This window comes from Polypterus senegalus, chromosome 9 (assembly GCF_016835505.1).
Source record: "Polypterus senegalus isolate Bchr_013 chromosome 9, ASM1683550v1, whole genome shotgun sequence".
Classification (NCBI taxonomy): domain Eukaryota; kingdom Metazoa; phylum Chordata; class Cladistia; order Polypteriformes; family Polypteridae; genus Polypterus; species Polypterus senegalus.
Genome location: NC_053162.1, coordinates 88,274,433 through 88,418,611, shown reverse-complemented (window position 1 = coordinate 88,418,611; position 144,179 = coordinate 88,274,433). Strand labels below are relative to the sequence as shown.

General features: G+C 38.7%; 5 protein-coding genes across 9 annotated transcripts in view; 2 read left to right on the top strand and 3 right to left on the bottom strand.

The window, feature by feature from the left end:
• Nucleotides 1-49,938, bottom strand: part of wwp2 (WW domain containing E3 ubiquitin protein ligase 2) — a 198,091-nt gene extending 148,153 nt beyond the window's left edge. Inside the window, exons 1-4 of one of the 3 annotated variants that reach the window (XM_039763421.1) lie at nucleotides 49,843-49,938; nucleotides 38,435-38,517; nucleotides 19,734-19,890; nucleotides 14,861-14,982 (exon numbers count right to left, since the gene is read on the bottom strand). In XM_039763421.1, coding sequence (XP_039619355.1) covers nucleotides 14,861-14,982; nucleotides 19,734-19,890; nucleotides 38,435-38,504 — 349 coding nt within the window. In that variant the 5' untranslated portion in view covers nucleotides 38,505-38,517; nucleotides 49,843-49,938. Of the gene's footprint in view, nucleotides 1-14,860; nucleotides 14,983-19,733; nucleotides 19,891-38,434; nucleotides 38,518-49,368; nucleotides 49,642-49,671; nucleotides 49,773-49,842 lie in introns of those variants that run through there. The other 2 variants (XM_039763422.1, XM_039763423.1) reach the window with 2 other exon arrangements.
• A 30,962-nt stretch (nucleotides 49,939-80,900) lies between these two features.
• nob1 (NIN1 (RPN12) binding protein 1 homolog) lies at nucleotides 80,901-99,214 on the top strand. The gene is made up of 9 exons (XM_039763415.1): nucleotides 80,901-81,029; nucleotides 89,600-89,732; nucleotides 90,118-90,251; nucleotides 90,340-90,411; nucleotides 93,093-93,224; nucleotides 93,465-93,710; nucleotides 94,111-94,208; nucleotides 98,547-98,691; nucleotides 98,853-99,214. The coding sequence occupies exons 1-9, from the start codon at nucleotides 80,961-80,963 to the stop codon at nucleotides 99,120-99,122; spliced, it is 1,299 nt and encodes a 432-aa protein (XP_039619349.1). The 5' UTR covers nucleotides 80,901-80,960; the 3' UTR covers nucleotides 99,123-99,214.
• Nucleotides 99,215-101,944: 2,730 nt separating this feature from the next.
• Nucleotides 101,945-107,927, bottom strand: cog8 (component of oligomeric golgi complex 8). The gene is made up of 5 exons (XM_039763414.1): nucleotides 107,377-107,927; nucleotides 104,678-104,885; nucleotides 103,715-104,533; nucleotides 102,802-102,970; nucleotides 101,945-102,659 (listed from the first exon to the last, which is right to left on the bottom strand). Exons 1-5 carry the CDS (start codon nucleotides 107,703-107,705, stop codon nucleotides 102,373-102,375), a joined length of 1,812 nt encoding a protein of 603 aa, XP_039619348.1. The 5' UTR covers nucleotides 107,706-107,927; the 3' UTR covers nucleotides 101,945-102,372.
• Nucleotides 106,107-120,174, top strand: nip7 (NIP7 nucleolar pre-rRNA processing protein). Of its 2 annotated transcripts, XM_039763420.1 has the most exons (6): nucleotides 106,107-106,212; nucleotides 112,626-112,828; nucleotides 115,379-115,465; nucleotides 116,880-117,018; nucleotides 118,721-118,861; nucleotides 119,117-120,174. In XM_039763420.1, the coding sequence occupies exons 2-6, from the start codon at nucleotides 112,785-112,787 to the stop codon at nucleotides 119,234-119,236; spliced, it is 531 nt and encodes a 176-aa protein (XP_039619354.1). In that variant the 5' UTR covers nucleotides 106,107-106,212; nucleotides 112,626-112,784; the 3' UTR covers nucleotides 119,237-120,174. The 2 variants fall into 2 exon arrangements, with proteins under 2 accessions (XP_039619354.1, XP_039619353.1); XM_039763419.1 differs by lacking the exons at nucleotides 106,107-106,212; nucleotides 112,626-112,828 and adding an exon at nucleotides 114,261-114,417.
• Nucleotides 120,175-121,023: 849 nt separating this feature from the next.
• Nucleotides 121,024-139,260, bottom strand: tmed6 (transmembrane p24 trafficking protein 6). Of its 2 annotated transcripts, XM_039763416.1 has the most exons (5): nucleotides 138,963-139,260; nucleotides 136,819-136,981; nucleotides 130,934-131,060; nucleotides 126,842-127,002; nucleotides 121,024-121,990 (listed from the first exon to the last, which is right to left on the bottom strand). In XM_039763416.1, the coding sequence occupies exons 1-5, from the start codon at nucleotides 139,001-139,003 to the stop codon at nucleotides 121,757-121,759; spliced, it is 726 nt and encodes a 241-aa protein (XP_039619350.1). In that variant the 5' UTR covers nucleotides 139,004-139,260; the 3' UTR covers nucleotides 121,024-121,756. The 2 variants fall into 2 exon arrangements, with proteins under 2 accessions (XP_039619350.1, XP_039619352.1); XM_039763418.1 differs by lacking the exon at nucleotides 138,963-139,260 and having other exon boundaries at nucleotides 136,819-137,022.
• Nucleotides 139,261-144,179: the final 4,919 nt, after the last annotated feature.

Sequence of the window (144,179 nt, the reverse complement as noted above, 5' to 3'; positions counted from 1 at the left end):
CTGCTGTCCTCGCGACACTAGCTAAAGCTGGCCTCCGCATTAACCCCCGTAAGTGTTTTTTGGCTTGAAGGAGGCCAAATATTTAGGCAACCTTGTGGGACGAGGACAGGTGAGAAATCAAAGACATCCTGGAATGGCCCTGTCCGAATACCAAGAGACAGGTGCAAGCTTTCTTGGGGTTGGCGGGGTACTACCACCGGTTCGTACCCCGCTTCTCCGAAAGGGCAGCACCCTTGACCAATTTAACAAAGAAGGGCGCTCCCCTGCACGTGGTATGGAACGACAAGGCGGAACACGCATTCAGTGACCTAAAAAAGGCCCTAACGTCGGCACCTGTATTAAGGACCCCTGATTTTGGGCTCCCTTTTATCCTCCAGACCGATGCTTCGGACACAGGCCTGGGCACCGTGTTGAGCCAAAGCATCGATGGTGTCGAACACCCCATGATGTACTTAAGCCGAAAACTGCTGGACCGGAGAGACCAGGTATGCGGCAGTGGAGAGGGAAGCCTTGGCCATTAAGTGGGCTGTAACCAATCTCCTTTACTACCTGTTGGGTCGCGAGTTCACTCTAGTGACCAATCACGCTGCGCTTCAGTGGATGTCCCTGCACAAAGAGTCGAATCCACGGGTCACCAGGTGGTTTCTGGACTTGCAACCCTATAAGTTCACGGTCACTTATCGTCGCGGCAACCTTCAGGCCAATGCCGATGCCCTCTCTCGCATCCATGACCTCTCGGTTAGGTCCGCCCGAATAGGAGACCTTAACACGCTTCGGAAGACGTGGCGGGGTACTAACCTTTCTCCTTTGCTTTCTTCCAGGAAAAAAGACGGTCCGCCACCATAAGCCTCATTCCAGCAGTATGTTACTTCCGCCCTTCCTCCGCCATTTTTCCTGACGTCATCAGTCCCACTCCCTCACGGATCCTTCCCAGCATTCCTCCACTTCAGGCTCCTCCCTTATAAAATGGCCGCCGACATCTTGTATGGCGTCGCGCATATGAACAATTTTCGTTTATATATTTTGACCTGTTTTGTTTATTGTGGATTTTTCTACAGTATACGGGGCCGGAAATCCCAAACCTTTATGCTGTCTCCTCTTGTCTCTTTTACAATAATATAATTATAATTATATATATATATATATATATATATATATATATATATATATATATATATATATATATATATATATATACACACACACACACACACACACACAGTATTATGAACTAATATATATTAGTCTTTGCTCACAAACTTTTGCGAATTTAGAAGGGGCAGGGTGTTTGATTTGACAGACAAACAACATTATGTTTGCTTGACAAACAACAAAAACATATCGTGGAAGCAGTAACTAAATCTTTGTTCAGTGTCTGTTTAGTTGTAACATGATTAACAAAAATGCTTTATACAAAACAGACACTGATAATGACTCTGAAGCCCCAGACTCTACCTAAATTAATTAAACATCCATTCAATGATTTTGTGAATACAAATACCCCACCCATCATTGTAGGTAATCAAATCTTTGCAACAGTAACATAAAAAAGAGATTATTACGTCTTCTTGAAAAAGGATCACTTTTCTTTGTTAGTTTACAAATTGTTTAATTGCAGAACATCTTGTACAGGTTATTTTATAATATTAAATCTTATCCGTTTTGGTTGCTTTACTATTTGTTTGACATTAAAAAATTGATTACAAAAAAAACTTTAAATGTACAAGAATGGGTAAACTCAACATTGTTGTTTTCCATTGATGAATAATTTTTCAGTAATTTAATGTAGCCTCCTTAGCATTACATTTTTTCTTGTAGTAAAACGTAAAAATGTAAAACGTAATAAAACATTATAAAAATTAAATAAAAAATTTAATGATATTAATGTCTTGTCAAAAACAATATTATAAATTACTTTATCCTCTAACTTACATTCTAAAAATGTTGTTGCATATTGTTTGGGACATTTTTCTCTTTTTCATAAATTTGAAAAATTCTTTGTTCTTGATTTTTATTATATGCAGCTCTAATTTGTTCATATTTTTTTTTCGATGTTCATTATCAGCTCTTCTGTTCTTTTTCTATCGAGAACAGATTTTATCTTGAATAGATAAATTTGTTTTTCTTTTTTTTTTTTTTGAAATTTTATTAATTTTATTGCGATTATTCCATACAAATCAATCAATTTTTACAAAAAGTTGGATTGAGAACAAGTCAAGCCCCACCCCTGAGACAGAGAGCATGGCCAACGGAGTAAAACTTAAGGCCTGTAAACATACCTAAATTGACGAGTTTGATAAACCAATAGAGATGAATGGAGAAGAAAAAGAAATACAGAAATAATTGCTTCCTCTGTGCTTTAAGAGCTTATCTATACTAATAAAAGGCAAAGCCCTCACTGACTGACTGACTGACTGACTGACTCATCACTAATTCTCCAACTTCCCGTATAGGTAGAAGGCTGAAATTTGGCAGGTTCATTCCTTACAGCTTCCTTACAAAAGTTGGGCAGGTTTCATTTCGAAATTCTATGCATAATGGTCATAACTAGAAGCTATTTTTCTCCATTTACTGTAATGGAGTTAAGCTCGAAAGCCGTGGGGGGCGGAGTTTCGTGTGACATCATCACGCCTCTCACATAATCACGCATTACGTAGAAAACCAGGAAGAGCTACAAATAGCACTGAAGAAAACATGCATTATATAATTAAGAAGGCAGCAAAACAATTAGAAGCGAGCGACATATAAAACCATATTCAGCGGCTCACGTGAACTGACGCAGTGCGTAGACAAAAAGCAACAGTTCCAAAGAGTGCTGAACAAAAACCGAATTACACGGCTAAGCTCAAATAGACAAACCGCACGCCCTGGAGCAATAGTAGAGGCTTCGCCTCTAGCGCCGAGGTTCGATTCCCGAGAGGGGATGCACTAAGTATGTACGCGCGCTTCTCGATTCATTTTAGCCTTGCATCCCCTTGGTCGGAGACGTATGAAAAAATATGCAGTTAACGCAGAAAGACAGATCACCAATTGAAGCTTTATGAATAATGGATACTTTATTAGCGATCAATGATCGTTTTGGTAAAGCCATACTCAGTGTATTCATTAGATGAGCGGTAAAAAGTAAGAGCGAGGGAGGGTAACTTATTGAGGCACACAGGCAAAACCACAATAGCACGGCTCGATGTACTGTAGTGCGCGTCAACTCGATCTGAATTGCGCGATCACATTCGAAAAAATATTTCTTTTCAAGTTCTATTTAGTCCATATGTGTCAAACTCAAGGCCCATGGGCCACATCCGCCCGGTGTAATTATATCCGCCCGAGATCATTTTATATACTGTATTATTGTTATTAATGGCCCGGGGATATGAAGCGCTGGTAACACAATAAACTACAGATCCCATAATGCAGCGCTTCAGCTGCCTTGCTAACACTTACGCGTTAATCAAGTCTAGCTTATGATGCTGCAAGTTATTGCGAAGCTAGCCCACACGATGCGAAGAGAAAAGGTGATTCTGAACATAGAGCCTTTAAAAACCGATGGGAGGCTGAGTATATGTTTACTGACATTGCCGGTAAACCCGTGTGTCTCATTTGTGGAGCTAATGTGGCTGTAATTACAGAATTTAATCTAAGACGGCACTATGAGACAAAACATCAAGATAACCTGAAAGACCTGAATGCAATGCACAAGATACAGAAAGCAGAAGAGTTAAAGAAGAATCTGACACTTCAGCAGACGTTTTTACCTGTGCAAAATCACAAAGTGATTTCAAGTGAAGCTACTTTTATGGGAGACACAAATGCACCAGTGCAACTTGCCCAACTTTCCCTGTTGCCAAGTAATGTTGAACCAAGTCGGCACAACGGTGTTCCCAAACACGCACTTTGCTGATAAACTGAGCACTGCGCACTGAGTTCGCACGCGCTTTGGTGACTTTGAAGAACAAAAAAAGAATTTTGAGTTGTTTCGCAACCCATTTGCCGTTGATGTGGAAACTGCACCTGTGCAGATTCAGATGGAGGTGATTGAGCTGCAGTGTAATGGCACACTGAAGGCAAAGTACGATACTGCACGGCCCGCACAGTTTATTCACTCCATTCCCGCAGAAAATGCTCCAACTCCGTCTACATGCGGCTCGAACCTTGTGCATGTTTGGTACCACATATCTGTGAGAGAAGTCTCTCTTCTCAGTCATGAAGACTAACAAAACAGCACACAGGAGTCGCCTCACTGATGAGCACCTGCAGTCCATCCTGAGAATCTCCACAACACAGAACCTCACACCAAACATAAACGAACTTGTTGCCAAAAAAAGATGCCAGGCGTCCATCTGATAAAATGACATAAGAGCAAAGACAACTGAATGATTTGATTTGTTATTGCTGAAAAGAACAAATTTTATTTATATTTCCAGGTTTTGTTATGCAGCATGTTCATATTTGAATTTGTATAATTTTGACAGGATATATATTTAACGGAGAGCAAAATCTTTTGGGATATTTAAAATTTAAGTTAATTTTTTATATAAAATTACATAAGAGTAAAGAAATTTGAATGTTTGTTCTTTTAACGTTTACTTTATTTCTAACTTGTATAATTTAGACAGGATATATTTTTATGAGTTGATTTATTCCGGAATAATATTCTGTCGACTAAATAAAAATTCCTTCTATTTAAAATTTAAATAGAACTTGAACAGAAACGATATTCATAATATCCACGCAGACTTGCACGTAAGAGAGGGAGTCATCCGTTTTAACAAGCAGCGTATTGCACTGATACGAAATAGCCTGCCCATTTAATTATTTTGAAATGGATAAATAAATTAAGATTTTGTACAAATAATGTTTTTCATTTTTCTTCCTTCATGGATTCTGGCACCCCCAGCAACAGTTGCTCGCACCCCAAAAAACTGTATATATGTATATGTATATATATATATATATATATATATATATATATATATATATATATATATATATATATGTGTGTGTGTGTGTGTGTGTGTGTGTATATGTAGATATGTATATATATATATGTTTATATATGTGTGTATGTATATATATATGTATTTGTGTGTATATATGTGTGTGTATGTATATGTATGTGTGTATATGTAGATATGTATATATATGTGTGTGTATATATATATATATATATATATATATATATATATATATATATATACAGTATATATATGACAGCAACACTCATCACTCTCAACAGTGACAAAACAATTACATTGACAATCATGTTACGTTATTTTCAAAATGTTTCCTTTTCTTTTTCATACAACTTCTCCGCTGAGGAGCGTGGGTATTTTGCTAGTCTATACTAATAAAAGGCAAAGCCCTCACTGACCCACTCACTTACTAATTCTCCAACTTCTCGTGTAGGTAGAAGGCTGAAATTTGGCAGGCTTATTCCTTACAGCTTACTTACAAAAGTTAAGTAGGTGTTATTTTGAAATTCTACACGTAACGGTCATAAAGGTCGACAACGTCCGCCATGTTGAACTTTCTTATTTATGGCCCCATCTTCACGAAATTTGGTAGGCGGCTTCCCTGCGCTAATAGAAACCAATGTATGTACTTAATTCGGTGGTATGACGCCACTGTCGGCCGCCATATTGAACTTTCCAACGTCACTAATTCTCCAACATCCCGTGTAGGTAGAAGGCTGACAGGTTTAAGGTGTGGACTGCTGACGGTACAGGAGTTAATTATACTACACAGGAGCACTAGAAGCGTGAAATGCTTAAGCCCTTCACCTATGGTTCTGCATGTGAGTTGATGGCTGCCGCTGAATTGTTCGGTTGCCGCTTTCAAGTGTACCGAAATGGCCAAATATTTTACACCTTTCGACAACTGCCAATGCCTATTAAACATCTTAGATTCACAGGTGACGATTTCAGTAGTGGACACTTTGATGTTTATGAATGTTTAAACTGTCAAAAGCTGGATGCAAAGTCATCGATGAAACTGGTTGTATGCTTACAACGCTTGACAGATGCCGAATGTCACTTCAACACAAGTCCTGCAAATACTGTCATAATTGAAACAAACCATGAAACTCAAACCGATTATGACAGCAGCAATCCAAGCTGTGAGATTTGAAACAAGATTACTTTTCACATGGCCAACTGTATGTTGCATGCTCAAGAGTAAGCTCAGCGCACAGCTTGGTCATATTACAACCGGAGGGCCGAACTGACAATGTGGTATACAAAGAGATCCTTAACAAATAATTATTGGTATATTTTCCCTCAGTTTAAAAAGGTTTAATTTTCTTCTTAATAAAAATTTTAAGGCAGTACTTCGCCGCTGCAAAGCGCGAGTATTTTGCTAGTTCTAAAATATTACTGATTAGATCCTGCCATGTTTTGAAAAAAAATCCCTTCAGATCCTCTGAGTATTTGATTTTTTCCAATTTCAAATAGTATTATACATCGGTTTCCCACTGACTTAAAAGAGGAGAGTTAGGATTCTTCCAGTTTAGCAAAATAAGTGTGTGTGCCAAAAGTGTAGTAAATGCAATCACAGTTTGTTTGTCTTTCTCCACTTTAAACCCATCTGGAAGAACACCAAACACAGCTGTTAATGGGTTAGGAGGGATTATGAGACCAAGGCTGTATGAAAGGTAATTAAAAATTTTGGTCCAGAATGATGTTAATTTGGTGCAGGTCCAAAACATGTGACCCAGTGATGCTGGGACTTGATTGCAGCGTTCGCAGGTTGGATCTTGCCCTGGAAACATTTTGGAGAGTTTTAGGCAAGACAGATGTGCTCGATATATAATTTTGAGTTGAATAATTGTATGCTTTGCGCATATGGAGCTCGAGTGAATTCTCTGCATTGTTATTTTCCACTCCTTTTCTGATATATTATTTGAGAGATCTTTTTCCCAGTGTCCTCTTGGATCTTTGAAAGGGAGGGACTGTAAAATAATTTTATGTATTGCAGAGATGGTGTCTTGAGTCCTTGAAATTGAGCAATATTTTTTCCAGCATGGATGAGGGTGCAAGATGAGGAAAATCGCGCAGGTTCTGTTTAACAAAGTTCCTAATTTGAAGATAGTGAAAGAAATGTGTAGCTGGAATGTTATATTTGGAATGTCATTGTTCATAGGATGCAAAGACATTGTCTATATAAAGATCTCTAAGCATCTTAACAGTGTTAATTCTTCCAGCTAGAGTGAGATGAAGGGTTGACCATCTATGCAAGTCTTGCTTAATTTTTTCCATGCAGACAGCGAAATTTTGTTGATAAAGAGCTTTATGTTTACTTGTGATGTTTACCCCTAGGTATTTAAACTGTTCTGCAATGATAAAAGGTAGGGTGTCTAATCTAATATTATATGCTTGAGAATTCACTGGAAAGAGTACACTTTTATTCAGATTAATTCTGAGACCAGAGATCTTTTGAAATTAAATTTGTTTTTCTGCCCTGCCATTATAACTGACTGCATTGAACAGTGAGTTAGTACTGAGAGTGCCATGGGATGGTATGGAGAGAGGATGCACGGAGTAGGAGTAATGACTGGGCAAGCGGTGTGGAGGGGAGTGGTCAAGGCTGAATAATGTGGACATGACGGAGAACTTTTTTAATATAATAGAGAGACATATTTAATTAATAATGAACAGTTAACATAAGTATTTAGAAGATGTGGAAAAAAATATCATTGCTTTAAAAAAATAAAATTCACTGCATTACATGAATTCAAAATTCACCATAATTTAACTAACATATGTATCACCACATTAGAGTCCACACATATTATGGGGGCTCCATTTTTAACATAATGCAATGGTATCTACTTTATTAAAAAATGAATAAATCATGAATAATCAAATATTGCTTATATGATTAACTTATATGTGTGCTGTGAATCTCCATGTAGATACCCTTCAACTAAACTGTTGTTTTTTACTGCCAAATTTATTACCCCATAGCAGATTTAAAAAAATCTTGAAAAAGTCAAAATTAAGTCTTTCTATATTCTTCAGCTGCTCTCTTGTAGCAGTCATATTGATCAGTCTCAAAAATGTTAAAATTTTAAATTTTAAAACAAGGATCTAGAGTTGATCTTAAGACTTCAAGAATTGAAATTGAATCATTTAAATGAAAAACAATAATCAATGAGAAAACTGATATTTTTACCCTGGTCTAGTAAGGAGTCAATTAAATAACAAGTAATGAAACAGAAAACAGATTTCGGTGACAAATGTTTGAAGTACTGTCCTGAAATGGCAAACTGGAGTTGCAGCCATGTAAACAGAGGCTCCTATAATTAGTTTTTAGGCACTTACACATTGTCATTACTCTAACATCAACTGAGCTGGGGTAAAATTCAAATTTATGTACTCTTCATGTTCTTTGTTATTAACACATGAAAATTTAGACTAAAGTCCTCCAGTCAAACACACATTCAACTTTCTTGTTTGCAGTACTATACATTATTTCAACAACAAAATATTCACCAGAAAATAAATACTGAGGGTAAATATTACAAATATTATACATGTGCTTGCTGAAACAAATAATCTTTTGATCGCTACATGTAAGTAAATACGTTTACTAAGTAATAGTCTGGCTTTAACTGTAGACTTAATGATTTCTTTACAGATATGTTAAATCGATATTTTGTCTTATATGAAGAATATTTAGCCATTGAAAACTTCTTTGACAAACCTTGGGAGTCAAAAACAGGATTTGGCTCTGTTCATTGATATTACTGCGGTCTTAAACTTTTCAAATATCAAGTTTCTACAGTAATTTCTGTCCAATTAAGATACATGTGAATAGGTTTTCAGTTGTTAAAACCTCTGGTACCAATGATTGACATAAAAGTACAGCTTCTGAACTGTTCAGTATAAAATTCCCCTGGTAACCATTAACCTAGTTTTCTGCGAAAGACTCAAAACTGTGCCTTTCATCTGTGTATATAAATTAAAAAAATAACTTCTTTCATAGTAGCTAACACACATCTATTCCTTAAATCATGGTTAGCTTTAGTACATACTCAACTGTAATTTAAAAACTGATAAAAAAAGGAAAAGTTTTGAAATGAACAGTTTATTATCACCTGTTAAATTCGAAGAGCAGTTTATTGAAAATCAAACAAATTGGCCAAAAAATAAATAAAGTACGCATTTCTTTGAAAGCAAGACATTTCTCAAAAAATAATACATATATTACTCACATAATAAGCAACTCTGGCACACAAAGCATTATATCACTCTCTAATAAATGAGTCTCATAAATGTCCACACTTTGTGCAAATAACCAACAACACTAACCTTCCAAAAAGCCCCTAAAAATCTTCTAGATGTCTGTAACTCTCTAAATAAAAGCCATCCATGAGATCTAGCATGGAAAGTTGACATCACCTCTGACTCTCTCTCTCTCCCTCTTTCCTTCCATTACACTCTTGACATTCTTCTCTTTCTTTGCCAGTGAGCCTTCAAGCAATTTAATCTCCCAACTAAAAACTCATTCCAGTTCAGTCACTGCATAGATTTAAACCTTCCTCCCTATGTAACTTACAAGTCAGGCTCCATAATCAATTCTGGAATGAAATGAGTCTTCTCTGGCAACAACTGACACCAGTATAGAACTCTCTTAGCAGACCTGTCCAATGCAACCATTAAAGGGACAAGCCTCTCAGACAATGTAAAGTCGGACAGTTTTTCATAGGGCTAAATGCTACAGCAAAGATTCCTCACAGTCAGGAATCAAGTGGTGCTGTGAAATGAGCTGGAAGAGTACAACTGGCCTCCCTCCAATCTTCTCAGATTTCATGCTTAGACAGACAACATTGTTCCAAACTCTTCAGGTGTGGAAGTGTTCTGACCCCTTGTCAACTGACATCGTCATCACTCTCTCTCATGGATATATTACTTATCAGTCACATAGTTCACCTGAATGGTGTACTGTACCTTGGGTGTTGCCCTCTGTAATATATTCATACATACTCTAATTGCCACAATGGACTTTACTCTCTCAGATTTTCTAATCTGCCTGCCCTATGCCACTTATACCCTTGGAAAGTTCTTGCAAACTTGAAAATCTTTTACACTAATTTTAAGTAGGGCATTAAGATTGGAATAAATGAAAATAATGAATATGTTCCCCCTTCAATAAATGTAAAGTATAACAGCAAAACCATTAATAGATAAACTTTAACAATGATAACTATAAACATAAACTACAAATATACAGACAGATGCATTCACTGAATTGCTTCATTAATGGCAGTCCTGGACTTTTTCTAACAACATCATCTTATTTCCAGCTGTAACCAACCTTAGAGCCATATGCATAGTTAACGTCTTCACCCACTACCATTAACATGTTAAACTACCATCCTGCACTTTTTCCTTTTCATGCATGATTTAAAGTTAGAGGGGAGCACCAAGACTCATTTTGTAAACATTGTTCTGGTGGGCTTTCTAATGGTTTCACCTCTCTATCTGTACAGAATCAGGCTCAGTACTAAAAATCATGTCCTGCATTACATTCTATTGAGTTGTGTGCCACAGGAATACATGTCGATATCATAAGGCACTATGTTGTGTGATAGACGGCTGGGGACATTGCCCCACCAGGAGGCCTGGTGAAGCAGAGGACCGGGAGAGGCCAGCCCTCCAGGATTGAATGGGAACCACGGAGCTGGGAAGCTCAACCTTGTGGGGACCCGTGGCCACCGCCAGGGGGCGCCTGGATGGTTCAGAAGCCATGGTATGCAGCATTTCAGCCACACCCAGAAGTGCTGCCGGACCAGGAAGCAGGTACACCTGGAGAGCTTCTGGGTGCCCATGCAGAACTTCTGCCACACCAGGAAGTGTTGTAGAAAGGTCATCAGGGAGCACCTGAAGCACATCTAAGTGCATTATAAAAAGGGTCGCCTCACTCCACTCAGGGAGCCAGAGTCGGAAGGCAGAGGACAGAGCTTACAAGTGGAGGAGTGAGGGCGGCAGTAAAGAGAACAGAAAAGAAAGGAAAAGAGAAAGGAAGGACTGAGCACTGTGAGTTTGAGCACTGTGTGGTGCTGTAAAACAAAGAAGAAAATGAACGTGTGTGTGTTTTGGAATTCCGGCAGTCTCAGTGTCCGGGCTTCTTTCACAGTTGATTGTATTAAAATTCAAAGTAATAAAATATTAATCGCACAAAGCATACAATTATTCAACTAAAAATTATATATCAAGCACATCTGTCTCGCTTAGAACTGACCAAAATGTTTTCTGGGCAAGATCCAACCTGCAAACGCTACAATCAAGTCCCAGCCTCACTGGGTCAAATGTTTTGGGCCGGTACCAAATTAACATCATTTTGGACAAAAATTTTTAAGTGCCTTTCAGACAGCCTTGGTGTCACAATCCCTCCTAACCCATTAACAGCTGTGTTTGTTTGTTTTCTCCATCTGGAAGAACACCAAATAAACTGTGATTGTTATTTTGCTAAACTGGAAGAATCCTAACTCTCCTCTTTTAAGTCAGTGGGTAACTGATGTTTTATACTATTTGAAATTGGAAAAAATTTAATTCTCAGTTAGGTTCTCAAAACCTGGAAGGATCTAATCAATAATATTTTAGAATAAGCTCTTTATGCACAAGGAAATAATTCTCTTCGCATTTTTTTTATTATTTTTCTTTATCCGCATATTATACTCATCAATTTATGTATTTTTACTAGCTTTAAGTTTTACTCCGTTGGCCATGCTCTCTTTCTCAGGGGTGGGGGTTGGGTCGATTTGTTTTCAATCCTATTTTTTGTAAAAATTGATCTATCTGTATGGAATGATTACAATAAAATCAATAAAATTAGAAAAAAAATTAATCAAAAGTATCAAACACACACAAAAATGTAACAAAGACAGACAATAGCATTAACGGTAACTATCTCACAAAAGGAGATAAAACACAGTTATAAAAAAGCCTATGGAGAAACTCCAATGGTGAAAGTATAACCACTTTAAACTATTAGATCAACTGACACGTTCTGACCATGGGTTTCACAGTTAGTGATCCAAGTCTGTGTAATTACTACCGATCACTGTAAACAGAAAGAGCTATTGAAAATAATAAATTAATGGATACTACTTAAAAGCCAGAGAAGAAAACCAGCCAGTCTGTTTTGAATGTGAAGACATAGATAAAACACACAAACATACCTAGGGAAAAAAGTTTCACAAAGAATCAGAAATAAAGCCAAATTAGTATTTTCCAAATGAAGCACAACAGGGCTTTGGAGAAAACAGCTTTATAGGTCAGTAACAGAGCTTTAAAGATGACTCAATTTTAGACAGTACAGCAGTGTGCCAGCTGAAGGAAACTGTGGTCAGAGTGTTTGACTTAAGTGAAGACGCTGGGAAGCAGCATTTGGAAGCTATTTTAAAATGCAAAAAAAAATATTTTGAAATTAGGAAATTTCACATAAATATGAATTGTATGAATTTAATTCAAAAGCATGGCAAAATTATTTAGTACCACCACATTTGTAAGTGCTATTTACATTACAAAGCAGATCAAAAAACGGATAGAACAATTTACATTTTGATACAAGTCTCTTTACATAATAAAATGTAACAGAAAACAAAAAATGTGTTTGGCATAGTAGTACAGTGAGGAACATTGTTACTTCATAGCTCCAAAAGGTTGGGTTTGAATTCGAGACCAGTAGCAATCTGTATGAGATTTCAGTGTTTTTTCAGTGGCTCAGTGCATCTGTCCCCAAGTGTTCCAGTGTTTCTCCCACATCCTGAAAATGTGCATGTTAGATTTAATGGTGACATTACATTTTCTACATATGAGTGGTTGCTGATGTATGTTTGTGTGAGCCATTCAACTAACTTTTGCCTGGTTAGGGACAGTTTCTGTTTTGCACCTGGATTCTATAGGACTAAATTCAGGCACTCCACAACCATGACTTAAAAATTAAAAAATGCGCAAACTGAAGAAAAATGATCACTATTTTCAAATACCTAATGTACTTATGCTTGATATGCTCAAAGACGAGAAAGAAAAGAAGTGAGGAAAAAAAAAACAGTGCAATCCCCTTTCAACAACCACCTGCTCACAACTCACAAGCTCGATCCCACCTCTACACGCCTTTCTCTTTAACCTCTGGATTCTGTATCTTTTCTTCCTGTTTGATCTCTATCCCTAGTTATCCTGTCTTTGCTGCTCAGGCTCTTTTATGCAAATGTGGGAGTAGGTGCTCTGACTGACATCCCCAGAGCGTTAATAAGGAAACCAGCAGGGTTGACTGCATCTGCACATGAATGTGTGATCAACCAATTTCCTCATCAACACCCTGAAGCCACTCGGACATGCTACCATGTGCCCCTACAACCCGCTAAAACTTGAGTGCACTTTCTACTAAAACAGCGACACATTGTTACAGACCTTAAAAAAGCTTTACCAAGGAAAAGAGAGTTGGGAATATCAGAAAGAAACTCAGTTTTGGCAAACCAGTTATTACTTGACTGCCTGCTTTTAGCCCATAGCGCTCAACTGGAGTACTGTGCTACAAAGTGTGAAGTAGGGTGCCTGTGACAGGTCATGTCATGAACAGTTTAAAAGGTTAAATTACTTATTAGTTTTAATGCACTTTCGGACAGCTTAACCATCATTGAAAAGTATTTGCATGTGAGCATGTGTTAATTATAGTGGATGCGGAGTGGTAGTTAACGCATGTCAGCTGAGGTTAAGCAGTTATTTATTGAAGGGTATGTGCAGAAAAAGCACAAACAAACCTTACCAGAGAGAGTAGGACAGGCAGTATCTGCTCTGTTGATTATTTGTCCGGGAACAACACCTATGACTTTTGGCGAGTTCCATAAAGCTGTAGTATTTGAGTCTGCTGATTTACTGTCAGAGACCAAACAAGAATTGTGGAGACTTGCCGCAGGAAGGAGAAACTCCAGGTGTGGCAAATCCAGAACACTGCAGCAATGGAGCAGTGGTAATTAAAGGAAGGGAAGTTGCCGAGATATTCTGGCTGCACAGAAGTTTTCTCAGACTTTCTGGTGTTCTGGCACTAGGAAAGACAAACCTTGTGGACTAATATTATTAGGGTTTTTAATAATGATTGGACTCCTAAGGGGACAAGAGGATTTGACAGGCACGATTTTAAACATGTATTTATTGAATGGACTGTGGGACTTTAATCTTCATTGATGCTTAAAATAAACACTATTGATGTTTCTACACTGTAAAGTCTTGTCTACTTCCTCACTGCTACTTATGTATCTCGTTCATGAACTGCGACATGTCCCATCAGGTGTAGGTGCCCATGATATCACAGTCCCATACATCCAAATCTGTAATGCACCAGCTGTGTATGTGTTTTGTTATTGTTAAGAACTGCTTCAAAAAAGCAAAAAAGACTGCATTTACAGTGTTTTCATCAATCATAAGCAAATTTTGCCTAGGCTGCTAATGTGTTGTTACAAAGAGACTGTACAGGCCATGCCCCATATTGACTACTGTTTTATTTCCATATGAGAGAAGAGAATCCTATTTTTGTGAAGCTGTGTTTTCAAGTGTCACATTCGTTTGAAGCCAGCACTTTTTAACTACTTTTAAACAACAATGCACAAATCATAACATTTCATGATTTACAGATGCACTACAAGCAAGAAAATAAAACTATCGATAATACAAAGTATAATATATACATATATATATATGTCAGCACATATATATGTATAAGTATATATTACTGTAAGTATATATTTTATATATATATACATATACACATACAGTATACATATACACTACAATTTACTGTAAGACATTCAAAGTTCTTATCTGAGAGTAATTCTTGGATATGCTAGTGCTACAACACTTACTTTTTCCATTATTGTTCTTCAAAGTATCATAAACATCTATTGATGCAGTTCCTAGAAGTTCATTTCGAAGGGTGTGGCAGCTCCAGACTTTTAAGTCAAGGTTAGTCTGAGGAGTAACATTCCTAAGAAAAAAGTATTAAAACTAATTAAAACTTTACTTCTAAAAATTAAATTTTTTACAAGAACTTTACTTTACAAAATTGAAGCTATTTACAGAGGTAAAATTTAATTTAATCATATGACCAGCACAAAAAAAAACTAAATTTACAATAAATGCATCTTAAAAGCAGTAAATGTAATTACAATAAAAAAAACAATAAAAAATAGGATAAAAATTCATACTTATAGTAAAGAATATCAAACCCTTTCATTGGATTTCCCAAAAGTATTTGTTTCCAAAAATTTCCATTTTTTTTATATGGTTTTTCATATGGTTTTATATTTGTTAATGCTCAAGCCATCTGTAGCAAGCGTCAGGAAGTATCTTCTCTATCCAAATCTATTACTGATGATAGAAATCAACTGTATTATCATCATCATCAGTCTTCTTCAGCAGGCACCTTAATCTAGGGGTACTAAATTATGGTCCTGAAGGTCTGCAGTGGCTGCAGGTTTCACTTTCACCAGTTTCCTGATTAGAATCCATTCATTTACTAATTAAGCAATATTTCATAGGGTTACTTTTAGTTAACTTCCTTGTTACAATGTAGAAACCCTCACCATCTAACATTCTTCCATTAAAATTGTGTACATGAATCATGAAGTATCTGTGCTAATAAAATGTTTTGAAATAAAGTAATTTTCATATTGGAAAAAAGAAAACACTAACAAGCTATATACAGTGCCGTCCACAATGTTTGGGACAAAGACAAATTTTTCCTTGATTGACCCTTCTAACCAAACAGCACTAAGTTTTACTAATGTTAGGTCTGTGACAATGATAGCCATTAATTACCTGTTTACGCTAATATGTCCATATACAGCAGGCCATCAAAAGTAAAGTGAAGGAACAGTTGTCATCATGTTTAGTTTATCAAAAGACTAGGATTCAATTAAAACTGTGTGCAAAAAATGTTTTAAAAAAAATGATACAGTCATGGTATATATATATATACACATTTTTTGATTGTTTGCTTTACTCTCGCTTTCTCTCTCTCACTCTGACATTCTCTGCTCTTGACACGCATTCTTATATATATATATATATATATATATATATATATATATATATATATATATACACATATACCATATAACAAAGGCTGTTGAAAAGTTCAATATGGCAGCCAACAGTGGCGTCATACCATCGAAATAAGTACGTACATCAGTTTCGGTTAGCGCAGGGAAGCCGCCTACCAAATTACGTGAAGATGGGGCCATAAATAAGAAAGTTCAACATGGTGGACGTTGTCGACCGTTATCGACCGTTATGACCATTACGTGTAGAATTTCGAAATGAAACCTGCTTAACTTAAGTAAGCTGTAAGGGATAAGCCTGACAAATTTCAGCCTTCTACCTACACGGGAAGTTGGAGAATTAGTGACAATTAGACATTCCCTTCCTTGCTTCGCCACGGGATTCACGTCTCCCTACTGATAACTACAGCCTTTTTGTTTAATCCACGGCTTCTCCGCTGTTTTATTGTTTGTTTATTACAATTATAGTTATTGTATAGGTATTTTACACTTACTTTACATTGTTCAGGTACCAATTTCCTTTATCATTCCAACCCCCATTACCATGTCTATCGAGATGATCACTATCGATCAAAGAACTATCACTTACCGATATTTATACACACACACACACACACGTATACAGCTGGTTTGCTTACTTGACAGGGTGTAGATCAGAGTATTACAAGCATAGGTCTGATCACAGTCTGAAATTTGAGTGGTTACTTGTTTTCTACTATGTGATTTTGGCAGATATTTTGACTTATCAATTAATGAAATATTTTTGGCAGATATTTTGACATATCAATTAATGGAAAATAACACAAATGAATAGTGAGATTTTTTTGTTCTTCGTGAAAAAAAAAATACCCAGTTGTCACCCATCATAATTTTAGACAATTTCATTGGGAAGCCCAACTAATATGCATTTTGATAATAACCTGCATAATTCATCCTAAAAGATTCTTGACTGACAACAGAAACCAAATTGTAAGAAAGATGTTATAACTTAATGAAAATAGCCATCTCATATCTGTCAACATAAGCATTCAAAGTGTATGCAGGTTGACAGGAATTAATACAGGGTGGGCCATTTATATGGAAACACCTTAATAAAATGGGAATGGTTGGTGATATTAACTTCCTGTTTGTGGCACATTAGTATATGTGAGGGGGAAAACTTTTCAAGATGGGTGGTGACCATGGTGGCCATTTTGAAGTTGGCCATTTTGGATCCAACTTTTGTTTTTTCAATAGGAAGAGGGTCATGTGACACATCAAACCTATTGGTAATTTCACAAGAAAAACAATGGTGTGCTTGGTTTTAACGTAACTTTATTCTTTCATTAGTTATTTACAAGTTTCTCTTTGTTTACAGCCATTGACATGTCGCAGAGGTTAACACGTGAGGAGCGGATAGAAATTGTGTTGATGTCTGGTGAACGCAGTAACCGGGTCATTGCAGCAGATTTCAATGCAAGACACCCTACGAGACCACCCATCTCCCATGCTACAGTTAGCAAACTGCTTGCTAAATTTTGTAAAACTGGTTCAGTGTTGGATTTGCCAAAATGTGGACGCATGAAAACTGTCACTAATTAAGAAACATCAGTGGCTGTCCTAGCTTCATTCAGCAAGAGCCCACAGCATAGCACTCGCCGCATGTCACTGGAGAGTGGCATTAGTCGAACATCTCTTCGGCAGATATTAGCTACTCACAAATGGCACCCTTACAAACTCCAGCTACTGCAGCATCTCAACGAGGATGACCCAGATCGGCGCACTGAATTTGCAGAATGGGCAAAACAAAAATTGGAACAGGACCCTCAGTTTACGCAGAAGATTTTGTTCAGTGATGAGGCAAACTTTTTGTGAATGGTGAAGTTAACAAACAAAACCACCGCTATTGGTCTGACACTAACCCACATTGGATAGATCCCTCCAAGACTGTTGGAACAAAAAAATTGATGGTATGGTGTGGTATATGGGGTACAAAGATAGTGGGGCCATTCTTCATCAATGGAAACCTCAAGGCCACTGGATATGCGAAATTGCTACATGATGATGTGTTTCCCTCTTTATGCACTGAAGCTGGCACGTTCCCTGAGTTTTTCCAGCAAGATGGTGCACCACCACATTATGGGTGTCAGGTCCGAGCATTCCTAGATGAACAGTTTCCTGGAAAGTGGATTGGTCGTCGTGGGCCACCCAAGGTCTCCCGATCTGACCCCCTTAGACTTTTATCTTTGGGGTCATCTGAAGGCAATTGTCTATGCTGTGAGATGTGCAGCACCTGAAACTACGGATACTGGAAGCCTGTGCTAGCATTTCTCCTGCGGTGTTGCTATCAGTGTGTGAAGAGTGGGAGAAGAGGGTTGCATTGACAATCCAACACAATGGGCAGCACATTGAACACATTTTATAAGTGGTCAGAAACTTGTAAATAACTCATGAAAGAATAAAGTTACGTTAAAACCAAGCACACCATTGTTTTTCTTGTGAAATTCCCAATAAGTTTGATGTGTCACATGACCCTGTTCCTATTGAAAAAACAAAAGTTGGATCCAAAATGACCAACTTCAAAATGGCCACAATGGTCACCACCCACCTTGAAAAGTTTTCCCCCTCACATATACTAATGTGCCACAAGCAGGTAGTTAATATCACCAACAATTCCCATTTTATTAAGGTGTATCCACATAAATAGCCCACCCTGTACATTAACTGAAGTGAAACTGTCAGTGTTTTTCCAACAAATGATACAAAGAGATATCAGGGGAGAAATACTTTGACTGTAATAGTAATAATATTTTTCCAGGTGTGGGCACTGTTATAAGAACATGGCTCATATTGTCCATGACTACTTGTTCTGTTGAAAGACTTTTTTAGAGTGTTAATGACAGTAAAACTGTCACAAGAATCTAGATGCTCACTTCTTCCTGAATTCATAATGCCAACTGTCATTTAAAAATAACCTGATTAACACACTGGAAAATGGCAAAAGAATTGCTATCTACAGTATTACAGAAAAGCATGGCATCTCCTTCTGTGAGATAGACATTAAACCTCTATAGTATAAGAAGAAACCTTAGTAATATATATTTTAATGTTATGATTTTTAGTATGCTTATGATGATGTAAAAAATGATAATATGAATATGATATGAATAATATGATGATACAATGATATGTGAGCATCTTAGATAAAAATAATTAACAATATTTGATATGTAGGCTCCAGTTTAAGGCAGAATCCTGGCTTAAACTAGCCTAGAAACTACTTTAAAGCTGTTTCACTGATAGGGGCTTATATGGTGTAGAGTTAACTAGGGAGATGGCATAAGCACTCAATCGACAGCACAAAAATAGACCAGCAGTGAAAGAGAAGCAGGTCTGGAGGTGAAAAAAATTCCTTTTTATACTAGAAAGAAGCACAACTGAACAAGTGAAGGAGGTGGTATTGTTTACGTGGGACTTTATTTACTTCTAGTTAATCCAATCCTTGTGTTTTGGTCATTTCTTTAATAAACACTTGCTTTGGCTGCATTTTAGCCTTCTTAGCGCTGCCTTCTTCCTCACAATAGCAATAGCAGAATAATAGCATTTAATATGCATGTTTTAACAGAACAATGACATAACAATTTTAATAGTAACAATGACAATATAATTATTGGTAAAGAAAAAATGCAGTACATACAAAATTAATTCTTCATTCCAATGTACTTCAAAACTCCCACTTTGTTTTCCAGTTTTTTTGGTTTCACTCTGAAGATCGTCTGCAGTAACTTCTACAAAAGAACTGATCTGAGATTGTCTACTTGATGATTTAGGGGACTGGGGTTTTGCAGATAATACTGTTAAAATAGAACATATTACATAGATTAGAAACAGACACTCTTAAAAAAACTAAAATCAGCTTTTCAATGGTTCATATTAAGAAGTGTTACAATATTACTGACAACCAAAGATCTGTTGTACAATAAGATACTCTTGCTATTCTTTCCAAAGGTAACATGATCACTTAATATACATTTTTTAAATTAAAGCACAATGTTATGTTTACTAACATACAATAAAGCACAATACAGTATGTACATAACAAGCCCATCAAAGTCTACTTATTTATCAGCATTAATGATGCAAGACTCAATAGGCAACAGCACTATATAAACCAATTAAAAAGCAAGTTATTTAAAAAGGAAAACAATTGGGTTTACCTAAAGATATAAATTTACATAACACATATAACAAAGAAATTGTAAAATCAGCATTTATATATATATTCTCTAAGGGCACTGGTTGTGAAATACTAAAAAGACCTGTTTTAGGTTACCCTATTCTATTTCATGGAGCAATTTTCAGGCTGAGGGTCTTGCTCACAGGCCCAACAGAGTAGGATTCCTTCTGGCAGATTAATGTCAATCAGCTATTTGGTGGGCATAGTCATTCAGTAATTTATATGAATGGGTTTATTGAGGAAATTTAATTTCCATCTACATTTTGAGTTTTGGAATATTAATACACTGTCAAATGATAGATACTCTGTTACATATATACATATATATATATACATATATATAAACAAATAAACATAAACAAAATGTGAAATGTCAAAAATTCTTAGCAAAGTCAAACATGTGTTCAATTAATTTACTGACCAAAAAAAAAAAATGCAATTGAATTAACATTAAAATTGTTAACATTCAGGAACTAGTCTCTAACTAAACATATACTGGGATTAAAAATCTCATCCTGGTGGAAAGGGTTGCTTCTCAAGACAGATTATATATATATATATATATATATATATATATATATATATATATATATATATATATATATATATATATATATATTATATTATATTATATTCCATTCATCCATTTTCTAACCCGCTGAATCCGAATACAGGGTCACGGGGGTCTGCTGGAGCCAATCCCAGCCAGCACAGGGCACAAGGCAGGAACCAATCCCGGGCAGGGTGCCAACCCACCACAGGACACACACAAACACACCCACACACCAAGCACACACTAGGGCCAATTTAGAATCACCAATCCACCAAACCTGCACGTCTTTGGATTGTGGGAGGAAACCGGAGCGCCGGAGGAAACCCCGAGACACGGGAGAACATGCAAACTCCACGAGGGAGGACCCGAAGCGAACCCGGTCTCCTAACTGCGAGGCAGCAGCGCTACCACTGCCAGCGTGCGCCCATTATATTATATTATATTATATTATATATTATATATTTATATATATATATATATATATATTATATTATATATTATATTATATATTATATATTATATATATATATATATATATACATACATATATATACACACATATATATATACACACATATATATACACACATATATATACACACACACACATTTCAGACAATCAATAATTACATCTTTACTGGTTTCTTTAAATATATAATCATTCTTAGCCTATATTCCATGAAAACCTCAAAAATAATGCAGTACAAGCATTTACTGCCATCTACCAGTATATTTTGGCATTACGTCCAAATAAAAAAGCACAGATGCAAATCAAATTTACTACAGCTCTAGTGATTTTCTGTTATTTCAGAAAAGAAAACTCTGTTTTGAAAGGTTTTGTTGTAACAAGCCAATATTGCTTCAGTATTAATCATGCTAGGATTGGTTGGTGTTCTACTGTTAGTTCTTGGAGTACAACTTCAAGCTGTCCTCACTGATTGCAGTTCTAATGAGAGGTAAAAAGCTAAATAGTGTTATTTATTCTTTACATGTATCAAGCTGGAACTGACTGGAAAGAAAACAGTGACTGCAGTTGTGCCTTAGAATTTAATTGGAGAACCACTGGCTTAAAGCAGTCACTAGATATTTTTAATTGATGCACAATTAGATCTTAGGTCAAATTCAGTGTAAACTATATTGCTAGATGATTATGATGACGGAAACAGGAGAGAGTAGCTTTAACCATACCAGATCGGTCGAGGCCCGGGTTAACGACGACTACCACCAGTACTCTTAGCCAACAGGGTGCAGGCGGAAACTGGGCTACTGTTGGCCGAAGAAGGAGAAGAACGGGGGGAGATGTGTCCGGGGGGAGACGTGTCCAGAGGCAGAAGGACAGAAGGAAAGTAAAGAGAGCGGAACTGAGGGTAGGAACTTTGAATGTTGGAAGTATGACTGGTAAGGGAAGAGAGTTCACTGATATGATGGAGAGAAGGAAGGCAGATATATTGCGTGTACAAAAGACTAACTGGAAGGGGAGTAAAGCCAGGTGGAACGGAGATGGATTCAAATTGTTCTATCCTGGTGTGGATGGGAGGAGAAATGGAGTAGGAGTTATTCTGAAGGAACAGTATGTCAGGAGTATTTTGGAGGTGAAAAGAGTGTCAGACAGAGTAATGATTATGAAGATGGAAACTGAAGGTGTGATGATGAATGTTGTTAGTGCATATGCCCCACAAGTTGGGTGCAAGTTGGATGAGAAAGAAGATTTCTGGAGTGAGCTGGATGAGGTGATGGACAGTGTAACCAAGGGACAGAAAGTGGTGATTGGAACGGATTTCAATGGACATGTTGGTGAAGGGAACAGAGGAGGTGATGGGTAGGTATGGTGTCAAGGAGAGGAATGAAGAAAGTCAGAGAATAGTGGATTTTGCAAAAACGATGGGCATGGCTGTGGTGAATACGTATTTTAAGAAGAGGCAGGAACATAGGATGACATACAAGAGTGGAGGAAGATGTACACAGGTAGATTATATCCTATGCAGAAGAGTCAATCTGAAGGAGATTAAAGACTGCAAAGTGGTGGCAGGGGAAAGTGTAGTTAGGCAGCATAGGATAGTGGTCAGTAGGATGATGTTGGGGATCAAGAAGAGGAAGAGAGTGCAAGCAGAGCCAAGGATCAAATGATGGAGAAAGCTGGGCAACTGCAGAAGTAGTAATAGTGACAACAAGAAGGGTACTTAGCGCGAAATCTGGACAGAGGAAGGAGGAAAAGGAAACCTGGTCGTGGAATGGGGAAGTACAGGAGAGTATACAGAGGAAGAGGATGGTGAAAAAGTGGGATAGTCAGAGAGATGCAGAAAGTAGACAAGAGTACAAGGAGATAAGGCTCAAGGTGAAGAAAGAGGCAGTGAAGGCTAAAGAAAAGGCGTATGATGAGTTATATGAGAGGCTAGACACTAAGGAGGGAGATAGGGACCAAGCTGGGAAAGAAGTGCAACAGGTTAGGGTGATAAAGGATAAAGATGGAAACATACTCACAAGCAAGAAGGGTGTGTTGAGCAGATGGAAAGAGTACTTTGAGAGGCTGAAGAATGAAGAGAATGAGAGAGAGAGAGAAGGATGGATGATGTGGAGATAGTAAATCAGGAAGTGCAGCGGATTAGCAAGGAGGAAGTAAGGAAAGCTATGAAAAAAAAAAAAAAAAAAAAGGAAAAAACGTTGGTCCAGATGATATACCTGTGGAAGCATGGAGGTGTTTTAGGAGAGATGGCAGTGGAGTTTTTAACCAGATTGTTTAATGGAATCTTGGAAAGTGACAGGATGCCTGAGGAGTGGAGAAGAATTGTACTGGTACCAATTTTTAAGAATAAGGGGGATGTGCAGAGCTGTAGTAACTACAGGAGGATAAAATTGATGAGTCACAGCATGAAGTTATGAGAAAGAGTAGTGGAAGCTAGATTAAAAAGGGAGGTGATGATTAGTGAGCAACAGTATGGTTTCATGCCAGGAAAGAGCACCACAGATGCAAAGTTTGCTCTGAGGGTGCTGATGAAGAAGTATACTGTAGAGAAGCCCAGAAGGAGTTGCACTGCATCTTTTTGGACCTGGAGAAAGCATATGACAGGGTGCCTTGAGAGGAGTTGTGGTATTGTATGAGGAAGTCGGGAGTGGCAGAGAAGTATGTAAGAGTGGTACAGGATATTGTACGAGGGAAGTGTGACAGTGGTGAGAACTGCAGTAGGAGTGACGGATGCATTCAAGGTGGAGGTGGGATTATATATTTGTAATGGTGAGGGACAAGTTCACAGATGAGATTAGACAGGAGACCCCCGTTGACTATGATGTTTGCTATTGTGATCTGTAGCGAGAGTAGGGAGTAGGTTGAGGAGACCCTGGAGAGGTGGAGATATGCTCTGGAGAGGAGAGGAATAAAGGTCAGTAAGAACAAGACAGAATACATGTGTGTGAATGACAGGGAGGTCAGAGGAATGGTGAGGATGCAGGGAGTAGAGCTGGTTAAGGTGGATGAATTTAAATACTTGGGATTAACAATTCAGAGTAACAGATTGTGGAAGAGAGATGAAGAAGAGAGTGCAGGCAGGGTGGGATGGGTGGAGAAGAGTGTCAGGACTGATTTGTGACAGGCGGGTATCAGCAGAGTGAAAGGGAAGGTCTACAGGACAGTAGTGAGACCAGCTATGTTATATGGGTTGGAGACGGTGGCGCAGACCAGAAAGCAGGAGACGGAACTGGAGGTGGAAGAATTTAAGATGTTAAGATTTGCATTGGGTGTGACGTGGATGGACAGGATTAGAAATTAGTACATTAGAGGGTCAGCTCAAGTTGGGCAGTTGGGAGACAAAGTCAGAGAGACAAGACTGCATTGGTTTGGACATGTGCAGAGGAGAGATGCTGGGTATATTGGGAAAAGGATGTTAACGACAGAGCTGCCAGGGAAGGGGAAAACAGGGAGGCCTAGGAGGAGGTTTATGGATGTGGTGAGAGAGGACATGAAGGTGATGGGTGTAACAGACCAAGATGCAGAAGACAGGACAATATGGAGGAAGATGATCCGCTGTGGTAACCCCTAATGGGAGCAGCCAAAAGAAGAAGAAGAAGAAGAAGAAGAGAGAGCAAAGTGGTTGGAACAGTTTCAATAACAAAAAATGACAACAAATATTACCTACTGCAAATGTCATTAAAATAAAACCATTCAGATGTGGATAAACTAATCCATGCATAACCACCTACAGTTGACATGGAAACAGTTTGGTTAGTAGCTTGGCCTCAACATTCACCAAATGTTTCTGACAGTAAATGGAGCATTTATAGGAATCCTCTCCTGTTTTGGCAGTAGGGTATTAAAGCTGTATTGATAGATACATACATATTGGAGCAGAAAATAGCTGAATTTAACAAAAAAAGAGAAAGGAGGACTTAGTAACTTCTTCCAAAAAGCAGAAAAGACCTCTGCAGAAATCTCATTATTATCATTTAATTTACCTTTCCCCACAAACTCCAAAACCCCTTTTCACTCAGCCAGTGAAACTGGAGAAATCCAAAAGAAGTGTTTATTAGTAAGGAGCCAGATTTATTTCTGATATTTGAAATTTGAAGCAAATGCTTCGCGCTTCCTTAGCCAAAAAGCTAAACGTCTCTTAAGTTTTGTCCCAGAAACATAATACCAGGCTTTTCCTTTGTAGAAGGAAATCCAAGTCCAACCTAATTTAGGTAATTAGGGGTTCATAATTAAGACCTATAATATGAGAGCACATAATTTTAAAAAGATGTGACTCAAGTTCAATGACTGAATTTTTAATTTTAAAGATGCAAAATTGTTTGCAATTTAAATGGAAAAATTGCAGATAGTACCCTTGATGGCAAGCCAGGTAAATGTAGGATCCACTACTGTGTGGTGTCATGTCATTTTCTAACCCTCTTAGTCCAGATCACGGTCACAGGGAGAGGTACTGGAGACAATCCCTGCTAGCATAGGGAGCAAGGCAGGAACAAACATTGGACAGAGCACATGTCCATCGCAGGGTGAATAGACCCAAACATTAAACACACACTATGGCCAATTTAGCATTGGTAATACACCTAACCTGCATGTCTTTGGACAATTGGAAGAAACTGGTATACCAAGAGGAAACACATGCAGACATGGGTAGACCATGCCGGCTCCACATAGGAAGGATCTAAGACACAAAACAGTGTCTCTTTACTGTGTGGCAGCAGGGCTACCCCTGTGCAACCCCTCCTCTACTGTGCTCCGATTATTAAAAATTAAGTAATTCAGATGAGGAACAAGTGTTTGGCCAAAACAATACTTTGATCGAATTGGCTGGCGAAGCAATGTTTCAGCTGTGGAATGGCCAAATGGGGGAGGCAGTTTGATGGCTGAGGTCCCCAGGACTCTACACAAATCCAAATTATATTATGTGATATTATTTACTGTTAAATTCTGGTCCGTACTTTTATACTGTACCAGCAAAATACCCGCGCTTCGCAGTGGCGAAGTACTGCATTAAAATTTTTATTAAGAAGAAAATTAAACCTTTTTAAACTGAGGGAAAATATGCCAATAATTATTTGTTAAGGATCTCTTTGTATACCACATTGTGAGTTTGTCCCCCAGGTTGTAATATGACCAAGCTGTGCGCTGAGCTTACTCTTGAGCATGCAACTTATAGTTGGCCATGTGAACAGTAATCTTGTTTCAAACCTCACAGCTTGGATTGCTGCTGTCATAATCGGTTTGAGTTTCATGGTTTGTTTCAAGTACGACAGTATTTGCAGGACTTGTGTTGAAGTGACATTCGGCATTTGTCAAGCATTGTAAGCATAAAACCGGTTTCATCGATAACTTCACATCCAGCTTTTGAGAGTTTAAACATTCATAAACATCAAAGTGTCCACTACTGAAATCGTCACCTGTGAATCTAAGATGTTTAACAGGCATTGGCGGTTGTCGAAGGTGTAAAATATTTGGCCATTTCGGTACACTTGAAAGCGACAACCGAACAATTCAGCAGCAGCCATCAACTCACATGCAGAACCATAGGTGAAGGGCTTAAACATTTCACTCTTATAGTGCTCCTGTGTAATATAATTATCTCCTGTACCGTCATCAGTCCACACCTTGAACCTGTCCCAGTCATTCAATACATAAGACACAATGTTCCTCCAGATATCAAGAGTGAGCCTGATATGGCCGTGCAATATGTAACAAAGAGAATGGAAAAGGTAGGTGCCATCTCCAGGCATGGAAACCACTCGGTAAGTGACAGTTCTTTGATCGATGGTGATCACCTCGATAGATATGGTAATGGGGGTACGGTTGGAATGATAAAGGAAATGGGTACCTGAGCAATGTAAAGTAAGTCTAAAATACCTACATAACAACTATAATCGTAATAAACGAACAATAAAACAGCGGAGAAGCTGTGGATTAAATAAAAAGGCTGTAGTTATTAGTAGGGAGACGTGAATCCCGTGGCGAAGCAAGGAAGGGAACGTAGAGACCAGAGCGACGGACGGCCTTATATAGGCAGGCAGCCAACAACGTGGGAGGCGTTGGGATGGGGGACCCAACACCACCTCACACGGTGACCGAGCTGCAAGCTATGGACGTATATATGTACGTAAGTAAGATTCAGTTAGCGTTGGGAACCCGTGTACCAAATTTCTTGAAGATGGGCCCATAATAACAAAGACTGTTGAAAAGTTCAATATGGCGCCGGCAGTGGCATCATACCACCGAAATAAGTACGCATACATTGGTTTCGGTTAGCGCAGGGAAGCCACCTACCAAATTTCGTGAAGATGGGGCCATAAATAAGAAAGTTCAACATGGCGGATGTTGTTGACCGTTATGACCATTACACGTAGAATTTCGAAATGAAACTTGCTTAACTTTTGTAAGTAAGCTGTAAGGAATGAGCCTGCCAAATTTCAGCCTTCTACCTACACGGGAAGTTGGAGAATTAGTGATGAGTGAGTGAGTGAGTCAGTGAGTGAGTGAGTCAGTGAGGGCTTTGCCTTTTATTAGTATAGATTGAGGATTTGTTCTGATCTGTGTATTGTATTGACCCCCTTTTTTTTGATACCCACTGCACGCCCAACCTACCTGGAAAGGGGTCTCTTTTTGAACTGCCTTTCCCAAGGTTTCTTCCATTTTTTCCCTACAAGGGTTATTTTTGGGAGTTTTTCCTTGTCTTCTTAGAGAGTCAAGGCTGGGGGACTGTCAAGAGGAATGGCCTGTTAAAGCCCATTGCGGCACTTCTTGTGTGATTTTGGGCTATACGAAAATAAATTGTATTGTATTGTATGTAGAAAATTGTTGAAACACCAATAAAGGGCATGTGAAGAGAACAATGGAAGGCTGAGCTTACACAGCCGGAGTTTACAGTATGATCCGTAGAAGAGTTTGAAATAATGTTGGCTTCCATAATACAACCAATGAGAAGCTGGGAAATAAAAATATAATTCAGTATGGATTAAGTGTGGTAACAAGGGGAGTAAAAGGTATAGTCTTTAACTGTGAGTCAAATGAACTTTAATTGGAGAAGTGGCCATTGGGAGGCACACCAGCACCCCAAACCCCTGGCACAAACACACAAGGACAGGATTCAACCATTTGTTATTTATATTGGCAAACAGTAGCTCAATATTACACAATTTGATTCTTTCCAATACTTTTCTTTTCTCTTCCACTCTTCCCAGGTGAAAGTTTTCTAGCTCTTCTCCCAACTCCAGTTCCCCAGGTCAAATGGAGGGCTCTCTTTTTAAGCCTAACAAGACAGTACTTCTGGTGCACAATGCATTGCCCTCAGGAACGCTTCCTGGTCAGACAGGATCACAATGGTACTTGTGCCATTAATATTCAATAGCTACAGTGGGTACGGAAAGTATTCAGACCCCCTTCAATTTTTCACTCTTTTGTTATATTGCAGCCATTTGCTAAAATCATTTAAATTATTTTTTTTCCTCATTAATGTACACACAGCACCCCATATTGACAGACAAAAAAAAGAATTTTTGAAATTGTTGCAGATTAAAAAAGAAAAACTGAAATATCACATGGTCCTAAGTATTCAGAACCTTTGCTCAGTATTTAGTAGAAGCACCCTTTTGAGCTAATACAGCCATGAGTCTTCTTGGGAAAGATGCAACAAGTTTTTCACACCTGGATTTGGGGATCCTCTGCCATTCCTCCTTGCAGATCTTCTCCAGTTCTGTCAGGTTGGAGGACAGCCATTTTTAGGTCTCTCCAGAGATGCTCAATTGGGTTTAAGTCAGGGCTCTGGCTGGGCCATTCAAGAACAGTCACAGAGTTATTGTGAAGCCACTCCATTACTTTAGCTGTGTGCTTAGGGCCATTGTCTTGTTGGAAGGTAAACCTTCGGCCCAGTCTGAGGTCCTTAGCACTCTGGAGAAGGTTTTTGTCCAGGATATCCCTGTACTTGGCCGCATTCATCTTTCCCTCGATTGCAACCAGTCGTCCTGTCCCTGCAGCTGAAAAACACCCCCACAGCATGATGCTGCCACCGCCATGCTTCACTGTGGGGACTGTATTGGACAAGTGATGAGCAGTGCCTGGTTGTCTCCACACATACCGCTTAGAATTAAGACCAAAAAGGTCTATCTTGGTCTCATCAGACCAGAGAATCTTATTTCTCACCATCTCAGAGTCCTTCAGGTGTCTTTTAGCATGCAGGCTGTCATGTGTCTTGAACTGAGGAGAGGCTTCCGACAGGCCACTTTTCCATAAAGCCCTGACTGGTGGAGGGCTGCAGTGATGGTTGACTTTCTACAACTTTCTCCCATCTCCTGACTGCATCTCTGGAGCTCAGCCAAAGTGATCTTTGGGTTCTCTCACCAAAGCTCTTCTCCCCCGGTAGCTCAGCTTGGCCGGACAAGGGTTCTGGTCGTCCCAAACATCTTCCATTTAAGGATTATGGAGGCCACTGTGCTCTTGGGAACCTTAAGTGCAGCAGAAATTTTTTTGTAACCTTGGCCAGATCTGTGCCTTGCCACAATTCTGTCTCTCAGCTCTTCAGGCAGTTCCTTTGACCTCATGATTCTCATTTGCTCTGACATGCATTGTGAGCTATAAGGTCTTATATAGGCAGGTGTGTGGCTTTCCTAATCAAGTCCAATCAGTATAATCAAACACAGCTGGACTCAAATGAAGGTGATCTCAAGGATGATCAGAAGAAATGGAAAGCACCCGAGTTAAATATGAGTGTCATAGCAAAGGGTCTGAATACTTAGGACCATGTGATATTTCAGTTTTTCTTTTTTAATAAATCTGCAACAATTTCAAAAATTATTTTTTTTTGTCTGTCAATATGGGGTGCTGTGTGTACATTAATGAGGAAAAAAATTAATTTAAATGATTTTAGTAAATGGCTGCAATATAACAAAGAGTGAAAAATTGAAGGGGGTCTGAATACTTTCCGTACCCACTGTATACCTGACAGCCTCCACAAAACCCAAAAGGGCAGCCTCATAGAACCAGAACTCCCACGGTGCCATGCAGGCATCCATACTGGGGCTCACTAGATAGGATGCTGCCACCCAAAGTATCGGGGGATGGTCAGCCCATAGCAGGCAGTGACCCACTGTCCTGTCCTTCCAGGCTCCCAAGCCTGTCCAGTGTGTCCTTCCATGGCTATGGGGAAGCCAGCCCTGGTGTAGCTGATGCTGCATCCTTCTGTAACCATGTCCTGGTAAGGAAAAGGAGAATCACAGCTCCAGCAATGACCTTCCAGAATCAAGGCATCACTGGCCAGGCAAGTGAACAGGGTGAATCCCTACTTGGATGCCAATATTTCCCTCACAGAAGCAAATTTATAGAGTACAAGTAGACCTGACGATGCGCTGATGTACAGGTAATGTAGTAGGAATTTATGTAACAAGGGGGCTCATACCATATGCAGAAAAGGTCATCCTATGCTTAAGTACCTGAGCCAGCTAAAAAAATCCAGTCAAATCTGTATATTGCTTATGTGACAGGAGCCAGATCAAGATTTCTATCCATCTATACTCAGGTACTTGTATACCTGAGCTACCTTAATTTATGCTCCGTAGATGTTTAATGAAGGAAGAGCCTTTTTCTTCCAGAAATCAACATCTTTACCTTAGTTTTCGTAACACTAAGCTACAGATGCACCAGTCAACAAATTTAATCACCAGGGGCCTCATGTCATAACGCCATGCAAAGAACTCACACTATAACATGGCGTAAGCACAAAAGCCAAAATGTGCTTACGCACAGAAAAATCCAGACGCAGGAATCTGTGCGTTCGCCAACTTCCGCGTTCTTCCACTACATAAATCCCAGTCAGCGTGAAAAGTAATGCTCGTGCACGCGTGTGCTGTCCCTCCCCAACTCCTCCGAGAATTATGCCTCTTTGAATATGCAAATCAATATAAATAGCCCTTAAGCTCAGCGTTCTGTGAAAAGAAAAATGGAAGAATTTCAGTGAATACCAAGTGGAGGCAAGAAAAAATGTGCTATTTGTTGGTTTAAACAGTGGTATAAACAACAAAATGAAGTTGATCGACTGACATAGCGTGTTGGAGAAACTCGAAAGCTCAAGTTCACAAAGTCGCACAGTGCCGTAAATAAAAAAGAAGTTGTCAGATATCAAAGTCGCTGTGAAAAGGCGAGTCGTAACCCACCATCTGAGTGTCATATGAAAGCATATTAAGGCACAGAGAAAAAAAAGGCACACAGTGGGGGGGAAAAAGCACGAAATGTCAACCTCAATCTCGAATGGTCCACTTTAATCACATAGTTTATTTTGTCATTAAAGTAGAACATCATACTTCATCTTAAAATCGTTTAATTAACTAGTTTCTCAAATGACATCATAAGTAAAGTAGCATGTTAAATGCTTTTTGTATGTCTTCTATTATACGCTCTATGTATGTGAATCACTACGTGCTTCTGTTCTTTCTCTTTCTCCAACAGGACACAGAATCCATTACATTCGTGATATTACAGCTTTCTGAATAAGTAAAATACTGAGATATATATTTGATATAATTTCATGATGATTGGAATGAAAGCATGTTATTAAACATGGGGCAGTGATTGTTCATGTCTCACACAAGATGCTCCTGCGCCATGCGCGACCTTCGATGAAATAATTTATTGCAGCAGTACTGCTCTTTCAAACGTACTAACCCTCCAATTCCTGGCCTTTTTTTTCTTTTCCCAAATACCCAATCGCCAAACAATCAGCTCTGTAATAGACGTTAAGCCATCTGTAAGCTTACAATGACGATTCTTCAAAACGTTTAAGGAACAATGAAATATCTTCATAGTACGTGTTTAATTATTCTATCCGTCTATCCTTTCAGTGTTGCGCCAGCCTCAGTAAATATACAGCGTGAGGCAGGAACAATACGTGAACTTGCTAGTGCTGTGGCACCGTGTCCTCACATGTTTAACTATTAACAATACAGATTATTTAAATGAAGCTAAAGTTTTATCTGTATAATATAATCAACATATTTTGCTGCATTTCATTTTAAAAATTATATCGTCATCATATGTAAACACGCTTTACAAAGTGGCGCAGGTTGTGCAATATTATAACTGTAGTGCAAGTTTACAGTGAGATAATTGTACTTATAAGTACAAACAGTTCTACAAGGAGCAATTGATTGAGTGTGTTTATAGTTCTTGGGATGAAACCGTTTCTGAACCGCGAGGGCCTTACAGGAAAGGCTTTGAAACGTTTTGCCGTGGCTGAGGCAGCATGTGCTTGATGCTGTATACCGATAATTCTCTTTCCGATTAGCTGCTGCTGTGATTCCCCACTCAGATACAGTAATATAAATACTCCGAGTGGTGCAGTGAGACTAATATGGAAAAAGATGATCCGTTGTGGCAACTCCTAACGGGAGCAGCTGAAAGAAGAAGAAGAAGAAGGTGAAGTGAGAGTAACAACGCTAAAGCAGTTATGGTATTTGGAATGCCATGGCTATTCCCTGGACCATTATATTGTTACAATCAGATGCATTACACTAATAAACAATTTGTGATTAATTACAATGTATTCATAAAGCTGCATCAGGAAAAAGAAATGATAACCACACAGGAACAGTAGGACTGCTTTGACACTGGGTGCCACCAGTCTGCAAAACCGAGCGGAGAACTTGCGTACGACAGGGTATGAGGTACCGTGGAAAGGTCCGTGGCTTTACGCCAAGTGTAGGTTTTATATATCACGATTTGAACGTGGAAACGTTCTTACGCAACATTTCTGTGCGTATGCACCGTTTATACATGAGGCCCCAGGTCTCTGTTTTCCTCCTCCTTCTGACCATTTATACACTCCATCATTGCAGACATGTCTGATAACTTCTGCAGGTGGCATGTCTCAGAAATTTATCTGAAGTCCAAAGCATATAGGATGAACAAGAATGAAGAAAAGACAGTTGTCTGGGAGGCCCCTATATTGCTGACCACACAAGTCTGACTTAAACTTCTGTGGACTGTTAAACTGGTGTCTACCTGACAAGTAGTCATTAATTTAAGAAACCAAGATAAGGCCTATACTCCTCCTAACCATGAGTCTTGAAACAATTATGGGATGGTGAATTCAACATACAGTAACTGGCTGGATCATAAAAATGTACCCACTGTGAAAGTAAAATTTAGTTTTGCAAAATTGTTTACATGAGTATACCCTCAATACACTGAAGACTAGGATTTTCTTTTTTTAACATCCATATAAATGGTAGTTTGGAGAGGGGATCAAAAATTCGCTATCAAGTCAAGTTCAGATTATGATTCTATGTTGTTGAAAACATTGAGAAAATTTGATTTTAGCATGGTATCTCTCTAGGTGTTTGTGAAAGTCTACAGTATGTAAAATGACAAACATGTTGTAACGTGTTTGTCTCGTTACAGGTTCCAAGTGTATTGTTTCATTAAATAACTGCAGTAGAAATTATTTAATGTAACCAAGATTTTTGCAGTCTGCTCCATTTAGTCATAGGACCAGGCCTATTATTTGCAAATTTTTTACAGGAGTAGTTTTTGAGATTTGACTCAGATTGAGTTTATTTAAATATACATGTGCTCACACATGGAGGCACATGCAAGTTCACATGTGAACAAACAATTGCACACTCAAAGAAATTTCTATGTGTTGGTTGACAGAAAAACACACACACACACACACCCAGATCTGCAACGATCAATATGCCCAGAGGCATTAAGCCACCTCAGTACCAATCTGTCTGTCTATGCACCTTATTTACTTCATTTGATCCAATATGTTTAGTTTCAAATTAAATATTATTGAAGTTGTTCACTTCATTCAATTTCTTGATCATTTTACTCTACATTTCATTTGTGTACATAGTGAATTTAAGTTAATGTACTTGACTTTATATCATTGTATGGTGTTACATTGTAAAATTTTCTGTTACTTGATTTCTTGCATCTATACTAATAAAAGGCAAAGCCTTCACTGACTGATTCATCACTAATTCTCCAACTTCCCATGTAGGTAGAAGGCTGCAATTTGATAATAAAAGGCAAAGCACTGTCTGGACTGGACTAGTGAGTGAGTGAGTGAGTCACTCACTCACTCCTAATTCTCCAACTTCCCGTGTAGGTAGAAGGCTCAAATTTGGCAAGCTCATTCCTTACAGCTTACTTACAAAAGTTAAGCAGGTTTCATTTCAAAATTCTACGTGTAACGGTCATAACTGAATCCTACTTACGTACATATATACGGCCATAGCCTGCAGCTTGGTCACCATGTGAGGCGGGTTTGCGTCCCCCATCACCACGCCTCCCACGTAGTTGGCTGCCTGCCTATATTGCGTCCTACATACCCACACCTCCCACGTAATTGAGTGCCTGCCCATATAAGGCCGCCAGTCAGCAGCAATCCAATAGACACGCTGCCGCTAAATATTCGCAGGCAAATCAAAAAGTTAATACCGGGAATGCCTGTTAAACATCTTAGATTCACGAGTAGCGATTTGGGTGGTGAGATGTCTATCGAGGTGATCACTGTAATATTTATATGTCATTGAAATGTATTATTATCAGGCATGGTTTATGCACCTGTGTCATCAGGAAGGCACCAGAAAAAGGGACCTCAAGGTTACTATTATGGAAGTTAGTTTAGAGCACGGATGCTGTGAAAGTAAGAGCTGTAATAAATAAAGTTCCCCTGCATATTTTAAAAGAAAGTTTCACCATCATTTCATTTTTCACAATTTGTGAAAACAAGACATGGTTTCAGAATAGAGGACAGTCATGGATTTTGTTGGAGTAACCTCGCCACGAATTGACTGGGATTCTCTTAACCTGCCGGGAGAATGGAAAAAGTTCCGACAGCATGTGGAGCTGATTTTTTCTGGCCCGCTAAAAGGCAACGACGAGAGTGAGAAATGCAACTACCTGCTCCTGTGGACTGGGGAAAAAGGAAGAGACATTTTTAACACATGGACTCTCACCCAGGAGGAAGCCAAGGTACTGAAAACTTATTATGACCGTTTTGAGGCGTTTGTCATGCCTAAGACAAATACGATATTCGCTAGATACAAGTTTAATGAGAAGACGCAGGGTATAAACGAGACTTGATCACTTTGTAACGGAGTTAAAATTGCTGGTGAAGGACTGTGCTTATGCAAACGAAGATGAGATGGTCAGGGATAGACTAGTGTTTGGCACAAACTCAGCGAAAGTGCAAGAGAAACTTTTAAGTGCCGGGTCTGAACTAACATTAAATAAAGCCGTGGACATCGCAAGATCGCACGAGATAGCACAAGCACAGCTGAGAACCTTCGATGCATGTACTCCAAGCGGCTCACGTGAACTGACTGTGAACACAGTACGCAGACAACAAGCAACAGCTCCAGAAAGCGCTGAACAAAAAACGCATTACACAATTCAGAAAGCAGCAAAAGAATATGAAGCGAGTGACGCATACAAGCATATTCATAAGTGCAGCTAATGCGAAAACAAAACACACAGTGGAAAAAGTCAATGTCCAGCTAAAGGAAAACAGTGTAAAAAATGTGGTAAATTGAACCACTTCGCTAAAGTTTGCAGGACTGAGAAAGGTGAACCTGTGCATGCAGTGTGTGATGTCTCAGACAAAGAGGAAGACGAGCTGTTTATTGATGCACTAAGAAAGGAACAACGCTCTGAAGCTGAACAAGCCTTTGTAGAAATATCAATAGGAAAGCAAGGTGTAAAGCTTAAGTTTAAATTAAGTTCATTGACACGCTGCCGCTAAATATTCGCAGGCAAATCCACAACTTAATACCAGCAATGCCTGTTAAACATCTTAGATTCACGAGAACCGATTTGGGTGATAAACACTTCGATGAATGAAACCTGTTATCTTTACAACGGTTGACAAACATGGAATGTAACTTGAACACAACACATCCTCCAAATACGAACCTGATTGAAAGAAATAATGATAATCAAATCCTTGATGACAGCAACACTCATAACAGTCACAAAACAATTACATTGACAATTATGTTACATTATTTTTAAAATGTTTCCTTTTCTTTTTCATAAATTCTTTAACACACTACTTCTCCGCTGAGAAGCGTGGGTATTTTGCTAGTTATCAATAAAGTGAAATTTATATGCAAATATTGCACAAAGATGTGAGTCTATGCACCATTGACTACATTTTTAATGCACTATCTGTTGGAACAAAAAAAATGCATTTTATTAGATAATGTATTACATAAAAACTACAAAGGTGTACCATAAATGTTAACACTGTTGCAGAGATTCTTCTTTGCATATTTAGTCTAGCTTTGGTTTTCTCAGTGTTACAGTGGTTGGGGAAATGCTACAACAGAACATTCTCAGACAAAAATAACACTACCAGCACCTAAAAACAAAACAGAGGACTGGTTAAGGAAGATCAGCAAGTATTATTGCCATGAAAAGTTTAAAACTTCGCTTTATCAACACTGCCTGCTGCCAAGATTGCTGTAGCTGTTGATGGTAAAACATGCCACTAACATCTGTGGAGGGAATGGAAAGAAAGATAAATAAGCACCTCTGTAACTGTCTGGAAATGCCTCCATGCTTCACATCAATTGGCCTATACAAAAGGTCTGGCCAGCTACAGCACCCCTTGTCTTCTCTGGTGGAGGAGATCAAAGTAGCTAAGCGCAGACTTATTATAGCTGAATGGGACTTCTTGGATGATCATATTAAAAAGGCCAGCAGCACAACAAGGGCTGGGCAGAAGTTCACACCCAATACTAAAATGCAACAGGCAATGTACATTCACAAAAAGAGAGATTTAACTGGGATACTTTGCACTGGGAGACAAGGCCTTGGGACACCCCACTTAAGGTAGCCTAAAGAAAGCAAAGAACTATGGTCTAAGCAGAAGTCAGGAACCAGAAGGATCAAGGCAGGATGAGGATGAGGTGCGACTTCCCTAAGAAAAATATTACTTCAACCTGACTGTGGAAGTTGAAGTCATTCTACATATCTTTCAAATTACCAGCAGTATTCGACATCCTTCCAACACCAATGAACTTGCACAGTAAGCTTTCTAATGGCAAAGGAACCATGACACACATCCCGTTGGGCTGTAAGACGGCACTGTTTCAAGTGAGGTACAAATGGCACCATGATTAGGTACTATCAACACAGATATTTTGGTACAGGAAAAGTGAAAAAAAAACATCAAACCAAACCAAACTCATGCCACAGTATTACCTTTGTTAAGGAAGGTGGAATCTCTACAGCCTTAAACTTGATTAAACCCACTCTGCTGCAGTTACCCAAAGAATGGGAAATAAGAGCTGACCTGGGAGGGAAGGAGGTCGTATTGTTCAGTACCCTGAGGGCAAGATGTGGGTATCTGGTCAACGTAAGGGAATAAAAGCATTAGAGTAGAACCGACCATACCATGGAATGACGGCTGTGAGGAACCAGCAGAACGGAAGCCCAGCAAATACCAACAGCTGGAAAACAACTGCAAGGGCAAAGAATGACAAACATGGCTGTTTCCAGTGGAGGGGAACTGCTGGGGACTTTCCCCACAGTTGGTGTGGAGCCTGCTGACCAGGACAGAACAACAGTCCAGTGTTTGGGAGAAGCAGTGGATAGAGGAGAGGAGCAGTGACCAGGCAACAACTGCCAATCCACAAACTGAAAAGTGTTGTGGTTGCAGTTGAAACACCTGATGAAAGTAGAGCACCACCTGATGACCACTTTAACAGGCCTAGACTATTTTGGAGGGCATCCCAGAGATGTTTGAAAATCAGGAAAAAATCTAAATACAAAGCATACTATTTTTAAGCACTGACAATTTCCAGTAAGTTCCTTTTCAATACTGACAAACAAGGCTCAATAACAGCCTTTTAAGGTTGCAAGCATTAACTTAACTTGACAAGGTCTTATTAAGAACTGGAACTGCAAAAAACATGTATATCTTTTTCCCAATTCAACACAAACAAATAGTTTTTTAAATGCAGATGGCCTTTTCAAAAACATTTTACTCTTTAAAGGGTTCAATAATATAACACATTTGTAAATTAAATGGATTTTCTAGTAGTTTTCACTGCGGTTAGTCAACTGAAAGAGAAGCATCTTAAAATAAAAAATGAAAATTAGCATAAGCACTTATTTGCTTACCTTTCAAATTCAACTGTGATTTTGGTGGGACAGGACTGATGCCTGTTCTACTTGACGTGCCAGTGGCCATGTCATCACAAACTCTAAAAAGTGCAGACAAAAATTAATTAAGAATATGTAAAGTTAATGTGACAATTCATAAAGAATTAAATAGTTTTGTTGTTAAAAATCTGAATGCCATAATATATTGGAACTATTACTGAAATAATACCCAACTCTTTTTACTATGTATACCTGTCTTTCTCACGTAACTGTCTGCTCAGTAAGTGGCAGCATCATTTTTGCAGACAATGATAACAGGTATCAAAAATACCAACAGTCTGTGTGTACAAGTTTCAGAATGAGAACAGATTTCTACAAACGTAAGTGACTTTGAACATGGCATGCTTGATAGTTCTGGATTGATTAATGTGTACTGTATATCAAGAACAACAATCTTACTGGAGTTTACATGTAGCCTTCTGGCCCAAAATAAAGGTGGTAAAAAGTTAGTCAAACAACAAATGAGGAGCAGTTTTATCAAAAATGTACAGTAACTTATAATGGTTAACAGAAAACCAATCTAATCAACTTCCAAAAAACAAGACTACTTAGTTGCAATGGGCTAAGGAATAAAACACTAAACAGTGGAGGACTGAAAACTCATTGCCTGTCTCGTAAATACTGGTTATTTTTGATTTACACAAACTGAAGAACCAGAATTAGGCAAAAAAACTTCAAGTCCATGGATCATGGTAGTGTAATGATGTGAAGCATGTTTGATGGTATAGCTTGACTTCTTGAATATGAGTAGGGCAAAGTTTAAATACTGCTGGATAGCTGAACACTGTTCTATGTAACCATCTGAGAAAGAGAGGGGAAAAAAAAAAAATCACAGAACATTCCTGGAATGATTCCAGGAACATGAACTAAGATAATTGTAGTCAATTTCCAGTTCTCAGTCAAATCAATCATGTTTAAGAACAGAACAGGAGTCAAGGGTCACTGGAGGGATAGCTAGGTACAGTTTTCTGTGCTAAGTTTCGTTATATTTTTCACGCGTTAAAAAAATCCAGGCTGTATTGAAGGAAAAGAAAAAACTTGTTTTCTATTAGGTATGTATACACAAAGTATACATAAACTTAAGATACCACTATTCTTATGCTATCATTGAATAAAAGAAACACTTTTTTGTCCTTTTTCGCAGGTCAGATAAATGTTACAGCATCAATAAAAAGAGTAAAGAAATCAGACAAATACATCCCCACATTATTACCGCATATAAACAACAACAAAAAAAAAATCACACTTTAGTATGATTCATACTATATAATATTTTGTGTCTCCTGTTCTAAAAAGGCAACTAGAAGTCACACTGTTAACTTTAGATCACAGTATTATTGACAAGATAACCAAAGCAAATTTGGGCAGAAATCTATTGTGCTGCAAACAACTACAACAACAGAATAGATAAAATTGATGCAATGTTAGTGAATAGGATAACACTCAGAAGATCAAATTTGATAAAAAAAAATATAGGTGCAATAAAACTTCAGTATTCACTTTCTTTTGCCATGCAGCATTTATAAGAATTGAAGATACTGTAGGAGTTATTGTTAACTAAGAGATACTGCTAACTAGGTCTTAAGTTTCTGCTTTCACTAGAGTGACATCAAATTTTCAATCCATTTGACTTTCTTTAAGTGTTTCTTTTCAGTTGGGTTATAATCCAATTAATGTTTCTTACATGTACTGATTCAACACAAATGCAAATATAACAAGTGACTTGTTGAGAAAACTGATTTGTTGTTACAAAGCCAAATGTTTTGTTAGAAAATCAGCTTTAAAGACGTTTGTAAAAGAAATGCTGTAAATTAGAGTATACTGAAAATCCTGTTAGTAACCAACTCAATTTTTATGCTATATAGATGTTTGGATTTAGATTTTTGTACTGTTTGTAAATCGTATGTATTTGTTAGATAATGAACAGAAAATGCTGGTCCATAAATCTGGTATGTGCACATGGTAACATAAATAAGGCAGTCTATGACAGTTAAACTGCGGTGGCCTGGCACCCTGCCCAGGGTTTGTTTCCTGCCTTGCACCCTGTGGTGGCTGGGATTGGCTCCAGCAGACCCCCGTGACCTTGTAGTTAGAATATAGCAGGTTGGATAATGGATGGATGACAGTTAAAATAATTCTCTACAAAACCTATCTTGAAATCCCATTAACCTAAAAAGTTTCTCATATAATTGTACATATAATTTAACCACATTTTACCTTGCAAATAAAAACTAAATTGTGATATCGACATGGGAGATTAAGGAGAGGCAATAAGCAAGAAATACAAGACAGGGAGTATATAAACAATTGCAACTTGGAATATAGCGAACATGACGGGAAAATTGGGAGGAGCAGTGAAAGTATAGAGCGCATGAGAGTACATGTGAGGTTCATACATGACAGGATGGAACAATGCTTGCCCTTGTACTCAGGGAGAGCAATGAAAAGATACACAAGTTTTAAAGTTTGAGGAGCAGTGTTGCTGGGTTTGGCATATTTGTGTCAGAAAAATCGGCAGACGAAGTTGCCAGGACGATTGTTGGCAAACAACTTATGACCAGGGTCTCAGCATATGCCCAACAGGTTGAATCAACGAAGAGAAAAATGAAGTTTGGGGCAGGTGGATGGGGCTGACGTCCGAGATGCCTCTGGGGAAGGAGATCATCAGGATGTCAACCTGAATGGGCATGTTGTATTCAGTGGTGACGTTTATTAGGAAATCCATGGAGATTATAACCTCAGCACAAGGAATGTTGAAGATGAGAGGATTCTAGAGTTTAGTGATGTGAATGGTTATGTACAATATCATTACAGCCAGCCTTAAAAATTATTTCATAAATGATTAATCTATTGACTTGTTTACAATTAATCAATTAATAATATGTTTAATATTTTTATATATGGAATTTTAAGCCAAAGACATGAATTGACCTTTTTTTTTTAACCAAAGAGAGCAAAAATACATGTGAGAAAGGTATATTTAGAATTTTCTATGATGCCTCAAACATAAATTGAATATAATTAATTTAAATAAATGACTTAATAAACATGTAAGGAAATTTTTTATAAGTCCAAGATAACTGACTCAACTATGTATGTCTGGCACTGAGCAGCTTAATAATTTTTTTAAAGCATAAACAATACCAACTAAAAGCTTATTGCTGGGGATAGCAGCTCATATGTCCTGAAGAGTTGGTAAAATCAACATACTATGGTTTTGCAGCCACAGAATATTAAATAATTCTGTAAGTTAAGTTATAATTCTATAAGCTAGATTTTTGTACCAAGTAATTTTAGCAGTGTCTGTGCAAAGTGACCATTATTTTAAATTCCTATTATTTGTTATTTTTAGACCTCAAGTGGCATTATTTAATGTGCTGAACAAGCTAAGTGAGAAGTATCAAATCGGACCTGGTCCTACACACCTAGTCTGCTATCCAACAGCTTTTATTTATTTATTTTTACATCATTGAGCAATCTTGAGTTATATTGGTCTGCATATTTTGTTTGTGAATTGTGTTTTGTTATTGATATGAGTCACTTTTCTGTACCCGAGAACAATCTAATTTCCATAAAAGCAGTGTTTTCAAGTGTCACATTTGTTTCAAGGTTGTAGTTTTCACTTGCTTACTTTAAACAATTGAGGCTTAATTAAGTGTGGCATGCATTGCAGACACACCATGGGTAAAAAATTAAGAATATGAATAATACAAAAAATAAAAGCATACAAAATTTAAATGTATATGTTGCATCCACAATATTTAAGATGCATTTGAATATTATATTACTTACTTATTTTTAAACCAAATATTCCTACTTGAATTTTTGACTAATTTAAAGGATCTACAGAGCAATGATGAGAGACATGAAACACAGAGGCATAAAAAGTAACAGGATGCATGTAACAAGGCTAATGGTCTGGAAGCAATAGATGTGTCCAAATTAAATCTGTTGAGGTATTGTTAGCAGAGTGAGTAAGCTTTAGAGGCATCAGGAGTGATGGCAAGTGGGAAGAAATTAAAAAGGTATGGTTAAAAACAAATCTCAGTGATGGAATGCAGATATACAAAAGATAACTGGGGAAAAAAGAAGATACAGAAAGCAGTGGGAGAAACAGAATGCAGAAGACAACATGGCAATCAATACAGAAGCAAAGTGAATTGCTAGAAAAGCAGTTGCAAAGTGCAAGAAGCCAAGAGCTGCTAAATGAGAAAGTAAAGAAGAATGTGTTCAAGATCACAAAGTAGATGGCAAAAGACAGGTAAAATGTTGTATGTCAGAATTGCTTAAAACTGCTGAAGACGCCATCTTGATAGACAATAATAGGGGTTAATGATACCTAGAAGTAGTAAACTAGGATGCTGTTGAATGATGAGAAAAAAGGGAAAAATTGTTTTTTTGTGAGAAAACTGAAGCAACTACCTCTGAGTTTTCTAAAGTGGAAGACATAAGTGATACAAGGAAGACAGTTAAAGCAATGGAACCAAATGGGCAGTAGAACATCTTGGGCAGATCTTTGCAACACAATAGAGTGTGTCAGAGGAGGATTTCTGAAAACTGAAAGAAAAAAATTGCTCATTTCCATCTAAAAAAAGAAAGGATGATCAATCAAGATTTTGATACAAGTAATGAAAGTGATTGAGAGAGTGCTGGAGAAGAGCATCTAATTCCAGTTCAAAGTTAGAGCACAGTCTTAATTCTTTTTTGTCAGGTAAATATAAAAGATGCTACACTATGCATTTACACTTCTGCAAAAGGATTTTAACAGGCTGATGTGAGGAATAGTGGGGTGAGCAATAAGAAAGTCAGTGGTCAAGGATGTGTTTGTAGTAATATTAAGATATAAGGAAACACGAATAGTTTTCACAACAGAAGATGTAGGATACTGAAAATTTTGAGGTAATTGTGGAGCGGCTCCCACTTCTATGATAGTGATTGAGTAGGTAAGAAATTCAACAAGGATTGCAATGTGGACTCATGTATGCCAATGATCTCATATTGATGGTGAAAATGAAAGTGGAATTATTCCTTTTCACAGTTCTGCATTTTCCCCCCAGGAGTTTTTGTTTGAGGGGTAAACTCTGTTCTCTCCATAAACAATGGCAGAATCATGTAAAAATAGTGCAGTGTCTCTCTTTTTTTAAATTCTAAAACAAAGACATCTTTACCCGAGTATCCACAACTTTCCCACTAACAAAACACAGAGAAGAAAATGGATTCAAATAATCAACATAAGGGACAACATTTTTTATACGTAATGACAACACCTAATATTTGTAGCCTGCACTTCAAATCCAATGATTACATACATTTCACGCACTGCCTGAAGACTGATGCTATGCCTCTTTAATTGGAGTAACTTTTGTGTTGTACTAACATGGAAACTGGTCTTGGGAAAGGCAAATGATCATCTAGGAGTTAACGTGTTCAAGAGTCTACGCTGACAGGACAAGATCCCTTCTCAATGGAACAATAATATGCAACAGCACTTGGTCCTGAAAGGTATACACAATTTTAATTCCAATGTGATTAAATTATTTTTTCTTGACTAACAATATGCAGAATTTAATTTATGTTATATGTCTGCACATTTTACAGCATGAACTTAATAACTCACATATAAAAAATACAACAAAAATATTTGAAAGCTATGCAAAAAAAATGGTCCTTAGGTAAATATAGCTAAATTACAGTTATAACATTACAGCTATTTAATTTTGTTTATTCTGTATTACAAAATGCTGACATCTTTTGAAATGGGGGGAGCTAAATTTAATATGAAGAAACAGGTTAGCTCAACCCGTTAACATACTAGCATAAAAAAGTTACATTGGTAATTATTAACTGATTCATCTGTGAACCCGTTATAGTCTGTTACAGTTCTGATGTTTTTGTTGTGTACTGCTTTTCAACAACACTTCTTACTTTGCTAAAATTTGAGTATTGGAAGAAAAAACAAGAGAAGTGAAATGAAATCCATCCATTGCTGGATGTTGTATGTAGCTTTACCTGTTGATGCATAATTTCAAAATTTTGTAAAAAGAGCCATAGCTAGCTTTGAGGTAAAAGGCCTCAATGTAAATGCAGGAAAGACTAATGTGATGAGTAGAGGCAAAAGCATAGGAGGTATAAAGTCTTGGTGCATAGCCGCGTGGTGTGTGCTGTAGAGCTGCTGGGAGAAATTCAATACAACATGCAGGTCATCAGAAGCGAATGCTTAAAAGATATAGGGATGTGAAAGGTAAAATAGTAAAATAGAAAGAGTAAAATACAGGAAAATTATTTTTTCCATTTTGGGCTAACCAGCAAATGCTAAACAAATCAGATGATGACTATACAGTAGTAGCTTCAATCTTTAAATAAAAATAACATCATGTCATGAAAATAAAATAGTTTCCACAAGTATTTAATGCCAACATTTTGTTTAGCATTCATTTCTACTATTTATTGACCTAATCAGAATTTATTTTCTGTTGTGGGTTCACTTTGTATATTAGTTCAACTAAATGAAAACCCTAATTACAACATCTAAAAACTAATTTTGCTAAATGAATTAAAAACAGAATTTAAAGCCAACCGAAAAATTAAAACTAAAGATATTAAAAAATTGCATACTCAAAGCACAACTGAAATAAAGTTAAAATGGTGGGAAACAAAAATTAGCACTTTTATTTTTTAAACAAACCAACTGCCAGTAGTCTACTGTATAGGGTGGTCCAGATCTAATTATGCAATGTTCATTACGCTATTACTTATTACATTTATTACATACAAAATCACCCGAACAATCCCAGACCATGGAGAAGTGTGCGAACTGACGACATGAAAAATCATCTTTGCACCGAACTGGAATCATCCCCGCATAAATCAAAGTCGTCCAGACAATCTGGATCTGCATAATTAGATCTGGACCACCCAGTAGATCAACGTTCTCTCTGAGCAGTGTGCTAGTACTCACTACGTAAGTTTAAACAAGACAGGAAGTCCTCTAGCGAAACATTTACAAAGGAAGGACAGCACAACAGTCCTCTACCTGGTAATCATTTGCCAAGAACTGACATGAGAACTCCATAGGAGGATCCTACATACATGTAAAAAATTTATTCACATGTTCACTGCAGTAACTGAAAAAAATTACTGCTACAAAATACAAACATTATTATGTAATTGCCACATGAATCATTGATTACAAAAATATTTTCATTTACATAAACTGTTTTGCCATAATATAGTTTTCAAACCAGATTTTGTTAGAAAACCTCTTCGTCAGGTTTGCAACATTTGCTGTTGTGACGATTATTCTATGTCATAACTCTTCTTCTTTCTTTAATGTAATAAATGCTTGTTACTAGAACTAAAGAGGAACTTGATATTAAGGTGTTGCAGCTGCCTCTACCTTTTCTAAAATGATATGCATGATTTAGTCTGACTTCAGTACTTTTCTAAGGTACCCAGCAAGGTAAATAGCAAGGTCAATAATTTCACTGAGATACAGTGGGCTGTGGCCAATACAGTATCCCCCTGAAGAATTTATGTACGGCACAAATTTCAGCAGTAATAAATGGAAACCATAAGTGGTTTGGAAAATCAGGAGAGCATGCTGTAACACTGAACTAAATAGAGAAAGGCTAAATGAATCCTACATGAAATACTAAAGGCTAAGTTTAACAAATATAATGCAACATCCAAATTGAGACATGGTTCTGCTTCTCCAAAATAATAAACGGTGGTTCAGAAAATTTACATCTGACTCATCATGTGGAATGGATGTTCAAACCGCCATCGGCTAAATGTGAGACATTTGCAACATTTTTTCCACATATTTTGGTTTAATTGATCAAGAAAGGGGACAGAAGCATAAATGATAACTACCCAGGGATATGTTTGTTAAGTACGGTCGATAAAGTGTTCACACATGTGATATTAAACACACTGGTTTCAACAGTTGACAAAAAACTGTTCTAAACAAAAGCAGGTTTCCGCAAGACCAGAGGATGTGCTGAACAAATCATTAACATGAAACATCTAATGCAACAGGCAAAGAAAAAAAGGCGCCAATACACATGTGCTTTGTAGATTTAAAAGCAGCATATTACACAGTAAGTAGGATTAAGCTCTTGAAAATCCTCATAAGCTATGGTGTTTCAACAAAACTGTGCAACCTCATCTAGTCTTTTTATGAAAACACATCAGCTGCTGTTCAAGTAAGAGGTGCATTAACAAAATGGTTTAAAGTTCATAACAGGGTTACGACAAAGATGTCTGTTATCTTCTGCCTTGTTCGACATTTACATTGTTTGTGTTTTTCAAACAGCGCTACAAGATGTGAATCGTGGAATCAAAATTGCTTACTCAAAGCCTGATGGAAGAGTTCATATGTGTAGAAGGTATAGAATGACTACTTGTACTTTTGTATGCTAACGATTTGGTACTGATCTGGGAAAGTGAAGAAACATTGAACCAATGCATGATGAAATTAGAAGAATCCACACAAGAGTGGAGCTTAACCATAAAGAATAAAAAAAACACTTTATCAGAATGTAAGCGTGGTCTCAAGAAATGGTGAAGAACAAAAAATAAGATGTGAAAGGGTCGAGAGAATCTCAGAGTTTGTGTATTTGGAAAGTCTACTTACAAAAGGTGTAAAGTGTATAAAAGAAATCAATCGTCATATTGGATTAGGGGCTGTTAGGTTCCAACAATGACAGAAACCTGTCTGGGATCAACAAAGCATAAGCTTAAAAACCAAAGTAAAAATATTTGAGTTGACAGTGCTTGCAAAAGTGTTGCATGGAGCTGAAACATGGACAGGCACTCAAAATGTGTATTCAAACTCTAATGCTTTCAACACAAGATGACTAAGAAGTCTTGTTGGGTGAAAGTGGACAGATATTCACAATGATGAACTGTACAGGTTCACTGGCATGCCACCAATGGATAGGATAATTAGGAAGTACCATCTGTGGTGAGCAGGGCATGTCAGAATAATGGATAAATTATAGGCTACCAAAAAAATTGTGTTTGGTAAGGTTGTTAATGGAAAACAAAGACCAAGAAAGCCTCCAACTGATCGGATGGAATATCTGAAAGAAGATTGTTCTCTTACTGATCTTCAGATACCATGTGGACAGTGAGAAATGTACTTAAAAGTACAGAGCCAAATGGTGTTCAACTCTCTTGTCCCTAACTTCAAGAAAATCAAGAGATAGGACTTTTATTACTATCATCATCATCATCACCTTCCAGATAAAATATATAAATTGCAATTATGGTATATATTAATCTACACCACAAAATTGTGTTTTAAAGTGAAGACTTTTTTTATAAATAATATAAAAAATCCTACATTTGTTTGTATGAGGAAGAAGCATAGCTTTTCTTGAAGAGACTTAAATGTAACATGAGAACTTTCAATATTAAAACAGCCTGGTATGCTATAAACGCTATGTAAGTTGTTTATATTTATTTTTATATTCCAGTAAGAAATGTCTATATATTTTGAAAAATAGTTTAAGCATCTGTGGTGGGCTGGCATCCTGCCTGTTGTTTGTTTCCTGCATTGTGCCCTATGTTGGATGGGATTGGCTCCAGCAGACCCCGTGACCCTGTAGCTAGGATATAGCGAGTTGGATAATGGATGGGTGGATAGTTTAAGCGTCAAATTAAAAAAGTGTTAAAAACTGCAGTATTTTAAATCCAGGAATGCTGCTGTGTTACTTGCTTTTGTTCTGATAAGACAGGATTCTTTTCAGACTTCAATGGGCTGCTGTCCCTTCCCACAGTACTTGCCTCACTGAACCAAACTGTATCACGTTGGATTGAACACAACAGTGAATTTCCTTTATAAATGCACTGTTCCACAAATGTTTATAATGTACATTGTTATTTATGTTATTTTTATGGGATGTGTTATGTTAAAAGCAGCTTTAAAGCTTCCAAATTAAATTCCTGTACATGAAGTACTGGTGAATAAAAGTGATTCTGATTTATAATTACAATCACAGATGAGCACAGATATAGTCATTGCGTTAAAATGCAAACATGTCCTTTATGTCACTTTTTTCTAATTTATCACATTGGTGTTAAAATGGTCCACTAAAGGAAGCAACATTAATTATATCACTTGAATCAACATCAAAAGTCAAACTTGTGGAAGGATAAAGCAAAAAATAAAAAATGTTTAGTATTTCAGTATAGTTGGATTAACCATTACACAAAATAAGCATGTGCTTAGAGCTTCAAGGGAAGAAGACCACTACATTCCATTGCTTCCTATTGTTAGATTTACCATATGGTGCAAAACTGCAAATGGTGCTGCTGAACCAGGTTCCACAAAAAGGGGCTACCACGTTATATGAAAAAATACATACATGTATATACAATAATAAAAATAGTAATAATAATAATTATTATCTTTTAAGTGCTTAGGGCCTCTAAAGGTCTTAATCCAGCCCTGCATTTCAGTAAACAACCGAGTATTGCCATACATATATTAAAGCCTTCACGTTTTTTAAACGATTTGACTTGCAAATAAACCTGATATTAAAAAAATGACAAAAACACTTTTAAATGTAACAAAAACTGCACGAATAAACGTGTTTTTTCTACATTCCATTTTCCGCGACCATGCATATGAACATGTAAAGGTAAATTCAGACCCACAATCCTTGTCAGTTTTATATGCCAATGAAAAATAAAGTTCTCGTCGGTTACACCAAACAGATCTATTAAATTATCCACCACAAATTACACTAAAGGAAAAAAAAATATTGTGTTTAAACTATCCCATTACTATTAACTTTTGAAAGCAAAACCATTGAGGCATAATTCAATATAAACTGTAAAGTGACAGTGGAGTTTTTAATTAAATGCAGTCATGTAATGTAATTCACCGTCATTAAATGTTTTATCCGTCTCTTGCTATATTCCAATAGCCTCATGCAACGCGTTTGCCGACACACACTGCTCGTAAACTTTCCACAGTTCATCTGGAAAGAACACATTACCAAATGAAGCTCTGACTGGTTTATATGACAATGAAACACCTGTTCAGATTATGCAAATTGCTTATCACAAAAATAAACCGAAGCGCTGGCCAACTTCTCCAACAGGCATCTTGACGACTGGTCGCTAGTCCAGTGAGCATCTTGCCGAACTACTTAGATAACATCTGTACAATTCTTCTGAAAACACACCAGTGAAAGTCGCTGATAGCTCTCAGCTATAATTTGAGCTGTGAGACGTTTGGAAAACTATCCTTGGTTGACAAGCCAGTTGGTCCTGGTGTAATCTTTCAATGGAACTGTAAAATTAGTATAACAAAACTAAACTAACATGAATATCAAACACTGTCAAAAAAATCTTACTTATGTCAGCAAAAATGTACATCTGTCGCAATCTCTCTTCCTCTGGCGCCCTGTTTACTTTCACTTCCGTGGTCTGTGTTTAGTCACGTGACGAATATGGTCATGTGACCGGAAAAATCGGGCCGCGGTGGTTTCTACCATAGACATATATGGATAGACGCCGCATTCACTGTGTTACCCAGTCGACACGATACGTCAACGCATCCGCCACATTGCCAGTGGCAAAAGTGCCATTTAAACTAATGCAGGTAGACGTGGAAACCGGCTTTTCTGATGAGAAAACAATAACGTTTAAAACAGTATAGTTTATATACAACAGATTTTGGCGAATCGTTTAAATGCAATTATTTATATCCATTTATACACTTATAAATGCAATTACTAAATAATAATAATTATTATTAAATAATTCCTCCCATATAAGTAACATTTCTCGGACTTCTTCTGCAATCTCTGAAACATTTCTAGACTTTGTCCTGTTCTTACGCAACACAGTACTGAAGTATTAGTTAATGCCCTAGTCACCTCACGTATAGATTACTGTAATGCTATTCTATCTGGCATCCCGCAAAAACGTATCCATCGCTTACAACTTCTTCAAAATTCTGCTGCCAGGATAATAACCTGTTCTAAATCCAGAGACATAGAATTACTAGATGCCGCATGACCAGCAGCATCGTACGTCAACGTCATCGCCATATTGTGAGTGGCACTGCTGTGGAGTGAAGTAATGGATAAAGATGCCTCACACATGTTCACCTTGGGATTGTACAAATGGCTGCACACTCCAAACCAGATTACATTTCATAGGTAAGGCTGAACAATTGTTTTGGTTATATATGGCCATTAGAAAATCCCGTTTTATAATATTAACTTTAGCTACAAAAGGCTAAGCTAGCAAAGCTATGCATTCATGTGCTCAAGTGAGCCTCCAAACAACATTTTGGCTAAACGTATTTAGTCACTGACTATGTAGATTGTTGTTAGCTGTTAACATTTCTCAAACCTTAAAGGTTTCCCAAAGAAATCCACCTCAGGAAGCAGTGGGAGGTAGCCGTTAGACAGGATTTTGAGAAAGCTGTCCTGTGATGTGTGCCGTGCTAGTTTGGTAACAGATGCTGTACCGGCATCATATGATCAAAGCTACCACTTGCTCACATTAAAAAACAAAGGAGGTTTGATGATTCCTTCTGAGGGTACAGTTAAGGTGGTCAAAGTAGCTAACTGTGTTATGCGACAGTCGACATTAGGGCAAGCTGTCAGTGTATCTTTGATCAATCAGTTTGTTCGGGCTGAGATTTATTCAGATGATGTGTTTTTTCTCAAGGAGCACATTGAGGAAACACAGTTTGAAATTGACAACCATCATTTCATGCACATGTCTTTAGTTGTGTCTGTCTTCCTCAAACTAAGGCTGTACCATATTGCCAGACTGAATACTTTCAAATTACAGGATCTGAGTGAGCGACAGGCAGTGTAAGTCTAAAGGAGATCAGTGAGGGGAGGACCAAGACTATGGAGAGCTTTAAATGCTAAGAGGGGTATTTTGTATTGTATTCAGTAATTAACAGGGAGCCAGTGAAGTTGAGAGAGAATAGGTGTAATATGTTCAGTGGATTTAAAACAGCAGGTTATTATCCTGGCAACAGAATTTTGAAGAAGTTGTAAGCAATGGATACGTTTTTGTGGGATGCCAGATAGAATAGCATTACAATATTCTATACATGAGGTGACTAGGGCATTAACCAATACTTCAGTACTGTGTTGCGTAAGAACAGGACAAAATCTAAAAATGTTTCGGAGATGGAAGAAGGCAGTACGAGAAATGTTACTTATATGGGAGGAATTATTTAATAATAATAATAATTATTATTATTATTATTATTTAATAATTGCCATTATTAGTGTATAAATGGATAGAAATAATTGCATTTAGATGGTTCACCAAAATCTGTTGTATATAAATGATACTGTTTTAAATGTTATTGTCTTTTCATCAGAAAACCCAGTTTCCACATCCACCTGTATTAGTTTAAATGGCACTTTTGCCACTCGCAATATGGCGAATGCGCTGACATATCGTGTCGACTGGGCAACACAGTGAATGCGGCGTCTATCTATATATGTCTATGCTTTCTACTGGGTCGTTCGCTTTCAGACGGGAACTATTTCCTGTCAGGTTAGTTAGCCAAAAAATGGTGTAATATTGCTTGATTTTTCACTACATTCATAATGGCTAACATGGTACAACACCCTAGTACTACTGACAGGTAACAAAAGCATAGAGTATATTGTGATTTCTTGGCCAATTCAGAAATCTTAGAAGTATTCAATAAAAAAACAAAACTGTTTTACTCGCAGAAAAATACATTTAAAATTTTAGTGTGCTATAAGCCTTTCCGTTTTGCTAATTTCAGATTCATGTCAATTATAGATTGAGAGGTGTAAGTTTTGGTAATCAGTTTCATACAACAAAAAAGTTTTTCTTGACAATTTCCAGACAAGTAGTCGTATGTTGTTTGACATGTTTATCAGCAGCCTGATAAAACTGAAGAAATGTTATGGTTATGCATCATTATGCAGCTGTAATTGTGGACAGAAATAAAAAAAAAAAGTAGGGCAAATTGTGACAGTAACTGGAAAGGAATACAGAGTAGGAGATTTCTGATTTGAACATCCAAAGATGGATGCAATAATTGTCAATTCCTTTGTGGTTCGGATAAACTTTATTTACACAGATGTCAACTAAGTGAATGACTATACACAAAAAGACAAGCAACAGACTCCAGCTATTTAGAGTGCTGGTCATGCAGCATTGAAGACTACAGAAAAGTCCTTTGAGAAGTACATAAAAGGGTTCAAGTAAAGAGATAATAATAATATCTTTAATTTATATAGCACCTTCCGCATGCTCAGAGTTCTTCACAGAAGTTTAGAATGAACATATAACATTGAATACAAATAATATCCACATGAAACCCTGAAGAAAATTAAATACAGAAAACAAACAGAGATAAAAAAAATACTACAGGAAAACACTGAACAAATAGCATAATTTCTGATACAAACGCAAATCATCCTGAGCACTTGGAGAGGGAGAATAAACTGAAAAAGGGTCAGTATGTCAAGGCAAGTTAAATGCCTTCCTGAACAAATGTGTTTTAGGTTGTTTTTTAAAAGAATAAATCGAGTTAGCTGATCTCATTAATTTAGAGAGGTCATTCCAAAGTCTGAGCGCTATAGAGCTGAAGGTTGATTTGCATTTGGGTTACATAATACTATTGGCAGAATCAGTGGACCTTAGTGGGCAAACAGGAGTATTGTAATGGAGGAGGTTACTGATGCATGGGAAAGGCATCTAAGTATCATTTGCTTAAAAACAATAATTCAGTCCAAAGCTACTAATAATATGACAATGGGGAGACATGAAGATACAGAACACCAGATGGCAGAGCTTTGAGGGACTTCTTGTGTAGCTAGCGCTGTGCTAGACCTACTGCTGTTAAGACTAACAAACTCTTGCCTCTCAGTCAGGTAAGATTCCAACCACTGGAGGGCACTGCCATAGATATCCAAAATGTTCTCCATTCTGGACAGTAGAATGTCATGTTTGATGGTGTCAGATGCTGCACCAAGATCTTAAAGAATTAATAAGCTAATTTTCCCAAATTCTACTTCCATAAGCAAATCACTAGTTACATAAAACAAAGAACATTCTCAGTTGTCTTGTGCTCTGAGACCAGGCTAAAAGGATGATTAAAACTTGGGAGTGTTACATGCCATTTTGACAAACTAAAAAAAAAGCTAACAATGGCTTATTATAAGACTTACAAGGCCTGGTATCAATACTCCAGACCATTATGAATCAGGGGCTTAGATTTTTGTGCATTTACACTAAAAACAAAATATCTAACTGATTTAAAAATAAATCATACTTATTATTTTTTAAATGTTAATGGTTTTAAGAAAACACATTTCCCATTGAAATTTACCATATTTTAGCATCAGCTTTATAATTTTCAGAAAACAAACCTAATTTGAAAACTATGGAGTGATATTTAGTTACTTGTCTCCATTTCAAATTATTAACATCTGAGAACATGACTTAAAACTATTCAAATAATCAATGAGGACAAAGTATGCCCACACTCAGTATACTAAGATTTTTGTAACCTCAAGAAGGAGTGTGATGTCTTTAAAAGTTATGCAAGATGGGTCTTGACATCTAAATAGTGTCAGTGGAGAGTGGGGACTCAGGAGTTATTTAAACTTACTAAAATGTGTGCAGTATCTTTTTTGCTAGTAACAGCTGTAAAAACAGGTTGCCATGTTGACACAGGCTCAAGCAGCTGGTATAATAAAACCATACTGTATGTCATAAAATGTGAACTTCCTCATTAACTACAAACATTTTGTCTTAGAAATCCCAAACAGGAGCTTTGCCTGATGTTGAAAATGGAGGCACAAGTGACTGCTCTGGACAACAGCATAATAAGGCAGAATACAAGCTATTAAAAAGGAAGTCTAATGGCTTATGAGTGCTGTGGCTGTAGAAATCTTGATTTGAAATGAGAAGTATATTTTGTATTTACTAGTAGTTAAAATATTCATTTCCAAATCATGTTTGTATATTGTCTTAGATGGAATCAAAGGTACCAGTCATGTTTGGAAATCCTGTATGAGTTTTGATTCCCTTTTGATGTGTTCCTGGGCATCATCAGTATAAAGAACCAATGACATCCACTGCATGGCAAGTATGAAGTAATTTAAAAGTGTTAAGACCTGTAGGCGAATTCCTACTAGAACTTCCATTTTGCCAGAAATCAATCCAGTGATGGAACATGTACCCGTGCAGGCAATGTGGAAATGAAAATGTTTACAACTGATAATAAAGATTTGTGAGGACAACTCTGGATAATTTACATTGGCCCATTAAATGTTTACTGTCAAGTTTAAGGAGGAGTGCCTTATACAAGTATTACATATAAAAAGCATGGCCATGGCCCATTTTCAGTAGACCATAGACTTCTTTAATGGGTTTACCTTTTAAAGATATAGTATCACTTTTGAGGATTACACACACCTATTTATTTGATTTCCCTTTATTAAATTATAGTGCCATTTATCTGTCTGTCTGTAGCCTCAACTGTATGACATTTGGTATAAGAATCTCTGCAGCAGTGCACATACACATGGTGCACCATCTGTTACAATACATTTTATATGTTTGTAGTGATAAAATGCATCGCATTTTCCATTCCAACAGATGGTGAATCGCAAAGTTTAGCACTTTGAGCTACTTTTTGTATGAAAATGTGCTATATAAATAAATGTTATTGTTGTTGAAGTTTAGCATTGTGACAAAATTCCAGAAACATCCTGATTCTTTTTTGTGTATTTATAATTATTACATTTGTCTTTTTTAATTTATGGTATTGGTGTTTTTTAAATGTGTTATTATAAAATTACATTGATGAATTTTCTGTCTGTAGCTTCAATTCTGAGGTTCCTCTAGTTTTGCTTGTATATGTATTGCAATTATCACATTTGCCTTCATTCATTTATTGTATTTTTGCTATAAATGGGATCTTTTTTTCTGTCTGTTGTAGCTTTAATTCTGATGTTCTAAAGAGGAATCGATCAACAGCACCTTTAAAATATGGCCTATCTTCCTGATTATGCAGAAGATAAACTTGGATGAAAGATTGCCAAGGAATACTGTTTTTTCACTTTTTGGCCAGTGAGAGGCGCCATTTCCCTTGTTATCTTTCTCTTGTTGATTTCACAAACAAATCAGAAGGGAAGAATTAAAAAATAAAAAGAAAAACAATTACAGTTAATATATTTTAATTCGTAAAGTAATATCTGCTTAATATAACTTTAATTAAAACAGTTTTTCAATATAGACTCACCCATAGTGCATTAAAAATATTAAAATTTTAAAGACTTTGAGTAAAGTTACAAATATACGCAGCAATATTTTAGACCATTAAACAGAATTTTATGCACTTATAGAAAATTTACCAGATAAAAGGTAAAATGCCTCATACCTGTAATCTTAATTAGCAGTTATTTGATTATTTTTCTACTGCTTCTTAATTTATGTATCTTAAATCCAAAGCCTCATGTTGTCATTAAGATCAGAGATTGTAATGTTTGGTTTTACAATATTTAAAAGCATGTTTGATTTACTTTCATCAAAACGTTCTGTTAATATGATACATTTAATTTCATATGGCATTTTGTGCCATACTTTTTAGTGTCTGCTTTTGAACATGAGTATCAGTCACAACTGTTGAACTTAACAGATATACAAAATACTCTATTTATTTTTATTATAACAACTGGATTCCAACAACTTGTTCCATAAAGTAAATTAGTCTTTATGCATTAGGACACACTCATCCTCCCATTTATCTGAACCTGATCTTTTTATTAGGAGGTTGTATAGAGCAAAAGACTATTTAAGCAGTATTAGGCACAAGGGAGCAAAACCCAGCCACAGGGGATGCACAAACCAGTGTGTATCTTTGTGCCATTCCCAAGCCCTGATAAATGGGGAGGGTTATGTCAGGAAGGGCATCCAGTGTAAAATTTTGCCAAATCAATATGTGGACAACAATACAAATTTCCATACTGTATCGGTCGAGCCCTGGGTTAACAACGACCGCCACCAGTACTGTTAGCCAACAGGGTGCTGGCGGAAATTAGGTGACTGTTGGCCGAAGAAGAAAAAGGAGAAGAATAGGGGGGAGACATGTCTGGAGGCAGGAGGAAAGTAAAGAGAGTGGAACTGAGGGTAGGAACTTTGAATGTTGGCAGTATGACTGGTAAAGGGAGAGAGTTAGCAGATATGATGAAGAGAAAGAAGATTGATATATTGTGCGTGCAAGAGACTAAATGGAAGGGAGTAAGGCCAGGTGGATCGGAGGTGGATTCAAATTGTTCTATCATGGTGTGGATGAGAGAAGAAATGGGGTAGGGATTATTCTGAAGGAACAGTATGTCAAGGGTGTTTTGGAGGTGAAAAGAGTGTCAGGCAGAGTAATGATTATGAAGCTGAAAATTGGAGGTGTGATGATGAATGTTGTTAGTGCATATGCTCCGCAAGTTGGGTGTGCAATGGGTGAGAAAGAAGATTTTGGAGTGAGTTGGATGAAGTGATGAACAGTGTACCCAAGGGACAGAAAGTGGTGATTGGAGTGGATTTCAATGGGCATGTTGGTGAAGAGAACAGTGGAGACGAGGAGGTGATGGGTAGGTATGGTGTCAAGGAGAGGAATGAAGAAGGTCAGAGGATAGTGGATTTTGCCAAAAGGATGGACATGGCTGTGGTGAATATTTATTTTAAGAAGAGAGAGGAATATAGGGTTATGTACAAGAGTGGAGGAAGATGCACACAGGTAGATTACATCCTATGCAGAAGAGTTGATCTGAAGGAGATTGAAGACTGCAAAGTGGTGGCAGAGGAAAGTGTAGTTAAGCAGCATAGGATGGTGGTCTGTAGGATGACATTGGAGATCAAGAAGAGGAAGAGAGTGAGGGCAGAGCCAAGGATCAAATGGTGGAAGTTGAAAAAGGAAGACTGCAAGGTTGAGTTTAGGGAGGAGATGAGACAGGCACTGGGTGGCAGTGAAGAGTTACCAGACAGCTGGGAAACTACAGCAGATGTAGTAAGGGTGACAGCAAGAAGGGTGCTTGGCGTGACATCTGGAAGGAGGAAAAGGAAACCTGGTGGTGGAATGAGGAAATACAGGAGAGTATACAGAGGAAGAGGATGGCAAAGAAGAAGTGGGATAGTCAGAGAGATGCAGAAAGTAGACAAGAGTACAAGGAGATAAGGCGCAAGGTGAAGAGAGAGGTGGTGAAGGCTAAAGAAAAGACATTTGATGAGTTGTATGAGAGGTTAGACACTAAGGAGGGAGAAAAGGACCTGTACCGATTGGCTAGACAGAGGGACCGAGCTGGGAAAGATGTGCAGCAGGTTAGGGTGATAAAGGATAAAGATGGAAACGTACTCACAAGCGAGGAGAGTGTGTTGAGCAGATGGAAAGAGTACTTTGAGAGGCTGATGAATGAAGAGAACGAGAGAGAGAAGAGGTTGGATGATGTGGAGATAGTGAATCAGGAAGTGCAACGGATTAGCAAGGAGGAAGTAAGGACAGCTATGAAGAGGATGAAAATGGAAAGGCATTGGTCCAGATGACATACCTATGGAAGCATGGAGGTGTTTAGGAGAGATGGCAGTGGAGTTTTAACCAGATTGTTTAATGGAATCTTGGAAAGTGAGAGGATGCCTGAGGAGTGGAGAAGAAGTGTACTGGTGCGATATTTAAGAATAAGGGGGATGTGCAGGACTGCAGTAACTACAGGGGAATAAAATTGATGAGCCACAGCATGAAGTTATGGGAAAGAGTAGTGGAAGCTAGGTTAAGAAGTGAGGTGATGATTAGTGAGCAGCAGTATGGTTTCATGCCAAGAAAGAGCACCACAGATGCAATGTTTGCTCTGAGGATGTTGATGGAGAAGTTTAGAGAGGCCAGAAGGAGTTGCATTGCGTCTTTGTGAACCTGGAGAAAGCATATGACAGGGTGCCTCAGAGGAGCTGTGGTATTGTATGAGGAAGTCGGGAGTGGCAGAGAAGTACGTAAGAGTTGTACAGGATATGTACGAGGGAAGTGTGACAGTGGTGAGGTCTGTGGTAGGAGTGACGGATGCATTCAAGTTGGAGGTGGGATTACATCAGGGATCGGCTCTGAGCCCTTTCTTATTTGCAATGGTGATGGACAGGTTGACAGATGAGATTAGACAGGAGTCCCCGTGGACTATGATGTTTGCTTATGACATTGTGATCTATAGCGATAGTAGGGAGCAGGTTGAGGAGACCCTGAAGAGGTGGAGATATGCCCTAGAGAGGAGAGGAATGAAGGTCAGTAGGAACAGGACATATTGCATGTGTGTGAATGAGAGGGAGGTCAGTGGAATGGTGAGGATGCAGGGAGTAGAGTTGGTGAAGGTGGATGAGTTTAAATACTTGGGATCAACAGTACAGAGTAATGAGGATTGTGGAAGAGAGATGAAAAAGAGAGTGCAGGCATAGTGGAACAGGGTGTCAGGAGTGATTTGTGACAGACAGGTATCAGCAAGAGTGAAAGGGAAGGTCTACAAGATAGTAGTGAGACCAGCTATGTTATATGTGTTGGAGATGGAGGCACTGACCAGAAAGCAGGAGACAGAGCTGGAGGTGGCAGAGTTAAAGATTCTAAGATTTGTACTGGGTGTGAAGAGGATGGATAGGATTAGAAATGAGTACATTAGAGGGTCAGCTCAAGTTGGACAGTTGGGAAACAAAGTCAGAGAGGCAAGATTGCATTGGTTTGGTCATGTGCAGAGGAGAAATGTTGAGTATATTGGAAGAAGGATTGTAAGGATAGAGCTGCCAGGGAAGAGGAAAATAGGAAGACCTAAGCGAAGGTTTATGGATGTGGCGAGAGAAGACATGCAGGTGATGAGTGTAACAGAATAAGATGCAGAGGACAGAAAGATATGGAAGAAGATAATCTGCTGTGGCGACCCCTAACGGGAGCAGCCGAAAGAAGAAGGCAACACAAGGGAGCAACAGAACACTGTTGCACACACCCACAGTCAGTTGTATGGGGAATTTACAGACACGATACAACCTAACATGAACAACTTTTGCTGTATGGGGGGAAAACTCACCAAGAAGTCTGAAGGTGCACGAGAAAGAAAGGACTACCAGGGAAGTATGTAAGGATTGCCTAGGATATTTATAAGAAAGTTGGGATAACAGACAAGATCCCAGTTACAGTAGGTTTGCATCATAGGATTTTCTTTGAGTCCTTATCTCTTTGATCTGGTTATGGATGTCTTGAGCCATGGGATGAAAGACCACTCCACAGATGCATCCATTTTGCTGATGACATTATGTTGTCTGGCACCAGAAAAGAGGAAGTGGAGAGGAAGTTGGAAGAATGGAGAAGGGCTTTGGAAGATAGAGTGGTGATGATAAATAGGAAGAAGACAGCATATATGAAGTTTAATGATCAGGATTCAGAAATTAGCCTGTAGGGAGAACTGTTGAAAAGAGAGGATCAGTTTAAATATCTAGGATCAGTGATAGCCTGAGATGAAAAACTAGATGCAGAGATAACCTAAAGAGTGAAATGTGGATGGAACAATTGACAGAATGTATCATGAGTGATTAAACAGTTTAGGCAAAGGTTAAAGGTAAGGTTTTTAAGACCAGCAATGTTGTATGGAGCTAATACATGGGCAGTGAAGGGAGCACAGGAGAGGAAGTTGGATGTGGCAGAAATGAAAATGTTGAGATGGATCTGCAGAGTTACAAAAAACACAGAATAAGAAGTGAGACCATCCGAGGTACAACAAATGTGGGAGAGATATTTAAGAAAGTAGATTGACGTGGTATGGACATGTGATGAGGAGAGACAATGAATATGTTGGCAAAAGAGTGGAATTGAGATGGATATACAGGGAAGGAAAAAATGAGGGAGGCCAAAGCAGAGGTGGATGAATAAAGTAAAAGAAGATCTGAAGGAAAAGAGCTTGGCTGGTGAGGAGGTGCAGGAGAAGGCTGTTTGGAGAATGTTGGTCAAGCTGATTGATCCCACAATGAAGTTGGAAAAGTTAAAGAAGACTCAAGAAAGAATACAGAAACTATATGCAGACAATAAAAAGGCAGTATTTGAACCCAGACGTCTAGCACTATGACACTTTAGCAGCACTAGGTACTGTCCCATCATACCATACCACTCATAAATATTATTAAAAAAAGGTAAAAAGAGGTAAAAAGCTTAGGGGTAATTGTTGACTGTAATCTGAATTTTAAATCGCATATTAATCAGATCACTAGGACAGCATTTTTTCACTTAAGAAACATAAGTAAAGTTAGACCTCTTATATCACTGAAAGATGCTGAGAAATTAGTTCACGCATTTGTTTTCAGTCGACTAGATTACTTTAACGCACTCCTCTCAGGACTACCCAAAAAAGACATAAATCGTTTGCAACTAGTGCAGAATGCAGCTGCTAGAATCCTAACTAGGAAAAGAAAATCTGAACACATTACTCCAGTTTTGATGTCACTACACTGGTTACCTGTGTCATTCAGGATTGACTTTAAAATTCTGCTTATGGTTTATAAAGCCTTAAATAATCTCGCTCCATCTTATATATCGGAATGTCTGACACCTTATATTCCAAATCGTAACCTCAGATCCTCAAATGAAGGTCTCCTTAGAATTCCAAGAACAAAGCTTAAAAGAAGTGGTGAGGCGGCCTTCTGCTGCTATGCACCTAAAATCTGGAATAGCCTGCCAATAGGAATTCGCCAGGCTAATACAGTAGAGCAGTTTAAAACACTGCTGAAAACATATTACTTTAACATGGCCTTTCTATAACTTCAATTTAATTTAATTTAACTTAATCCTGATACTCTGTATGTTCAATTTCCTCATAATAACATTCATGGTGGCTCTAAAATCCGTACTGACCCCTACTCTCTTTTCTGTTTCTTTCTCCGGTTTCTTTGTGGTAGTGGCCTGCGCCACCTCCACCTACTCAAAGCTTCATGATGCTCCAACAACGATGGATGGATTTAAAGGCAGAAATCTACGTAACCATCATCATCATCAAGCCCGTCCGTGAGAACCCTAAATCCAAAGAGGACTGTTTCATTTATGTTAGGTAGAATGCCCAGAGGGGACTGGGCGGTCTCATGGTCTGGAATCCCTACAGATTTTATTTTTCTCCAGCCGTCTGGAGTTTTTTTTGTTTTTTCTGTCCCCCCTGGCCATTGAACCTTACTCTTATTCAATGTTAATTAATGTTGATTTATTTTGTTTTCTTATTGTGTCTTTTATTTTTCTATTCTTTATTATGTAAAGCACTTTGAGCTACTGTTTGTATGAAAATGTGCTATATAAATAAATATTGTTGTTGTTGTTAAAATATAACTGGTGTATAGGAGAGGGGGTCATCATATCAGCTGAATTAAGTTTAATTATTTGAGCTGCACAGTTTACCAAGAATGGCTGCATAATATGTGGTAAACTAGATTCAAATAAAGGTAGTATTCTCATATTATTCCCAGCTTTCTTAAAAATCTCTTGAGGAAATTACAGTCGTAACAAATACCACGATCATCTTTGTGTATGTTGCATTATATTTTTCTGTGTTTCAAAATTATATTTCTATGTTTATGATTATACATGCCTATACCTACACTGTACTTGGAATAATTATAAATCACGGGTAGCCCTTAAGCAAAACAGCTCTTAGTAAGAAATTGTATATAAATTTTCACTACATGCCAAAGCCACATTTCCTGCCACTTCACAGTCTTAAGGAGAATTGGTTAAATTATAAGGTCCCACCATATTATTGAGCTTCTCACAGTTGTATGGAGAATGAGCCCAGCATCTCAACGCAGGTACATCACTCCAACCATTTGCATGTAAAGTTTAATTTTTTTTCAGGCACTAGCCAGACTTGTATCCAACATATAATGAGGATGAGGATGCATACTTGTCATAGATTGATACAATGATTGTAAAACTGTGATGGATGCACTGCATTGTTGCTCAAACTACTCTGCTGTCACAGAAAATCCTCTCTAAATTTCAGAGAGGATGTCAGCTTTGAGAAGATTGGACAGACACAGGAAGAGATTTGGAGGCACCCGCCTGTATACTTGAATTAGGCTGAAAATTGAAAGGTTGGTTCAGTAGAACAGACCAGCCTAACAGAAGAACAATCATAACAGGCAAAAATGGCGTTTTCAAAGCCGGGTATGGAAAGTGATGTCATCAGGTTTGTAACCGGAAGTGGCGTCCTCAATTCCTGGCGAAATTTCCATTGGTTGGTCTGCCAATGAAAATGAGGTAGAATTAGTGCACCCTGCCATCCGATGGGTCTGGGCTAGGCTGTGCTGTGTCACACACATATGCATGGGAGGCAGCTGAAGGGCTCACAATGGGATAATTCCATGCCAGACCAGGGGGTGGCAGAGTGCATTAATCCTCTCCAATAATTTCCTTACCTGCTGGTCCAGGGCCATCCCACCTTTTGTAAAAGTCTATGCCTTTGTAGGGTTCGAATGGGCAGTCTCTTCTTCCAAGAGACCGTAATAAACCTCATGTACTTTCCCCTTCCAGTGTGGCTCTATTCTGTTAGCACCCATCACAATCTCCCTGCTGACTATATTACATATTACCCCTGGGATGCAGCTTGCACCTGGTCCTCCTGACCGACAACCCACACCCCATACTCGGCCACTCTGGACCCAGAAAGGCCTGGAGTTCATTCTTTAGGTCCTGCTCCTGTTTCATCCTGGAGGCAACCATCCTGCTGACTACGCTACTGTGAAAAGTTTGGACAGACAGAAGAAGAGGTTTGGGGGCAGCCACCCGTATACTTGAATTAGGCTGCCAAAACTGAAATGTTGGTTCCACAAAACAGGTCTCAATAGACTTCAATCCAACAATAGAACAACCATAACAGGCAAAGATGGCAGTTTTAAAGCCGGGCAGGGGAAGTGATGTCATCGGGGCATGAACCGGAAATGATGTCCTCAAGTCCAGGCAAAATTTCCCATGGTTGGTCTGTCGATGAAAAAGACAGAGAATTACTGCACCCTGCCACCCCCTGGTCTGGCATGGAATTATCCCTTTGTGAGGCCTACAGCTGCCTCCCATGTGTATGTGTGTGACACAATCTTTTCCAGAAAACAACTGTCACCTCAGCCTTCATAGTGCTTATTCTTATCCAAACAGTGTTACACCTTGTTATGAAGTCAACATGGAACAACTGAACAATTTCACCACCTGTCAAGACAAATAGTGAAGGATGGGGGTGATGCCAAACAAGTGGCAGACATCCAAAATACATGCTTGCAAAATAAACTGGTATCTCTAAAAGTAACCCTTTAGAATTACTTGTGACCAATTCTGCGTGTGGTGGACTTGAACTCTATTCAGGGTTGTTGGTTACTACCTTATGTCTGCTTTGACCCAAGTAAGCTTGGGCTTCTCATGGCCCACTAAATGGAATAGCTGGGTCTATAAAAGGAATAAATAAATGGAAACTTTGTAGGTTTTTTATCATCTTACAGTATAAGACTCGAGAACATTTTTTGCTGTAACCTCAGAGGGACCCGAGAGTTCTCCTTCCAAGTCTAATATGCCAATTTGAATATTTTTAATGCCCTATTTAATGGATTAAAAATAAATAAATAAACAAAGAAATTGCTCAAATACTTTAGACTAAATTTCCAGTATTGACTTTAGTGTATTTAGAAAAACAGATGCGTTACTTAGCAAAAGTGTTAAATGCATTTTATAACTTTTTGGCTATAAAGTCAGTTGGGTATGTTTTTTCCTAATAAGCACTAAACAATTAAATGGCACAGTTGTCAGTGTGTGTCTTACACCTCTCAGTGTTGGGTTCAAATCCCAGCCCATATCTGCTTTTACCTACCAACTTCAAATTGGCACAGCTACTTTTGAGTACACCCTGAAATAAGATGACATCCCTACCAAATTGGTTGTGGCTTTGACCCCAATGTTGTTCAGGATTTGTCAATGAGTTTCTGCAAACTTCAGTGGGTTAGCAGTGTTACAAAATGCATTGAAGCCTTTCTGGGGAGTCTTCTGAATATTCTATTGAAGTGCTGAGGGTACTGAGTGAAAGAAGTCTAGCAGTGGTTCCCAACTTGTGGTCCACAGTGCATCATCAGATGGTCCATGACTACATTATCAATTTGGTATTAAGTGCTTTGTTTTGCTCTGATCCTCTCTACAGTTAGTGATCACATATTATATGCATTAAACACCCTTATGACTTATGGCTGTGCTTCTTGAACTATGGGTGGGTCATGGACATGTTCGTGATGGGTGGATCGCATGATTGTATTGTAACACTTTACATTCCCACAAACCCATATTTAGCATGTCCTACTGCCAACATGCTGTCCAACAGCCACACACCATCACCACCTGCAGTTCATTGGAGATGCATAAAAGGGGGGATTATGGTGTGCATGCGACTATTGGTGGACAAATTACTACAGGGTTATCAATAAAATAGTTAAAGAGGACAGGATCTGCCAGTCTAGCAACAGGAATATTTCTTTGAAAACAAAAAAAAAATATTTCATATATCTTGCCCACATTACCCTGTGCAGAAGCTTAATCTTGGCAGCAGGGTTGTATGCTCAATGTAGTTTCAATGACCATGGAAGATTGGTCAGTGCCTCATCATACATTCACTGTTACAACTAAAATCTCAAACAGAGGTACAAAGAAGTTTTGCATCAAGTTTATCATGCTTCTCGTAGCACTACTTTAAAGTGTTTCTGGAATTCTCAGTCTACTGGTTATGTTTGTTGTACCATTCAGAACTGTAAGAGAACCAGAAAAATATCAAACAGCGAGACTGGCTGAAGACTGACGCTGTCAAAAATTCAGCATAACATTGGTCAGTAGGATAAAGGATTTCAAACTTGATTGTTTGCCAAATTACAGTATTTTTTAAGATTTATCCTGTCAGCCATATAAAACAAAATAGCAGCAGCACCATTTGCTGATCTAGATACTTTGCTCTTTACGTGGCTTTTTTTAGGTTGCTCACTGTCCTTAAAAGGACTGCTTGCCATTGCCACACTTGATGAAATTCTGCTTGTAACATTGCAGAGATGCTTTTTCCATAGGCATCTCCTTCACTAACTCTGAAGCTGCTCATTTTCATGATGGAATCATCGTACTATGGGTAACTCGTCCCAGGCTGATGCAACCGTCATCGCTGTTACAATATAAATAATGAACACAAGTCTGTTAGCAATAATTTAACTGTTATGACTCAACTTTTTATACAGCGTATTGAATTGTTAAATTAAATGTTGAACTATTTGTGAACTCATTTAGAAAATTGTCTTAACAGTGGACCTCCTTTGAAAAAAGTTATTTAAAAAAGTGTTATTTAAGACAAAGTAAATAAATTAATTATTTTTACCACTTTATTCCTTAATATGGTGCCATGAGTCAAGTAACTTAAGTGAAGGGGCCATTCCTACTGTCCTTTTCAAACAGCATCATATCCCTGAGCTGCACTCGTTTTAAAGAATTTATTTTTCTCAGCTTTACTAAAACATAACACTAAACATTTACACTGCCAGTCATTATATCACAGGAATCTATTTCCTGTTTCCAATAAATTAGTTTTATTAGCAATATATGTGCTTCAAACGTAGGACTGGGAGGATGTGGCAATATCACTAGGCCATTGTCCAGGCTCAAGCATGGCTGTGGCACAATTAACCGGTAGCAGTACTCACTTCTGGAATAGCCATGTTTGGTAGTATTCCAGAACTATGCAATGATAAAGCCCAAACCATGGAGAGACATCAGCTAAACTAGGAAGTGGAAGTGGAGGACGAGCGCTTAGGTAGAAATGGTGGGGATTCATCAGTGGCATGTGGACCAATTGGGAACAAGCGATGAGCCACAAAATTTCTTGGTCAGAGCTCTGGAGGACTGAGCCACACCAAATCAAGTTCTTCATTCAATCAGTATATAGGGTGGTCCAGATCTAATTATGCAATTTTCATTACGCTATAACTTAAGTTTATTACATAGAAAATCACCCGAAAAATCCCGGACCATCGAGAAGTGTGCGAACTGACAACATGAAGAATCATCTTCACGCCAAACTGGAATTGTCCCCGCATAAATCAAAGTCATCCAGACGATCTGCATCTGCACCACCTTGTACAACATCCATCCTAGCTCATCAAACCTCTGCTGCTGGGATCTGATAGCTACACCAGCACACACAGACTGTTCCAGAAGAGGAGATACCTGGAGCTCATTTTAAGCTGCTGTCCAAAGGCCCTGGGAAAAGGGTGGTATCACTGGTGCCACAAGCAGGTGTGAGCCCACTGGCCTGTAGAGGTTATGCAGGCCAGTCTCTCCACCAAGCTCCTTGGGATTTCAGGACTGCACAAAAGGAAACAAAAATTCCTTGTTATCTCAAATCTTATTAACAACTTGTATTACTGAAATATATTAGTCAGGGGACACCCTTTAAAATGTTTTGATGTAAAAATCAATATTGTCCAAGATACAGCCAGTTAAATGGTGGGGGTCAATTTTATCTGGCCACATTTCTTCATCAAATTTCACACAGCCACAGTTAAGAACTAAACCACTGAACAGGCTCAGACTTTGCACACTGGTACAGTAATAGGTATAATATGTGACGGAATTAAGCAATTGGTCCAGATAAGTTTTTGACTTAGCTATGTTAGGCTTCAGAAATACATATTTGTAACAAACACAGACCTTATGTTTTTTTTCCTTATTCAGATAACTAATACAGGCTATCTTAAAAAGCAATAAACAGAAAACTGTATCAGGGTTTAAACAGCAGACCTTTCAAATCAAAAAAATCATTTTAGATTACATTTTCAGAGCACCCTAACGGCATGTGCGAATGTGAAGATAATTTTTAAAATATTTCTCATTCTACACTGTCTCTTCTTTCTCAAAACACAAACCTTAGTTTTCTTATGCAAATCCTTTATGTTTATTTTTCTCCTTAACATAGGTTGAACGTGCCATGTGTCAGTAATGGTAATCATTGAGATTTCAATCAGTAAGTTCAATCAGTAAGTTATCAAAAATGTCAAACTTTTTTTCATATCAAATGACAATGTCTTATCGATCGTGTTGCTGAAGACAGAATGTGATTCTCCATGGTCAAAAGAGTACCTGACACTCAAGAATACCACTGTTACACACCTACAGAGGATGGCAAACACAAAGCCAACTGGGTGACTGGTGAAGACAAGTGACTGTTCGAATATTCACCACTCAAGCAGCAGCTGAGATCTTGCCCTCTCATGATCATACTCCAGATGGATCAGATGTGTCCCTCACATTAGACCAGTGTCCTATTGGATGCTACGTTGGGTGCATGTATGATTAAAAATGTTGGATTGGTGTGATTCATGACAATGGTGAAGTAGAGTCAGACATCCTAATATGTTTCATACATCCAAACTGTCTGGCACAGTCTTTCCATTGGCCACCTAGAGGTGGCGATATTCGTTGGGTGCCATTGCACGCTGTATCAGAAGTGTGCTTTCTGAAAGCCTAAACATGGCAAAGCCAAAGACACAAAATCCCCCCCAACCATTTTTGAAGGTCTGTTCTTACCAGGACCAAACATTTTGATTTTGCTACATAATATGCTAGTAAAGGTATCAGTATGCAAAATTTGAGGCTGCTAAGTGGTTTACTTCTTGAGATATGGTCTTGTGAAATTGATGAAAAAAAATAAAGCTATGCCAAATTTGACACCCTCACAAAACTGGCTGTATCTTGAAAAGTATTGATCTTACATCAACATAATTTTACAGAGTGTCTCCTACATAACATGGTTACACCTGGTATTTTTTTCAGAAATTTCTGAGACCGTAATGCATGGATATCTGTAAAACTGGTTGATCTTACATGGAATAACCCATAAAGTATAATAAAGAACTATGTGTATATTTTGTGGAACTGAGAAAGCATTTCACTGAGTAAACTGGATAAAACTGCTAGGAATACTAAGAGACCTATGAGTAGATTGGCAGGACAGAAAGCTTATTAGGAAGCTACACTCACCAGCCGCTTTATCAGGTACACCTTGCTAGTACCGGGTTGACCCGATTTTGCCTTCGGAACTGCCACATTTAACCATGGTGTAGATTCAACAAGGTGCTGGAAACATTACTCTGGGATTTTGGTCCACATTGACATGATAGCATCACGCAGTTACTGCAGATTTCTCAGCTGCACATCCAGGATGCGTATCTCCCACTATATCCCAAAGGTGCTCTAATGGATTGAGATCTGGTGACTGTGAAGGACATTTGAGTATGGTGAGCTCATTGTCATGTTCAAGAAACCAATTTGAGATGATTTGAGCTTTGTGACATGGCACGTTATCCTGTTGGGAGTAGCCATCAGATGAAGGGTACACTGTGTTCATGAAGGGGTGGTCCTGGTCAGCAACAATACTCAGGTAGGCTGTGGCATTTAAGTTATGTTCAATTGGTAGGTACTACGGGGCCCAAAGTGTGCCAAGAACATATCCCCCATACCATTATACCACCACCACCAGCAGCAGCCTGAACTGTTAATACAAGGCAGAATGGATCCATGCTTTCTTGTTGTTAACGTCAAATTCTGACCTTACCATCTGAATGTCACAGCAGAAATCGAGACTCATCACACCAGGCAACACTTTTTCAATTTTATATTGTCCAATTTTGGTGAGCCTGTGTGAATTGTAACCTCAGTTGCCTGTTCTTAGTTGGCAGGAGTGGCATCTGGTGTGGACTCCTGCTGCTGTAGCCAATCTGCTTCAAGGTTTGACATGTTATACATTCGGAGATCCTCCTCTGCATTCCTCAGTTGTAACGAGTGGGTATTTGAGTTAGTGTAGCCTTTCTATCAGCTCAAACCTGTCTGGCCATTCGTCTCCGACCTCTAGCATCAACAAGGCATTTTCGCCCAGACAGCTTCTGCTCTCTGGATATTTTCCCATCTTCGGACCATTCTCTGTAAAGAGGTGGATGTGTGTGAAAATCCCAATAGGTCAGCAGTTTCTGAAATACTCAGACCACCAACAACCATGCCACGTTCAAAGTCACTTAAATCAACCTTCTACCCTATTGTGATGTTCACTTTGAACTTCAGCAGGTCCTCCTGACAATGTCTATGTGCCAAAATGCTTTGAGTTGCTGCCATGATTGGCTGATTAAATATTTGTGTTAGCAAGCAGTTGAACAGATACATTACAGTACAGTACATAATAAAGTGGCTGGAGAGTGTATATCAGCAAAAGTAAGAACAATATATGGGTTAACAGAAAGAAGGAGGTAATAGGCAGGAATGCTCACTTTTACCAGTTCTATTTAACACATACATATATATATACACATACATACATACATACATACATATACTGTATATATATGTGTGTATGTGTATATATATTGTGATAAGGCGCTTTATAGTGCCCAATCCGGCACAGACTGACGCAGTGGCACGTGTAAAATTAACACAGACTTTTATTATATTCTTCAGCCGTGGGACACGCCTTCCCCGTGCCCCACAGGCCCAACACAGTCCCAAAGCACTTAGCCAACTCACAAAACACTTTTTCTCTCTTCATCTTGGCACAACCAATCCTCCCAGGTAACCTCATCCTCTTCCTCCCAATTCTGGCTCTCTTTGAAGGGAGGCAGGCCCTTTTTATAGTCCTCCCGGAAGTGCTCCAGGTGCTGAATCAGCTGGTGCTAATTGCACCTCTGGGCAGGGCTGTAGAGATGTCCAAGTTGGCTCTGGGATCTCTGAAGCCCCCCCTGGTGGCCACCCCAGATCCCCACAGGGTTGGGAAGCACTCCAACTCCCATGAAACCCTGTGGGAAACTGAGGCACCATCATGAGCCAGGGAGGCTGCAGCCAAGCGTTCTGGGGGAGGTACTGAGGAGCCCCTGGCTGCTCCCCCGGACCATAAGTAGAAGGGGCGTACCGGCCGGTCATGGAACCTGGCTGCCCACCACAATATGTATGTATATGTGTATATATATATATCTATACTAATAAAAGGCAAAGCCCTCACTGACTCACTGACTGACTCACTCACTCACTGACTCACTTATCACTAATTCTCCAACTTCCCATGTAGGTAGAAGGCTGAAATTTGGCAGGCTCATTCCTTACAGCTTACTTACAAAAGTTAAGCAGGTTTCATTTCGAAATTCTACACGTAACGGTCATAACGGTCGATAACGGTCAACAACGTCCGCCATGTTGAACTTTCTTAATTATGGCCCCATCTTCACGAAATTTGGTAGGCAGCTTCCTTGCGCTAACCAAAACCGATGTGCGTACTTATTTCGGTGGTATGACGCCAGTTTCGGCCGCCATATTGAATTTTCCAACGTCACCAATTTTCAAACTTCCCGTGTAGGTAGAAGGCTGACCCCATCTTCACGAAATTTGGTAGGTGGCTTCCTGGCGCTAGCCAAAACCGATGTACGTACTTATTTCGGTGGTATGACGCCATTGTCGGCCGCCATATTGAATTTTCCACACGTCAGTAATTCTCCAACTTCCGGTGTAGGTAGAAGGCTGAAATTTGGCAGGCCCATTCCTTACAGCTTACTTACAAAAGTTAAGCAGGTTTCATTTCGAAATTCTACACGTAACGGTCATAATGGTCAACAACGTCCGCCATATTGAACCTTCTTATTCATGGCCCCATCTTCACGAAATTTGGTAGGTGGCTTCCCTATGCTAACCAAAACCGATGTACGTACTTATTTCGGTGGTATGACGCCATTGTTGGCCGCCATATTGAATTTTCCAAACATCACTAATTCTCCAACTTCCCGTGTAGGTAGAAAGCTGAAATTTGGCAGGCCCATTCCTTACAGCTTACTTAAAAAAGTTAAGCAGGTTTCATTTCGAAATTCTACGTGTAACAGTCATAACGGTCAACAACGTCCGCCATATTGAACTTTCTTATTCATGGCCCTATCTCAGGGGTCTCAAACTCGCGGCCCACGGGCCATTTGCCCTTGGTACAATATTTTGTGGCCCGCACCAACGCCGGCCTTCGCAAAAGCAATGAATGGATCGCGATTTTTATTGCGATTCAAGGGATAATGCAAGGGACGGCGGGCGGGAGCTGCTGATTGCGGAAATGACGTTATGCCATCATAACAGTTATTATGGGAAGACGTTCTGTGTGCACAATTAGCTGCTAAGCCAATTAGAATTAGAACAGACACAAGGGAGAGAAGTTTAGTACAGAATTAGATTTTGTCATACCTTCATCATGACTTCATCAAAGCCTGCAGTGAAGAGAAAGATTGATGACGAGCACAGACAATTTCAGGAAAAGTGGGAGACGCAGTATTTCTTTGTTGAGCACAGGGCATCCCACATGTCTTATTTGCACAGAGAAAGTTGCAGTGCACAAGGAATACAACTTGAAATGCCATTATTCCGCTAAACATGCTGAGGAATGTGCAAAATATTAAGGGGATGAGAGAGCCAAGCGGGTTGCCAGTCTTAAAGCATGTCTAATGAGGCAACAAGATTTCTTCAAGAAAGCAACCAAAGAGAATGTTGCATCAGTCCAAGCTAGTTACATGGTTAGTGAGATGATTGCTAAGGCAGGGAAACCATTCACAGAAGGAGAGTTTGTTAAAAAATGCATGTTACAGGCTGCAAGTATTATCTGTCCGGAAAAGAAAGGTCAGTTTAGCAAAATCAGCCTTTCTGCCAACACTGTGGCAGAGCGCATTTCTGACATGTCAAGTGACATTTATCATCAACTGTGTGAGAAAGCCAAATGTTTTGATGCATACTCAGTTGCTCTTGACGAGAGCACAGACATAACAGACACTGCTCAGCTCACAATTTATGTCCATGGTGTTGACTGCAATTTTGAATTGACGGAGGAGCTGCTCACAATAATTCCAATGCATGGCCAGACCACCGCTAATGGGATATTTCATCATCTGTGTGATGCCATTGAGAATGCAGGTTTGCCATGGAAGAGGTTTGTTGGAATAATAACCGACGGAGCGCCATCGATGACAGGGAGGAAAAATGGACTGGTGGCACTTGTTCAAAAAAAACTTGAAGAGGAGGGTGTAGAGGAGGCCATTGCTCTTCACTGCATTATCCATCAGCAGGCCTTTTGCAGCAAATGCCTGCCGTGTGACAATGTGATGTCTGTTGTTGTGAAATGCGTCAACCAAATCAGATCTAGGGGCTTAACGCACAGGAGGTTCCGTGCTTTTTTAGAGGAAATTGGGTCGGAATATGGAGATGTGCTCTATTTCACCGAAGTACATTGGCTCAACAGGGGAAATGACCTGAAAAGATTTTTTGAGTTGAGAGAAAAAGTGAAAGCCTTCATGGAGAAGGATGGGAAGGCTGTTTCTGAGTTGAGTGATCACAAATGCCTCATGGACTTAGCTTTTCTTGTTGACATCACACAAAAGCTGAATGTACTAAACAAGATGTTACAAGGCCAGGGGCAGCTCGTCAGCGCTGCCTATGACAACGTGAGAGCATTCTCCACAAAACTTGTGTTATGGAAATCCCAGCTCTCTCAGACAAACCTTTGCCATTTCCCAGCATGCAAGGAACTTGTGGATGCAGGCATACCATTCAGTGGTGAGAAATATGTTGATGCTATTTTTAAGCTAGAGAAGGAATTTGATCACAGATTTGCAGACTTCAAAACGCACAGAGCCACTTTCCAAATTTTTGTGGACTCCTTTTCCTTTGATGTGCAAGATGCCCCTCCTGTGCTTCAAATGGAGCTCATTGACCTGCAATGCAACTCTGATATCAAAGCCAAGTTCTGGGAGATAAGTGGAAAAGCAGACATGCATGTGCAATTTTTGAGAGAATTGCCCCCCAGCTTCCCTGAGCTTTCCAGAATGTTCAAGCACACCACGTGCCTTTTTGGGAGCACGTATTTGTGTGAAAAGTTATTCTCCACCTTGAACTTCAATAAGTCAAAGTACAGGTCTAGACTTAATGATGATCATCTTCAAGCCATACTGAGGGTCTCAACTGCTTCCTCTCTAAAGCCAAATGTGGTTCAGATTTGTGAGAAGAAGCGCTGTCAAGTCTCTGGCAGCAAGGAGTAGGCAAAAGATGCCATGTTCAGAAGAACTGTTCATGATCTTCACTCAATGTTCTATTCATGTTCAGGACACTTCATGTTCAGAAGAAATAATTAAAACTGTTAATAATGACATTTGAGGACTTTTTTTTGTGAAATCCCTTATGCGGCCCAGCCTCATCCTGACTTTGCCTCCTGCGGCCCCCAGGTAAATTGAGTTTGAGCCCCCTGCCCTATCTTCACGAAATTTGGTAGGCGGCTTCCTTACAGCTTACTTACAAAGGTTAAGCAGGTTTCATTTTAAAATTCTACGCGTAACGGTCATAACGGTCAACAACGTCCGCCATGCTGAACTTTCTTATTCATTGCCCCATCTTCACGAAATTTGGTAGGCGGCTTCCCTGCGCTAACCGAAACCAATGTACGTACTTATTTCGGTGGTATTACGCCACTATCAGCCGCCATATTGAACTTTCCAGCGTCACTAATTCTCCAACTTCTCATGTAGGTAGAAGGCTGAAATTTAGCAGGCTCATTCCTTACAGGTTGCTTACAAAAGTTAAGCAGGTTTAATTTCAAAATTCTACGCGCAACGGTCATAACGGTTGACAACGTTCGCCATGTTGAACTGTCTTATTTATGGCCCCATCTACACAAAATTTGGTAGGTGGTTTCCCTGCGCTAACCAAAACCGATGTATGTACTTATTTCAGTGGTATGATGCCACTGTCGGCCGCCATATTAAAGTTTCCAATGTCACTAATTCTCCAACTTCCCATGTAGGTAGAAGGCTGAAATTTGCAAGGCTCATTCCTTACAGCTTGCTTACAAAAGTTAAGCAGGTTTCATTTCGATATTCTATGCATAACGGTCAACAACGTCCGCCATGTTGAACTTTCTTATTCATGGCCCCATCTTCACCAAATTTGGTAGGCGGCTTCCCTGCGCTAACCGAAACCAATGTACGTACTTATTTTGGTGGTATGATGCCACTGTCAGCCGCCATATTGAACTTTCCAACGTCACTAATTCGCCAACTTCCCGTGTAGGTGGAAGGCTGAAATTTGGTACTTATTTTGGTGGTATGATGCCACTGTCGGCCGCCATATTGAACTTTTCAATGGTCTTTGTTACTTATGGGCCCATCTTCAAGAAATTTGGTACGCGGGTTCCCAACGCTAACTGAATCCTACTTACATACATATATATCGTCCATAGCCTGCAGCTCGGTCACCGTGTGAGGCGGCGTTGGGTCCCCCATCCCAACGCCTCCCACGTTGTTGGCTGCCTGCCTATATATGGCTGTCTGTCGCTCCGGTCTCTACAATCCCTTCCTTGCTTCGCCACGGGATTCACATCTCCCTGCTGATAACTACAGCCTTTTTATTTAATCCACGGCTTCTCCGCTGTTTTATTGTTCATTTATTACGATTATAGTTATTATATAGGTATTTTAGACTTACTTTACATTGTTCAGGTACCCATTTCCTTTATCATTCCAACCGTACCCCCATTAACATGTCTATCGAGGTGATCACCATCGATCAAAGAACTGTCACTTACCGAGTGGTTTCCATGCCCGGAGATGGCACCTACCTTTTCCATTCTCTTTATTACATATTGCACGGCCATATCAGGCTCACTCTTGATATCCGGAGGAACATTGTGTCTTATGTATTGAATGACTGGGATAGGTTCAAGGTGTGGACTGATGACGGTACAGGAGATAATTATACTACACAGGAGCACTAGAAGAGTGAAATGCTTAAGCCCTTCACCTATGGTTCTGCATGTGAGTTGATGGCTGCCGCTGAATGTTCAGTTGTCGCTTTCAAGTGTACTGAAATGGCCAAATATTTTACACCTTTCAACAACCGCCAATGCCTCTTAAACATCTTAGACTGACAGGTGACGATTTCAGTAGTGGACACTTTGATGTTTATGAATGTTTAAACTCTCAAAAGCTGGATTTGAAGTTATCGATGAAACCGGTTGTATGCTTACAACGGTTGACAGATGCCGAATGTCACTTCAACACAAGTCCTGCAACTACTGTTGTATTTGAAACAAACCATGAAACTCAAACCGATTATGACAGCAGCAATCCAAGCTGTGAGATTTCAGACAAGATTACTTTTCACATGGCCATCTGTACGTTGCATGCTCAAGAGTAAGCTCAGCACACAGCTTGGTCATATTACAACCGGAGGGCCGAACTGACAATGTAGCATACAAAGAGATCCTTAACAAATAATTATTGGTATATTTTCTCTCAGTGTAAAAAGGTTTAATTTTCTTCTTAATAAAAATTTTACGGCAGTACGTATATATATATACTAGCAAAATACCCGCGCTTCGCAGCGGAGAAGTAGTGTGTTAAAGAAGCAATGAAAAAGAAAAGGAAACATTTTGAAAATAACGTAACATGATTGTCAATGTAATTGTTTTGTCACTGTTGTGAGTGATGAGTGTTGTTGTCATATATATATATATATATATTTACACACACACACATAAACATATATATATACATATCTATACATATACACATATATATACACATATATACATACATATATATATACATACATACACACACACATATATAAACATATATATACATATACATACATATCTACATATATACACACACAGCTATTTCGTATCAGTGCAATACGCTGCTTGTTAAAACAGATAACTCCCGCTCTTACGTGCAAGTCTGTGTGGATATTATGAACTATCGTATTTGTTCAAGTTCTATTTAAATTTTAAATAGAAGGAATTTTTATTTAGTCGACAGAAAAATCTTTGGTAGGAATGGTAAAAACAGACAGGAATATTATTCCTGAATAAATCAACTCAAACCTTAAACAACTTATAATATTTTGCTCTCCATAAAAATATACCCTGTCTAAATTATACAAGTTAGAAATAAAGTAAACGTTAAAAGAACAAACATTCAAATTTCTTTACTCTTATGTAATTTTATATAAAAATAAACTTAGATTTTAAATATCCCAAAAGATTTTGCTCTCCATAAAAATATATCCTGTCAAAATTATACAAATTCAAATATGAACATGCTGCATAACAAAACCTAGAAATATAAATAAAATGTGTTCCTTTCAGCAATAACAAATCAAATCATTCAGTTGTCTTTGCTCATATGTCATTTTAGAGCTGGACGCCTGGCATCTTTTTTTGGCCACAGGTTCGTTTCTGTTTGGTGTGAGGTTCTGTGTTGTGGAGATTCTCAGGATGGATTGCAGGTGCTCATCAGTGAGGCGACTCCTGTGTGCTGTTTTGTTAGTCTTTATCACTGAGAAGAGCTTCTCACACAGATATGTGCTACCAAACATGCACAAGGTTCGAGCCGCATGTAGACGGACTTTTTTTGTTCTTCAAAGTCACCAAAGCGCCGTGCAAACTCAGTGCGCAATAACTCTAGCTTCGCAATAACTTGCAGCATTATAAGGTAGACTTGATTAACGCGGTAACTGTTCGGCAAGGCAGCTGAAGCGCTGCATTATGGGATCTGTAGTTTATTGTGTTACCAGCGCTTCATATACCCGGGCTTTAATAACAATAATACAGTATATAAAATGATCTCGGGCGGATATAATTACACGCCGGGCGGATGTGGCCCATGCCCTTGAGTTTGACACATATGGACTAAATAGAACTTGAAAAGATATATTTTTCAAATGTGATCGCGCAATTCAGATAGAGTTGACGCAAGACTACAGCCTGCATGCCTCAATGAGTCATCCTCCCTCGCTCTTACTTTTTACCGCTCATCTAATGAATACACTGAGTATGGCTTTACCAAAACAATCATTGATGGCGAATAAAGTATCCATTATTCGAGTATGTAGATCGGGTTATATATATACATATATATATACACGCGTATCGCAGAAGTAGTGTGTTAAAAAGCTAGAAAAGAAAAGGGAACATTTTAAAAATAACGTAACATGACTGTCAATATACAGTATTTGTTTTGTGAGTGTTACTGAGTGTTGCTGTCATCAAGGATTTGATTATCATTATTTCTTTCAATCAGGTTCGTATTTGTAGGATGTGTTGTGTTCAAGTTACATTCCGTGTTTGTCAATCGTTGTAAAGATGACAGGTTTCATTCATCGATTCGTTTCTTACTGCATCAATAAACAGCTCGTCTTCTTCTTTATCTGAGACCTGACACACTGCATGCACGGGTTTTTTACACTGTCTTCCTTTAGCGGGACATTGACTTTTCCACCATGTGCTTTGTTTCCGCAGTAGCTGGATTTATGAATATGCTTATCAGACGCTTCATATTTTTGCTGCCTTTTCAATTGTGTAATTCGGTTTTGTTCAGCTCTTTGGAACTGTTGCTTTTATCTGTGCACTGCGCCAGTTCACGTGAGCCCTCGGTGTACATGCATCGAAGGTTCCCAGCTGTGCTGGTGCCATCTCGTGCTATGTCCATGGCTGTATTTAATGTTACCTTAGTCCTGGCACTTAAAACTTTCTCTCGCAGTTTCGCTGAGTTTGTGTCAAACACCACCCTGACCATCTCATCTTCCTCTCCATAAACACAGTCCTTCACCCGTGAATATTTAGTGGAGTTTGCTATTGGATTGCCGCTGACGGACGGCCTTATATGGGCAGGCACTAAATTACAAACGCCAGCGCAGCCTGTCTATGAACTTAATTTAAAGTGTAGGTTTACATCGTGCTTTGTTTCAAGTAGCAGAACTCATGAATATGGTTGTATATGTCACTCGCTCGCTTCTTATTGTTTCGCTGCCTTCTCAATTATATAATGCATGTTTTCTTCAGCGCTTTTTTGAGGTCTTCCTGGTTTTCTATGTACTGCGTGATTACGTGGGAGGCGTGATGATGTCACACGAAACTCCGCCCCACGGCGTTGAAGCTCATCTCCATTACAGTAAATGGAGAAAAACTGCTTCCAGTTATGACCATTACGCGTAGAATTTCGATATAAAACCTGCCCAACTTTTGTAAGGAAGCTGTAAGGAATGAACCTGCCAAATTTCAGCCTTCCACCCACACGGGAAGTTGGAGAATTAGTGATGAGTCAGTGAGTGAGTGAGTGAGTGAGTGAGTGAGTGAGTGAGTGAGTGAGGGCTTTGCCTTTTATTAGTATAGATATATGACAGCAACACTCATGACAATTACATTGTCAATCATGTTACGTTATTATTAAAATGTTTCCTTTTCTTTTTCATTACTTCTTTAACACACTACTTCTCTACTACGGGTATTTTGCTAGTATATATATATATATATATATATATATATATATATATATATATATATATATATATATACACATATACATATATACACATACACACGCATATACATATATACATATATATACTGTATGTATATACAGTATATATATATATACATATATATGGAATCGAAGGTCTGTGATACGGTTTGCATATTAGCAGCTCCCACATACACAGAAAAAATGAATCACATGTATCATAAATGAATCAATGTATCATAAAGTTGTTTTTATTCCTGAGCTTTCAGCCCCTACCAGGAGCCTTCATCGGGGTATAATGCTTAGACATACAAGAATCAAAGACAATATACTGTATAGCAAAATTAGTTGGGGGCAAGGGGGGTTGATGGGGGGAGCTGGGTCGGTGGGGGGAGTTATTGGTCGTAACGTTTTATTTATTATGAACTTTGGTTTATGTCCAAATGTCTGTTGATGGCGTTCTCATTGGATAGCCAAGATTAAGCCAGTTTTCTGGCAGTTTTACTACTGGCCTTAAATCTTACTTGTACATTGTCCCAGTTAAATGTATGTCCTGTTGATTTTGTATGCGAATAGATCAGTGATCGTGAGTCCTCCCTTCTAACGGCGTTGCGATGTTCACGTATACGTGTTGCAATTCTTTTTGATGTTTGTCGTATGTGCTCGTATACCGCCGGGCAAGAAATGCATGAAATACTGTAAACTGCGTTTCGTGTTTTTGCTGTCGATTTCTTGTTTTTAGCATTGAAAAGGAAAGTGTGCAGATTGTTTGCAGGCTTGTGTGCTATTCTGATGCTTGATTTGGCCAAGATGCGTGCAGCACCTTCAGACACCTTGTGGTGATAAGGGAGTGTGTGCCAGGTGGGATGGAGGTCTGGTTCGAGTCAATTGTTTGCTGAGTTTTTTGGTGTCTTCTGTGTAGGCATTGTTTAATGAATGTCTTTGAGTATTCGTTTGAAGTGAAAAGATGAAAAGATAGCGCCTTTCGTTCGTTTTTGTTCCTTCGTATTACAATGGGTGTGAACTCTTCTGAATAAAGGTTTAACACAGCTCCGTTTATGAGATAATAGGCGGCTGCTGGTGAAGCGTAGTATCTTGTCTGCATAGCATTCCTTACGGTAAACACTAGTGGTCAGGGTGGCGTCATTATTTCTTTCAATGGAGATGTCCAGGAAGCTGATGTGTTGGTTCATTTCTTTTTCCATGGTGAATTGGATTGCAAGGAATGTTGTGTTGATATGGTTGTAGAACTCAGCTGGCCATTTTTTATTGTGACGAATGTGTCGTCTACATAGCGTATCCAAATTTTGGGTGTGAACTGGGATTGAGCCGCATTTTCAAATCGCGGCATAGGTCCGCTAGGAGTCCTGATAACGGCGATCCCATTGGCATGCCTTCTTTTTGAATGTAGTATTTTCATTGAAAATACAGTACTTTCATTGAAATGAAAGTGAGTTGTTTGGCAAAGTGATTTTATGTGCATTATGTCTTCAGTGGTCAGCTTAGTTCTTGTCTCTATGGTGGGGTCACTATTCAGTCTCATTAATAGTGTTTCATTGGCCTGATTAATCGGAATCATGGTATATAGTGACACGACATCAAACGACACACACACAGACAGACAGACAGACAGACAGGCAGAGAGAGAGAGAGAGACTGAGAAGCACTAACAAACATCATGTCGGGATAAAGCTGGATGATGATGATGGATTACATCGATAAAATAACATCCAGCAATAAAGGACTATAAAACTAAACAAAACTGATTACATATGTAAGACGTATGCATTGAAGATCAATATAAAAAAAACAAAAGTGGCCTGTATAAGAAAAGAAAGAATAACGAAACAGGTAATAATAATAAATCTAGCATCACCGCCTCTTATATCAGTTCCTCCCACCATTTGCATAACAGCAAAGTACTCGAAAACTCGCTCTGTGCACCACTCGGACTTGGCGAGGAACGTGGCAGCTACACGTTGAACTCAACTCCTCCTTCTTCCGCTTATAGCAAAAGTTTTATCCAATCATACCATCCATCTTCAGTCACCTTTTATATGTTCTCTTTTTTTATTGGTCAAAATTATTTTCCAAGATGTCTGCTACCATGGTGGATCATGTTGTCGCCGATTCGGGAGCGTTTTTAAAGAATGCGCAGTTACAGGTGACGTATAAACTATTACAGTATGTAATATTGTCTTAAATGTTAGAAAAATGCGCATCCCAGCTTTATTTGTTGTTTCAGTGGAAACTCGCATGTCAGTAGGTATTCGTATATCCCACTGACGTTCTCATCTCGTTTGTTTGCTCTTGAGTTTGTTCTTTAAGCTTTTTTTTGTGCAGTCTATGTACGGATCAATCTTATAGATAAATAAATGTTACATTTTAAAATTAGGAGGGGATTTGAAGATTTTGGACCCAATAATCAGAACCCGATGTATCATGTTCCAAAGATGGATAATTTTGTTCACTGGGGTAAACTTCTTTGTACAACTTAATTTTACAAAAAATAAATAAACGCTTACCGCTTTTAAAAGCAACAGCATTGACTAGCGAGACAATCAGCAATAAGTTTGTTTTTTTTTTTGCTTTAGTTGTAAGTTTCTTGTTGAAGTCGAACGAAAACCTGGCTTTGTTAGTAAACAGGACCAGTCTGTAAGAATTGCACTACTGCCAATTATTCCTCAGAACTGAATTCCAGTTTTTTTGAGTCTTTTTAAAGTTAGAATTATATTGAGACTGTTAAATTGTGTAGTACTTGCTTGATTCGAACATTCACGGCACAAATGTGCTACAAAATCATAAGGATTGGTCTGAAATTTGACCAAATGTGTATTTTCAGGTTCAGTTCACCCAGCAGCACTTAGATCTTTTGCTATCACTTTAGTGGTTAAAATTAAAATCGGGAGTGGTCTCCTCTAGACTTTCTGGTATACTCAGATATGGGGATGGATAAATGAGGATTAAACCGCAATACAATGATTATATTTTTATATCATGTACATTAAAGGTTCATCAAACAACAAATTAATACTATAAAAGTTGAATTAGCAGCTGCATGAATAAAATAGCCCAAAGGTTGCTAAACATATACGTTTTATATCCAATACTTGTATGCTAAATTTGGTTGACCTAAGTGAAAGTGTACTCAAGTTATCGTGTTTACATACATGCACACAGACACAATTCCAAAAATGTTATTTTCGGAGTCTGAGAGGCCTAAAATGTCGAAATCCATCAAAATCTCGACATTGAATCTTTGGACGATACTTACCCTATACTTCGTATATGAGAAAGTAATAAAGTATTAAGTGCAAGTATCAAACAGGCAGTAAGTAAGTTTTTCAAGTGATAATGTATTGATATTAGTTTTTTTTCCAACATGTTTCAACAGACAAACAATAGATCTTCATGCAAACAGATTAAAGTAATATACCTTGAATACCAACATAAGGAAAATTTTGTCTTTTCGATGTAAGTGCGGTCTTTAGTTTTCAACAAGCAAGGCTACGGTCACTGTGGACAAACCGCTTTGTCTGTAATTCATCTATTCAGAGTGCATTGTTCCAGAAAGCCTAGATGTTCAACTTAAAACTGTAGTCTTGCTTTTTATTCTGGCTGACTTCACATGCATGTCAAACTTGTGCAGTCTCTTTCGGATTGTAGATGCATGTACTTTGACACCAACCTTTGCAAGAATTACCTGCCGATCTTGCGATGAACTTTTGGGGTTTTAGTATCAAAAGTTCAGCTATGGGCTGAATTTGCTGGGCTGGCCAGTCCTGGACAAATCAAAAGTTGCATGAAATTTGTGCCACTTACAGATGATTTTTCTTTACCTTGAAATGATTGCTTTCATAGGTGTCCACAACTTGGTATGACGACACCCCTCATGTCGGCAGCAAAGAGAAAGCAGACCCTCTATATCTGTGGTTTCAATAAGTGGTACCACCTGCATACTCCCTAAAGTGGGCCTAATCATTGGCACCCAATCTGGAACACCTGAATCTAATTTTATGGGGATGTAATTACTTGGGGGCAGATCTGCATTTTGTTAATTTATCAAATCAAAATGTTTATTGTCATTGTAGCAATGAGACATTGTACAATGAAATTTAGGTGCAATGTTCCAATGCAAAAATAAAATAAAAAAACAAAACAGTTACTCAAGTTAAAACAAAAATTTTCCATTCGTACATACGTCATATTGCACTTGTCCCATAGCCAATGTTGACTTAAAGCTGTATTGTAAACATTTAGATTATCAGAATGAATGCACCGTCATTTGTTCAGGTATATCACCTTTACCTGTAGGGTAATATAGTTATAATTCTTCAGGGGAAAAACTTGTTAACTGAATTTAATTTTTAATTTGCTTAGAACTATGCAACCTTGTACAGGTAGTCCCCGGGTTACGTACGAGATAGGGACTGTAGGTTTGTACTTAAGTTGAATTTGTATGTAAGTCGGAACAGGTACATTATTTTAATAAATGCAATTTGGACAGATGTTTGTCTCAACATATTATTTGTGTTTACCTTTCTGTGCATGCACAGTAAATGCTTAAACATTTTCAAATACAGTGAACCCTTGTTTATCACGGTTAATCCGTTCCAAACTCTACCATGATAAATTAATTTTCGCGAAGTAGGATTCATTATTTATAAATCGAATATTTTCGCAGAGTATAGAAAACCTGTTTACGACCTTCTAAATACATTTTTTAACATTATTAGGGCCCTCTAGACATGAAATAACACCCTTTAGTCACCATTACACTCGTATTACTCAATATATTAGACAAAATAAGAGAAAATAAGACATATTAGACATTACAAATATCATATTACTAGGCTTACTCGCCTTTTAAGGCGACCGACTTTTATCCTCAATTTTTGTACGCTCCATGTGTACATCAGGCATGTAAGTGTAGGGAATGAGAACATCAAAGTGCTCATTCGCAACATCTCCAGAAAACCTAAGTTTTTTTTAATCCCCTCAAGAGCCTGTCCAAAGTCGTACAATGTCAGCCCGAATCTGTACCACTAAAGACGGAGTTTCATGCACTAAATAAGCTATCGATGAGAATAAGCAAGCACCATCTCCCCTGATATTTACAACGCGGTGAGGCATTTGTACTCCATCGACATTAATTATTTCCAGAGACATAATTTTGTCTATTTTTCCAGCTCGTCGCGCACAAAAGCAAGGGAATGATGGGAGTACCAGAACTCTGCTCACATCGCGTCGCTTCGTACCTCAAGCCGCAAGTAGTAAGTCTGTGATAAGCGGAATACCGCTACGCTTTGCACTCACGGGATGGAAGGACAATCCCGAACGCTTTTATATAGTAGATTATTGTACTGTACATTTAATTGCACACAAACACACACAGTTCTTACACACAACCACTAACCTATGAAGGCACGACCTCAGTAGGAGAGTCTTCAGAGGTGGTGCAGTATCTTCAGCAGGTGCGTTGTTGTCTTCTTCCGCTGAAGGAGTACTAGGAGTAGGCAGTGGGTGTCTGGGTGCGCGGCTGAAGAACATCTTGATAGGCAGTTGCTGGCGCTGTATTTTCATATGCGTGAGGAGGCTTTTGTAGTGTATTGCCATCTTTAATCATATCCAAGAGTTTCACCTTCTCCTGGATAGTAAGCATTTTCCTCCGGCGCTTAGTTTTATTATCAGAAGGCTTAGAAAAAGCAGCACGTTTAGGAGCCATCATAGGACTTAGATAAAAGTTCTCAGAAAGCGCATGCGTAGTGACGTAAGCGTGTATGAGAAAAAAATCGCGATAGAGTGAAGCCGCGAAAGTGAAGCGTGATATAGCGAGGGATCACTGTACAGTACAGTACAGCCTTAAACATTGTTGGTAGAACTTGATAAAGTGGATGGGACTGGTCTGTTAAAGTAGGCATCAAGGGAGGTTTGCACAGGGCTTTTCTTTTTCTCATCATAAATAGCCTTGTAACATCTCAGGCCTTCGGTAACTGTTTGGTAAACTTTGGTGAACCTCTCTGTATCAGGATCTTGCGCCCCTAACTTTTCCATTGCTGCTTCGATGAGACAAAATACATCAGCTAACTCTTTTGTAGAAAACTTTTTTGTTGGAGTCCCTAGGTCCTAGTTTTCTTCGCTGAATGCTAGCATCTGCTGTTCTAGTTCCATAAGGTCTTCATTGGTGAGTTCTTTGCCATGGGAGTCGAGTAATTCTATGATATCATTTTCACTGATGTCCAGCTGCAGCTGATTTCCAATAGCAACCACAGCTTGCCTGGTTTCAGTGATTTCATCTTCTGTAAACCCCAGAAATTCTGGTGTGAATTGGGGGCACATTTTTTTCCAAACGCCTCTCATATTTGTCTCTTTCACTTCAACCCAAGTGTCAGCAAACTTTTTAATGGTATCATAAATGTTATAACTCTTCCAGAACTCCCTTAAGGTTATCTCATCATTTTGAGTAGCCCTGACAGCTTGTGAGAATGTCCTCTTAAATAATAGACCTTAAAGGAGACTATGACTCCCTGATCCATTGGCTGGAGTAGTCATGTAGAAACTCCACCTTTACATTGGGGTGCATGTCATTAGTGTTTGGATGTCCAGGGGGATTGTCAAGGAGAAGGAGAATTTTGAAAGGAATGTTTTTGCCCAAACAATAATGCTCAACAGCAGGGATAAAATGGTTTAAAAAACATTCTTGAAAGACAGGAACTGTGACCCAAGCCTTTTTATTTGCCATCCAAATAACAGGAAAAGATGCCTTAGTGACATTACATAGTGCCCTCGGATTTAGGTAGTGATGCACCAGCAAATGCTTGAGCTTGAAATCCCCAGATGCATTACCCTAACTAATAAAGTCAGCCTATCCTTTGATGCCTTGCAGTGCATCCGGAAAGTATTCACAGCGCATCACTTTTTCCACATTTTGTTATGTCACAGCCTTATTCCAAAATTGATTAAATTCATTTTTTTCCTCAGAATTCTACACACAACACCCCCATAATGACAACGTGAAAAAGTTTACTTAAGGTTTTTGCAAATTTATTAAAAATAAAAAAACTGAGAAATCACATGTACATAAGTATTCACAGCCTTTGCTCAATACTTTGTTGACAAACCTTTGGCAGCAATTACAGCCTCAAGTCTTTTTGAATATGATGCCACAAGCTTGGCACACCTATCCTTGGGCAGTTTCGCCAATTCCTCTTTGCAGCACCTCTCAAGTTCCATCATGTTGGATGGGAAGCGTCGGTGCACCGCCATTTTAAGATCTCTCCAGGGCTGTTCAATCGGATTCAAGTCTGGGCTCTGGCTGGGCCACTCAAGGACATTCACAGAGTTGTCCTGAAGCCACTCCTTTGATATCTTGGCTGTGTGCTTAGGGTCGTTGTCCTGCTGAAAGCTGCTGCAGTTATCTTTCCCTTTATCCTGACTAGTCTCCCAGTTCCTGTCGCTAAAAAACATCCCCACAGCATGCTGCTGCCACCACCATGCTTCACTGTAGGGATGGTATTGGCCTGGTGATGAGCGATGCCTGGTTTCCTCCAAACATGACGCCTGGCATTCACACCAAAGAGTTCAATCTTCGTCTCATCAGACCAGAGAACTTTGTTTCTCTTGGTTTGAGAGTCCTTCGGATGCTTTTTGGCAAATTCCAGGCGGGCTGCCATGTGCCTTTTACTAAGGAGTGGCTTCCGTCTGGCCACTCTACCATACAGGCCTGATTGGTGGATTGCTAAAGAGATAGTTGTCCTTCTGGAAGGTTCTCCTCTCTCCACAGAGGACCTCTGGAGCTCGGATGATGGAGGCCACTGTGCTCATTGGGACCTTCAAAGCAGCAGAAATTTTTCTGTAATCTTTCCCAGATTTGTGCCTCGAGACAATCCTGTCTCGGAGGTCTACAGACAATTCCTTTGACTTCATGCTTGGTTTGTGCTCTGACATGAACTGTCAACTTGTGGGACCTTATATAGACAGGTGTGTGCCTTTCCAAATCATGTCCAATCAACTAAGTTTACCACAGGTGGACTCCAATTAAGCTGCAGAAACATCTCAAGGATGACCAGGGGAAACAGGATGCACCTGAGCTTAATTTTGAGCTTTATGGCAAAGGCTGTGAATACTTATGTACATGTCATTTCTCAATTTTATTTTTAATAAATTTGCAAAAACCTCAAGTAAACTTTTTTCACGTTGTCATTATGGGGTGTTCTGTGTAGAATTCTGAGGAAAAAATTGAATTTAATCCATTTGGAATAAGGCTGTAACATAACAAAATGTGGAAAAAGTGATGCGCTGTAAATACTTTCCAGATGCACTGTATGTCCTGGTGCACTTTTTTCCTCTTTGGAAGTGTAGGTCCTCTTGGGCATTTTTTCCAGAACATGCCAGTTTCGTCTACATTAATTATTTGGTCTGGCAAATAACCTCCCTCATCAATAATATCTTCCAGTATCTTGGGAAAATCACTTGCAGCGCATACATTGGCACTCGCTGCTTCACCTTGAATTTTAATATTATGCAAATTTGCTCTTTCTTTAAAGCAGTTTAATCAACCCCTACTTGCCACAGATTGTCCATTGTAATCGCCTTCACTTGCTGTGCGAGCAGCTTTTAAATCATTAATTAAAAAGACTATGAGCCTTTTCTTGCACTAAAGAAAGACTGATAGGCCTATTACGCTGATTTTGGTCTTCAATCCAAATTATCAACAGCCTTTCTATGTCAATAATTAAACCACTGCATTGCTTGGTAATTATTGTAGCATTCATTGGGGTATGGCGTTTCACATGCTCCATTATTCTACCTTTATCTTTTAAAATTTTTCCAATTGTTGACCGACTGTAACCAAGTTCTCTGCCAATGAATGATGGAGTTTCACCTCTCTGACCTTTTTATTATCTCTACTTTATTTTCCATGGTGATGGTTTTTCTCTTCTTTACTTTATCACCAGCACTTTCATCAGATTTGCGTTTCAGAGATGTTGTTGAGGGGTGAAGAAAAGGTTACGATTAGCTCTTCTGCACAGCACTGTACACACTATCACGGCGAGAAGGCACCTGGTGTGCTGACGAGGGACAACTTCCTGCTGCATATGTAGCAGTGCAAGCGGGCTTGCTATTGAGAATGAGTGGAGGTGACGAGGGGCAGTTCACTCCCCACCCACCACACAGTCACCTCCACTTGCATACAGCATGCTGCCTGCAGCGTCCGCCCACCGATAATGAACGGGGCAGCTGTGTGTGGTTAGCAGGCAGTGAAACACCCCCCTCCGCTCCATCCAGCCTGCGTCCAGTCAGGAGCAGTAGCTGCGGCGGCGTAGTGGGCGGGTGCCAAACCACACCATCAAGCCTCCGCCCTGCACACGAGCAATAGCTGTGGCCCCAGTGACTATGGACCTCAGGTCACCGCATGCCACTGGGAGTGCCCGAGGGACACTACACTGCATGAGCAGCGAAATCACCCCCTCCAGCCACCGCTTGCAGCGTCCCCAGGCCGAAGATGACGGAGCGGCAGTTACTGAGGCGTGTGCGTCGCAGCAGTGGCCCCGTTCGTAAGTCATAGGTCGGATGTCTGTAACCCGGGGACTACCTGCAGGGCTGTGGAATCGGAGTCGAGGAGTCGGAGACAATTTTGGGTACCTGGAGTCGGAGTCGGCAAAAAGTTAACCGACTCCTACTAAATTTAAATGGGAATTAAAAAAGTAAGTTGAAATGTCCCAATTCACAAACAGTCATAATGAACTACTTCTCTGCTGTAAGAATAAAGCCCAATGCATGCAGTGCATAATGTTACCACAAAACGAACATGTCAAGTAACCATGAAGCATGCTTTTCATTGACTGTATGCGTCACTATATGGGATGTAATGCACAGGTAAGGTGCGGCACCTCTTTCCATTGTGTCGTGTTCCACTGTTACAGGGAACTGTGAACCTAGCCTAAAGCCCCCCATACATTTACAGATGCACTGCCGATTTTTCGACCGTTCAACGAGTCATCACGCGTCAAACGCCTGAAAAATCATCTGGTGTGTTCTCAGCTCCGTCGGCTCCCCTTCGCTACGCGCTAGTGAAGGGGCAAGGAGCCGAGAACACAGATCTCCCTACCTGTCTCCAGCAGAGGCTCGTTCTGCTGATCAGCTGGCCGGTGAGTGACAATGCACTAAACTTCCGGCTGGCTGACAGAGGAGACAGCCACTGCAGCAGACAGAGGCATCACATTACTTTGGATGGGGCGGTGGTCGAGATTTTCGCAAGCTGGATCTGCCGTCCATGTGGACACCCGCAATCTCGCGCCGCCAATCAATTGTGTTTGTCTTTAATCTGGCATTATAGTAGAGTGTTGGCTTCCTAGCCAGTAGTTCTGTGGTGAAATGACATGTATGTTGCCTTCCTTTCCTTCAATGGATGTAGAAAATACATTAGCATAGTATATACATACAGAGGAGTCAGAAGATTTAGAAACTGAGGAGTCGGAGTCGGAGCATTTATCTACCGACTCCACAGCCCTGACTACCTGTATATTTAGATTTGGAGCACAGTTGCTTAGGTCACTTTTTTACAGAGTAAGTTACCTGGCTGAATTAAATCCACTCTATTGCATGCCCTGTCACTAGCATATCTGATAAACGCTAACTAACATGTATTTGCTTTAGAATGGTCATCTTTTTTTAGACATTTTACAACCGTCTCATCAGCATGTTTTAATGGTCCTATTATTTTTTCAACAGGAATTTGGAAAAAACCTCTATACACTGAAAGAAGTGGTCAGTGAAATCAGGGACAAAGAAACCAAAAAAAGGCTGGCATTTCTGCCGTATAAGCTGGAGTTAAAGGAACCTTTGCCTGAGTATGTGAAACTGGGTGAGTACCATTAACCCATCAGTCAGTTTTGATTGATTGAATTTGATCGCTCTTCATATTTGTTTATCGATCAATCACTTGCTCTTAACATTTCTTCTACTGAAAATCATGAACATACTTTAAGTGATCTCCTTTTACCGTCACAATGTGCTGTTTTAAATTGTATATACATTATACCATGAACAGATTTTCATTACCATATCGTAAAAATAATATTCTGTTAAAATAACAAAAATCAAAATGTGTTTTTTCCTGCCTTATTAATTTAGTTATTGACAGTTACACTTTTGATGAAAATTCTTGTTTAACTGTAAAAATCTTCAGTCAGTTAAAAAAAAAATGCAAATTGTGAATTTTTGAAATTGCTTTGATCTCTTTCCTTCAGTGACTGAATTTTCAAAAAAGACTGGTGACTACCCAAGTTTATCAGCTACAGATATTAAAGTGTTAGCTCTCACATACCAGCTGGAAGCTGAGCATGTCGGGGTCAGCCATTTAAAAAAGGAACCAGAAGTAAAAGTGAGTTTTGAAAATAATTTGTGTTTGTTTTTAACACTCCATCTGGAAAATGACAGCATTTTGATATGACCTATTGATTTGATTTTAGGTTTTGGTAAACAGCACACACAGACACCCAGAAACCCCTTTTGATATTGCTGGATTTCACTTTCCGTCTAAGGTAAGGCTTAAGTACAGGCAATCTTACTGTATCTGAGGTGAGAAAATGAAAGTATTGAAACATCATTAACAGATACCCTTATTTCAATCCCCCCTTTCCAGTTGTGATGATTATGTTAGTTAGGAAGAAAAGTGTGCTTCTTTTGTTTCCTATTATGTAAAAACAAGGCACATATAGATTTAAAGTATACTTTTATTAAGTTGATGTAGTGCTTTGCATTCGGTGCATTTTTGTTTTGTAATGTGGTTTAGGTCTGCGTCATTGGGAGAGATTATTGTTGCCTCACACAAGCTTTTCTTTTAGTTAAAAAGCACCTGTTAATCTTAAATATATTTGAATTTGCAGAATTGTCGTTCATTTTTCATTAATTTTTAGGTTGTAGTTAACAAAAGTATAATGCATATATTGCATACCTTAACTGTATACAGAGAATATCCATTAATTTTCTATCCCTCATATCCAGTATAGAGTAACACAGAATAATGTATTTGAAAAACATGTAATGGCACTTGAACAGCATTGGTGCCTTAAAGAGAAAACAGAATCTTTTTAAGAATATGCACTTATTGCCAAATTTGCTAAATCAAATTTAAAGCTTGCAAAACCAATCCTAGTGTTACTGGATACAAGGTAGGAAGTCTCTCTAGACAGTGCAGCAGTCCAGCGCTGGCACAGACACCCACACTCACTAGTTTATAGTTGCCACTTATGGTAATTGCTTGTTTTTTTTTTTTTTTTGGAAATGGGGGAAGAAAGCTCAAGGCTAGAATGTGCAAACTTCACACAGATGACAGCCATACCTTTTTAAAATGACTTCCCATTATACAAATCAGTAGTAATTTTAGAAGTTACAGTATAAAAGCATTCTTGAAATCTAATACACACGAATGGTAATTAAGTGTGTTCATTTTTCTCATGGGATGGATAACTTCTGATAATACAAGTAATTCTAGTGATAATTATTTTTTAATATGAATAATAAGATTTTTACATCGCGTAATAAGTCTTTTTTTATTGGGAACTTAAACTGAGGAAGACATAAAAATTTGTAAGAGCGCAGGAACTGTGCCTGACAAAAGCATTTACACGAATGAGAGGAGAGAGGACCGTGGGCGTGGGCCGCTAACCGTTAATGGTTGAGAGGAGGGCAGGATTTGAAAATTTTTTGGCAATAGTCTTGTCTCGTGGGACTTGCAAAAATCTCTTGGCAGTAGTCTCGTCCAAGACTTTCTTTTTTAATAGAGAGAAATATTTGATTAGTAATCAACAGTTACCAACATTATTTGAGAGAAAACACTCAGCACTCTACTCATTCAGAATTTACCATAATTTAACTAACATATGTATTTGCCACATCATAATTCACACATACTAGGAGGGAGTTCTTGTTTTAATACAGTGCAATGGCATCTACTTTATAAAATATCTGTATCATCATTAAGGACTACATTATTATAAATATTGCTTCTTAAATAATAAGTATGTTATTCAATAACCTATTTGTGTGTTATAAATCTGCATGTAGACACCCTTCAACTAAACTGTTAGCTAAATTTATTTCCCCATTGGACATTTAAAATCTTGAATTAGTCAAAATTAAAGGTATAGTAGGAAGACTTGTGCCTTTCTAGAATTGTACAAGTTACACATCTTCAGTTGCTTAATCAGTTTTTGAAAATGTGTCTTTAAATGTTTCCTTTCTATCTGAGGAGGTTGTGTAAACATTTAAAAATTGGGATCTAGAGCTAATGCTTGTTGACAGCAGCATTAGATGAATGGAACATAAAAGAAAAAGAACCAGCTATTGTGACTGACAATGCCACTAATATGATCTGTACGGCACAGCTTACAGTATGAAGATAATTCACGTCGGCTGCTTTGAGTATAAACTCACTTTGGTATTCCAGGCTGCTCTGAATATTCCAACATTAGCTTGCTTGGCTAGGTGAGGTGTGTTGAGAAGCAACGTCTATTGGAATTGCCAACACACAAACTTGTGATTGATTGTGGTAATGCGGTGGACCCTTTATTGAAAATGCTAGAAAGGTTTTTGGAACAGCAGCCAGTCATCTGAGCAGCTCTGCATACTGTATAAGCAGTGAGGTTGCTCCCGCTGTGACTGCCATGCAGCACACTTGCCTGTAACACAGTCGTTTTTAATGTCGTGACGGGTGATTGTCACGTAGGAATCTTCTGCCCTGGATGTTCAGCTGTTGCAAGTTAGGGCTGTTCTGTCCACTGACCTGAGAGACATGGTGATGTTTTGCTGAAAATCTTCCTAAAGCCTCAGTACAATAACTTCATTCATTCATTTCTTTTCTGGTTGGTATAGCATACTGCAGTGTCTGTGGAAAGCCTTAGTTTTCAGCAACAATGTAGGGTCTCTTATCTTCACAGATTAGAAACTGCAGTAGATTTTATTTTTTGAGCATATGTTAACATGTGTAAGAATACATTTTTCTTTATATATGTAAATTTTGTGGAGGCAGAAAACTTAAAATACAGTAGATCTGAATCTTTTTTTTTTTTTTCCCATACTGGTAAAATCACAGCATTGTGTTATTGTGTTGGGGATGTTACTGTATATTTGTATGTCTAAATGAATTTTCCTGTGCACTTCTTGTGGGATGGTAAAGTATAACAAAGAGTAAACTAATGAAATATTGTTGTTTGCTTTACAGAATACAACAGAGAAGCCTTCTAACATTTGTTCAAACTTAGAAACACTTGCACCAGTGGACACTGAATTCAACAGTTTTCAGTTTTGGAGGAATCCGTTACCTAATATAGAAGCTGAACTTCTAGAATTACTGGTAAGTTGGAGCACATTTTTGTTGAGCTGAATTATAAATTTGGATAGAGTGAAACATGACAGTACCACCTATACTTTATGTATGATACAAGTAATCAATTTAAGAAAGCTTCTTATTAACTCAGAAATGTTCTCAACTTTTGTTTGTTACATATCAGAAAGCCATGTTATGCTTGGTGCAGAAGTATTGAAAAATATTTGACCACGCAAAAGTTTACCTTTATTTCATTTTTACTTTCAGGAATTTAATGAGCCTCAGAAAACAAAGCATACTGAAGAGAAATATTCTGAGGAAGATGAGGGAATCGATGGTGAAGATGATGATCAAGGGAGAGAAGACTTTGGTCATAATAGTGATGATGAGGACGATGATGGTGGCGGTTGGATAACTCCAAGTAATATCAAACAAATCCAGCAGGAAATGGGATACTCTGAGATTCCTGCACAAGTAACTGTGGGCTGTTTGACTACAGATTTTGCTATGCAGGTAATTTATCTCCATCACAACGATGAACGTATTAGTTAGCTGTGCCTTGCAATGCCAATGTATAACTTCTGGGACAGTTGCCTACTGTGTAAAATTGGGATGTGTTTGGCATACATCTAATCTCGGGTAAAAGTAATGTATTAGTTTACATGTGAAAGTTTAGTGATTGTTATCACTTAGTTTCGCTCAGTAAAATGAGATAACATATATTAAACTTAAAGTAAAAGAGTTTTAAATGACACCTTAGACAAGTGTTATCTTCAAGCTGAAAGCAGTTCATCATTAGTTAATATTACAAAGTGTAGATTGTTGTAGTGGGTGTTCTCTTTATGGTGTATCTTAGTCTTATTTATAAATTAAACTCTGATCAGCTGTTCATCAGTCTTGTAAATCCTTTCAGAATGTACTGATTCACATTGGCCTGAATGTCCTCTCTGTCAACGGAATGCTCATCAAACAAGCAAGAAACTTTGTTTTACGTTGTCATGCCTGCTTCAGGTGAGTCTTACAGTTTATTATAGTATGAAAAGGAGCTTTTTATTTTTTCTTTGGGTCCAATAAGTGATATTTTCAGAAAGTCTGTTATTTCTATCGGAAGTATAATGTCACAAGCCAATGTTAATACTCTGAAAAAGAAAAAAAAAAGATGTATTTTATGGCTAGTTATGCCCATGGTGAAGAGACCTCTTCAGGTGTCTGGTCTAGCATACAAAGTGGGCCCAAGTTTTGGGTGATCAAAATTTAGAGCAATATACAAGTATTAACATTACATTTTGTGTGAAAATCGGCAAATGCAAACATTACAACTGTTGCAAGTGGCATATGGCGAAGATGATCTGAAAAAGTTGAGTGCATTTGAGTGGCACAAGAAGTTCAAAGATAGGTGAGAATTGGATGGCCAAAAAAAACAGTGACGGGTGTTGATATTGAAAATGAGTTCAGGACCTGTTTGCAGAAATGGGAAAGCCATTTAAGTCGGCGATAGATGCACAAGGGCAGTACTTTGAAGGCGACAGTAGCCACTAGTGTACAGTTCCACATGTATATTTTTAAAGGTGTTTTCTGGGAATTAAATTGTCACTGCGGTGTTATTTTCCCATTTTTTAATCCTTCTGAAGTATCCTATATCTACTTAACCCAATGGGCTTCAATTACAGTATATATAAGCATGAGTGGCAGAAAAAATGCTCAGAAAGAAACGGAAAACACAGCTAATGCTTCATCCAAGCCTAAACAAGTTCAAGCTCAAGATACAGCCTGCCAGAGACTGACCTGGAAAAGATGGGGGAAATCACAGATCTCCTGGGACTTGACGCTGCTGCATCGTCTCTAGCTGAGATCGAATGAGCAAGTGAGTCAGCCAGGACTACTCGCCGATTCCAGAAGGTTCATTGAAACTGAAAATGGCCTTGCCTTTCGCGATGTCAACTACCCCCGCGAGCCAGCAACACCGACTCCAATTGGGCTTGCTACTCCACCCAGGTAGCTCGGAGAAGACCAAAACAAACTGTCCGAGCTGAAGGTAATGATTATCACAATGATCTCTGCTGTTTGGTAAAGGAGCTCAAGAATAATATAAAGGAGGTTACAAATGATATAACGAAAGATCTACAGAACATACACAAGACCAATGAGAAGCTGCTTCACGATATTAAAGACCAGGAGAAACGTTTCAGTAATTGCTTTGAGGCAACCTTTAAAGGTATGCTAGAAGAAAATGAGAAAAAAATACAGAAAATTGTGTCTTAAGTTTGAGAGTAAATTTAGAGCACTTGATGCTCAGTTTGAAGACGTTAAACAAACATTCACGACTCGTATCGAAATAGTTGAACAACTGGCATTTATCGCTGACGGAAAAGCAACGGCTGCAAATTCCGTATGCAGAGTACTTGAAGACAGACTAGCTGCACTGGAAGATGAATACAGAAGGAATAATATCAGAATTAAAGGGGTCTCTGAAAACCGAGAAAGCCCAAACCCAGTGAAATTCACAGCTGAACTATTCTCTAAAATAATTGGAAAGGACTTCAAATCAGACAATGAGATAGCAGCAGCTTAACGCATGCGTGGATCGAATGCCTCCAAACCTAGAAGCCTCATTGTGCATTTACAATCTAAACGTAAATATAATGTTACTTCTCAGACAGAAACAAGAGACTATATTTGAAAATAACCACATTCGTAATTTCCCCGATTTCTCACCTTCAACGGCTGCTAAACATACTGCATTTAGTTTGATCCACTTGCAGTGAGACTTGCGCTGTAATTACACATCCTATTTCCTTCTTGAAAGTAATTTTTTTTTAATTACAATTATTTTGTGTATGTATACCGTTTTTACTTGTGTAACACACGCCCTCGTGTAAGACGTACACCCTAATTTTTACAAAGAAAATCACGAAAATCGTTTTGCCCCGTGTACAACGCGTGTTGTGATTGTATAGGAAGCGTAAAGAGAGAGAGAGCGCGAACAAGCACGCGAGCCCAAGCAGGAAAAGTAAACATTACAGAATTACATTTCCTCGTGTATGACGCTCACCTGATTTTCTAATGCTAATTTTCGGGGAAAAATGTGCGTGGTACACACAAATACAGTATATAAATTCCCCAAACATTAGGACTGTTTAACATCATACCCTTGGTTTATTGTAGTAGGACTTACTATCGCGTTATCATCTTATCCATGGCGGCTGTTTAACATCATTCCATGGGTTTCCTCTTTCAGGACTGTTTTAAAATTATATTTTATGTTTATAGTATTGGGACTGTATTGTCCATAGATTATACCCCGCTGCTGAGGGGCTTGTTTTGTTTTGGATGTGCACTGTCTCTAGGTATGTCAGAGGAGTGGGACTTAATGACGTGTTGTCTAACTTCACAAGTATTAGTAAGGTGGGGTTTGATATGTGTTGGTCATAAAGTCTTTTTTTTTTTATTTAGACATTCTTCTTTTTAAGTCTGTATATGCTAGGTTCAAGTCCAAGTGTCTGTTAATGGTGTTCTCATTCGAGAGCCATGATACAGCCAGCACTCTGGCACTCTTACTGTTGGCTCGGAGTTTTACTTTCAGTGTCCCAGTTTAACGTGTGTCTGGTCGAACTTAAATGTGTGTGAATCGGTGATTGTGTGTCTTTCCTTCTGACTGCATTGCGATGTTCTGTATGTGTGTGTGTGTGTATATAAATTTAAAACAAAAAGTTCTATATACAGTACTCATACTAAAAATTGCAATGTATAGAATGTGATGTTTAATGTTTCATTTGATGTATTTTTCCACAATTATTTTAATGAGGAATACACAGCAAAGCAATCCGAGTTATTTTTAATCTGCTCCAGTGTATTGATTTTGGTGAAAACTTAAACCATCATGGGAAGCGTCGGTGCACAGCCATTTTAAGATCTCTCCAGAGATGTTCAATTGGATGCAAGTCTGGGCTCTGGCAAGGCCACTCAAGGACATTCACAGAGTTGTCCTGAAGCCACTCCTTTGATATATTGGCTGTGTGCTTAGGGTTGTTGTCCTGCTGAAAGATGAACCGTCGCCCCAGTCTGAGGTCAAGAGCGCTCTGGAGCAGGTTTTCATCCTGGATGTCTCTGTATATTGCTGCGGTCATCTTTCCCTTTATCCAGGTTAGACTCCCAGTTCCTGCCGCTGAAAAACATCCCCACAGCATGATGCTGCCACCACCATACTTCACTGTACGGATGGTATTGGCCTGGTGATGAGTGGTGCCTGGTTTCCTCCAAACGTGACACCTGGCATTCACACCAAAGAATTCAATCTTTGTCTCATCAGACCAGAGAATTTTGTTTCTCATGGTCTGAGAGTCCATTAGGTGCCTTTTGGCTAACTCCAGGCGGGCTGCCATGTGCCTTTTACTAAAGAGTGTCTTCCGTCTGGCCACTCTACCATACAGGCCTGATTGGTGGATTGCTGCAGAGATGGTTGTTCTTCTGGAAGGTTCTCCTCTCTCCACAGAGGACCTCTGGAGCTCTGACAGAGTGACCATCAAGTTCTTGGTCACCTCCCTGACTAAGGCCCTTCTCCCCCGATTGCTCAGTTTAGATGGCCGGCCAGCTCTAGGAAGAGTCCTGGTGGTTTCGAACTTCTTCCACTTACGGATGATGGAGGCCACTGTGCTCATTGGGACCTTCAAAGCAGCAGAATTTTTTCTGTAACCTTCCCCAGATTTGTGCCTCGAGACAATCCTGTCTCGGAGGTCTACAGACAATTCGTTTGACTTCATGCTTGGTTTGTGCTCTGACATGAACTGTCAACTGTGGGACCTTATATAGACAGGTGTGTGCCTTTCCAAATCATGTCCAATCAACTGAATTTACCACAGGTGGACTCCAATTAAGCTGCAGAAACATCTCAAGGATGATCAGGGGAAACAGGATGCACCTGAGCTTAATTTTGAGCTTCATGACAAAGGCTGTGAATACTTATGTACATGTGACTTCTCGTTTTTTTTTATTTTTTTATTTTTAATAAATTTGTAAAAACGTCAAGTAAACTTTTTTTCACGTTGTCATTATGGGGTGTTGTATGTAGAATACTGAGGAAATAAATGAATTTAATCCATTTTGGAATAAAGCTGTAACATAACAAAATGTGGAAAAAGTGATGTGCTGTGAATACTTTCCGGATGCACTATATATATATATATATATATATATATATATATATATATATATATATAAAAAATCATTTTGACCTGGTCATTTTAAAAGTAGCTTGCAAGCCCAAAATGTGTGGGCACCCCTGTTTTACACCCTATGCGGTGTCCTATTGGACAGTTTTGAATTAATTTGTGTTCCACAATTTCTCTCCAGGACAACTTCCAACATGACAAAGGTATTTTGTCCAAACTGTGGAAATAAAACTCTAAAGAAGGTTTCTGTGACAATTCAGGGAGATGGCACTTTTCAGATGCATTTTTCACGTAACCCCAAAGTGCTCAATCCCAGAGGCCTGCGGGTGAGTGTGAACTGGCACATTGTTTGGCCTCTTTTTGCTAATTATTCTACAAATATGGTGGATACACGTGTGTATTCAGCTAGAATTTAGTCTGTAACCTTTATTAAATATCAATTGATGCCGGGTTTACATCATATAGATTTTTTTTTTTTCCCCCCCAGCATTCTCTCCCAAAGCCCCAGGGTGGTAAGCATGCTCACAACCCTCACCTCGTGGAAGACCAGAGGTTCCCCCAACAGCGGCTGTCCAGGAAAGCCCGGAAGAAGACAAACGTGTTAGACCCCGATTACATTGCTGGGGTGTCTCCTTTTTGTGAAAATGACGTTTATAGTCGAGCTGCCAACCTTAACATCCGTGATGAGCGGTCTGGTGCTGGTCGCCGCAGGATCAACCCAAATATGGCTGGCAAGAAAAATGTGAAAAGAAAATGAGAGCATTGCATATAGAATTTATTTTTGGTTATTCTGTATGGACTAAATGATGGCACTCTTGATACTAAATTATGGATTGCTTAATATTTTGATAATGTCCGTAATTTATTTATTTTTTCCATTTTCTTTCCCTTTACTATTATAGCATCACTTTCCACAATCCTGAAGTTCGCATTGTATATAATGCTGGTGTTTCTATTTATGAATATCTCTTTTGTAGAGTCAGATTTAGCTTTTATGTGTGAAATCCAAGTACATTTTAAACTTAGTGGTCATATGTTGTAAAATCTGAGCTTCTAAGAGATTGTAAACGCCGAATGTCACCAATGTCTAAATGTGGCAGTGCTGCTGTTTCAGACGCAACCACAGTTGCATCTCACTTGGCTTATAAGCACCTTGATAACTGAGGTGTCATCTTTTGGAGATCAACCATTTAAGACGGCTATCCTGCGCTGATCCTGGAGGGCCGTAGTGGCTACAGGTTTTCTTCCTAGCCACTTTTATTTAGTAACTGAATTTGCTTGATTGTTTTCTCCTTCAGTGGTGGCTGAACAATAAAGAGGTGCAAAGCAACCCAACCGTTGACCGGCTAACTCGGGCGGTGGTCCTCAAAAACCACCTTCACTCTAACCACGATATGATTGAGCTGTTAACATGGCCAGGTATTCACTTCTGTGTAGTTTCAGTGTCTTCATTCCACCACAGCAGTCATTACTAAACTGATATTCTTTTTCTTTATTTGCAGACCACAGCAAATCCTAAGTATTTCTCAGACCTTCACTTTTTTCTTTTCAAATATAGTAATGACAGGTGCAAATGAGATTCAAGGTTGCTGTTGGCTCAGGGTTGCATCTCTTTTTTTTTTTGGGCTCTGGTTAAAGCAAAACTGAAACAATTAAAATAGAAGTCAGTTGAAATCAAGTAGACATCGCTTACTCCATCAGATTAGATTACATCTTGCCTGAGACGGGCCCCCGAGTTGCCTCGGTTAGCCAATAAAAGGTGTCATTTTGTTTGGCTTTTCTCTCCATTAGCAGTAGTAATCGGTGACTAATGGAGAAAGTGGCTGAGGTGAACACCTGAGATTTCAGCCATGGCTTTGGCCAATTCAGTGTTGCTTTGAAGTGTCTATACCTTTCACTAAAAAAAAAATATATTTTTGAAATTTTTTAAACCGTGTCTGATGCAATGATTATATTTTTGAATATTTTTAATTCACATTTGAAGTCAACATTTAATAGGAAGAATCTTTACATATAAATCTCAAATTAAGCTCCGCCTCCTGGTTGTCCGTTTTCTTCTCCTTCACTGAACATTCCAGTTCTACTCCTCAACAGACATTGTTCTTTCAGAATTTGTACACCTGGAGAACAAGTTTGGATGTGTACACGGAGCAGCAGTGCACGTTTCAAAATTCCATAATGGTTTACTAAACAATACATTTTGAGTGGTATTCAGATTTCTATTCTGGACACCACAAAAGTGTCAGTGAATGTAAGAAAAATGGTTTTGAAGCAGTCCAAAAAAAAAAAAAGACCCCTCAAGTAGCCGTAGCCGCGTACACATCCATTATTGAAGACCCAGGGCCTACAGACCATTTTGAAGCACAAACTGTATTCTTTCAGAACATATCAAAGTACAGAGTTTAAATCTGGCACTGCTCCCGTTTCAGACGAGACCACAGTTGAATCTCACAGTGGATGGTTGCTGGCGCGCTGTTGGGCTGAATGGCCGCTTCTCATCCAGATTGTTCTAATCTGGCACTGGTAAACAAGAAGTCGCACTGTAAATCCAAATGACAACACCAAAAGTTCCAAGACTCAAATGCCTTTACCAAAAAAAAAAATATATATATACTATAGAGAGAGAGAGAGAGAGAGAGAGAGAGAGAGAGAGATGGAGAAAGTAGAATGTGTGTCATTTGAAAAAATCAAAGCACCCTTCCCATTTATTAGACAGCAGTCTGCCAAATTGCACATGGGGGCAGCTGTTGCAGTTCAGCCATTGTTGTGGGAAGAAAGAACAACATTGCAACATTCTGTTGGGGTAAGCAGTATGCATTTTTAAACAGCAAACCGCTCTGATTATAGCAATGAGGAGATTAAACGACTACATTCAGTTTTCTAAAAATACTGCAACATTTAGTCGCGCCAGTAGGTCCAAAACACTGGAGCCGAGATTAAATTGATAATCTAATCGCATCTTCACGAAGTTAAATTTTAGTCGGCTTCAGAGACTCTGGTCGTTTCTGTAAAAATGTTTTCATTTTGAGTTTCCAGGTGTTTTTTGGTCAAGTGTCCTGCTGGCCGGAGCTCAGGACACCCTGCTATGAATACAAACCCCAGTACAGATCTTTCACCATATTCTTCAGCTGAAAAGGAGGTTCTGTCTTACATGATCATCCTTTCACCACCAGCACCCATCTGATCACAGTACCTGAATGAAGTCCAAGAACTCTGAAATTGCCATCCAACATCACCTTCTTACAGTGAGGGTAACTCAGATTAGGCAGCCATTTTCTAAATATACTTTTGTTAGAATGTGTTTTTGCCCCATCGTTTCACCATTCTCTTAGTCCAATCCCACCACTATGTGTTAAATACCACATTTGAATAATTATGTTTATACACTTGTGAACATTGGAATCTGGGATGCATTACTTGCTTATCTGAAAGAACAATTTGCCCCCCTTCATACAGCAAGAAGGTTTTCCTTGTGACAGACCACCATAAATTAAACCTCCCTGTATCCATACTACAAATTACCAGCCCTGTAAACTTAACAGGTTTAGGGATTGGGTAAGTGAAAAATTACATTACAGCCAAGATCTTCGGCTTCTGTAATAAAAAGAGAGAACAGAGCCAGACACCCAGCACGTGTAATGCTTGATTAAAAACGTAGTCACAAAGTGAACGGCCATCGAGCAGATCCTATCACCCTTGCATAATATTTCCAATTTTTTTCTTTTTGTAAACCGTAGACACTTGCAAGATTAAAGTCTTTTTCTAGCATTTTGGTATTTACTTTTAACAGCAACAATCTTTGACAATTTTTTTTTATCCTCCTTCTCAAATTCTTTGGATCCACTATAATTTCACAGGCGAGGTCAGAACTCATCCTAACAGCATCAGGTTCAAAGCAGGAATCAACTCAGAGGGAATTTTGAGAATTGTGCAACTTTTCTTATTGGAGGTAGCGAAGCCAAGACCCCCCCCAAATCCTCGTGGTGATATAAATTCACTTTTCAGACTCATGGTGCGTGCTGAGGGTCTTGCTTTGGGCCGACGGTGCTGGCTGGCCCATCCGATTCTTGGTGGACGTCAGTCCTGTGATGTTCCAAAGGCTCGGACGTGGAGTGTTCTGCAGTTACAAATTCTTTCTGAGGTTCGGCGGATGTAACATCTACATCAGTACTAAGAGTAACAGCAGTAGAAATGGATTCTTTTTTAGGCAAAATAAACTCCAAAGGTTCCAAAACTGAATTCACATTGATGCACCCCAGAGATCCGTATTTGTGGACTTGTGTTGGTGGAATACCTGCAATAAATGCAAAGAACTGTTAAAAACTTGACATTTGGTATTATGTTAGTTATAAGCAAAAAAAATTACTTCATCAAATGCACAATTTGTAGGGTTTTTTTAATATATACAAGTAATAACCACAAGACAACATATCTACCCAGTATTTGTGCGATCTGTGCAGGTGGAAAGAGAACTTGGAGACAGCGGTTAAGAAACGGGACCAAGTCCTCCGCAAATGCAGAGCAAAACTGGATGAACAATTCTTTTTCCCGACTGCTGAATGCGGTTTCCTCAGCACGATGAAAAGCCAGAATTAATTTTGTCACCTAAAAAGGAAAAAAAAGGTCATTTTTACCATTCCATATGGACAGAAAACAGGATAATGGCCCAAAAGTATCCAAAAACCAGCTAAGAACAAAACATTGGATTATTCTGAAATGGCCTTCTAGGAGCCCGGATTTGAATTCTGTCAGACGTCTGTGGAAAGAACTGAAAACGTGCAATCTGGAGAAGACCCCCTTCAGACCCGACGACATAGCTGGAGCGGTTTGCTCAGGACGAGTGGGTGAAACTACCTGGTGGCAGGTGCAGAAGCCTTCATGGGGAGCTACAGCCTTTAAAGGGTGTGCAACAAAATATTACATTAGGAGCCTTTCAGTTTTTTGGCCATGCAATTGTCATTTGAAATATTCTGTTGACTCAAAACTCTAAAGCAAACGTCTATGGTTTTGTTAAATACAAAGTAAACAATGTTGGGTGCCAATTACTTTTATCGGATTTAAGTTATTTCAGAAACAATTGTGGGATCACCTTTTGACCTTGGAGGGGTACCAACAAATTTGCCCAAATCTATTCTATTAGAAAGTTTGTAACATCTGTTCTCCGAGAAAATGACACAGATAGATAGATAATGAAGGCCCTATACGAGATAGATTTTTGGGCAAAGTATTACATGATCAATTAACAGACCTAAAAATCCTCATAAAAGTAAGTTTCGCAATGCACACCCGTCTTAATGTGGCACTTGCCTATTCTATTACAGAAATGGCTATTGGGAAGAATATGCATACATTACGAAGTGCAGCTTCCAAGCACGTTGTCACATCATAAGTGAGGGCAACCGGACAACAAAGTCTTAAGTCGTTGAATGCTGTTAAAATATTATTGAGTAAACAAGCCAGTGGTGCAAAGTCCAGAAGCACCATTGGAGGCTGCAGGTTCCCAGGCTGGGTAGAGGGGACCACGGGTGGAATGGTTGCACCCAGCACAGAAGGCACAGAGATCAGAGTGTAAAGATTCATGTCATCTTGGAACTTATTCAGTGCATCCTCGACTGCCTTTTGGAAGGTCTGAAATGCAACTCTTTGGAACATTGGTGCCAGCTGGCCACGGAAATCTGCTCCAACCCGACTGAAAGACAATCCAAAGTACATGCACTGTCCCAGTAAGGAATCTAGTCGAGCCCCCACTCCTTTCTCCAAGTCAGTTTCAAGAGTCTGAAGGAAATCGGAGACCTTCTGCACGACCCAACCATGAAAAATTGCACTCTCATTCACTAGTTGTTCACTGGTAGAAAGCAGTGGATCTTCATCAGAGAAGATTGCTCGGTACTGGGTGATAATGTCAAACAAATGAACCCGGTAGGCTTCAATGGTTTTGGTTATATGGAAGTAAGGGTCATCATTGGATATGGCACACAGGATTGAACGCAGCCAAGTGCCACGAGCCTGGAGGAACTTGATTCGCAGCTCGGCTTCGGTAAAGACATCCATACGACGCAGGTAGCTGATAACTCGCAGGCAGGCAGGCAGCTGTATGTTGCTGCAGAGCTGTTGAATCAGCTGATTTAGCATGAGTTGTGCCGACTGCCGTACTTCACTCACAATGCCCTGGGGAGAAAGAGACAGACATTAAACTATGCTGTCAACTTAAAATGTAAAATGATTAGCACGGGTATTGACAAAATTTATAGAAAATACCCCAGCAGTGAGACCTAATAAAATAATAAATAAATAGTACAAAGGACAGATTACCTGGAGCACAGGAATAGAGGAATGTTTTTTCTCCAGCCTCTTCACATAAGCAGCCAGCTCCAGGGCTTCTTCATAATACCCATTCCTGACACACGTATCCATAAGCTGAGGAATCTCCAGAATCTCCAGAATTTCTGTGTGTCGATTTAGCGTGAGGCTGTTCATTCTCCGATTGGCACCAATTTCCTCAGCATCTTTTACAAAGTTTCTAAAAATGGGAACACATAGTAGAAAAGGTCATTAAAGAAAGCAGCACATCCATGTCCCATTCCATTCTGTGTTATACTTTAGGTTGATCTCAATCTTGATAGAGAACACTAAGTGGTAATTTCACAAAACTTAGTGTAATATTTATGTAATACAGTAATTGCATGCTTGTATTTATTTCAAGGAGAACCCATTCTAAATACACAGGCAGATAACAGAATTTTCACATTGTGCTGCTTCACAATTTTATTGTACATTTTACACTCACCTCATGGTTACCGAGTCAGACACACATTGATATTTTAATCTTTAACTAGTGAACCTACGGTCCTAAAATAATTATTTTTTTTTTTTTTAAATATACAAAACAAGTTGAACTTTTTCCATTTTTGCAACACACTTGTTTTCCACATGAAAATAAAAAACCAGCTTGCCATTGATCACAGTACTAATGTATCTTTCCCAAGTAGTGCACGTTCTCTCATACTCATTCTCGTATTCTGTATCCTGGATTTTGTTTTGTGTGCCTATGAGCCTTCGTGTCTGCCTGCTGCTTGACTGCTCTATGTTAAGCACTTTCCGAGATGCGCCCATCACTCAGCAGATGTCACTGGTCCCCCTTTCGTCCTATAACAGAGTTCTTTATCACATTCAATGATCGACACACACAATACTTCCACTTGATCACGAATTTTGAACTTATATAACATTTCCTGAGGGGTTATCAATAGAATTAGCTTGTAGGAATATTTTCGCCCATTCGTAAAGTGGCCACCAGAGTGCAGCGACCAATTGCCTTATTTGGCCATTTATTTTCTTTCTTACACATTATCAGAATGCAGAGAATCATCATGGCCAACCTATGGAGATTTTAAGTTTTATTGCGTTTGGCCGCCTCTTGCCTATAACGTCACTATTTCGTTTAGCCTAAAAAATAAACTTTTTCTCCCCAAAATTAAACAGATATTTTTGTGCCTGGATTTGTGGCGGTCTGGAGCAAGTTGCCGAGGCGTCCGCTACGCCAGCGGCTCACACGGATTGACAGCTACGAATAACAAAGGATACCAAACCGGTAAACTGCGGAGAAGGGGTGTAACTGAAGCCAACGTTGTGGGCGGTCTGTGACTGACGTCATAGGTATTACAGGCATTGACAGAATAACTAGACGCCTCATGACCAGCAGAATTGTACGTCGACGTCGCCGCCATATTGCGAGTGGCACTGCAGGGGAGTGAAGTAATGGATAAGATGCCTCACACATGTTCAGCTTGGGTTTGTACACACCGCTGTATGCTCCAAACCAGATCCCGGGTTATTACATTTAATAGGTAAGGCTGGACAATTGTTTTGGTTATATTTGGCCATTAGAAAATGCCGTTTTATAATCTTTACTTTAGCTACGCCAGGCTAAGCTAGCAAAGCTATGCATTCATGTGCTCAAGTGAGCCTCCAAACAACGTTTTGGCTAAACGTATTTAGTCACTAACTATGTAGATTGTTGTTAGCTGTTAACATGTCTCAAACTTGATGATTTTTTTCCCTCAAGGAGAACAGTTTGAAATTGACAACCATCAATTTATGCTCATGTCTTTAGTTGCATCTGTCTTCTACAAACTAAGGCTTCACCATATTGCCAGACTGAATAATCTCAAAATTACAGGATCTGAGTGAGCGACAGGCAGTGTAAGTCTGGAGGAGATCAGTGAGGTAGGAGGAAGCTTTAAATGTTAAGAGCAGTATTTAGTATTGTATTTTGTAATTAACAGGGAGCCAGTGAAGCGGAGAGAGAGTAGGTGTAAAATGTTAAGTGGATTTAGAACAGCAGGTTATTATCCTGGCAGCAGAATTTTGAATAAGTTGTAAGCGATGGATACGTTTTTATAGGATGCCAGATAGAATAGCATTACAGTGATCTATACGCGAGGTGACTCGGGTATTAACCAATACTTCAGTACTGTGTTGCGTAAGAACGGGACGAAGTCTAGAAAAGTTTCGGAGATAAAAGAAGGCAGTCCGAGAAAAGTTACTCATATGGGAGGAATTATTTAATAAAAAAAATATATAATAGCCATTATTAGTGTATAAATAGATAATAAATAATTGAATTGAAACGATTCGCCAAAATTTGTCGTATGTAAACGATACCGTTTTAAAAGTTATTGTTTTTTGATCAGAAAACACGTTTTCCACGTCTACATGTATTAGTTTAAATTGCACTTTTGCCATTCGCAACAAGGCTGACGCGCCGACTTATCGTGTTGACTTGGAAACAAAGCGAATGCGGCGTCTATCTATATACAGGATGTCTATGATTACAGGCTGCAGTTGTATCAGACAAGCGTTCTTCACTGACCAATCAGCTTCTAGTTCCGAATATAAGGCGGGCCAATAAACAAGGAAATAATAAAGGAAATTCCGGTTTAGTTCCTAGCGACAGCACGGCACCTACCCGTCATGTACCCCACTACCCCTAAGTAAAAGCAAGCATTCACCTGCATTTTTCTCCAAACCCCGGCAGCTTGTCCAGAAGACGGGACACACAGTCCTCTACCTGGCCGAAATCCCGGTAGATTTCCTGAGTGCATTCCGCAGTGCGGATGAAGGTCTTGTAGTTGGAAAAGGCCAACTCCCTGGTCTGTTGCAGGATCTGTGCCCTCTCTTCGGCCAGCCGCTCCGGCTCCCTGCATAGCTTCTCCAAACCATACGAACTTAATTCCGACAAATAGGCAGCAAAATCAGGATTCTCCCGCCAGTTCTCAGCGAAACTGTCCTTAAAAATAGAAGCCAAGATACTCTCATCTTCCACATCGACCGCCGCCATCTTTGTAAGGGCAAAGTGCTTAGTTCTCAACGAGCTTTATTTAAACCAATATGATGACGTGTAGATATTACAGTGGAAGTAAGGCTACGTTCGCAATAACACGTTTTCATGTCAAAATAGAATTTTCAAACGAAAACAGCTTCCGTCTCAACCACACCATTTTCGCATCGTTTACAAAAGTATCCCTGCCAATACTAAAACGCCCGAAAACGCATCTGACGGTGAGCTTCACCTACACTGAGCATGCGCACACCGTTTGCAAACTCCTTGAAGGGATTGATTCTCATGATAACTTAAAGAGCCTTGTGGAAATCAGATAGATGCCCGTGTGGTTTATGTATGGACATATGTATGCGCATTCCTAACTATCCGCGCACACAGGAGTTTTATAGTGCTTAGCTCTACGTTCAGTCCGCAGCAATTACATCTTGTACCAAAAGTTATCTGTAAAACTAACTAAAATAAATAAGGTGGGTGCACCTATTGTCCCTTTACAGCACTTGTCACTCTCTTTCTCTCTGTAATATTCTGATTTCTACTGTATTCTACATCCATCCACTTCATTAAGCGCCTTGTTATTAATTTTGCTGCGGAATGCGTCTGGGGGATTCAAGTAAAGATGCACATCAAGCCCCATTGAAAGCAAATCATTTATGCCCTCTGTGTTGGAAAAGGATACACAATACAGTCATATGAAAAAGTTTGGGAACCCCTCTTAATTCTTTGGATTTTTGTTTATCATTGGCTGAGCTTTCAAAGTAGCAACTTCCTTTTAATATATGACATGCCTTATGGAAACAGTAAAATGTCAGCAGTGACATTAAATTTATTGAATTAACAGAAAATATGCAATATGCATCATAACAAAATTAGACAGGTGCATAAGTTTGGGCACCCCAACAGAGATATTACATCAATACTTAGTTGAGCCTCCTTTTGCAAATATAACAGCCTCTAGACGCCTCCTATAGCCTTCGAGGAGTGTCTGGATTCAGGATCGAGGTATTTTTGACCATTCTTCCATACAAAATCTCTCCAGTTCAGTTAAATTTGATGACTGCCAAGCATGGACAGCCTGCTTCAAATCATCCCATAGATTTTCGATAATATTCAAGTCAGGGGACTGTGACGGCCAGTCAAGAACATTTTACTTCTCCCTCTGCATGAATGCCTTTGTAGATTTCGAACTGTGTTTTGGGTCATTGTCTTGTTGGAATATCCAACCCCTGCGTAACTTCAACTTTGTGACTGATGCTTGAACATTATCCTGAAGAATTTGTTGACATTGGGTTGAATTCATTCAACCCTTGACTTTAACAAGGGCCCCAGTCTCTGAACTAGCCACACAGCTCCACAGCATGATGGAACCTCCACCAGATTTGACAGTAGGTAGCAAGTGTTTTCCTTGGAATGCGGTGTTCTTCTTCCGCCATGCAAAGCGCTTTTTGTTATGACCAAATAACTCAATTTTTGTCTCTTCAGTCCAAAGCACTTTGTTAAAAAATCAATCTGGCTTGTCTAAATGAGCATTTGCATACAAAAAGTGACTCTTTTTCTGGTGTGAGTGCAGAAAGGGCTTCTTTCTCATCACCCTGCCATACAGATGTTCTTTGTGCAAATTGCTCTGAATTGTAGAACGATGTACAGATACACCATCTGCAGCAAGGTGTTCTTGCAGGTCTTTGGTGGTGATCTGTGGGTTGTCTGTAATCCTCACAATCTTGCGCATATGCCGCTCCTGTATTTTTCTTGGCCTGCCAGACCTGGGTTTAACAGCAACTGTGCCTGTGGCCTTCCATTTCCGGATTACATTCCTTACAGTTGAAACTGACAGTTTAAACCTCTGAGATAGCTTTTTGCAGCCTTCCCCTAAATCATGATACTGAACAATCTTTATTTTCAGATCTTTTGAGAGTTGCTTTGAGGATCCCATGCTGTCACTCTTCAGAGGAGAGTCAAAGGGAAGCACAATTTGCAATTGACCACCTTAAATACCTTTTCTCATGATTGGACACACCTGTCTATGAAGTTGAAGGCTTAACGAGCTAATCCAACCAATTTTGTGTTGTAGGTAATCAGTATTGAGCAGTTACATGCATTCAAATCAGCAAAATTACAAGGGGACCAAATATTTGCACAGCCAGTTTTTCACACAATTTTATACAACTAAATACTATTTCATTAAAATCTTAGTTCGAAAACACCCCAGTACTCGGATGTTCCTAGGAAATGAAAGACATACCACTGTTATCTTTTTTGTTGAAAGCAGAGTAAATTATTATGCAGGCTGAGAAGGGGTTCCCAAACTTTTTTATATGACTGTAAATGGTCAGAATATCTGTGGTGATAATAAATTCATTTTTAACAATATACAGGTTGACTCAAAGGACACAGAGAATAATGAGTTGAGTTGATGGGTGTTCATCCCCTGGTTTCATGTTAAATTTTAAAAACATTTGTGGAGTTTTGCTATACACAAAGGAAATCTTATCTTGAATTTAAAAAAGAATCTGATATGGTGCCACATGAGAGGTTGGGCATCAAACTAAAAGACGTCAGAGGTCAGAGTGTTGTGTTTACAATAGATAAGTGCCAAATTGGCTAAAATACACAAAGTAGAGGGGTTATGGTGTGAGGAAACTTATCAGAATTGGATGACATTAAGAGTGGTGTCCCACAGAGGCCTGTGTTGTTTTTAATAGGAATATAAGTAACAAGGAGGTCAAGTTTGCAGATGATACTATGGTGGATTGGCAGATAATCTAGAATCTGTGGAATCATTACAGAGGGATCAGAGGGACTTGAACAGCATACAAGCAGATGAATGTAAATAAATGTAAAGTATTACATGCAGAAGTAAAAATTGTAGGTTTGAATACACAATGGGAGGACTGAAAATTGAAAGTACAGTACACCTTATGAGAAGGATTTAGGAGTCATAGTGGATTCAACACTATCAACTACCTGTGTTCAGAAGCCATTAAGAGGGATAACAGAATGTTAGGTTATACAGCATGATGTGTGGAGTACAAGTCCAAGGAGGTTCTGCTCAACCTTTGTAATGCACTGGTGTGGCCTCATCTTGAGTACTGTGTGCAGTTTTGGACTCCAGGCTACAAAAATAGATAAAAAGTAGATTCATACCTGGTGGCATGAATCGTGGATCATATTACAGAGAGACCTCAGTATGTGGATCTCGGGAACTGGAGGTCTGACATTGTGGTCAGCAACACTGGAGCGCCCCAGGGGACTGTACTTTCTCTGGTCCTGTTCAGCCTATATACATCAGACTTCCAATACAACTCGGAGTCCTGCCACATGCAAAAGTTCGCTGATGACACTGCTATCGTGGGCTGCATCAGGAGTGGGCAGGAGGAGGAGTATAGGAACCTAATCAAGGACTTTGTTAAATGGTGCGACTCAAACCACCTACAACTGAACACCGGCAAAACCAAGGAGCTGGTGGTGGATTTTAGGAGGCCCAGGCCCCTCATGGACCGTGATCATCAAAGATGACTGTGTGCAGAGGGTACAGACCTAGAAATACCTGCGAGTGCAGCTGGATGATAAATTAGACTGGACTGCCAATACTGATGCTCTGTGTAAGAAAGGTCAGAGCCGACTATACTTTCTTAGAAGGCTGGAGTCCTTCAACATCTGCAATAAGATGCTGCAGGTGTTCTATCAGACGGTTGTGGCGAGAGCCCTCTTCTGCGCGGTGGTGTGCTGGGGAGGCAGCATAAAGAAGAGGGGCGCTTCACACCTGGACAAACTTGTGAGGAAGGCAGGCTCTGTTGTAGGCACGGAGCTGGACAGTTTGACATCTGTGGCAGAGCAACGGGCGCTGAGCAGGCTCCTGTCAATAATGGACAATCCACTGCATCCTCTGAACAGGATCATCTCCAGACAGAGGAGCAGCTTCAGCGACAGACTGAGGAGATTGTTCCTCCCCCACACTATGTGACTCTTCAATTCCACCCGGGGGGTAAACATTAACATTATTCAAAGTTATTGTCTGTTATACCTGCATTTTTATTATTCTTTAATTTAATATTGTTTTTGTATCAGTATACTGCTTCTGGAGTATGTGAATTTCTCCTTGGGATTAATAAAGTATCTATCTATCTATCTATCTATCTATCTATCTATCTATCTATCTATCTATCTATCTATCTATCTATCTATCTATCTATCTATCTATCTATCTATCTATCTATCTATCTATCTATCTATCTATCTATCTATAATGACATAGCAGCACTAGAAAAAGTCCAGAGAAGACCTAGTAGGATGATTCCAAGACTGTAGAGGATGAGTTATGTGGACAGATTTAAAGAACTGAGTCTTTTCAGTTTAAGTAAAAGGAGATTAGGAGGAGAAATTGTTTAAGTGTTTAAAATTACAAAGGGAATTAGTACAGTGGATCAAGACTGTTTAATTAAAATCAGTCTATGAAAACAAAAGGACAGAGAAACTTGTTAAGGGTAAATTTTGCACAGACATTTCTTCACACAGAAAACCATAGACACATGGCTTTTGTCACCAGGCTGTATGGTAGACAACAAAACTTTAGGGGCCTCAAAAACTAGACTTGATGTTATTTTGGATGAACTAAGTGCATAGGTCTGACAAGTTTTGTTAGGCTGTATGTTCTATTCCCATCTGAATTTTTTCAAATGTTCTAAAATCAGTCAATGAGATAAAATTTGCTAAAGAAAAAAAAAAAAACAGACAGAGTAGTGATCTGTTCAGACATCAGACTTAATGTTCAAGAATCTGAAGTCACATCTTTTATGGAAGTAAGTCATTTTTGATGGACATTTACTTTATTTTGTTTGGTTATGTGTGTTTTGGCTGAAGTAGTACAGTTTTGCTGGATATTACAGATATTATATGATTTATTCACCTATGACTGTACAGCAAAGCAAATGGGCAACACAGCATCAAGTTTTCAGACAACACAACCATGATCATCAACAACAACACTGAGGTTGACAAGAAGAAGAAGGTAAAATACCTGACTATATGATGCCGTGACAACAATCTCTCTCTCTGAATGTCAAGAAGAGAAAAGCGAGTATGATGCATCAATGCTCCTCTGTCCAGACAGTTTCCAGCTTCAGGTGGGTGTCCAGATCACTCATTGCCTTTTGTGGCTTTATCTAATTTTTGTTCTTATTGGCTTGTAACTACTTTTTCCAGATCTCATATACTAACTTTGAGCTACATTCTGTGTATGAAAATGTTCTTTAGAAATAAATGTTATGGTTGTTGGTGTCTGTTAACACCATCTACATCCTCAAAAAGGCTCAGAAAAAGATCTTCTTTTCAGAGGGGGCTAAAAAGCTTTTGGGTGGAAATCAAATACTAGTGAACTCCTTCCACTATATTATTGAAAGCATCCTGAAGGTGGACAGGAGCAGATGGTCCGTGAATAACAGAAGAGATAAACCAAATTCATGTTCTCTCCTCTCCTGTTAAAGGTGCAGAGAAAGGTGGCCGTAATATTTATTTTTTGTTATGCCTTACTGTTTTACATATTGTATCAAGTCAGCAGCCACACAAGACAGAGAGTGTGTTCAGAACTGTTTGTTGGCTGAATCTGAGATGACTGAAATGAATAAAACCGAAGGAGCTCCTTAAAATGGAGATTTTAAAGCCGTTATATTAACAAAAGGATAGTTATGGAATCTATTGTCTTTAATGACAAAGAAATCCAGATTTTTCTTGATTTGATTAAATGTCTAGCAAGAAGCAACAGTTGATCAGAGATCTCAGAAGCCTTGACGCTTTACTAATGACCAGAATTTTTTTATCCACACTTTATATTACTATCTCTTTTTCAGAGGAGATAAATGCTTTTCATTGTAGGTGCAGAATCGGGACTATTGGGTTTTTTTTTTTTATATCATTTTCCTATTGTTGTCTTTCTTGAGAACTAACTTTTCTTTGTTTGGATTTCATCTCTGCATTGTGCCTCGTGCTGTATTGGTAGGCTCTGGAGGCTTAGGGTGATTTCGATTGTGAATGGATGGATACATTTAAAATGTTATTTGTTACAAAAATGAATACATTTCTGGCTGTACTTTCCCACGCAATATTTTCATGAAATATGTAATGAATTAATTGTATGTACGTGAATATTTTAAATTAACATTTCACTTAATAAAAACATTTTCAAGTCCATTGTGCAATGCATAAGAATTACTGCATATGGATACCTTGTTACATTATATAATATTAAGTAGCACTGACAGGGTAGTAGAATGTTTGCTCACATCAATCTGAGGGAACCCTGATGGTCAGACCGGTTTTATAGCAGACAGCTTTATATTAGTCAGCGTTCCAACTATATTCGTGGCTGTGATTTACTTACTTAAATGTTCGAGTCCTTTTTTGTGTGGGGTTTCCGCTATTTTGTCCACCCTTTAACTGACTTCAGTAACGGCTAGCGCACTTTGCTGTAGATGGCAGTGTTCACACGGCGCACACTTTCAAAACTTTGTCTTTCCTCATAAATTGTCTCGGCTTGTTGTCTCGATGGTGGCCACGATGAAGTTCCGTTTCCGGCTACTGAGGTCCACATGCTTGTTTGTGTGCGCGCAGCGTGTGTTATATCGGGAGCAGCGAACACAGCGGCTTAAACTGACCTAGCGATGCGACCGTTAACGGACGAAGAGACCAAAGCGCTGTTTGAAAAAGTGTCTAAGTAGTAAGTACGCGAAAGTTACTGCCGATTTATTTATTTATTCTGGTTCTAATACAGTTGAGAGGAGTTTACATGTTCAAAATGAGCTTGAGCTACTTCCGATCCTTGGCAAATTAGGTTGTCGTTCTTTCCGTTGCTTTATTTCAATGGATCTGTCACATTTTAACAGTTCTGCCTTTCTACTGTTATTGTTTACTGGTTGTACTGAATTGTCATCTCTTCCTGTTAAGTCTGTTTACTTTCTAAATTATAGTTGTCTTTTGTTTCATCCTACGATCCTGGCATGTCGTCAAGTTCATTTTGTATGGTGATGGTTTGCTTTGAGAAGAATGCTGTGGTGAAATTGATCAGTGCAGCTTTTACCTTTCTGATTCCAATTACTCTTGTATAAAAATATATATATAGGAACAAGTTTAGTGATATTTATATTCTGATGCAGCCCAAACATATACAGTGGAGGAGGATGCTAATTTTTGGCAGCGATTGTCGTTCCTGTTTAGGGTGCAGATATTGTGGTCTTAAATCATCTCTCTTGGTAGCAAGCCTGATAGTGAACTGATAAAGTGCAGAAACGTGCTGCTTTGGTGTTATGAGCCCTTAAGACTGAAGCAGGTATTGCACATCCTTCTTAAGGCCAGTTGAGGTTTCTGAATCTGACATCAGTCTACTACTGTGATTACCATTGTGCTTTTTTCAGTCAGATATAATGGCACATAATTATTTTACAACCTGCTACTTCCTTCATGTTTTAGTGAGTTAGTGAATCTTGTGGTTCACTTGCTTTTTGATCTTTTTGTCTATTGCATAATTTTCTCTAAACGTTCCTTACCTTTCAAACAGGTATGAACTATGTTTGATCAAGCAAAACCCTTTGTCACTATCTCCCTCTTGAAGAACATATTCACCAATGTGTGTGCACGTGTATCATTAGTAATGCAGTTTTCTTCACTTTTTCCTTACTCAGCATCGGAGAAAACATCAAACTTTTAGTGGATCGCCCAGATGGAGTCTACTGCTTTCGTTTGCACAAGGATCGTGTTTACTACTTGAGGTAAGCTCCTTCTCTAAACTGTCACTTAGCCATTTTACAAGTGCTGCCTTCATTAGCCACACTTTACTTCCTTATGACATACAATTCCACCAGCTTGAACATCTTCATCTCTTTAGTGCAGGAAGGACGGTCCATTAGAAGATACAACGAGAAGCAGATTTGACAGCTTGCTCCTTGCCTGTATCTGCTTTGCCACCAACATCAAGTCTTCACCTTAATCACTGTGGGAAGTGGTGAATTTCACACAGAATATATTCCCAACATTCAGCTGCCATTTGATCTGGACATATGCAACACTCACTGCTTTGGAAAGGAAAACACTATAATTAAAGATCTCAGCCATTCTGTATAGTCATTTTCATCGCCTCCTTTTTGCAAAACAATACAGGACCATTGTCACTTGACCAGTAAATTGAAAGACAGTTTCTATCTGCAGGTCATAGAATTACTGAACAGCCAATTATAATAACAAATATTGTAACATAAAAATGATGAAGGCGACTGATATTACTAATACTACTATGTATACTGTTGTGGACCACCAGGCTGGCACTGCCGCCTCAACCCAACCCAACACAGACAAGAGTGGGATACAAGTTCAAGGCACACACTGGTTTTATTTTTCTCTTTTTACCTCATGGAAAACGCCTTTCTCCATTTCATACAAGTATAACATAGTCCCAGTACAAACACAGTACTCTTCTGTCTCTTTCTCTTCTCCTGCTCTCCTCTGGTCAAGCTTCGTCTTCCTCTTCCCAACTCTGGCTCTTCGAGTAGTGGCTGCTGGCTCCTTTTATGCTGCACCTGGAAGTGCTTCAGGTGCTTGATGACATCGTTTCCAGCAGCACTTCCCAGTGTGACGGAAGAATTGCCCAAAAGGGCTAAGCAGATCCTGTTGCAGCACCCGCGGATCCCAACAGAGCTGCACCAAACTCACAAACTCCCATGAAGCCCTGCGGGAGTCTGAGGCACCGTTGCAACCCAGGGGGGCTGCCAGCTAGTGTCCCCAGGGAGGTAACGCAGTGGCCATGCTTGCTCTCCTGGTCCATCCAGTGTGGAGGCGTCTCAGGTGTCCCGGCCACACACTACACTGTATATATGCATTTTTATAGATAATTTAAATAAACTGTACATTAACATTTTTATAAAAATGCCATGTATGTCTTTATTGATCCTGCATGTCTTCTCAAAACAGTAAGAATTTCATTGTACTATGTGCTATGTACTGAGTACACATGATAGTTAACTTGAACTTGTTTCTCTAAAGCAGCTCATTTGTTAATATTTAAATTTAAATCAGGTAAATTTGTTTAGAAATTGTACTCGTATTATAATAATTTATTTGGTATTTTATATTTGTTTATACATCTTGTTAATGTTTACTAATTTTTTTTTTTCCTTATTTTAATTTCAGTGAGAAACTATTAAAACTGTCTACAAATATCTCCCGGGATAAACTTATCTCTGTTGGAACTTGCTTTGGGAAGTTCACAAAAACAATGAAATTCCGCCTTCATGTCACTGCTTTGGACTATCTGGCACCTTATGCAAAAGTAAGAGCCTGGACAAAATATAATCTGCATTGAAAACATAATATTCTCTTTCTCTTGCCTTCCACCAAATGTTTGAGGAATACTTGTGTGTTTACGAAATTCCTAATGATTACCTTCTAAAGAGGTACTCTAGTTCTGTTCCAAAGTCCAGAGAGACAGACAGTTTCATTTAGGTTGACTGGACTGTGTGAGGGTTGGATGTGTCTGTGTGTGCCCTGTGTTAGGATGGCATCCTGTTCAAGGCTCTCTTGTAAATATTGATTGTTGGGTTTGGCCTCAGCCTGTTGTGACCCACTCGAGGATAAAGCAAGTATTGAAAATATATGGCTAAATGAATTAGGGCTGCCAGATTTGCCAAAAATGTAATCAGGAATACTCATATTAAAAATAAGTATATATATTCAAATATATGTTAAAAATTCTGGGAGCTTTTATACATTTGTGTTGTATGTACAATATTACTACTAAAACAGTTTCACTTTTTTGCTTGTAGTGCATCTACAAAGCATGAAGTGCTTATAACTTGTCTACAATTAATCTTAAAAGAAACGGGTGAAAAGTGCAGGCCTTAAATGAATGTGACACTAAAAACATAGGCCTTTACAAAAATAGGATTCAGAGTAACACAATCGAAGAGGAAGCAGAATGGGGTACAGTTTGCACACGATAAAAGCAGACACAATCACTTGTGATTGCCTGAACATGTTAAAAGCAGTTATTAATCATCTTTGTTCCTGACAGTCTTTTTTTATTTAAATGCAGCCAGTACACAATTGATAAGTTGTGTAGAATCCAACTTGATATATAATAGTGCAGCATGCCAGATGAGTACCATTGCCAGGAGCTGACGGTTAAGGTATAATATATGTGATAAAAGTAAATGTTTCACTTTTTCCCCTTTACCATACAGCAAAAATGTTACAAAAGTAACCCAATATTTTTATTTTTTTTTCATTACGTCTCTGACAATGTGTGTCAAGTCAGCAGCCAGCTAAATTTCAGACTACATGCAAAACTGAGGAGGCTAATATAAACTCTGCTAACATCGCTGAAAAGGCCAATTTAGTTGTGTTTTTTAAATCAATTTTAATGACAGTCCATTGTGTTTAGTGAGGAAGCAAATCAACTTTTGCTTGCTGCGATGAATGCTCAACACTGCTTAACACTTACTTCTAGCATAAGAGAGCTGGGATCTAAGGTTCAGGAGTCAATCCGAATTGAACTGGCAACAGAACAATACTTTTAGAGTGGCAGAGAAGTGTTTAAAATCTGTTCTTAATACAACTAGATCAATGTGTAGTGGATGAAGTAGAAAACACTCCTCCAAAATAGGTTTTAAAGAGGTAAACGTAAGAAGCAGAAGCTTGTCAGTTTTCCTAATGACAATAAAAGGTAACCATTCAATAAAATAGAATAGGCACATGCACGCTAGATCAAGTGATGCTCAAAAAGAGATCTAAATCCAATGAGCACTGCTGTATTACAGAGCAGAAAGTTGTTCTTTAACATTTGAATATCATTTTTTTAAGATTTAAACATGTTTGAATTATACAGATCTGGTAGCCTTAATATGAACGTAGGCATTTTGAGGATAAGAATCCCATACTCTTTTAGTGACTATTTAATGAACAGTCTGTTTATAATTATAGCTGTGGAAGTGCTTTCAGACAAATATCATTAACTTTGCCTGCTTTTATTGTAGTATAAAGTGTGGGTAAAGCCTGGTGCAGAGCAGTCATTTTTGTATGGAAATCATGTCCTCAAGTCTGGGCTGGGACGAATAACGGAGAATACATCCCAGTATCAAGGAGTTGTTGTCTATTCTATGGCTGATGTCCCTTTGGTGAGTCTTTGTACTCTTCTGTGCAATCTAATTGGATAGTGTGGATTTTTTTTTTAAATAATTCAGTTAAATCAAATTGAAATACATTTTTTGCATCCTCCTTTATAATTTTATCTAAATTATTAAGTATTTATCTATAGTGACTTCCTCATTAGATGTGCGTGTGGTTTAACTGTAATTTAATATCTTTTTAAGCAGCATAGTTTTATTCCTAGTTCAAGATTTTTTCTAAATAATTTAAATATTTCTTTGCAGGGGTTTGGTGTTGCAGCAAAGTCCACACAGGATTGCCGAAAGTTAGATCCAATGGCAATTGTGGTGTTTCATCAGGCAGATATTGGAGAGTATTTAAGAAGTGAAGATACTCTTACATAGTCTACTATTTAATAACATATTCAGAACTCAAAAGACAAGACTGAAAAAATAACACCATGTCTGGTGCTGAAGGGTCATTTCTGCAAGAGGCCGAGATGCAGTGTGTGCCATACAAGGCTAAACTTCATACTGGACAGATTGATCATTGTTGCTGTTTGTCAAGTTTTCTGACAGAAAATGTACAGTTTTTTGATGCATTGCATTTATTACAACTGATATATTAAAATATATATTGATAACAATGTAACATATTGTTAACAAAAAAAAAATTCCAGTTAATATGTGTTTTAAAATGATCACATTGCATTATATTTAGAGTTTGTGTTATGTGAAGTGTTCTTTCTTCTAGTTATTGGGCACTCCCACTAGTCCATTGTGCAGAATTGCACAGCAGGGTTACTTATCTTTGAGGCAGCATGTATAGTGGCATTCTTTAACACAAAATGATATGAGTCTACTTTTAATAAAAGCAAAAATTGTAGTTTCTTATTCATTGTTTTAGTTTAAATTACAAATAAATGCAAACCTTAGGATCAATCACCATTTAGTTCCCATCAGGCCATGTTATATGTGACTACTTTAGCATTTTTTTTATTTTTTTTAAATTGTAGCCTTCATGTATATAATCTTTGTGAGTTGGAGGCAGTCGACTGGATGCTTCAATGAAGCTGTGTAATGCGACATACCTGGCAACTCGATCCATCCAGTCTGCGACTCACTCCAACAAAATCAAACAGATTTGATTTTTGTCTTTAGTTGCAGGAATATAGACCCTGTGTACATGAAAGTAGACAACTGATGAATGTGTATGTGGGAGTACAATGCATAAAATATAGTGACAAGGAATGACAGCGTTTTGGAGCTCACAAACAGAAACTGTTGTCTGTCTGATGTATTTCATTTTATGTACCGTGACAGAATAGAAGCAAAAAAAAAAAGGGTGAAGCAAAAATTGCGGCTGAACTCTGTGTGCCTGAGAACCTTTAGGTACAACATGGGCTCGGTTAGGCAGCACTTTACTGGCTTTCATAAAAGAGGGTAAGTATGACTGCTGGAAAGTCATGAAACAGTCACTAAATTTGACATGCCCAGTGATTCTTTTCAGTCATGTAAATGGATGTGGTATAGCAACAAGATCAGCAACTGTGTTTGGCAAGTCTGCCATACCCTACAACTAAAAGTGATGTAATTCTCTTGTGTGCACTCTCTTTATCATTTCAGTATATAACTAAAATAATGAAAATCTACCTTTATAATGAATATTATATTATTTAAAATGAGGGTTAATATCAAAGTATTCCACAGTAAATGTTGTGAAATGCTTGAATGTCAAAAGTTCTTTATCTTTCATTATGCACTGGAAATATTTACTGACTTAGTGAAGGCACTTGCTCTTAGCTGCAGCAGTCCAGGCTAAAACATGATTTATATGTCAGCCTCAGTTACATTTTCTTTCCAATTTTTAAAGAAAAGTAGGATGTACTTTAATTTTTGAGGTAACAAACAAATCTGGAACAAAGATTGATTAAACAATAAGTTTCAATAACAACTGTGGGTGACATCCAACAAAGAAAAAATTAAACCCCCATGGCCCTCCAGTGCAAATCATTGTGGCTCCTGTGAGGTAAGGAACACAACCAGCAGATAAATACATGAAAAATGGCAGCCATTTAACTCAGTTTATTTTTTCATTACAACAAGCTACATATAAAAATTGACAAACATAATTTGGTCAGAAACTGGTAAATTATGAAGGACTTTCTGAAATATTCCTGTAAAGACAGGTTTTGAAAATGCTTGTCATTTGTCTGCTTTACCAATTTCACCAGTATTAGTTTCCGAAACCCTCGGCTTTTCAGAGAAAGTTGACATGTTTTTGTCACTTTCTAACATTAAGCTCAATTCAGATGTTTTTTAAAAAATATGCTCAAAAGATTTTTTTCTAAATTAAGATACATTACTGGTTACTCCAATGACAAAATTTGGAATACTTAAGTGCCTCTCTGAAGTAAATTTGGTTGATTCTGTTAATTTACAAGTATGCAGTGTGTTTAGAAAAAGAAATAGATGTTCATTGAGAGGCAAGCTATTAAACTGGAAGCAGAAAAATAAATTCCAAAATGAGCTTATCACTACACTTATTTTTTTAAATTGGACTTTCAATTAATTATGAATCGCCAAGTACATACATCAGAAGTCACTTGACCTGCCAGTTTTAGAAATCAATTACATATTTTTGCTCTTTAAACTTGAACCTACTAAAATTTTTATCTAATTAAATAAAACTTGCAGCAAGACTGGGTAAGCTGGAGTGTGTGTGTGTGTGTATATATTATATAGATAGATATAGAGATATATAATATGGGAGAGATCCCTTAAAATGAATGTATTTAGTTTTATGAATTTATGAAGGAAAAATAAATGAAAGGGGCCACATCAAGCTAAAGTGTGCTCTAATTTACTTAAATATCACGGATTATCTAGTCTGACTGCTGAGCAATTTCTGAAGACAAAGTCCTGTCAACACCTGGGCTTGTTGCTGTCAGTCACAGTTTTTGTATGGAAAAGGCGCTTCAGGAAGTAAAGCTGCAGCACACCAGCTAAGACAATGACCAGGCTCTGACACAGAGACCACCAGTTCACATAGTTGTAGTTGGAGAGCACAAGGTAATAATCGGCACCTTTCCGCATTCGTGCAAAATTGTAGTACCGCCACATATGGAAAACGTAATTATGCAACTTGAATGTACTTTCCTAGGAAAGAAAGAACAAGTACATTTGTAAATCAGTATAACAATAAACAAATTTGAAATATAGAAACATCAATTCAGGCAAATACAATATGATACCATCTTTGCAGGAGACCATTTTATTAGTTAAACTCTTTTATAGATGTTGCTTAACAGCTTATAAATAAAAAATGGCTTGTACAAGAAACTGGTAAATAATATTACTGGGCTAAAAAAATAATACATTTGTAAAATTTTATTTTTCTAGAAAAATCTGCTTAGATTGAATTTTTAGGATATGGGTGTGAGAACAGGTTTCTTCTTTTTCTATGTTTTCAAGTTTAAGTATGTGAAAATGGCTGTAGTCATTAAGTGGAAGGCTTGTGTTTTGTGCGTAGATATGAAATAGTTCCATTATCTAATTCTGTACTGTTTACATTACTTTCTCTGCATATGGATGGATTTGGTCACATTATGCATCCCTGAGCAGCTTTTGAGAATTTCTGAAGTGACATGTCCGTGTGTGTGTGTCAGGATGTGAGACTAAGGTGACAATAACCACACAATCTGAAAGACACCTAGCACACTTATTAGCAGGGTTAAGTACTCTAGGCCTATTCATTTTCAATGAAATTGCTCCAGAAAATTTGCTCTACTGAGATAATGATTTTGTGTTTTTCTTTCTGTAGAATATAAACTGCTCAAAAAAATTAAAGGAACACTTTGAAAACACATCAGATCTCAATGGGAAAAAGAAATCCTCCTGGATATCTATACTGATATAGACTGGGTAATGTGTTAGGAATGAAAGGATGCCACATCGTTTGATGGAAATGAAAATGATCAACCTACAGAGCCCTGAATTCAAAGACGCCCCAAAAATCAGAGTGAAAAAATTATGTGGCAGGCTAGTCCATTTTGCCAAAATTTAATTGCAGCAACTCAAAATTGTACGCAGCACTTTGTATGGCCCCTGTGTTCTTGTATACATGCCTGACAACATCGGTGCATGCTTCTAATGAGATGACAGATGGTGTTGTGGGGGATCTCCTCCCAGATCTGGACCAGGGCATCACTGAGCCTCCTGGACAGTCTGAGGTGCAACCTGGTGGCATTGGATGGACCAAAACATAATGTCCCAGAGGTGTTCTATTGGATTTAGGTCAGGAAAGTGTGGTGGCCAGTCAATGGTATCAATTCCTTCATCCTCCAGGAACTGCCTGCATACTCTCACCACATGAGGCCAGGAATTGTCGTGCACCAGGAGCCACTGTACCAGCATAGGGTCTGACAATGGGTCCAAGGATTTCATCCTGATACCTAATGGCAGCCAAGGTGCCTTTGTCAAGCCTGTAGCGGTCTGTGTGACCCTCCATGGATATGCCTCCCCAGACAATCATTAACCCACCACCAAACTGCTCATGCTGAATGATGTTACAGGCAGCATAATGTTCTCCATGGCTTCTCCAGACCCTTTCACTTCTGTCACGTGCTCAGGGTGAACCTGCTCTCATCTGTAAAAAGCACAGGGCACCAGTGGTGCATCTGCCAATTCTGGTATTCTATGGCGAATGCCAATCGAGCTGCATGCTGCTGGGCAGTGAGCTCAGGGCCCATTAGAGGACATGGGGCCCTTGGGTCACCCTCATGAAGTCTTTCTGGTTGTTTGGTCAGAGACATTCACACCAGTGGCCTGCTGGAGGTCATTTTGTAGGGCTCTGGCAGTGCTCATCCTGTTCCTCCTTGCCCAAAGGAGCAGATACTGGTCCTGCTGATGGGTTATGGACCTTCTATGGCCCTCTCCAGCTCTCCTAGAGTAACTGCTTGTCTCCTAGAATCTCCTCCATGCCCTTGAGACTGTGCAGGGAGACACAGCAAACCTTCTGGCAATGACACGTATTGATGTGCCATCCTGGAGAAGTTGGACTACCTGTGCAAGGTCCAGGTATCGCCTCATGCTACCAGTAGTGACACTGACTGTAGCCAAATGCAAAACAGAAGAAACAGTCAGAAAAGATGAGGAGGGAAAAATGTCAGTGGCCTCCACCTGTTAAACCATTCCTGTTTTGAGGGTCATCTCATTTTTGCCCCTCTAGTGCATCTGTTGTTAATTTCATTAACACCACAGCAGCTGAAACTGATTAACAACCCCCTCTGATATTTAACTGACCAGATTAATATCCCATAAGTTTCATTGACTTTATGCTATACTCTGATTAAAGTGTTCCTTTAATTCTTTTGAGCAGTATATAATGAAAATGTTGAGAAGTATTTTGATGGTGTTACATTTTTCAATGAATGTACAGGTTTTGGAATGAATCTAATACGTATTTGTCAAGATTTGAATCTATCTCTGTTGAAGAATTCACTCGGGCCAGCATCCCCTTCTCTCTGGTAGCAGTGGGACTCAAACTTGGGGACTTTGGATCCAGAACAACTCTTTCATCCAGTGGAACTAAAGGCAAGTTCCCTCTTCCCAGAGACCTATCAAGCTTTTAACAGCAAGGGGGCCTCTAATGCGGCAAAAGGGCTCTCTTGCCGTCTCTGCCTCACTGCACTTGCTCCTGCCCTGAGTAAATCCTTGTAATGGCACCATTTTTCTCCTGCTGAGGAATTCTGTCAGGGCAACACTTCTCTGAGAGAGCAGGAGTGAGACTCAACTCAAGAACACCCTTTTCAGCCATTGTAAGTAAAGGAAATCTATCTTTGGTTACAGTGGCGAACAGGAGCTCGTAACTGCAATGATGCGTCTTACACAGCAGCAGTATCTCTCTGTCAGTCTTGCTACACGTGGTCTTTGTGTTACAGAATCTGTGGACATCACAACTCAAAAGTGAATAAACTTTAATGAAATTTGCCACATCATAGTAAATGCATTTCAGTAAGAATATTTTATTATGCACCAACTAAACAGATTTGGGGAAGGTCATACATCTTCTCAACAAGATTATGATATGTCAGCATTTTTCCATTTTAAAAAATACTAACATGCAATATTTTACTGCTAAATGTAATGCTTTATGGAAGGAAAGTCATTTTCTGGACAAATTTATCTGTTCCCAGTTCAATTAAGGCAGTGGTTCATGACCATTCGTGCATCACAGAATTATTTGAGAGTTTTGACTTGCTGAATTTGGCAGTGTAAGAGATGATACAAAGTCATGATATTCCACGGAAGACTTTATGGAGTAAAGTAGAAGTCAAATGTAACACCATGCAAAAACTAAAGATGTGTTTAAAGAGTGCCTTCTCCACTCTTGGAAAATGTTTGCTCAATCCAGTCTACATCTGCTCAAAAATATTTGTACTCCGACATTATTATTTATCATTTATAGTCCGTTATATGATAGGTGTATGGTATGCAAGTCCTAGGAGACAACTGATGTACAGCACTGAAGTCAAGTGGTATCAGCTCCACTTCTGCAGCCTGATGGTTTTTGTTTATTCCATCAGGACAGCCACCATAAAGAATTTTCAGCTGCTATTTGCAATTTTCTTGTAACATTTTCAGTGTGTAGGTGATGATGGCAAGTGTGTTCTTGATCCGTTGTACCAATGGTTTTATTTAGCAATTCTGTCATATTCAACCTGTTTACATGCCCTATTTGCGATTTATTTTCATTGCTGCTAATCTTTCCTGTCACAATGGCATAATTGAAAAAAGCGAGTAATTCTGCAATAGTAGACAATGGAAGAGAAATATAATTCTGTTGCACAGTAAAACACCTCGAGTACTGCAATTCATTACTTGTAGGGGTGCCGTCATGTAATGTCAAGCCAACGCGGATGCTATAAAATACAGTGTCATGTCTCATTTTCAACCAGCTGAGACAGATGTAAGGAAAATGAAGCTAATATAAACATGAGCAGCACATGCGGACTCGACTAGTACCTGAGGACATATCCTCCCCAGACGCCCTAGCTGTGCTTTCCTCCCTCCCAATCTAGAGGAGGACACAAAACTCATTTCCTGTTTACCAGCACAGATGTCCCTTTGCTCAATAAGCTGCTTGGACTTGTCACCATGAGTGCCTGGGGGTCGCTTCACTTGAGCACTTTTCTATACATTGTGCAAATCCAGTTTATTTATTCACATTCTGTAGTGTAAACCACAGTAAAGGGCTGACAAGCTCTTATGTGGGTATACATTCTTCTTTCTTTTTGCATTTGTGCCAATCTTTTCTGTACACATTGATCAGCTGCTTGCCCACACATTGCAAGTACCTCATCCCATGATGTTGCTACCCTCACCCCAATATTCTCTTCCATTTAGTTTGCTACACCTAAAAAAATAATTTTTCCACACAGTCTATTGAAGCTGTATTAATTAGTGTTACAGACACCGTAAAAGCTTGTGGACAAAATTAAGGAAAATATCCATCAATGTACTTACTATGTGAAAATGAAAGATCATTTCAAAGTTCTCATATTGTTACCGCTGTGGTACCCACAATGTGAAATTCTCTATTCATTTTGTCAGTTAATTAATTTGCTTGTTTTACAAGAAACATCAAATCACTTTGCCTTGTGAGACAGTCAATAGGCTTAAATAAATGTACATATATGCCAAACCAGAGGGTTTCTTCTACAGACCCTCAGAAGGAAAACCCGCCTGAGCTCACTAACAGTTATAGCCCTCAAAACACACTCCTTCCTGTGAACCCACTATTAAGTTGCCATATCATCCCACTTCATTCAGTCCTATTGTGGACTCAGTCTGCTAAGATTACTCTGAAACGTTTGTTTTGCCTTTTTTCATGTATACAGGGTAGATCCCCAAAATGTTATCTTGGTTTTGTTGTTTCTTCATACGACACTTATTAGACTGTAAGCCATTGTATCTTTTGTTTAATCTCTTTACAGCTTGTTCACTTACCTTGATTGCATCCAGCGTGTCATTGACTATTTTCTTTTCCTGCTCTTGCTGCTGTTTTACATCTTCAAAGCCAAAACCATCATAAACGACTCCAAAGTCAAGGAAAATCTGCATTGACCCAAAGTGATTGTGAAAGTTGCTTATACAGATCTGATAGAATCCTAAAAATGGTAAACATGAATAAATTAGGTGATATAAAAACAATCAGTGTTTAATAAGTTCTGTCCATTATGAGTATAACATGTGGATATGTTAACTGGGCAATAAGTCCATGGCACCCATTATTTCATTAATGAGTTTTACTGTCTTCTTCGACTAAAAAGACCAAGAAAATATGAAAGATGCCCACTATTAAAAAATAAACCAGCCCTTGTGACACTAAATGTCTTCATGTTTCATTTTATTCATCATGTAGTTAATTATTGAACCACGCGTCCTTGAGCAGAAAACAAAGACAAACATAACGTGTAATTTTTTTTCTGCTAATCTGAATTAGTATACACCTACCTACATTTTCAAGGCTTCTAGTGCTGTATTGTGTCACAGAAGACAAAAGGTTATTGGCTACGGCCTGCCATAAAAATAGGGTGGAGAGGGGGTGTCAAAACATAAATAAAGCAAAACATACAGTAAGTCATAAAAATTCAATTTGGCCGCATTCAGCAGCCTGCCATTTACCACACTTACTGTTGAGTTATTGATTGGACATTGAGACGGAAAGATTCAGCAGCAGAGGACTTCAGTAAAGTACATATTAAAACAAAGCATTAAAAACTCTGACGTGTTTGACGTGCTTGATATGCAATGTAGCAGAGGTTTCAAATACTTGTTGAAAGAGCAGGCTTGTCTGACTATACACTAAAGACCTGATGGCTGTATTGTTCCTGTTTTTCATTTCTCACTTTAAGGATGGATTTTTAAATGCATGGATTTCACTTATTTATTTCTTTAACTTTTGAGCAGTGCACCTGTGGACTACATTCTCATTTGTTTGGTTCGAATTGGTTATGTTACTGATGGTTATGGGATCAAGAGGCTCCCACAAGCAGCAGGGACCACAGTCACAATTTGTACTATTTGAAATAACAACAGGATTGGTGTAAATTCTTCACTTGAAGTTTCCATTTGTATTGGTCCACTTTTTTCAAAACCCAAAGCAATATCCACAATGATGACACTAACAATAATTATATAATAATTATCCTCCAACTGGAGTAGCAAGGCAAAATAAAACTGAATTATTCAACACCGGAGCATGACTATATCAGTAGCTTTGCTAAAGGATGATTTCATTCATACTCAAAACACATTATGTTAAGATTTGCATTAAAATATATTCCATTGTTCATTACAGTCTATGAAATCATTGATTGTTCATGGTAGTCTGCTGCTTCTTTGAAAAAATCTGATATTCTGTGATTATATTGAGCTAAATAACCTCACTTTATTTACTCAACTTATATTAAATGCATGTGTTTATAGTTAATGGGGCTGCTTTGGTAAGACTAGAATTTTGCTGTCAACATCATTGTTGACTACCAGTTAGGCTGACAGGTCAGCTACAGTGGCTGTATTTATTGTGTTTTAGAGCAGATGGTCCTAACTTCGGTTCAAAAGTTTTCAGAGTGATGCAAATGAGGTCCTACTCATAGGAGTATGAATAAAAGCATTTTATCAATTTTCCTAATTTAGGAAACAACTCCTAACTTTACCAAGATTTAGGAGAGCTTGTGAGCTGTCCAATATTGCTACGATCTGTCGGAAGATGGTGTTCAGGAAGAGATCGATACTCACATCCAGGGAAAGATTGATGTTTTGGAGACACTAGACAACAATGAACTCATAAAAAGATATTGATTTGACAGAGACTGAAAAATATTCATGACAAATCTTGCTCCATCTCCATCTCACTCCATCTATGCAGAGAAGCCATGTGCTGTCAGACGAAGTTAAAGTGTTGGTAATGTTGCATTTTTTCAGCCACAGAGAAAATGCAGCTTTGTAATAGTGATGATTTGAGTATGTCAGAACCATCCATTTCCCGCCTTCTGCACCAAACTTTGAACATCTTTACAAAGTTTGGTACTTGATGTAATACACAAATGTATACATTTTCCTACCACTCTACATGAGGTGACGTTTAAACATGCTGCATTCATGCAAATCATGTATTTTCCAGGAGTTGTTGGTGTGATTGTTTATAAAGATCATTGCCCCAAGTGTGGATGAGCACACATATGTAAACATTAAGCAATATCACAGTATCAACTCACAGATGGTCATAGATGCATACTATATTTGTATTAGTTAGTGATTAAGAGCAAACTGTCACACATATACACAAAACACTGCATTTCACTAACCCCTGGAACAATTGTATTACACTGTACAATCCTGGGGAGGTTCAAGATGGAATTGGGAGACTCCCAAGGTTTTGGATAAATAGGACCTTGCAGAGGATAATGAGGGGTCATGGAGAGAGGCACGAGCGTGACTCTGGAAGAGGATCAGGAACACTAGAAGAATGAATATAACTGCAGAAACCGGAATAGCTTTGGCTAGATTCAGTAACTTGAAATTTTCTTACCCTTGTCAGACTTTTAGTGCAATGCCTAAGAGCAATTCTGAGATGCGTAATAAATACGGGCACAGAGCCATCTTTGTAAGTTATCCGTAGCAACATATAGTTTCAAATGCATCTGGCATGGATTTTTACCAGAGCAACTTTTCTGTAGCATCACTTTGCAGTGCCCCCCAAAGTTTATGAATGGAATGGGTAATTAATCCAATGCTTCCAATCAATGGTCCCTATGTCAAGACAGAATCTCATTTTCAGTAAACAGGGAATATATATATATATATATATATATATATATATATATATATTCCCTGTTTACTGCCTACTAACCAATTTTAAACATTACTAATGATTTCTTGGCATTATTTGTTTACCCAACTAGATCATTTTCATTTTTTCTTGCATGCCTTTATCTAAATTAGATTATCTATGAAAACTGGCACTCTAAAATTGTATTTTACTTCTTTAACAAAGATGATGATTATTTATGATTTTTTTCAGTCACTGTGCCTCTTTGTGCATGTGTAAATTTGTACTTGGTGTTACTGCTGCCCAGTAAATCAATCACATCAGCAATTATTAGGCTGTCTTACATTGTACAGGTACTGTCTATTATTTGTCATCCATTTTAGCCATTTCACTCTCTGAGGGGCACTTTTTTCATTCTGGATTTTGTTAATTAATCTTTTTTCTTTTTATTAAAAAGGAATTATTGTTCTAGTGATGTCATTTTTTTTTTAAGTTCTGTATGGTCATAACCATTTTGTATTGATCTTTACATGGTTGCAGCCATATCATTTGTGGTTAGTTGCTCATTGTCGGTGATATGGAAGACTTAACATATCTGGTCATCTCATTATGTCTATTTAAAATGGTAGAAGATAGTTTCTGCCATCTTTGCCCTTGTATTATTATTATTGTATTCTGTCTTAGAGCAATTCAAATTACAAGATGTTAGTGCTAGGACTTTCTTTGCTTTGTTTCCTGGTTTTGTTATTAGTTTTGCATTTTGGATTTGATAGTTTGATTCTCTTTCTTTCTTCTGGTATTTTGTCTTCTCTATCTGACCTGTGACTATGAATTTGCCAGCTCCTTGTCTATTCTTTCATCCCCGATCATTTTCTCTATTCTTCTCTTGAACAATGAACTGTGCCCAATGTTCACAACAGTACTACACTTTTGATGACTTCCTCGATTGGCCTGCCATTTGCTATGATAGTCACTTGCAAATTTCCTTTCTTTCCAATATGGCTTTCCACAATGTGATCAGAAGCATTGAAGTCCTCCACAATTATTATCTTACTTGCTGCTTGTTGAGCCTGACTGTCTTACCCTCAAGGCTCTGTATTAACAGAATTCAGTAATATTTGCCAAACATGTAATCTCAGAATTTGCATCTTTCACGTTTATAAGCATGTGCCCGACATCCAATTTACATGAATATACTTCTCATATCTGTTTTGTTTTGGGGTTGGAGATGCAGTTACAGGGCACATATGTTAGGGGTGTCTTACCTGTCTGTCTAGTTTGAAAATTAATTTGTCCTCGATAATCTTGAGAAGTTCCCAAAAGAAATCCATTGGGTGAGTGGACTGAGGCAGTGACTTGTCTTTCTTTTCCAATTCCGGTCACCCACTGAATCTAGACGAAGAGAAATATAATTACAGGGTACTGTCAATCATTGCCTTTTATAGAGAACACACCAACAACAATACACAATACTATACTGAGTGTTTTGGTCTTGATCCTTGTTGGCACTTCCATTTTTCTTTTCTCATGTTTACATCTACTGGTTTTCTAATTAATCACAATAATCCCTTCAGACACTGTCTCACAACAAACTCCCAATAGCTCACTCCATTTCATTCTGCAAATGTTCACTTGTACTTGATTAGCAAAAAGGTTCAGATGTCCTGTAGCATTCAAAGTTGCTCTGCTTGTACTGCACAAAGAGGACCAACCTGTGTCAAACAATACACCTGACACCATTATATCACTACCTCCAGCCTGCATTGTTGACATCCTATAGAAGGGATCAACTAACACATGGGGGTCTCCTTCATATTGTATTCTTCTCTGGATTCACCACACTAAGTGAGGCTGAGAGACCCTTCCAGCTGAAGTAGAAATCGGAGGCCTGTTTACTCACTTCGGCAGAAAGCTTTCTTCAGTTTCATTGGATAAGCTTCCACTTGCCAACTCAGAGGCCCCAGGTTTCCAGTCAATCTTTCCATATAAGATGTAAAATGGAGAGGGGCGGGACACTAAATGATTTCTTACAGTTGATACTGATTTTCTCCAGCTAAAAGGTAACATTAATTTTACATTCTCATATATCTCTTTCGGCACTCTTGTTTTATCAAGTTGTTATTTGAAAAAATGGATCCCATCTTTTACTCTGCACAAGCCAAGTCCATCTCAGTCTCCCCACATTCATGTCAAAGGTTGTACCTAGTAGCTTATTTTTACTATTTTTTTTTTTATGGGAGAGCTCATTTTCAAAACAACTCGTATACTGTCAAGCATGAAAATACCTTTGGGTTGTTTCTCCCAGTGCCATAACATGTTGAAACTCATTTAAAAATTACCCATTCTCCTTATGATCAGCACACACACATTTTGTATCTCTTTACCTCCACATATAAAGTGGCCACTGACTGTAACATTGCCTAGATGGAAGGACAATAAAATGGCTTCTTGGCATTGAGCTTAATTTTTGTGACATACACATTTTCATTAGAAAAGAAAAAACTTAAAAATACAGAATGTCATAGACACACATGATAAGGTCCAAAAAAATCAGAAAGCTAATTAATAATAGAAAATGTCTCTAACTGTATGTGATTTAAGACATTATCTATATATTGAGTAGAAAGAATGAAGAAAAAAAAAAAAGAAATGTAAAAGAACCTTTCAAGGTGACAGTTAGCAGATTGTATGAAAGTTGCAATTGCCTTGTGTTACACAATGATTAACTGGGCTCCATTACATGCTATCAGAACAAAAGATAAAGGCCTTGTGCTAAGAGAAAGATACAAACGGCTCCCAAGTTTCATGTTAGGCTACTTTAAAAATAGATATCTGAAAGGTTTGCTAATTTTACAGGTGTACAGAGTAAGGTACAACAATAGTTAGGGCTGCTGCTTCTCTGTTCCAGTCCGGTCATTTCTATGCTGAGTTTACATGTTCTCCCTATCTCTGTTTAGGCCTTTCTCCCATGTTCCAAAATGTACTGTTATGTTTATTGCCAACTCAAAATTGAGCCAGTGCATCTGGTGTAAAATTTTGCCACATCAATATGTGGACAACAATACAAATTTCCATACCAGATCGGTTGAGGCCACGGTTAACAATGGCTGGCACCAGTACTGTTAGCCAACAGCGTGCTGACAAAAATTGGGCTACTGTTGGCCGAAGAAGGGGGGTGGAGAGGTGTCCGGAGGCAGGGAGAGAGGAGTGGAACTGAGGGTAGGAACTTTGAATATTAGCAGTATGACTGGTAAGGGAAGACAGCTGATGTGATGGACAGAAGGAAGGTTGATATATTGTGCGTGCAAGAGACTAAATGGAAAGGGAGTAAGGCCAGGTGGATTGGAGGAGGATTCAAATTGTTCAATCATGGTGTGGATGGGAGGAGAAATGGGGTAGGGTTACTCTGAAGGAACAGTATGTCAAGAGTGTTTTGGAGGTGAAAAAGGTGTCAGACAGAGTGATGATTATGAAGCTGGAAATTAAATGTGTGATGATGAATGTTGTTAGTGCATATGCCCCGCAAGTTGGGTGTGCAATGGATGAGAAAGGTGGTTTCTGGGGTGAATTGGATGAAGTGATAGACAGTGTGGAGATTAGAGCGGATTTCAATGGATATGTTGGTGAAGAAAACAGAGGAGATGAGGAGGTGATGGTAAGTACAGCAGAAGTAGTAAGGGTGACAGCAAGAAGGGTGATTGGTGTGACATCTGGACAGAGGAAGTAGGAAACCTGGAGATGGAATGGGGAAGAACAGGAGAGTATACAGAGGAAGAGGTTGGCGAAAAAGAAGTGGGATAGTCAGAGTGATGCAGAAAGTAGACAAGAGTACAAGGAGATAAGGTGTACAGTGAAGAGAGAGGTGGCAAAAGCTAAAGAAAAGGCGTATGATGACTTGTATGAGAGGCTGAACACTAAGGAGGGAGAAAAGGACCTGTACCGATTGGCTAGTCAGAGGGACTGAACTGGGAAAGATATGTAGCAGGTCAGGTAGATAAAGGATAAAGATGGAAATGTACTCACAAGCGAGGAGGGTGTGTTAATCAGATGGAAAGACTACTTTGAGAGGTTGACGAATGAAGAAAATTATAGAGAGGGAAGGTTGGATGATGTGGTGACAGTGAATCAGGAAGTGCAATGGATTAGCAAGGAGGAAGTAAGGACAGCTATGAAGAGGATGTAGAAGCATGGAGGTGTTTAGGAGAGATGGCAGTGGAAAGTGAGAGGATGCCTAAGGAGTGGAGAAAAAGTGTACTGGTACAGATTTTTAAGAATAAGGGGGATGTGCAGAGCTGTAGTAACTACAGGGGGATAAAACTGATGAGTCACAGCATGAAGTTATGGGAAAAGAGTAGTGGAAGCTAGGTAAATAAGGTGAGCTGATGATTAGTGAGCAGCCGTATGGTTTCATACCAGGAAAAAGCATCACAGAAGCGATGTTTGCTCTGAGGGTGTTGATGGAGAAGTATAAAGAAGGCCAGAAAGAGTTGCATTGCATCTTGTGGACCTGGAGAAAGCATATGACAGGGTGTCTCGAGAATAGTTGTGGTATTGTATGAGGAAGTCAGGAGTGGCAGAGAAGTATGTAAGAGTGGTGAGGTCTATGGTAGGAGTGACAAATGCATTCAACGTGGAGGTGGGATTACATCAAGGATTGGCTCTGAGCCCTTTCTTATTTGCAATGATGATGGACAGGTTGACAGATGAGATTAGACAGGAGTCCCACTGGACTATGATGTTTGCTGATGACATTGTGATTTGTAGTAAGAGTAGGGTGCAGGTTGAGGAGACCCTGTAGAGGTGAAGATATGCTCTAGAGAGGAAAAGGATGAAGGTCAGTAGGAACAAGACAGAATACATGTGTGTAAATAACAGGGAGGTCAGTGGAATGGTGAGGATGCAGGGAGGTTTCTTGGCAAAACTGAATGAATTTAAATACTTGGGATCAACAGTACAGAGTAACAGGGACTGTGGAAGAGAGGTGAAAAAGAGAGTGTAGGCAGGGCGAAATAGGTGGAGATGAGTGTCAGGAGTAATTTGTGACAGACGGGTATCAGCAAAAGTGAAAGGGAAAGTATACAAGATGGTAGTGAGACCAGCTATGTTATATGGGGTGGAGATGGTGGCATTGACCAAAAACAGGAGGGAGAGCTGGAGATAGAAGAGTTAAAGATACAGTACTAAGATTTGCATTGGGTGGGACAAGGACTTATAGGATTAAGATTGAGTACATTAGAGGGTCAAGCTCAGGTTGGATGGTTTGGAGACAAAGCCAGAGAGGTGAGATTGTGTTGGTTTGGACATGTACAGAGGAGAGATGCTGGGTATATTGGGAAAAGAATGCTAAGGACAGAACTGCCAGGCAAGAGGAAAAGAAGAAAGCCTAAGATTCAAGATTCAGAGGACAGAAAGATATGGAAAAAGATGATCCGCTGTGGCAACCCCTAATGGAAGCAGCCGAAAGAAGGACGCATGCTTATATTTTTATGTTTTCATTTTATAAACTATTTTTTGTATTTTTGGAGGCACTTTTACATAAGTTAACTGTCAATATCAGGCTGCATTGCTGTTGTTCACTTATTTACTTTAATAGTTGGGGCCTAAGCAGGTTGGACCATTAGTTTGAAGACAAGGTTTCAAAAAAATTGCTGCACATCCTGTCGGCCCACAAATTTGATTTGCATGTGTCCTGTTATGATTTTCCTTGCTGCACTTTTGATTTGGATATCCTGCTCAGTTATGTGCATTTTAAAATACTCCAGTTTTCTCTAAAAGATGTCCATGCTAACTTTTGACTCTGTACATTGCAGTGCTATGGAAAGTCCAGAGAAGAGTAGCTAGGCTGATTTCAGGACTACGAGGAAAGACTGAAGGTGTAGAACCCATTTTAGTTTCAGCAAAAGGAAATCAAGAGGTGACATGATTGATGTGTTTAAAACTGAAGCAAATGATTATGGTGGACTCCAGTTGTTTAAAATGAATTCTTCAACAAGAACACTTGGACACAAATAGAAACTTGTCAAGGGTAAATTTCACACAAATATTAGATGGTTTTTCTTCATACAGAGAACCAGAAATACGCAGAATAAATTAAAAAGTAGTGTGATAAAGAGAGGAACTTTAGATACCTTCAAAATGCAACTTGATGTTATTTTTGGAGAAATTATGTGAATAAGATCAGTGAGTTTTTTGGAATAAATGACCTACTCTTGTCAAAATTGTTCTAATGATCTAAAATTCGCCTAATGGAGGTGGACATGTGCAACGCAATGGACTGGGACCCCATCCAGCATTGGCTAATATGTTGGACATGAGACCATGGGATTTAAGTCCCGAACTTCCCATAAATTTGAAATAGAGAGAGGCCAGCTTTTGTCTTTTCCTTTATTTAGCCTTCTTATAGTATCGAAGGTTGCATTCTAAAGATGCCCTGTTAAAATATAGAAAAAGAAGACAACAAAATTGCACAACAAACACACATAAAATTATATAAAGTATTAATGTAGAATTAAATGTAAAAAAATTTGTCAATTTACACAGAATGATTTACTTGAAATGGTAGCAGATTCACAATTCAAGAAGGTACAGGAAGGTGCAATATAACAAAAACAAAATTAAATCAAGGGTAAAGCCTACGAAGGAATATAACTAGAAAAAAACATTTGACAAAGGCACTTGTGTCAATGTGTGTAAATACATTAACAGATTATACTGAAAAGATATCTTTCCTTTACTTATTGAAATAAAATGAGGATAGGCATTAATGTGATTTTCTCATGCTGAACATATTGGATATTACTAACAAATATCAGAAATGTAAATAATATACACGTAATGAATACAATGACTCTTTTTAAACATGATTCCTCTAATTCTCATCAAAGCCAATTTAGAAGCCAACCCTGTGTGGAGCACCAGTTCATCAAAGTGCCCCTTTTCTTACACATGCCCTTTAGAGTACCCCTTAACTTACTCTGTATGTGTTTGGGACATGATGAGAACCACAAACTTCTTACAAAGAATACTTTAACTAGGATTAAACCCAAGTAGCAGTAAACAGCACCATCAGCAAGCCACCCACAACTGTAAGGTTAAAAAGATTAAACAAAATTATCCTAGTTAAATAACCTTATAGCTCAGACTTTCTTACCTCATAACTGAAGTAAAAGTGGCCACTTTGATGTGCAAAATGCCAAAAACACTCACGTCCTGCTGCCGGTAGTACAATCGAGAAATCATACTGATCTGCTCCCCTGAACAAGGGCTCATCTCCTGTACCAGCCAAGGGTTCCGACTTCTGACACCAGCCAGTGCTGTAAGTGTGCAGAACAACACAAAACAATACAATGTTCATCAACACCATGGTGAAAAGTGTGCTACGTCTAACAGAACTGGACGGTTGCAAAGGCGAAACAGTGACACTGTCTTAAACCCTGGAAAATGATTAACTTTTAAAATCTAATCTCCTTTATTCACCTCTTTTTGAAATTTAAAAGCAAGTGCAACTTATCTGGTGTTTGAACTCCCCTTTCCAACAAGTGCTGCTTTCAATCTCAAGTGCAAATCAACAAGGCAATATGAAAACAGCAAAAAGAAAAAAGCAGATGAAATCATGTTACAGGTCAGATGAAGTTCTCACATTAATTGTATTCCTCACCATATGAGTCATGTAAAAATACCCCTTAGTTTGCACTGTGCTTTGGGGTAAGCATAAAGATGTTCTCTAACAGTTGAGAGAATACCAGCAAATCTACATCTTTCCATCATGCTGATCAGCAAAATTCGGCAGTGTTTTCGCAGTGAATATAATGTGTTTGCCAGTGACCTTGTTCATTTAATATTTCCTAAACGTTTGGCTTGCTGTCAGCTTAGGTGAACTTTTTTTTCTCAGCACCCCATGATGTTTGTGAGGCCAGCAAGACATGTAAGAACTGTGACAGCCATGTGCATAAATTTTACGTATGCCTACTTTAAGACAGATGCCGATCGAGTTCAGCTACATGTGATGTCAGACTCAATCAGTACTCTAGCTGAATTTTCATCCCATATGCTATTTTTTTTTTTTTTAAAGTATTTTCATTTGAAGTGTACATTAGCTGACCATAATGTGAATATTATCAATACTACCCCAGGCATAAAACACTGATCCCTATAGTGCCGCACATCTAATTTGTATGCATAATTAGCCTTGTGTCCAGCTACAATCTCAAAACTAAAGAAGCCCCCTTGTCAGAAAAAAAGAGATGCTGTGAAATAACAAAAGACTTATTACTATTGTGAAAGAAAAAAAAAAAAATGATTCAGCTACTCCTAGAGGCACAACATCAAACAATGGAACAAGCCAGTCCCACTGCCACTGCCTCCTGGTATGGTAAATATGTGCCCGACATGAACTCTATGAATACAACAATGTATATTTTATTTACTTCTTTCTAGTTTGTGGCTATTCATTGGATTCTGTTTGTGGCTATTGTTCTGCATGCATATTGAGTTGTTTGACGTACTGTGGATGCAGTGGTTAGCACTGATGCCTCCAGCTCAGATTACATTTCTGACCGCAATAATTGGTCCAGTATAGTTGGAAGATGCTTCCCTAGCCCTCAGGGACACTAAAAAGTCCACTGCACCATTGTAATATACTTAAAACTAGTCCAGTTTCTCCTTCCACATTAAGTTTAATGCATTTTGTGGAGTTTGGCAAAGTTCCTGAACATTTCTGTGAACTCATCGCTAATTATTATTAAGGCTGTAAAGGACATTTTCCAGGCTGTTAATGTAGTCTGCAAAAGAAATTAAAAAAAAATTCTTATATACTACACATTATAAAATATTTAATGTAAAGCACAAAACATTTGTAGATATATGCAAACACATACCATATCTAATTATGCACTGATCTGAACCATGGCTGTGTGTGGAGTGGGCACAAACTCCCGGGCCTGCATTGCAATGTACACCCGACAATGCAAAGATTAACAAGTTTAAAATTGGCTCCTTATGAGTGTGTAAGGATGTGTGCTGAAATGTGCCAAAACTGGGTTAAGCTACCTCACTTTGCTTTAATCTTAGCTACTATAGTGGGCGCAGTTTTTGCTCCAACCTGGTCATAAACGAAACACCTGTCCCAATTAGGCATGCTCTTATGTACTGCATTACACCTTTATCGTGTCATTATAGAACAACACAATATGTACATTTTATATGAATTTAAAAAATAATTACATTTTTCAGGCCTTGAGATTTTTCAGTGTTACTGTATTTGTATTGAAGTGCCATTGCTATTCAAATAGTTACCTGCCAATGATCTTATTGAAATAGCTTCTCCTCATTAGCATTTAGTGCTTGTGTCCAGTCTTTTTTAATTGTCAATTCGAGATCTATAAAAAAAAGTAAAATATGAAAATCAAAAATTGACCACTGTTCTTTGAAACTCTGTAATAAAACAAGAGATTTTACATTGAATTGTCATTCTGACTGCAAAATTAGAATAGGAAAAACAGATTAGGTACATGAGAAGTTTAAATAGAAACAGTAGGCTACTATTTTTAATTGTATCAAATTGCATCAATTAAGAAAGATCAGACATATCAGTTATTTCTGCTTCTGTGATTATTAGCCATCAGCTAATTAAATATTGATCATGAATATTAGTTTTACTGAAATGACAACCACTTTAATTCAGGATGAAGTGCAAGTGGAAGTTATTAGAGTATTTAAGTATACAATTTCTAAAAGATCAACACGCTTATATATACTTCAAAGTATATATAAAGTACATCCAGGTATTCACTATCCAAGGCAATCACATATGTAAAGTTTGTTTCTTTGAAAGAGAATGTGGCCTACAATCAAAGATGTTGAACTACAACCCCTACCACTCACTTTATGCGTGACCTTGAATTTGTTCTTAAACTGCCAGTAGTCCAGCTGCAGCAGTATATAAATAGCTGTACCTTATCTGTAAAGCTTTTGGTTACACAGTCCCTATAGGCATTGTATAAACATAATTTCTTTAATAAGGAGTGTGGCCTGTTAACTAAGGTGTTAGGACTGTAAACCACAAGGTTACTGGTCCAGGTTCCTACCACTGTCTCACTATCTTGAACAACCTGTTCACTATCCATTTATAGCAACTTGTAAATAGCTGTACATTATCTGTAAAGTGGCTGAGAGACATGGATCATTATTTTGAGAAAATGTGTAAAATTAAGCTTGACTCTTGGAAAGTTGAGTGCCCTTGTAGGAAGACAGTAGACACAAAAGCTGATAGTTCATCTACCTAGCAAATAACTCACTGGGCTTAAACTTGCTACCTCTTCAACTATAGCAACATATGATATGTGTTACATCGGTAAAGCAACTGGGAGTTTTGTTCACTATACAATAAAAAAAATATTTTTTGTTTTAATAGTAATAGAAGTATTTAATAGTATCTTTGCATCCTTTTATAAGCTTGGAGTTAAACAAGATAGAAATAAAAATTTTAAAAAATGACCAGCCTTAGGGATGGGTGTTCAAACCTTTTTCAGTCTTTTCGGCACTTTTCACAAATCATTACTGAAAGCAATTTAACAAAAAGAACACTGTGGAGTGGACACAATCTATTTAAGAAAAAAAAATCTGTAACAAACAATAGACATTCTAGTCAATGTGTGGAATTGGCATGTTCTACACATTTCCACATGCATTTCCTTGTGTTTATTAAAGATTAGTGCATTAAATGAATTAGCCTGACAAAAGTGTCCAATCTGTGGTCAGTTATTCTGTATATTGTAAAAAATATGAATTGTGGCTCATTCACGCTACAGTTGTGCTTGAAAGTTTGTGAACCCTTTAGAATTTTCTATATTTATGCATAAATATGATCTAAAACATCATCAGATTTTCACTCAAGTCCTAAAAGTAGATAAAGAGAAACCAGTTAAACAAATGAGACAAAAATATTATACTTGGTCACTTAATTATTAAGGAAAATGATCGAATAGTATATATTTGTAAGTGGCAAAAGTAAGTGAACCTTTGCAGCAATAACTGCAACTAAACATTTCCGGTAACTTTTGATCATTCCTGCACACCGGCTTGGAGGAATTTTAGCCAATTACTCTGTACAGAACAGCTTCAACTCTGGGATGTTGGTGGGTTTCCTCACATTAACTGCTCGCTTCAGGTCCTTCCACAACACTTCGATTGGTTTAAGGTCAGGACTTTGACTTGGCCATTCCAAAACATTAACTTATTCTTCTTTAACCATTCTTTGGTAGAACGACTTGTGTGCTTACGGTCGTTGAATTGCTGCATGACCCACCTTCTGTTGAGATTCAGTTCATGGACAGATGTCGGGACATTTTCCTTTAGAATTCTCTGATATAATTCAGAATTCATTGTTCCATCAATGAAGGCAAGCCGTCCTGGCCTAGATGCAACAAAACAGGCCCAAACCATGATACTACCACCACCATGTTTCATAGATGGGATAAGGTTCTTATGCTGGAATGCAGTGTTCTCCTTTCTCCAAACATAACACTTTTCATTTAAACCAAAAAGTTCTATTTTGGTCTCATCCGTCCACAAAACATTCTTCCAATATCTTTCTGGTTTGTCAATGTGATCTTTAGCAAACTGCAGACGAGCAGCAATGTTTTTTTTGGAGAGCAGTGGCTTTCACCTTGCAACCCTGCCATGCACAACATTGTTGTTCAGTGTTCTCCTGATGGTGGACTCATGAACATGAGCCAATGTGAGAGAGGTCTTCAGTTGCTTAGAAGTTACTTTGGGGTCCTTTGTGACCTCGCCGACTATTACATGCCTTGCTCTTGGAGTGATCTTTGTTGGTTGACCACTCCTGGGGAGGGTAACAATGGTCTTGAATTTCCTCCATTTGTACACAATCTGTCTGACTGTGGATTGGTGGAGTCCAAACTCTTTAGAGATGGTTTTGTAACTTTTTCCAGCCTGATGAGCATCAACAACTCTCTTTCTGAGGTCCTCAGAAATCTTCTTTGTTTGTGCCATGATACACTTCCACAAACATGTGTTGTGAAAAGCAGACTTTGATAGATCCCTGTGCTTTAAATAACACAGGATGCCCGCTCACACCTGATTATCATCCCATTGATTGAAAACACCTGACTCGAATTTCACCTTCAAACTAACTGCTAATCCTAGAGGTTCAAATACATTTGCCACTCACAAATATGTAATATTCGATCATTTTCCTTAATAAATAAATGACCAAGTATAATATTTTTGTTTCATTTGTTTAACACGTTTCTCTTTATCTACTTTTAGGACTTGAGTGAAAATCTGATGATGTTTTAGATCATATTTATGCAGAAATATGGAAAATTCTAAAGGGTTCACAAACTTTCAAGCACAAGGGTATGCTAGAAGAGCAGCTTCAGCAAATTAACTAATGGTCATAATTCAGTGGCATGTAAATTTGTGAGCACTTAGTCTGAAAATATGAAATAGAAATTTTGGAGAATACAAAGAGTATATAAATGAAGTTATCTTTAAAGTTTAATATAGAAATCAAACAAGTATATTGACAATGCAGATCTACTCCTCTTCTCAGAGAGATTGCCATTTACAGATTTTTCCACCAAAGGTAAATGTGGTTTAGGCAGCCAGTCTGAGCAAGCAGTCAGTCCAAATAAAGCCCTCATAATCAGGAAATCATCAAAGGCAGATACCTAGGACTGTGCTTGGGTTAATACTAGAGACCCAGAAGTTCCCAGCTAGGAAATCCCATTTCCACTTAGCATTGATTTATCCTGGAGGTCCTCAGATTTCCTCAGCTCCAGTCATGTGCCCTCAACTCCCATGTATAGAGCAATATACAGGGTTGCCATTTATATGGATACACCTTAATAAAATGGGAATGGTTGGTGATATTAACTTCCTGTTTGTGGCACATTAGTATATGTGAGGGGGGAAACTTTTCAAGATGGGTGGTGACCATGGTGGCCATTTGAAGTCGGCCATTTTGGATCCAACTTTTGTTTTTTCAATAGGAAGAGGGTCATGTGACACATCAAACTTATTGGGAATTTCACAAGAAAAACAATGGTGTGCTTGGTTTTAACGTAACTTTATTCTTTCATGAGTTATTTACAAGTTTCTCTTTGTTTACAGCCATTGACATGTTGCAGAGGTTAACACGTGAGGAGCGGATAAAAATTGTGTTGATGTCTGGTGAACGCAGTAACCGGGTCATTGCAGCAGATTTCAATGCAAGACACCCTACAAGACCACCTATCTCCCATGCTACAGTTAGCAAACTGCTTGCTAAGTTTCATGAAACTGGTTCAGTGTTGGATTTGCCAAAATGTGGACGCATGAAAACTGTCACTAATGAAGAAACATCAGTGGCTGTCCTAGCTTCATTCAGCAAGAGCCCACAGCGTAGCACTCGCCGCATGTCACTGGAGAGTGGCATTAGTCGAACATCCCTTCGGCGGATATTAGCTACTCACAAATGGCACCCTTACAAACTCCAGCTACTGCAGCATCTCAACGAGGATGACCCAGATCGGCGCACTGAATTTGCAGAATGGGCAAAACAAAAATTGGAACAGGACCCTCAGTTTACAGAAGATTTTGTTCAGTGATGAGGCAAACTTTTATGTGAATGGTGAAGTTAACAAACAAAACCACCGCTATTGGTCTGACACTAACCCACATTGGATAGATCCCTCCAAGACTGTTGGAACAAAAAATTGATGGTATGGTGTGGTATATGGGGTACAAAGATAGTGGGGCCATTCTTCATCAATGGAAACCTCAAGGCCACTGGATATGCGAAATTGCTACATGATGATGTGTTTCCCTCTTTATGCACTGAAGCTGGCACGTTCCCGGAGTTTTTCCAGCAAGATGGTGCACCACCACATTATGGGTGTCAGGTCCGAGCATTCCTAGATGAACAGTTTCCTGGAAAGTGGATTGGTCATCGTGGGCCAGTTGAATGGCCCCCAAGGTCTCCCGATCTGACCCCTTAGACTTTTATCTTTGGGGTCATCTGAAGGCAATTGTCTATGCTGTGAAGATACGAGATGTGCAGCACCTGAAACTACGGATACTGGAAGCCTGTGCTAGCATTTCTCCTGCGGTGTTGCTATCAGTGTGTGAAGAGTGGGAGAAGAGGGTTGCATTGACAATCCAACACAATGGGCAGCACATTGAACACATTTTATAAGTGGTCAGAAACTTGTAAATAACTCATGAAAGAATAAAGTTACGTTAAAACCAAGCACACCATTGTTTTTCTTGTGAAATTCCCAATAAGTTTGATGTGTCACATGACCCTCTTCCTATTGAAAAAACAAAAGTTGGATCCAAAATGGCCAACTTCCAAATGGCCACCATGGTCACCACCCATCTTGAAAAGTTTCCCCCCTCACATATACTAATGTGCCACAAACAGAAAGTTAATATCACCAACCATTCCCATTTTATTAAGGTGTATCCATATAAATGGCCCACCCTGTAGAGACCACCATCCTTGGCTAT

What these genes read in the sequence shown, in the direction of transcription:
- nob1 (XM_039763415.1), top strand. Translation starts at nt 80,961, where the DNA reads ATGTCTGCTACCATGGTGGATCATGTTGTCGCCGATTCGGGAGCGTTT. An exon ending in GCCTGAGTATGTGAAACTGG is followed by an intron (nt 89,733 to 90,117) that starts GTGAGTACCATT and finishes TCTTTCCTTCAG; the next exon opens with TGACTGAATTTTCAAAAAAG. An exon ending in AAAAGGAACCAGAAGTAAAA is followed by an intron (nt 90,252 to 90,339) that starts GTGAGTTTTGAA and finishes ATTTGATTTTAG; the next exon opens with GTTTTGGTAAACAGCACACA.
- cog8 (XM_039763414.1), bottom strand. Translation starts at nt 107,705, where the DNA reads ATGGCGGCGGTCGATGTGGAAGATGAGAGTATCTTGGCTTCTATTTTT. An exon ending in TGGAAGCTGCACTTCGTAAT is followed by an intron (nt 102,971 to 103,714) that starts GTATGCATATTC and finishes TTTCCTTTTTAG; the next exon opens with GTGACAAAATTAATTCTGGC. An exon ending in ACAGATCGCACAAATACTGG is followed by an intron (nt 102,660 to 102,801) that starts GTAGATATGTTG and finishes CATTTATTGCAG; the next exon opens with GTATTCCACCAACACAAGTC.
- nip7 (XM_039763419.1), top strand. Translation starts at nt 114,362, where the DNA reads ATGCGACCGTTAACGGACGAAGAGACCAAAGCGCTGTTTGAAAAAGTG. An exon ending in TTTGAAAAAGTGTCTAAGTA is followed by an intron (nt 114,418 to 115,378) that starts GTAAGTACGCGA and finishes TTCCTTACTCAG; the next exon opens with CATCGGAGAAAACATCAAAC. An exon ending in GATCGTGTTTACTACTTGAG is followed by an intron (nt 115,466 to 116,879) that starts GTAAGCTCCTTC and finishes TTTTAATTTCAG; the next exon opens with TGAGAAACTATTAAAACTGT.
- tmed6 (XM_039763416.1), bottom strand. Translation starts at nt 139,003, where the DNA reads ATGCTAATGAGGAGAAGCTATTTCAATAAGATCATTGGCAG. An exon ending in ACTTTTACTTCAGTTATGAG is followed by an intron (nt 131,061 to 136,818) that starts GTAAGAAAGTCT and finishes CTCTTCGTCTAG; the next exon opens with ATTCAGTGGGTGACCGGAAT. An exon ending in ACACGCTGGATGCAATCAAG is followed by an intron (nt 121,991 to 126,841) that starts GTAAGTGAACAA and finishes TTTCTTTCCTAG; the next exon opens with GAAAGTACATTCAAGTTGCA.